The sequence below is a fragment of the Oryctolagus cuniculus genome (assembly GCF_964237555.1).
Source record: "Oryctolagus cuniculus chromosome 16 unlocalized genomic scaffold, mOryCun1.1 SUPER_16_unloc_1, whole genome shotgun sequence".
Taxonomy (NCBI): Eukaryota; Metazoa; Chordata; class Mammalia; order Lagomorpha; family Leporidae; genus Oryctolagus; species Oryctolagus cuniculus.
Genome location: NW_027208201.1, coordinates 7,300,292 through 7,444,470, shown reverse-complemented (window position 1 = coordinate 7,444,470; position 144,179 = coordinate 7,300,292). Strand labels below are relative to the sequence as shown.

The following is a 144,179-nucleotide window of genomic DNA, read 5'->3' as shown; positions in this document are numbered from 1 at the left end:
CTGCGGTGGCCATTGGAGGGTGAACCAATGGCAAAGGAAGACCTTTCTCTCTGTCTCTCGCTCTCACTGTCTGCTCTGTCAAAAAAAATTAAAATAAATAAAAATAAAAAATAAAATATATTTACTTTGGAGGCCGGCACTGTGGTGTAGTGAGTGGAGCCGCTGCCTCTAGTGCTGACATTCCATATGGGTGCCAGTTCAAGTCCCAGCTGCTCCTCTTCCAACCCAGCTCTCTGCTATGGCCTGCGAAGGCAGTGGAGGATGACCCAAGTCTTGGGCCCTGGCACCCATGTGGGAGACCCAGAGGAATCTCCTGTCTCCTGAATTCAGCTGAGCACAGCTCTGGCCTTTGCAGCCAGTTGAGGAGTGAACCAGCAGTTGGAAGACCTCTCTCACTCTCTCTCTGCCTCTCCTTTTCTCTCTGTGTAACTCTGGTTTTCAAATAAATAAATTAATATTTAATTTTTAACAACAAACTTCCAATTCACTTTATAATCACTAAATACAGTGATTATTTATATTTATAATTCAACAAGTAAAAATAATAGATTTAGGGCTTCTAAGTAATATGAACTCAAATTATATCACTTTGTTGTCCTCTCTCCTCTTCACTGAACTTTCTTAACATTTCACATTGAACATTCTTTTCCTTTTTTTGTGAAAAAATATGAATTCCTGAAACTTGCTCTGAACTTTCTCTATACATTTCATCCATAATTTGATGCATATGAAAAATCTCACTTCTTAATAAGGTATATGCGACTGGAGGTTTGCATTGATTCTTATGTTTCAATGTGGGGATTAATACTAATATATAATTTCACTTTATTTTAAATATTTATGAAGCATTTTTATACAGTTCCCCAAAGGCATAGTTTTACATTTAGGAAAAATGAGTTTACATGTTGTGTCACAAAATATTGTGTGCATTATTCTTATATATGAAACTCAGGGTTTTCTTCTATTGTCTAAACAAAAGTTCCCTTTATGGAAACATTTAATCAAACACATTTTAGCTCAGATACATAACTTATTTGTTATACCTGAAGTAGATCCAACACAAAAATTAGGCTTTGAAGATCTGCCCAATGCTTACATTATTTTAAACGATAAATTAAGAGCATTAATGAAACTTTTTTTTACTTTTCATCATTTTACCTTATTGCTATGATTTTCCTTTTTGAAGTGAATTTTTATTCACCCTGGAGCTATTTGTAGTACTTGCTATCAGGGGAAATATGATTAGCTGAATTCTTTGTTTCCTGATGTAAACATGGGGAGTATTAAGTTCCAGACACTGCTATAACCTGGTAGAAAACCTTCAGAGATCATAAGCATCAAAGCTACATGTATTGGGGCCAGCACTTTGGCATAGTGGGTAAAGTGCTGCCTGCAGTGCTGGCCTCCCATATGGGTGCCAGTTTGAGTCCCAGCTGCTCCACTTCTGATCCAGCTCTCTGCTATGGCCTGTGAAAGCAGTGGAAGATGGTGCAAGTCCTTGGGGCCCTGCACTCATGTGGGAGACATAGAATAAGCTCCTGGCTCATGGCTTTGGGTTGGTGCAGCTCTGGCCATTGCAGCCATCCTGGGAGTGAACCTGCAGATGGAAGGCTTTCTCTCTCTCTCTCTCTCTCTTTCTCTCTCTCCCTCTCCTCTCTGCCTCTGCCTCTCTGTAACTCTGCCTTTCAAAAAAATAAATAAATATTTAAATAAAAAAAGAAAGAAATCATGTTTTAAAAAAAAGTGATGGGGGCTATGCTGTGGTGCAGCTGGTTAATGCCTTGGCCTGAAGCTCCTGCATCCCATATGGGAGCCAGTTTCAGACCCAGCTCTCCACTTCCAATTCCACTCTCTGCTATGGTTTAGGAAAGCAGTAGAGCATATCCCAGGTCCTTGGGTCCCTGCACCTGCATGGGAGACCTGGAGGAAGCTCTTGTCTCCTGGCTTTGGATCCCTGCAGCTCCGGCCATTGTGGCCAATTGGGGAGTGAACCATCAGATGGAAGTCCTCTCCTCCCTCCCTCTTTTTCTCTTTCTCTCCCTTTACTCTCTCTGTGTAATTCTGACTTTCAAATAAATGAATACATCTTCAAAAAAAAGTGACATGTGTAGATATAATTTCCTACATGGCACCAAGGCCCATAAAGTGGTTGCTTCACCAGGACTAATCTTTCCAATACTAGATAATAAAGTGAAGAATTCTCTAATCAATAACCCTGGCATATACGCAGAGGTATTCAGAATATAAGAAATAATGTTCAAGATGGCTAGAGAGGGCCAACATTTGCTCCATGACAGGAAAAAAAAAAAACAGAACAACAAAGGGAGGACCACATTTCCAAGAGATTGAGTGAAAACGCAGGGCATCAGGGCTGGAGTTATGCTCCCTCACATACAATCTCAGGAAATTCTCTTTTGCTTTTGTGTGTTGAAGCCAACTGGCAGTAGCCAATACAGAATCCCAGAAAACCAGAATTTAGGAAGTCCCCTTCTGCAGCTCTTACCACTTGGTGCTTGATGGCCAAGCCACAAGATCCGGGTCTCAGTTGCACCTAATAGCACCAGAACTGTAACTATTCTCTCTAAGTCCTGGGAGTACCTTGCTTTCCCTGTGGGACCTGGGAAATGCTCTATTTCCATTGCACTGATGGAAGTCCTTGGCTGACAATGTGTAAGCCTCACCACAACCTACATTTTTACTCCAGAACCTATGAAAGATATCCTTCCTGCTCAGCAGCTGCAGTACTGAGACTGCTGGCACTATAGTTCTTAGATCACCTTTAAACAGCCTGCAGGACTAGGCTAAATTCTGCCTGCATTTAACTGCATGGTTCTCTTCAAATTTCCCAGTGCTAGAAGTGGAGCTTTTGATGCTATAAGCCCCACTATTACCCACACACTGCCAGAAAATATAGGAAAGGTCTACTCACATCACCCAGTTACAGGGACAAAGCTACTGGTGCCAAGTTCCAGCATGCCTGGGACAAAGGAGAGACATATGTGTCTCTCCCAATCTAAAAATGTAGCTACTGACATCACAAACCCTACTGCAATTCACAACTAGCTCTGGGGCCTGAAGGCAGACACATTTGGAAGCTCACACCCACCACAAAGTCTTACCAGTATCCCCATGAACTGCTGCAGACTGGACAACTATGGGATTCATAGACACTGCTGACATTGGTCATAGCTGAAGAGACCACTTAGAGATTACAATCCTGGGCTTATGAAGAACCAAAGTCAGAGTAACCACACAGCTGACATTCCACATTCCATCTAAACAAAAAAGCCTTTTGCAATGAAAGTTACTCCACAAAGAAGAAGGAATGGTTCTATCACATGCGCAGATGTTAATGCGGGGACCCAATGGAAATGAAGAAGTAAAGAAGCATGATAGCTCCAAAAGAATATAATAGTTCTACAGAAATAGGTACTGCCTTGAAGGAAACCTATGAAGGCCTCAAAAAGAATTCAAAGTAATGATCCTAACCAAACTCAATGAGATACTAGGGAACACAGATGATCAGTTCAGCACAGAAATCAATGAATGGTATGAATGAGAACTCCAACAGAGAGAGAGAGAAATCATTAAAAATAATTAATCAAAATCTTTGGAGCTGAAAAAATTAAACCAATGAATTAAATACAGTTTAGATCTTCAACAACAGATAAACCAAGACAGAGGGGAAAAAACTGCTGTTCTTGAGAGTAGATTTTTGAAATAATACAGTCTGGTAAAAATAATGAAAAGGCCAGTGTGATATGTAGGATATCAATAAGTAAACAAACACATGTTGTTACAGGAATAACTGAAGGAAAAGGCCATGGAGAACTTCCTGAATGACAAAATAACTGGAAGATCCCTAGGTCTTGAAAGAGATATAAACATCCAGATAAAGGACGTTCAACCTTGAACAAACTCAACTAACAAAGACGTTCCACAAGGAATGTTGCAATCAAATTGTCAAAAGCTAATATTAGGGGGCCGGTGCTGTGGCCCAGTGGGTTAAATCCCTGACCTGATGCACGGGAATTCCAAATAGGTGCTGGTTCTAGTCTTAGCTGCTCCTCTTCTGATCCATCTCTCTGCAATGGCTTGGGAAAGAAGTGGAAGATGGCCCAAGTGCTTGGGCCCCTGCACCCACGTGGGAGACCCAGAAGAAGCTCCTGGCCCCTGGCTTCAGATAGGCCCAGCTCTGGCCATTGCAGCGATCTGGAGAGTGAACCAGTGGATGGAAGACCTCTCTCTCTGTCTCTACCTCTCTATGTAACTCTGTCTTTCAAAAAAATTAAATAAATCTTTTTTAAAAGTTAGTAATAGATGATTCATCATTTAAAAAAATCATCTATCATTTTTCACTTTATGTTTCTGTGTGGGAGCAAACTGTTGAAATCCTTACTTAATGTATACTAAGCTGATCTTCTGTATAGTAAGATAATCGAAAATGAATCTTGATGTGAATGGAAGGGGAGAGGGAGTGGGAAAGGGGAGGTTTGTGGGTGGGAGGGACGGTATGGGGGGGAAGCCATTGTAATCCATAATTCGTACTTTGGAAATTTATATTCATTAAATAAAAGTTAAAAAAAATGTCCTACATGAAGGACCTCAGTGGTTGAGACCCCAGTGGAAAGAAGTGGTCATCAAACAGGGATGTACTTTTCTCTGAAGGGAGGTGAAAACTCCCACTTTGCTTATGGCCTTGTCTAAATACTGATGGAGTTTGTGGATTCAAAAGGCTTCTGTAGCTTAGGCAGCTTATGTCAAGAGCCTAGGGTGATCACTGACATCACACCTAAGAGTGTTAAATGTTAAAATAACAATAAGAATCACTGTACACTAACTTCCCACGCAGGACCTCTGTCCTCAAAGAGTTATATTATAATTATATCTTAAGTGCTCACAAAAGATGTATCATTATTGGGTGCGTCTTTAAAGTTAATTAAGTTTCTAAAAAAAGTGAAATTAACTTCAAGATGCAATGACTTTGAATAGCCCTTTTCTTGATTGTTGAGGAACAATTTTTTTGTTTTATTTTTTGTTTGTTTTTTAATGCAAATTGTTGAACATTACTTGGTATAGCATTGATCTTCTGTGTATAAAGTTAATTGAAAATAGATCTTAGTGGAGAATGGGACTGGGAATGGGAGATAGAGGAGGAGGAAGGGTGGGAGAGTGGATGGGAGGGCGGGTATGGTGAGAAGAATCACTATATTCCTAAAGTTGTACTTATGAAATGCATGAAGTTTGTATTCCTTAGATAAAAGGTTTCTTTGAGGAGAAAATAAACAAATGTATATGATTGTGTCACAATAAAATTTTATTTATAAAAAAAATGTTAGTAATAATGAGAGGATCCAAAAGAGTGAAACAAAAGCATTAAGGTTCACTTAGGTTATTAGCAAACTTCTCAGCAAAAACTCCAGAAGAGAATGGGATGCTATATTCAAGGTCTGGGGAAACAAAATTTCACCCAAAAATACTATATCCAGTGAGCTACCCCTTCAAAGTGAATCAGAAATAAAATCTTTCCCAGACAAGTGAAACTGAGACAACTCATCATCACTACATAAGCATCACAAGTAATTCTGAAGGGAGTCCTGTATTAGAACTAATGGATCATAATAATCATCATGAAAACACATTATAATGCAAAATTCAGTAATATAGCAAATTCATAAGAGAAAGAGCAAATCCAAACTTATCATGACAGAAAGCTACCAAAACACAAAGCTAAATAATGAGAGGCACAAACAGAGATTTTATAAAACAGGAAGTAAGACATCAACCAAACCACATCAGTTAGTTCTCACCTTTCAATATTAACTTTGAATGTAAGCGGATTTATTCTCCAGTCAAAAAATACAGACTAACTGAATGGATAAGAAACTATACTCAGGGCTGGCACTGTGGTGCAATAAGTTAATCCTCCACCTGCGGTTCCGGCATCCCCTACAGGTGCCGGTTCTAGTGCCAGCTGCTCCTCTGCCAATCCACCTCTCTGCTATGGCCTGGGAAAGCCATACAAGATGGCCCAAGTCCTTGGGCCTCCACACCCACAGGAAAAAGCTCGTGGCTTTGGATCAATGCAGCTATGGCTGTTATGGCCATTTAGGAAGTGAAACAATGGAAGGAAGACCTTTCTCTCTGTCTCTTTTTCTGTCTGTAACTCTACCTTCCAAATAAATAAATAAAATATTTAAAAAAGAAACTATACTCAACTCTACATTACTCATTAGAAACTCATTTCACATTTAAAGATACACATTCACTGAGAGTAAAGGATTGAAAAACATAATGGATACAAATAGAAAGAAAAAGGATCATGAGTACATGTACTCATATCAGGTAAAAACAGATTTCAATCCAGAAATTAAAAAAGAGATAAAGAAGATTATATATTAATAACAGGATTCATTCAGCTAGAAGACATAACAATACATATATATGCATATATACAATAAAACACAAATATGTAAGGCAAATATTATTATAAATAAATGGATAATTGCAATACAATAATAGTGATGCACTTCAATATCTCACTGTCATCAATGGACACATCATTTAGCCAGAAACTCCGCAAAGGTATTTAAGAGAGGCAGATCATGGAGCAAATGAACAACACAGGCATTGACAGAACATTTTAATTAAATACCACAAGAATACACATTCTCCTCATTAGCACACCAAACACTATCCAGGATAAACCACACATTGGGTGACAATCGGTTCTCAGAGTTTACATATACAACACTTTCTTCATCTACTCTTCGTTACTATTATGGATTGAGCTTCAATACACATTAGAATTCATGTATCACTTTCATAGGCCGACTAAGCCAGACACAGAAAGACAAATAACTCATTTTCTCTCATATGTGAAAGTTAAGATATGCAGAGTATAAAAAATGTATGTATGTCATATTGTTTGGAGTATAAAATTATAAATATTGACTTCTCTGAATTACACCATCTATATAATATAGCCTTATTTCTACAGTTTATGATCATTGTCATGAGTCCCACATTATGTCATATTAATATACTGGCTTTAATAAATATAGTATGTGTGTATATGTAATGTATATGTATAAAATAAATTTGGCAAACGTAAAAACTATTAAATCTAAAAAAATGAACTATAGTTTTTAAAAATATCTTGAAGCAAAAAATGAAAACACAGCTTGTCAAATATATTTATTCTACCAAAAGTAGAATTAAGAAATTTCAGAAATAAATGCATACATTAAAATATAGAAAGATTTCAGATAAAACAATATAACAATGTATTTTCAAGGACTTAAAAAGCAAGAACAAACCAAACTCCAAATTAGAAGGAGGTGAAAAATCTGAACAAAAATAAGTAAAATTGAAACTAAAAAAATGCAAAAGATCAAGAAAACAAAAAACTGGTACTATGTACAGATAAATGAAACAGACAAAACTTTACTCAGGACAACAAAGGAAAAAGAGGAAAAACTCAAATAAAATTAGGGATGAAAGGGGAAACATCATAACTGATACCACAGAAACACAGAGAACCATGAAAAACTATTACAAACCACTCTATGTAAGCAAAATAGAAAACTTTACGGAAATGGAGAGGATCCTCGGTACATACAACTTGTCAAAATTACATCAAGAAGATATATAGGGGGCTGGCACTGTGGTGTAGCGGGTAAGGCCATCACCTGCAGTGCCAGCATCCCATATGAGCACTGAATTGAGTCCTGGCTGCTCCACTTCCAATCAAGCTCTCTGTTATGGCCTGGGAAAGCAGTGGAAGATGGCCCAAGTGCTTGGGCCCCTGCACCAGAATAGAAGACCTGGAAGAAGCTCCTGGTCCCTGGCTTCAGATTGGCACAGCTCCAGCCATTGCGGCCATCTGTGGAGTGAGCCAAGAGATGGAAGACCTCTCTGTCTCTCTCTGCCTCTCTGTAACTCTGCCTTTCAAACAAATGAATAAATGTTTTTTTGAAAAGAAGATATATAAAACCTAAGATTGTTAAGCAAGTAATAACAATAAAGCAGTAATGAAAAATCCTATCAAAGAAAAACCCAGGGCTCAATGTCTTCAAAACTGAATTCTATAGGACAGTTAAAGAAGAAATAACTCTGATTCTTCTCAACTGTTCCAAAATATTGAAAAGGGTGGAACTCTACCAGCATCACTCTGATACCAAAATGAAACACAGATATAACAGAAGAAAAAAAAACTACTGATCAATATACTTAAAAAACACAAGTGCAAAAATTTCCAACAAAATGTTAGCAAGCTGAATCCAACACTACAACAAAATACCATAAATTGTGATCAAGTGAGATTTAACCCAAGAATGCCAACTGGATTTAACATTCACAAATCACATATTGTTGTAAATCACATCAACAGAATGAAAAAAATCTCAATGATCATTTAAATAGATGCAGAAAAATATTTGATAATATTCAACATTCATTCACAGTTTTTTTTTTTTTTTAACAAACTAGATACAGGAAGAACATACATCAAAATTGCAATGGCTCTACATTTAAAAAATAGCTAATATCATATTGAATGGGGAAAATCTGAAATCATTTTACCTCAAACCTGGAAGAAGAAAATGACATTCAGTTTCAGCACTCTTAATCAATACAGTATCAGAAACAGCAGCAAGAGAATAGCAGAATGAAAAAGAAACAAAGAACATCAGAATTGGAAAGAAAAAAGTCAGATGTCCATGTTAGCAGATATCACGAGAAGAAAAAAAAAACTACTCCACCAATAATCTATTAGAATTGATAAATCAATTCAGTACATTCACAAGGCACAAAATCAACAAACAAAAACCAGCATTTAAATATACCAATAATTATCTTGTTAAATGGAAATCAAGAAATAAATCTCTTCTGTGTATAAAGTTAATTGAAAATGGATCTTAGTGGAGAATGTAACTGGGAATGGGAAAGTGAAGAAGAGGAGGGGTGGGAGTATGGGTGGGAGGGCGTGTATGGTGGGCAGAATCACTACATTCCTAAAGTTGAAATTTATAAAATGCATAAAGTTTGTAATCCATAAATAAAAAGTTTCTTTGAAAAAAAAAAATAATGGTTCTCACTTAGGAAAAAAAAAACACTACTTGGGATTCCTGCAACCTATAGCAGAGTGCCAGTGTTTGAGCTATGGTCTGCTTCTGATTCCAGCTACCTGCTAATGCACACGCTGGGACACAGCAGTGATAGCTCAAATACTTGGGTCTCTGCCATCCTGGATTGAATTCTGAGCTGGTTCTGTGGCCTGGCCCAGGCCGGCTATTGCTGGCATTTGAGAAGTAAACCAGTAGATGGAAGATATCACTTTCTCTCCTGTCTCTGCTTCTCTGCCTTTCAAAGAAAATGAAAATAAATAAAAATAATAAATAATAATTTTAAAAAGAAAGTAATCTCACTCACAGTAGCTTCCAAAATTAAATATTTAGGAATAAATTAACCTGAAAAGGTAAAGTTATCTAGAATGCAAATAATAGTGAAATTTATTAAACATTTATGAGAGGCATCATTACAGACACATAAAAAAATGGAAGGATGTCTCTTGTTCATGGATTAGAACAATTAGCTGTGTTAAAATGTTATCTAAAGATTCATCGAAATCCCAATTAAAATTCTAGTGACTGAAAAAAGTAAAAGAGGAACAAGAAAGAAAGGAAGAAAAAAAAGAAACAAAGAGAAAGAATTCTAGTGACATTATTTATAGATTTAGAAAAACAGGGGCTGGCACTGAGGCTCTGGCATCCCAGAGCTGGTTCTAGTCCTGAATGCTTCTCTCCCAATCCAGCTCTCTGTTGTGGTCTGGGAAAGCAGTGCAAGATGGCCCAGGTCCTTGGGCTCCTGCACCCATGTGGGAGACCTGGAGGAAGCTCCTGCCTCCTGGCTTTGGATCGGCACAGCTCCTGCCATTGCGGCCATCTGAGGAGTGAACCATCAGATGGAAGACCTCTCTCTCTCTCTCTCTCTCTCTCTCTGCCTCTCCTCTTTCTGTATAACTCTGACTTTCAAGTAAAGAAAAAAAAGAAAAGAAAAACAGTCTTAAAGTTCATATGAAAGCACAAAAGACTGAGAATAGAACAGGAATTTTAAGAAGAAAAATGGCTTCCATTTGTGTACGGAGTCAACAGCTCTGAGACTGGGCAGAGACAGAAAGACCTTCCCACCTGCTGGCTCACTGCCCAGGGGCCTGCAGCAGCTGTGACTAGGCTAGGCTAGAGCCAGCACCCAAAAGCTGTATTTGCATCTACACAGATAGTCATGGGAGTCAGTACTTGGATCATCATCTCAGGATGAACATCAGCAGGAAGATGGACCAGGTGGAATAACCAGGCTCTAACAAGGTGTCCTGAAGAAAGGGCCTATGCTGTGGCCAGGGATTGCAGTGGAGGATGGCCCAAGTGCTTGGGCCCTGCACCCCATGGGAGACCAGGAAAAGCACCTGGCTCCTGGCTCCTGCCATCAGATCAGCGCGGTGCACCGGCCGCAGCATGCCGGCCGCAGCAGACATTGGAGGGTGAACCAATGGCAAAGGAAGACCTTTCTCTCTGTCTCTCTCTATCACTGTCCACTCTGCCTGTCAAAATAAATAAATAAATAAATAAATAAATAAATAAATAAATAAAAAGAAAGAAAGAAAGGGGACGTGCTCCCGAGATTTTGCACGAGGAAACTCTCCTGGATCGAGTGGCTGTGAATCGAAGGACCTACTGGGAGAACAAGGTCAACCACCGTGTGGAAGCCGAGCCGCGGGAGCTGCGGGAGCCGCAGGATCTGCGCACCAGTGCAGGAAGGGGAGTGCATGTCACACAGATGCCAGCGGGGAGAGTTGGGACATCCAGGGCTCCCAGTCCATACATCGGCGCTGGAAGGGGAGGTGAGCTCAATAACCCGAGACATTGGTGGGGAAATAGGGGTCAGAATCTACAGGGGAGCCGGAAAGTGCAGCAGACTCACTACCAGAAAGAAGGAAAAAAAAAGTGGGGGGTTTCTCTCTCCGCCAACCTTGCAAAGGTTGAAAGGCTGCAAGGCTTGAGTTTGCAAGAGACAAAGAGCAGGCCCCCTCTCTGGATTTACATAACAACAGGGGAGAGCTAAGGAACTGAGTCACTACAATTCAGTAGCCTATGCAACCCAGTGGGAGTCCAGAGGAGAAAGGGAGCCTGCACAGACTATTTGGGTAGAAGCCAGAGACTAGAAGCTGAATACCATCAATTCTGCACAGCCATGCCGTGCGGTATTACTTACCCCCTGAATAAAATAAATAAACAAATAAATAAATAAATAAATAGAGAGAGATTTACCACGCATAACCTGAGGGTGTCACCTTTGCACACCCGTAACCCGGAAGAACCAAGCAGAGCTCTCAGACCACACCCATCTCAAGTCTCCAAGGCTCCTCCAACAGCAGGCAGTACACTTAACACGGACATAGTATAAAATAAAAAAAAAAATTAAAAAAAAAAACGCACAGTGACGAAAGAAGAATTAACTATGCCAAGCAACAAACACAGAAATCGAGGGAACAAGATCAACGATGGCACTATGATGCCTCCAAATAAACAAAACACCCCAAGCCAAGATTATGAAGACGATGAGATAGAAGAAATGCAAGATACAGATTTCAAAAAATTTATGATAAGATCATTTAGAAGCTTTCAAAAGCAAATCCTTGAACTACAGAAATCCTTATTGGACAGGATTGAAAATCTCTCTCATGAAAATGAAATTTTAAGGAAGAATCAAAATGAAATGCAGAAACTAGTAGAACAGGAAAGGGTGATAGTGAAGAGAAATCAAAATGAAATGAAGAGCTCAATAGATCAAATGAAAAACACACTAGAGAGCCTTAAAAACAGAATGGCTGAAGCAGAAGAGAGAATATCGGACTTAGAAGATAGAGCACAGGAAAACATACAGTCAAACCAAAGAAAAGAAGAGGAAATTAGAAATTTAAAAAATATTGTTGGGAATCTACAGGATACTATTAAAAAAAAACCAACATTAGAGTTCTAGGAGTTCCTGAAGGCATGGAGAGAGAGAAAGGATTAGAAGGCCTTTTTAGTGAGATACCAGCAGAGAACTTTCCAGGTTTGGAGAAGGACAGAGACATCCTAGTACAGGAAGCTCATAGAACCCCCAATAAACATGACCAAATGAGATCCTCACCATGACACGTTGTAATTAAACTCACCACAGTGAAACATAAAGAAAAGATCCTAAAATGTGCAAGAGAGAAACGTCAGATTACTCTCAGAGGATCTCCAATCAGACTCACAGCAGACTTATCATCAGAAACACTACAGGCTAGGAGGGAATGGCGAGACATAGCACAGGTGCTAAGAGAGAAAAATTGCCAGCCCAGAATATTATATCCTGCAAAGCTCTCATTTGTGAATGAAGGTGAAATAAAGACCTTTCATAGCAAACATAAATTGAAAGACTTTGTGGCCGCTCGTCCCACCCTGCAAAAGATACTTAAAGATGTGCTACACTCAGAAACACAGAAACACGGCCATCAGTATGAAAGAAGGGAAAGGAAGAACACCTACCAGTAAAAGAGCATGGGAAGCTCAAATGATATACTAGAAAATATCTCCGGGAAAATGGCAGGGCAAAGTCACTATGTATCAATAGTCACATTAAACATTAATGTCTGAATTCTTCAGTTAAAAGACACCAATTGGTTGATTGGCTCAAAAAACACAACCCAACTATTTGTTGCCTACAAGAAACACATCTCTCTAACAAAGATGCATGCAGACTGAAAGTGAAAGGTTGGAAAAAGATATTCCATGCCAACAGAAACCAAAAAAAAGCAGGTGTAGCCATATTAATATCAGACAAAATAAACTTTAATACAAAAACTGTTAAGAGAGACAAAGAGGGGCACTATACAATGATTAAGGGATCAATTCAACAGGAAGATGTAACTATTATAAATGTATATGCACCTAATTACAGGGCACCGGTCTATTTAAAAGATATGTTAAGGGACTTGAAGGGAGATTTAGATTCCAATACGATAGTACTGGGGGACTTCAATACTCCACTCTCAGAAATAGACAGATCATCCGGACAGAAGATCAACAAGGAAACAGCAGATTTAATCGACACTATAGCCCAAATGGATCTAACAGATATCTACAGAACTTTCAATCCTACATCTAAAGCCTTCACATTCTTCTCAGCAGTGCATGGAACCTTCTCTAGGATTGATCACATACTAGGCCATAAAGCAAGTCTCAGCAAATTTAAAAGAATTAGAAACATACCATGCAGCTTCTCAGACCACAGCGGAATGAAGCTGGAAATTAGCAACTCAGCAAACCCCAGAAAGTATGCAAACACATGGAGACTGAACAACATGCTCCTGAATGAACACTGGGTCATTCAAGAAATCAAAAGAGAAATCAAAAACTTTCTGGAAGTAAATGAAGATAACAACACAACATATAAAAATTATGGGATACAGCGAAAGCAGTATTGAGAGGCAAATTTATATCAATAGGTGCCTATATCAAGAAATTGGAAAGGTACCAAATAAATGAGCTTTAAGTGCATCACAAGGACCTACAAAAACTGCAGCAAACCAGAGCCAAATGTAGTAGGAGAAGAGAAATAATTAAAACCAGAGAAGAAATTAACAGGATTGAATCAAAAAAAAAAAAAAAAACACTACAAAAAATCAGCCAAGCGAGGGGCTGGTTTTTTGAAAAAAATAAACAAAATTGACACCCCATTGGCCCAACTAACTAAAAAAAGAAGAGAAAAGACCCAAATCAATAAAATCAGAGATGAAAAAGGAAACGTAACAAGAGACACCACAGAAATAAAAAGAATCATCAGAAATTACTACAAGGACCTGTATGCCAGCAAACAGGAAAACCTATCAGCAATGGATAGATTCCTGGACACATGCAATCTACCAAAATTGAACCATGAAGACATAGAAAACCTAAATAGACCCATAACTGAGACAGAAATTGAAACAGTAATAAAGGCCCTCCCAACAAAGAAAAGCACAGGACCAGATGGATTCACTGCTGAATTCTACCAGACATTTAAAGAAGAACTGACTCCAATTCTTCTCAAACTATTCAGAACAATCGAAAAAGAGGGAATCCTCCCAAATTCTTTCTATGAAGCCAGCATCACCTTAATCCCTAAGCCAGAGAAAGATGCAGCACTGAAAGAAAATTATAGACCAATATCCCTGATGAACATAGACGCAAAAATCCTCAATAAAATACTGGCCAATAGAATACAACAACACATCAGGAAAATCATCCACCCAGAACAAGTGGGATTCATCCCTGGTATGCAGGGATGGTTTAACATTCGCAAATCAATCAATGTGATTCAGCACATTAACAGACTGCAAAAGAAAAACTATATGATTATCTCAATTGATGCAGAGAAAGCATTTGATAAAATTCAACACCCTTTCATGATGAAAATTCTAAGCAAACTGGGTTTGGAAGGAACATTCCTCAATATAATCAAAGCAATTTCTAAAAAACCCACGGCCAGCATCCTATTGAATGGGGAAAAGTTGGAAGCATTTCCACTGAAATCTGGCACCAGGAAGGGATGCCTACTCTCACCACTGCTATTTAACATAGTTCTGGAAGTTTTAGCCAGAGAAATCAGACAAGAAAAAGAAATTAAAGGAATACAAATTGAGAAGGAAGAAGTCAAACTATCCCTCTTTGTAGATGATATGATTCTTTACTTAGAGGATCCAAAGAACTCTACTAAGGGACTATTGGAACTCATAGAGGAGTTTGGCAAAGTGGCAGGATATAAAATCAATGCACAAAAATCAACAGCCTTTGTATATACAAGCAATGCCACGGCTGAGAAAGAACTGCTAAGATCAATCCCATTCACAATAGCTACAAAAACAATCAATTACCTTCGAATAAACTTAACCAAGGACGTTCAAGATCTCTACGATGAAAATTACAAAACCTTAAAGAAAGACATAGAAGAGGATACCAAAAAATGGAAAAATCTTCCATGCTCATGGATTGGAAGAATCAATATCATCAAAATGTCCATTCTCCCAAAAGCAATTTATAAATTCAATGCAATTCCAATCAGGATACCAAAGACATTCTTCTCAGATCTAGAAAAAATGATGCTGAAATTTATATGGAGGCACAAGAGACGTCGAATAGCTAAAGCAATCTTGTACAACAAAAACAAAACTAGAGGCATCTCAATACCAGATTTCAGGACATACTACAGGGCAGTTGTAATCAAGACAGCATGGTACTGGTACAGAAACAGATGGATAGACCAATGGAACAGAATTGAAACACCAGAAATCAACCCAAACATCTACAGCCAACTTATATTTGATCAAGGATCTAAAACCAATTCCTGGAGCAAGGACAGTCTATTCAACAAATGGTGCTGGGAAAACTGCATTTCCACGTGCAGAAGCATGAAGCAAGACCCCTACCTTACACCTTACACAAAAATTCACTCAACCTGGATTAAAGACCTAAATCTACGACCTGACACCATCAAGTTATTAGAGAACATTGGAGAAACCCTTCAAGATATTGGCACAGGCAAAGAATTTCTGGAAAAGACCCGGGAGGCACAGGCAGTCAAAGCCTAAATCAACTATTGGGATTGCATCAAATTGAGAAGTTTCTGTACTGCAAAAGAAAGTCAGGAGAGTGAAGAGACAACTGACAGAATGGGAAAAATATTTGCAAACTATGCAACAGATAAAGGGTTAATAACTAGAATCTACAAAGAGATCAAGAAACTCCACAAAAACAAAACAAACAACCCACTTAAGAGATGGGCCAAGGATCTCAATAGACATTTTTCAAAAGAGGAAATCCAAAGGGCCAACAGGCACATGAAAAAGTGTTCAAGGTCAATAGCAATCAGGGAAATGCAAATCAAAACCACAATGAGGTTTCACCTCACCCCGGTGAGAATGGCTCACATACAGAAATCTACCAACAACAGATGCTGGCGAGGATGTGGGAAAAAAGGGACACTAACCCACTGTTGGTGGGAATGCAAACTGGTGAAGCCACTATGGAAGTCAGTCTGGAGATTCTTCAGAAACCTGAACATAACCGTACCATTCAACCCAGCCATCCCACTCCTTGGAATTTATCCAAAGGAATTTAAATTGGCAAACAAAAAAGCAGTCTGCACCCTAATGTTTATCGCAGCACAATTCACAATAGCCAACACCTGGAACCAACCTACATGCCCATCAACGGTAGACTCCATAAAGAAATTATGGGATATGTATTCTTTAGAATACTATACTGCTGTAAGAAACTTGAAATCCAGTAATTTGCAACAAAATGGAGGAATCTGGAACACAGCATGCTGAGTGAAATAAGCCAGTCCCAAAGGGACAAATAACATAAGTTCTCCCTGATCGGTGACAACTGACTGAACACCAAAAAGGAAACCTGTTGAAGAGAAATGGACACTATGAGAAATGGTGACTTGATCAGCATAGCCCTGACTGTTAATGAACAACTTAATACATTATCCCTTTTAGTAGTTTTTTTTTGGTCTGTTCTACTTAATATGACGGGTTTAATTCTGTAATTATCACACAGTTGTTCTTAAGTGTTGAAAATGAACTGAAATGTGATCCCTGTTAAACATAAGAGTGGGAATAAGAGAGGGAAGAGATGTATAATTTGGGACATGCTCAAGCTGACTTGCTCCAAATGGTAGAGTTAGAAACATACCAGGGGATTCCAATTCAATCCCATCAAGGTGGCATGTACCAATGCCATCTCACTATTCCAAGTGATCAATTTCAGTTCACAATTGATCATAATGAAAGGACTAAGAGTCAAAGGGAGCACATAAACAAGTCTGGTACCTGCTAATACTAACCGATAGAATAAATAAAGGGGAGAGTGATTAAACATGGGAAGCGAGATACTCAGCAGACCCATAGAATGGCAGATGTCCTAAAGAGCACTCTGGCCTCAGAATCAGCCCTAAAGGCATTCGGATCTGGCTGAAAAGCCCATGAGAGTATTTTAGGCATGGAAAGCCAAGACACTCTGGCAAAAAGATCTCTGTGAGTGAGATCCCAGTGGAAAGAACAGGTCATCAAAGAAGAAGGTACCTTTCTCTGAAGGGAGGAGAGAACCTACACTTTGACTATTACCTGGTCTAAACAAGATAAGAGTCTGAGAACTCAGAGGGCTTCCGTAGCCTTGGAAACTCATGACTGGAGCATTGGGAGATTACTGATGCCATAAACAGGAGTGTCAATTTGTAAAGTCAACAACAGGAGTCACTGTGCACTTACTCCTCATGTAGGATCTCTGTCCTTAGTGTGCTGTTCATTGAGATTTAATGCTATAACAAGTACTCAACCAGTATATTTCACTTTGTGTTTCTATGGGGGTGCAAACTGTTGAAATCTTTACTTAATGCATACTAAACTAATCTTCTGTAAAAAAATAAAAGATTATCAATTCCCAACTTGACTCTCACTGGGATTAAACATGACAATAGGTCTGATCTGATTTCATCATCATTTAAAAAATTATCTATCATTTTTCACTTTTGTCACTCCCCGTCTTCATGGAGGAATGACACAGGACCCTGCGTTGTTCTTTTGTCTGCTCGGCCCTCCCCGGGTTTGCTGCTGGTTCTTCCCGGGTTGGCTACCGACCCTTCCACCTCCGTGGAAGGGCGGTTCCCCCTGCCACATTCCCCACTTCCGCGGGGGAGCGGCACACCACCGGCCGGCTCTCTCGGGGGCTGTGCAGGTGTTCCCCTTAGATGTTCCCCCTAGATGTTCCTGGTGCATGTTGTCTCTCTCCTCCTTTATAGTCCTCCTCCGCCAATCCCACCTCTGCTGCCCACACGCCGAGTACGCTGCTCTCCTCCAGTCAGTAGTAAGTCCTACAGTTTATTGGTTGAACTGGAGGCAGCTGTGTAGAAGCTGTTTTCTCCTCTCCCAGCGCCATATTGTGGGAGAGCAGATGCATAGAATAAGTCTTAATTCCAGTAACTTAGTCTAGTCCGAGTTGCTCCCCACAGATCCCCCTTTCTTTTTATTTTTGGCGTTGATACGCGCCTGTCTTCGGTGCCCCGTGGCACACACTCTGCTCTGCTTGCTAGAGTTGCCCACAGGTGCTTACAAGTCCTATCAATCAGGCAAACTGAATCCGGGTCCTCTCTTCGCCAGGTTTGAGGAGGTTTTTAGGCGCTGATGCGTGCCTGTGTTCGGTGCCCTGCAGCGCATGCTCTGCTCTGCTAGAACTGCCTGCAGGTGCTTACAAAACCTAGCAATCAGGCAAACCGAATCCAAGCCTTCTCATTGCCGTATTGTGGGGAGACTTATTGATGTTAATTCGTGCCTGTCTTTGGTGACCTGCGGCGCATAAACTGCTAGCCGCCCGCAGGTGCTTATCGTCCTAATCCGGCAGACCGAATCCAAGCTCTCTCATTGCTGTGTTGTGGGGAGGCCTTTCTCTATTTCTCTATCTCCGGGCATTCCTATTTCTCCTATTTTACTTCTATCTGCCAGCATTCCTATTTCTCTCATTTTACTTTTAAATTTCTGTTTCTCTTATCCCTGCGGCTTCCCGGTGCCCGCCCCGAGGCTGCTTCTTGGCGGCTTCCTGGCTCTGAGCCTCTTCAGCCCGCGCCGGCGCCTGCCCTGCGGCGGGCTCCCAGCTCTGCGCGGCTCGGCTTTGCGCGCATACTCCGCGGTCTCCACACCCTTCGCATTGGCACCACGGCCTCGCGCCAGCCCCGCGTTCCCTATCTATTCATGCCCCGTGCTCTCTCTGCACACGGTGGCTTCCGCGAGTCACACAGCCCCAGCTCACGTTTCCACCACTAGTATTCAATCTAAGTTCCCCAGGCTAACCTGGCGAATTCAACCTAGCTCACGCGTCTGTGCCTTTCGGTCTGGCTTCCCGTCCTTTGCTCCCCGGGCTAATCTGACGGATTCCAACCTGGCGGCCCACGTCTCTGCCTCTGGCTCCAGATTTTCGCCCTTTGCCCCCCGGGCTGACTTAAAGAATTCCAAACTGGCTTACGTCTCCGCCTCGGCCTGCCCCCCGCAGCTTCAATTTCCCTAACATTTTTCTCTACCCAGTATGTTTCCCTAAGTTTTCTTCCAACAATATTCCTCCCTCATTTCTCCTGGCTTCTCCCCACAGTCCGTATCTGAGTCTGTTTGTTCTAGCTTTCACTTTCGCTTTCGACCTTAGAGATTTCTCCCAGCTTCCCCCCGTAGTCCGTATCTGAGTCTATGCCTAGGCTTTCAATAGCTTCTTCCGGCACCTTTTTCGTCCGGCTTTTCCCTAGGCTGTTTGCTAGTCTCTCTCTCCGATATTTTCCCATTTCTTCCCTCCTAGGTTTCCTATCCAAGTCACGGCCCCATTATGTCGCTCCCCCTCTTCATGGAGGAACAACACTAAGCCCTGCCTAGGCTTCATATCCGAGTCACAGCACCATTATGTCGCTCCCCGTCTTCGTGGAGGAACGACACAGGACCCTGCATTGTTCTTTTGTCTGCTCAGCCCTCCCCGGGTTTGCTGCTGGTTCTTCCCGGGTTGGCTACCGACCCTTCCACCTCCGTGGAAGGGCGGTTCCCCCTGCTACATTCCCCACTTCTGCGGGGGAGCGGCACACCGCCGGCCGGCTCTCTCGGGGGCTGTGCAGGTGTTCCCCTTAGATGTTCCCCCTAGATGTTCCTGGTGCATGTTGTCTCTCTCCTCCTTTATAGTCCTCCTCCACCAATCCCAACTCGGCTGCCCACACGCCGAGTACGCTGCTCTCCTCCAGTCAGTAGTAAGTCCTACAGTTTATTGGTTGAACTGGAGGCAGCTGTGTAGAAGCTGTTTTATCCTCTCCCAGCGCCATATTGTGGGAGAGCAGATGCATAGAATAAGTCTTAATTCCAGTAACTTAGTCTAGTCCGAGTTGCTCCCCACAACTTTATGTTTCTATTTGGGAGCAAAGTGTTGAAATCTTTACTTAATGTATACTAAGCTGATCTTCTGTATATTAAGATAATCGAAAATGAATCTGGATGTGAATGGAAGGGGAGAGGGAGTGGGAAAGGGGAGGGTTGCGGGTGGGAGGGACGTTATGGGGGGGAAGCCATAGTAATCCATAAGTCGTACTTTGGAATTTTATATTCATTAAATGAAAGTTAAAAAAAAAAAACTCAAATTGGAGGCATTACTATTCTTAAAGGAATTATTTTCTTCTGATTCCACTTACAAATCTTGATGCAACCATTTCACATAATAACGAATGCAATATAGTATACTGTCCGTTTATGATATATACATGTTTTAGAATATTCATTTGGTGCAACTAAAGTGAATAACAGTGCATGTTTATCAAACATTTTAGAAACAAAGGACAACTTTTAAAAACCAATGATAAAGTAAGATTGAATCTGGAAACTAATTTCTGCAGGCAAAAGAATATTTATGGTTGCTCCACTTGGGAATTTTTTTCTGATTGTTTAAATTATAGAAAATGCCAATGGTACAAATAATACCCAGAACATTGAGGAACAAATAATACTCCTTGCCTGCTCTGAGCCACCAGAAAGATCTTCATTTCAAAAGCAGACTTAGATATTAAGATATTATGATGATAACAGTATACTATGCACTGCTATAAGCTCTTCCATGGATAAAATGTGAAAATAATATGCAGCCTAAAACCCAGTCAAAAAGATCACAAAGACATGAATCAGTTAACAGAAAATGTCCAGAATAGACAGCTCCACAGAGACCAAGGATGGATTAGTGTTATCCAGCGCAGGAGGGAAGGTCAGAGGGATGGGGATGCACTGAAAACAGGTATTTAGATTTTGAAGGGGAGATGAATGTCTCCTAGTTAACAAGCAAGTATTTGGCAATAAGCACTGAAAGTTTTATGAAACGGCATACCTCGTGTCCTATTAATTAGCCCAATTATCTGAGTAAGAAAAAATATGCAAGCTTTATTAACTAAAAATGATCATTATATATTACTCAAAATCACACACAATTAATGATTTCCTAAATATGCACATTGAGTAAACAGGTGTGCATTATTAACATAAAATAAAACTTGGTTGGCATGGAAACAGTAACACTATCCATCAGTTATAGGGAAATACATTCATGATATATTGTTAGGTATGGAAGTGTAATTGAGGAGAAACTGAGTCTGTCTGCCTATAACAGGGCTTACCTTGGTTGAGGCCTAGAACATTCTAGGACACAACAAGCACATGATGGTTGACACTCTTCAGCACACAGGGAGGGTGGCCAGACATGTTTTGGGCTGGAGGACATAAGGCAGAGTACAGAGTTTGGCCTCTAAACTTGTGGCATAAACAGAACTCTCCTCTGGGACTCATGAACAAGGAAGGTCCTCACTATCCCTACACAGAGCCCCACCACTGGCAGAATGGAAACATAAATCAGCTGCCACCTAAGCAGAGAATCCACAAGCATGAAACATTTTCCATCACATGTGCCATTTCACATTGGGACTAGCAATGAAGAAAATACAAAGAGGTAAGGAAACTCAAAGTGAAACACTGAAAACGAATGGAAGTATTTAACAGTACACGTTAGAAGTAATTACAAGGCGTGATTCTGACCCAAAGATCAGCACCCCCACTTTCTCACTAGCACAACACTATCTGCGGAGGTAGTAGGTGCTATACACGAGAAAGAACTGACAAGGACAGACTCACATCATTTAAACAAATTGCACACTGCAAAACTCTCCTATCACATGAGCATGTGGATCTCTGGGGCAATTGAGAAGCAAACTCCTCTGCTGGCACCAACAAGGTGTGTAGACACAGGCCTTTTATTAAACCCCTCCTTAAGCACCAATGCAGTGACTGAGTTACCAGACACACCACTAATGCAAAGCTCAGAATTCACACAGTTTCTTCATTGTTTCTGGAGAAGAAACTATCAGATTTTGAGAAGAAGCCATTAACTATGTATGGGAAATTATTTCCCTTGCTTCTGATGTTCAGGATCAGGGTTCAAATGCCTCCAGTGTAGTAGGATTTAATTATTGATCTGTGAGAATACCGGGTCTGCCTCATGGCTTCAAGTCACAAGCAAAATGAGTATTGTCCTTGTCGGCAGTGGCTACCTAGACTAAGGCCCTCCCAACATTGACCTCAGGACATAGTCTTAGGACTCCTGTGTGCTTCCTTCACAGGTGCTAGCAATAGGGGACCTGAGGTCCCAACCATCTCACTGACTCCAAGAACAGAACCCAGGGCTTAATTACAGAGACCTGGCCAATGGAGTAGGCACAAAAATTGTAATGCCTCTCCTATGTCTCTGAAGGAGTCAGAAAGCAAATGGAAATGAAAGGTAGTGAAATGTTAAAGAAAGGAGAGGACCTGAGCTTTCATGGAACTGTGTTTCTGCCATTCTGAGCAGAATTGTCAGAACTCTCAAGAGGTATTGAACACACACAGACATGAGCATATACTCAAATGCAGGCATAACAACACTTAACAGCTAGAGAATATCTAAAATACAGTGGATAAGATTGAAATTGACATTTTGAAATTTGATGGCTATTTACAGCCCTTGGATTACTGTTGAGGAACAGTGTTTTTCCCTCATCTTATTTGCTTACTGTAGGGTTAATCTTATAAGGGAAAAGTAAATTGAAAATAGATTTGTAAAATTAGGTGTAGGAATAGGAAAGGAAGAAGGGTGAGGGCAGAGGAGGGAGGGAAGGATTATTATTCCTGATTCTGTATATATGAAAGCAATGAAATATGTGTACCTTAAATAAAACTTAAAAAACACATATACACACACCTTGAACTTACCAAGATGCCACCATGTTATACTCAGGCTTGAGTAAAAAGGATAACCGGATCATGTCTCTTTCTGGTTCCATGTAGTACAGGGGAAAAAACACTCCCAGCACTAGGTCTCCATCTCTGAAGACACTTGGCTTCAGATACTCATGGCAGTTCTCAACAATTCTGTCCTGTGAATTAGATAAAGCCTGCACGAGTAGGTAGAGAAAAATCAGAGGCAATGACATGTCACTGTCTCCCCAAACTATAGTGAGAGCCTTAAGTCTCAGCTGAGAGGAGGAGACACAGAGCTGGATCAGGTCTGAGGGCTCATCAATCAGCAGTGACAGTGGGGCTCTGTGTAGAGCACAGCTGACTCCAGGTATTGACGTGTGCCCTCTGCCTGTAGCAACCTGTGTGCCAGTCTGGTGAGCTAGACCAGAGCACAGCTAGAAGCAGAATGCAGAGTTCAAAGCAAGACACAGTGCTGAGACCTGGCTCTGAGTGTCCTGTGATCAGAGCTGCTCTGGGTTCCCTGTATTTTCAATGCTTCCCATTTGTCTCATCCAGAAACTCAGGGGATCCACCTGCCTGAGGCTCTGCATCTGTTGTCCTCCATTATGGGGGAAAACCCTTTGGAAAAACATGTTTTGCACTTGTCTACCTCCTTTGCCTTTAGGGTTACATCATAGTCCAACAAGGCTTTGGCAATCATAGCATCTTGGTACAGAAGCTCTGTTCAATAGTATGCACAGTGGCCAAGGGTTTTGTGAATAGACAGCTTTGAGGAATTTGGCAGGGTTAGAAAAAGTTGGTGTTGGAATAACCAAAACACCCAGCTGCATCTTCCCACATGATGCTGTAGACATTAAGTGAAGGGCTGACATCAGTCACAGATGACTTCGGACACCACAGGAATGTTCATCATTATCGTGCCTAATGTCACTCCCAGGGCCACGGTATCCTGCTGCCAAAAAAAATGGGCTTCCTTATTAATAAGTGAATAAGCCCTGCGCCTGTGGCTCACTAGGCTAATCCTCCACCTTGTGGCGCTGGCACACAGGGTTCTAGTCCCAGTCAGGATGCCGGATTCTGTCCCTGTTGCCCCTCTTACAGGCCAGCTCTCTGCTGTGGCCAGGGAGTGCAGTGGAGGATGGCCCAAGTGCTTGGGCCCTGCACCCCATGGGAGACCAGGAGAAGTACCTGGCTCCTGCCATCGGATCAGCGTGGTGCACTGGCCGCAGCACGCCGGCTGCGGCAGCCATTGGAGGGTGAACCAACGGCAAAGGAAGACCTTTCTCTCTGTCTCTCTCACTGTCCACTCTGCCTGTCAAAAAAAATAAAAAATAAAAAAATTAATAAGTTAATAAGTCATATTCTAGAGAGAGGAAGTACTCTGTCCTCCACACCTACTCCTCCTCCACAGCTGAGCTCCCCACCCATCATCCTGATGCCCTCCACATAGAGAATGCTTGAATCACTAAGCTCTCATCATCAGTGATTTCAATATGACAACACAAAGAAACTGTGTTGGTTCTCAATCACTTATTTTCTGTTGTCATATCTATCTTCTCCCACTTTTCAGAGACAATAGAATGTCCTACATGTGTATTTTCATTTTTAAATTCATAACTTTAAATTATGTAGATGTATGTCTACCAGAGAATGATTTGATACCTGTACACAATGTTGAGTGGTACACAACTGTTTTGTGTTTCAGCTTTACTTCATTGCCTTATTTTTTCTTGTGTTGACCACACTTAAAGTCTACTATGTCAACACTTTCTTAAGTATACAACATGTTGTTCACTGAGTTATCTCATGATTTGTGACAGTTCACTTGAACTCCTTGGCCTTGGCTAATTTTGACTGCTGTGATTAACAGGTTCTGAGTTTCCCACTTTCTAGTGTTTTAATCACAAAGCTCTATTTTTTTTTTCAAAAAATATTTATTTATATTAAAGTCAGAGTTACACAGAGAGAGAAAGAAAAGCAGACAGAGAGAGAGGTCTTCTATCACCTGGTTCACTCCCCATATGTCCACAATGTTTAGAGCTGTTCTGATCAGAAGCCAGGAGCCAGAAGCCAGGAGATTCTTCCAGATCTCCATGTGGGTGCAGGGGCCCAAGGACTTGGGACATCTTCTACTGCTTTCTCAGGCCATAGCAGAGAGCTTGATTGGAAGTGGCAAGCCAGGACTCTAACCAGTGTCCATATGGGATGCTGGCACTACAGGTGGCAGCTTTACCAGCCATGCCACAGTGACAGTCCCAAAAGCTCTCTTTCTGAAGTTGACTTTGGACACCAGACCTAGGGGTGAGGAGGGGATATATTTTGTGTGTGTGTGTGTTTGATGTATTTCATGCATCCAAATATCCTCAAGACTCATCCATGTTGTCAAGTAATAAGATTTTCCTTATTGTTAGGATTGAATAATATTGCATTGCATGTACAGACCACATTGTCTTTATACATTATCTGTTGATGGACACTTAGGTTGATTCCACACTTGGAACTTTTGCATACTGTTGCAATGAACATGGGAGTGTAGATGTCTCTTTCACATGCAAATTCCAAATCCTTTAGATATATAATTACAGGTAGCACTGGGACTGCTGGGTAATATGAAGGTTCTATTTTTCATCGTACAATTTTCATTATATTTAAACTAATTTACCTTTCTACCTTCATCCTTGTTAACATTTATTTCTTCTGTGTTTTTTTAAATATTTTATTTATTTGGAAGTCAAAGTTATACTGGGGAGTATGAACAAACAGAAAGAAACAGAGAGGAGAGAGGAGGGGGGGAGAAAGAGAGAGATTAAGAGAGAAAGAGATCTTCCATCCACTGGTTCACTCCTCCTAATGGCCACAACAGCTAGGGCTGGACCAATCCAAAGCCAAGAGCCAGGAGCTTCTTTCAATTCTCCCATGTGTGTTCAGGGGCTCAAGCACTTGGAACATCTTCTGTGGTTTCCCAGGTCATTAGCGGTCAGCTGTATTAGCAGTGGAGCAGTCAGATCTGAAACTATCACCTATATTGAATACCAGTGTCACAGGCAGTAGGTTTACCTGCTGTGCTACATTGCCAGCCCCCTTTTTATGTTTTTTTCTAATAACTCTTCTAACATGTGTGTGGTGATATCTCTTTATAGCATCAGTTTGCAAATCTCTGATGATTAGTGATGATGAGCATTTATTCATATACCTGTTCACTGTGAAACTTCTTTTCAGAAATATTTATTCAAGTCTTTTGGAAGCATTTAATTCTGTTTTTTTTTTCTACTTTAAGTCCATGGGTGCAGCAGCCATTCCATCTCTCTTGATTACAGCAAGAAATCAGTGTCTGCCTGTTACAGAAAAAGAAAAAAAAATCATGATTTCTTTTCCTGTGTTCCCACAGCTGCAGAAGCTGCACTGGTACAGCTGTGCCATGTCAGGATGAAGTGGTGCCCTAAGGAATCCCGAAGGTAAGTTTTGGGGTCCCACCCAACTGCTTGGGCTCCAGGACCCAGGGAATGTCCATTGGTTAGCTTCCTAAGGGTTTCATGAGAGTGACATTTCTGGATGGACATGCAGAGCTAGATTAGGAAGCTGGGGTTGAAGGTAGGGCTGTCCCCTGCCCTGTGCCCTGATTGCTGTTCCCCAACAAGCCCTAACTGCTGGCTTTTCCCCCCAGCTCCTGCAGAGGGCCAGTACCCAGATGATCGTGGTGGTCTTGGAAGCGGGAACAGAGCTGCAGCTTCGCCTGGGACCTGAGGGCCTGGTGCTGGCCCCAAGGAGAGCCCTGCAGCTCACGTTGGGTCATGTGGTAGTCGTGGTGGTCCCTGAGCATGTCCTGACAGCAGCAGGGGGGCTCTGGTTACCTGCCCAGGGCCACTGGCTCCTGCTCACAGGTGCTGACCCCGCCTGGGAGATCAGCATGGAAGACGGGTCTGCTGTTCCCCAGGGAGCAGTTGCTGTGTGTGTCCCACAGGCAGACAGGATGGCTGGTGCTCCCCACAGCCCCCAGCCACCGTCGGCATGCCCAGGCAATGCAGCACCAGGAGCTGCTCCTCTCATTGCCCCAGCCCCCTCTTCCTCACACCTCGCTACAGAGCTGCTGCCACTCTGGGATACTCCCATATGCCCAAGCCTCACCCAGAGAGGCATCCTCTGCCAGCTGAGTTCCAGTTGAGTCTCCATGGCCTGGAACTCCTGGCCTGCTCTGCCCTCAGACCTCTGCCTCCCTCTCCCAGCCCAGGGCCCAGAGCTTGCATCAAGGCCCGCCCCAGGCCAGGCTGCAAGGTGCACAGACGTCTCTTCCAACACTGATGCACCAGGAGCCCTCAGGCCCCACACAAACTGCAGAGATGCTTACATCAAGGCCATGGACACCTGCTCCTTCTGGATTCACCCATCCCTGACATCACCCCCTGGTATGCGCGGGGGACACTGCAGATGTGTGGTGCTCTCAGATCTGCCACAGGTGCTGGAGAGATAAATAGTGGTAGTGATGAATTTGGGGTGTCAGTGATTTCCAGTGTCCTCACTGTCAATGGGATGAGAATTTTGGGTGACACCATTGTAAATACCTAAAATCCAATTGTAAATACTAGAACACTGTGATAAAAGTCAAAATAGCAGCACTGTGAGTCCTTACACATCTTGCAATTATTGAAGGTGAATTTGGACAGTTTGGGATTGTCAGGTTTATCTGGGGCCTCTAACTCTTGTGAAACCTGTGTACATACCTGATGTGTATGATGAACTAAAGTTTCTTATGGAGTCCTTCTGTATGTGTGAAACACACCCTGGATTTAGACTTTGACTGGTGAGATGGCATTGGTATATGCCACCTTGATGGGATTGAATTGGAATCCCCTGGCATGTTTCTAACTCTATCATTCAACCAATGTTATTAAGTAGAACAAAAAAATACTAAAAGGAATGAAATAGCAAATTTTTGCTTGACAGTCAGGACAAGGACTGATCAAGTCATTGTTTCTCATAGTGTCCATTTCACTTCAACAGGTTTCCTTTTAGGAGCTCAGTTAGTTGTCACCAATCAGGGAGAACATATGATATTTGTCCCTTTGGGACTGGCTTATTTCATTCAGCATGATGTTTTCCAGATTCCTCCATTTTGTTGCAAACGACTGGATTTCATTTTTTACTGCTGAATAGTATTCTATAGAGTACATATACTATAATTTCTTTATTCAGTCTCATGTTGATGGGCATTTTGGTTGACTCCATGTCTTAGCTATTGTGAATTGGCTATTCCTCTTCTTATCCAACTCTCTGCTGTGGCCTGGGAAAGCAGTGGAGGATGGCCCAAGTCCTTGGGCCACAGACCCATGTGGGAGACCTGGAAGAAACTTGTGGCCCCTGGCTTCAGATGAGCCCAGCACCTGCCATTGCAGCCATTTGGGAAGTGAACCAATGGAAGGAATTCCTCTCTCTCTCTCTCTGTCTCTCTCTCTCTCTCTCTCTCTCTCTCTCTCCTTCTCTGTTACTCTGCCTCTAAATAAAATAAATAAATCTTAAAAAAAGAAAATCAGCCACTTTGAATGTCTGTATCCAATATAGAAGGCTTGGGGTCTAGTCCTAGCTCTTTTCCCATTTCCAGCTTCTTGCTGATGTGACCTTGGGAGATGAAAGTGGTAGCTGAATGTTTAGGTCCATGCCACAGCTGTCTGAAACCTGCATTGGGTTCTGAGCTGGTCCAGACCCTGGTCTGCCTATTGTAGCCATCTCTCTCCCTGTCTCCCCAATTCTCCCTCTCACCATTTCTCTTTCAAATAAATTTTCAAAAAATAATGAGTAGCGGGGCCAGCGCTGTGGCACAGCATGTTAACGTCCTGGCTTAAAGCGCCAGCATCCTATATTGGCTCCAGTTCGAGTCCCGGCTGCTCCACTTCAAATCCAGTTCTCTTGTATGGCCTGGGAAAGTGGTAGAAGATGATCCAAGTCCTTGGGTCCCTAAACCCACATAGGAGACCAGAAGTAAGCTCTTGGCACCTGGTTTTGGATCAGCACAGTTCTGACCATTGCAGCCATCTAGGGAGTGAACCTAGGGAAGATTCTCTCTCTCTCTCTCTGCCTCTCCTCTATGTGTAACTCTGACTTTCAAATAAATAAAAATCTTTTGAAAAATGAGTTAGTAATACATCTTCAGAAAATAAAAATAAAGTATAAACCCTCCACATCTACATTTTTGCAATTAAAATTTCATCATGGTTATAAAAACATAATATCCACAAAGTTAATCCTTCCTTCCTGAATGAATTTGTTAAGTCTCAAGAAAAGGAAACATCATATTATTCAACCCCTATAAGATGGGTGGGTGGGGGTTTGAGGAAGTTACAGATATGATGTCTTTAAAAGATTTATTTATTTACTTATTAATTGAAATTCAGATTTACAGGGAGAGACAGAGAGAGCAAGCAAAATTTTCCATCTGCTGGTTCACTCCTCCAATGGCCTCAATGGCCAGGGCTGGGCCAGGCTAATATCGGAAGCCTGAATCTCCATCCTGATCTCCCACAGTGAAGGCACAGGCTCAGGTAATTGGGCCATTACCCGCTGCTTTCCCAGGGTCATTAGCAGAAAGCTAGATGGAAAGTAGAGTAACTGGGACTTGAACCAGCTACTGGGACTTGAGCCAGCCATAGAAAGTGGCAGTCAGTGTCACAGTGGCAGCTTAGTGCACAGGGCCACATTGCTGACCTTGTCTTTTCATTCTAAATAAAAGGAATCCTACTCTTTTTCTTTTAAGATTTATGTATCTGAGAGGTAGAATTGCAGAGAGAGAGAGAGAGAGAGAGAGAGAGAGAGAGAGAGATTTAAAGGACTTCCATCTGCTGGTTCATTCCCCAAATGGCCCAAACAGCCAGAGCTGAACCAATCCGAAGCCAAAAGATTCTTCCAGGCCTCCCAATCAGGTGCAGGAGCCCAAGCACTAGGACCATCTTCCACTGCTTTCCCAGGCCATGAGCAGAAACCTGAATTGGAAGTGGAGCAGCCAGGACACAACCTGGCATCAATGTGGGATGCTGGCACCACAGGTGGAGGCTTAGCCCACTATGCCACAGTGCTGGCCCCAGGAATAGTACTCTTGACCCAGTGTCTGTGTATGTCATGCCACATTTCCATCATCAATTTCTCTGATATGTGGCTGTTCTCAGTATCTCTTAGTATACAAGCCTGATGCTTAGGAGGAAGAAGGAACCGACAATGCCTGCACACTCATGGGAAAGTGCACCCCCATCATATTTGGTCATGGCCCATGCTGGTTTCCAGTTTCACGTGACTATACATTTTTGGACCCTAGACTCCATTTTTATGCAGCTTCATTCTCAGTACATTTAGGTTCTGCTTTGTTCCCACATTTTGTGGAAAGCAGGGGTCATGTTTAAATCACATGCAGTAGTTTCTCTTGATGATTTTCTTATTTGCAGGACTGGATGTCCTAGATGGTGATTCTTGTGAGTGAATTGATAATACAGAAAGAGGGACACTTTTTTCTTGGGTTCCTTAAAAATATTTTTTTATTTCTTTGAAAGTTAGAGTTAAAGAGAAAGGAGAAGGAGGAGGATGGAGGGAGGGAGACAGAGAGAAACAGAGAGAAACTGAGAGACACAGAGACAGAGACACAGAGAGAGAGAGACAGAGAGAGAGAGATACAGAGAGACAGAGAGAGAGGTCTTCAAATCATTGGTTTACTCCCGAAATGGCCACTACAGCTGGGGCTGGGCCAGGCTGAAGCCAAGAGCTAAGAGCTTCACCTGGGTTTTCCACATGGGTGAGGGGCCCAAGCACTGAGGCTGTCTTCTGCTGCCTTCCCAGGTGCATTAGCAGGGAACTGGGGAAGAAGGTGAGCAGGCGATTCTTGAATCAGTGCCCATATGCGATGCCGGCATCTCAGGCAGAGGCTAACACTGCTACGCCCTAACACCAGCTCTAGAAGGAATATGCTGACCACTTGACCCACTAATCTCACTGCTTCCTGGTGAGTTGGAAGAGATTTGCTCTTTTATCCAGAAAATATTTCATAGTAGTGATATTCACATTCTGCTATACTGTATCATTCGTTCCCTGAAATAATTGCTTATGAATGTTTACACTGTTATATTTGATTTTTGAAAACAATATTGCAAAGAATGTTACTCATAATTTGTATGAACTCCTCAGAGAAGTAGAGATAAATTCATCACCTTATGTGAGTTTCTGATTAGAACTCCCACCTAATTGTCCAAACAGACAACCTCGGGATGTCCTTAAAGGAAAGAGTGTTTGGGGTGAAAAAGATTTACTTTATTTATTTGAGAGAGAGCAAGATCCCAATTGCTGTTTCATCCCCAAATGCATGCAATCATGGGGTAGGGATAGGCCAGACCAAGTATTGGGAATTCAATCCCAGTAACCTCGTAGGTGGCCGGGACCCACCTACTTGAGCTATCACCTGTTGCTTCCCAAGGTACAAGGACATGCAGTAGGGCCTGAACTTGAACTCAGTTACTCCAGTATTGGAGTGTGCATATCAAGCATGCTCCACAACTCCCAGCCCAGAAAAGACTGGAAAAGACTCATGGCATTGAGAAATACTGAGGGATATGAAGATCACCTTAAGTGAACTTATTTAGGAGTTGTGGACATGCTTTTGAGATTATGTTTCTGAGTGTGTATGCAAGAGTGTGGTAGGGAGGGTGTGAGCTTTCTCTCTCTCTCGCTCTCTCTCTCTCTCTCTCTCTCTTTCAAGATTTATGTCTTGGGGCTGGCACTGTGGGGTAGTGTGTTAATCCTCCACCTGCAAGGTCGGCATCCCATATGGCAGCTGGTTCGAATCCAGCTGCTCCTCTTAGGATACAGCTCTTTGCTATGGTCTGGAAAAGTGGCTGAAGCTGGCCCAAGTAATTCAGCCCCTGCACCCATGTGGGAGACCAGGAAGAAGCTGCTGGCTCTTGGTTTCAGATCAGCCCAGCTCCATCTGTTGTGGCCATTTGGAAAGTGAGCCAGTGGGTTGAAAATTCTCTCTGTCTGCCACACTCTCTGTATGCAACCTCTCAAATACATACATAAATCTAATATCTGTATATTTCTTTGACATCAGAATTACAGAGAGAAATAGAGAGATGGAGAAAAAGAGATCTCTCATCTGCTGTTTCACTCCCCAAATGGCTGAAATGGATAGGGATGGCCCAGGCTGAAGCCAAGAGACAGGAAATCCATCTAGGTCTCCTTCATGGGTGCAGTGGCCCAAGGATTTGGGCCATCCTTTGCTGTTTTCCGAGGCACATTAGCAGGGACCTGGATTAGAAGTGGAGCAGCCAGGACTCAATCCAGTGCCTATATTGAATGCCTGTGCTACAGCCATGGACTTAACCTCTTGCACCACAACTCTGGTTCTGAGCTTCTGACTCTTGGAAGTGGACATCACTGTCTTGAGAATGACCCTCCCTGTCTGTTCACTGTGGCCTTGAACGAAGGTGGCATCTTCCAGCCTACAATGTGCCTTTTGAAATGTGTGCTTGTGAAAGAAAATCAATACAACAAACACAGAACTCATTTTTGTATTTTGTTCAACCAAAAGAAGCCAAGTAGCATCATTACAAACATAGGATATCAAATTGTAAAGATTTGACTAAACTTCTTCTTCTGAATTCAAATCTAGGATGTATATCATGAACCCAGTGCATCTCCATATAAAATTTGAATGCCTAAGTTTATTTATAGAATTCACGAGAGTTACAAACACCATCTTCCACAGCACAGCTCTAGGGACACTGGCAAAATCCCCTTCCTCCAAGTACACCAAATACAGAGCTCCACTTCTCTGCCAAGCATCTCCAGCTGGTGACAGTCTGGTGAGAGCCCACAGCATTTCTCCACAGTCCCCCACACCCACAGTGTCCCCCTCGTTCAGCGGGGCGTGAGGTCAGGGAGGTGGCAATCCCAGAAGGGGCAGGTGTCCATGGACTTGCTGTCAGCTTGTCTGCAGTTTGGTGGGGCCTGAGGGCTCCCAGTGCATCAGTGTTGGAAGAGACATCTGCGCGCCTTGCAGCCTGGCCTGGGGCGGGCCTTGATGGGAGGGGCTCTGGGCCCTGGGCTGGGAGAGGGAGAGGGAGGCAGAGGTCTGAGGGCAGAGCAGGCCAGGGGTTCCAGGCCATTGAGACTCAACTGGAACTCAGCTGGCAGAGGACGCCTCTTTGGGTGAGGCTTGGGCATGTGGGAGTAGCCCAGAGTGGCGGCAGCTCTGTAGCGAGGTGTGAGGAAGAGGGGGCTGGGACAGTGAGAGGAGCAGCTCCTGGCGTTGCATTGGCTGGGCATGCTGATGGTGGCTGGGGGCCTTGGGGAATACCAGCAACCCTGTCTGTCTGTGGCACATACGTATCGGCTGCTCCCTGGTGAGCATCTTCCAGGTGGGGTCAGCACTTTGAGCGGGATGCAGGGAGCCTGGGCAGGTAACCAGAGCCCTCTACTGCCTCAGGATGTGCTCAAGGACCACTACCACCACCACATGGCCCAGCATGAGCTGCAGGGCTCTCTGTAAGGACCAGCACCAGGCTCTAAGCTCCCAGGTGGAATTGCAGCTCTGTTCCACTTCAAAAACTACCAGGATCATCTGGGTGCTGGCACTCTTCAGCCCTAGATGGGGCAGAAGCCAGGAGTTAGGGCTTGTCAGAAAGCAGCTGACAGGGTACAGGTGGCTGTGTCCCTACCTGAAACTCAGCCCCCAAATCCAGCCCTCCATGGACACCCAAAAATGTCACTTTCCTGAAACTCTCAACAAGATCACCAAAGGACGTTCCCTGGGCCCTGGAGCACAATCAGTCATGTGGACCCCAGGACATACCCTCAGGGCTCCATGGAGTACTGCTTCATCATGGCATGGACACGGCTGCCCTTCCTGTGCAGCTTCTGCACCTAGGGGAACACGGAGTGTGTTGAGGGGAGGCCGCTGTCCCACAGGAGTCCCAGTGGAGGGGCATAGTTGCTCCCACTGCGGAGGTGGCTGCAGGCCTGGGCATCCTAGAGAAAGCCCCTCCCCCGTTCCAGTCAGTCTTGGAAGGGGGAGCCTTTCCTAGTGGGGGCAGTCAGGTGAGAGCATAGAAAATGCCTTACCTGGCCTGGGACCCTGCTGCAGTCTCTGCCGTTTGGGGAGGTTGCCTTGTGTCCCGTGTGGCCTGCAGGAGAATGGGACTCGGTCAGCTGAGACCAGCGAGACCTGTTACACAAAGCCCCTGACTCATTGCAGCCCTGCAGCCCTGAGCCCATCCCAGTCCCCCACATTCAATGCCCAATGCTGGGGCTGCCCGACTCCCTCTTCTCCCCTGAGGGTGGGGACTTCTGATCTGCCGAGGCCCATGTGGATATTACAACATCAATTGTGGGCCATACCAACCACTCAGCTTAAAAAGGAGTCTGCTCTGCTGTTCTGCAATCGGGGTCCCACCTGCAAATCCTTTAGCACAGGCTGAACAAAAGAGCATCACTGGACCCAGGGGGCTGATGTTCCCACCCCTGAAACTGTGCTCACTTCAGCACACACCGACATGGGACAGGAACCTACGAGGCATCTCTCTCTCTCTCTATCTCTCACTCTCTCCCTCTCTCTCTCACACACACACACACACACACACACACACACTCAATCTGTCACCTAGACACTCTCCTCCAACATACCTGCTGTCTCCAACAGGGCCGCTGGTCCCTTCTGGGCAGGAGACACTGGGGCTGCTTGGGCGCCGGCAGCCGCTCATGGTACAGATTCTCTGGTCTGTCTGTGCCAACCCCAGGCGATGTCTGCTTCCTGCAGATCTCCCGTTGGCTCCTGCTCTTTCTCTTCACCTGAGGCAGAGGGATCAGCCCCCCAGCTGGGACCCCAAGCAACTTGAGTGCTAGGGAGATGTTCCTGCGGCCTCACACAGGCAGAGTGAGCTTGGACAGAGGGAGCTCCTGGGAACGCCTCCAGGTGTAGTAGGCAGGGTTAGAGCCAGGGAGGAATGGTAGCCTTGGCTTCCTCCTCGTATTTACAGCCTGATGAGCTTATGGGGGGAAGGGTTTGCTAGGCAGAACTCAATCAATCAGAATAATGATCGGCTGGCAGTCTATCAATGAAAGTGAATCCAATAGAACCTCCCCATATTAAAATCGCATCTAGTAAGCACTGCCTATGGTATGCAATTCTGTTAAACAATTCTCTTGCTCCTTGATGTGATTGTTTTTCCCATAACCCTTGTGCAATTTTACAGGATTTGATTTTTATAGTGTAGTTTATTTATTTGAAAGTCAGAGTTTACAGAGGGAGATGGAGAGGCAGAGAGAGAGAGAGAAAATTCTTCCATCCATTTTTTCACTCCCCAGTTGTTTACATAGCCTTAGCTGTGTGGATCCGAAGCCAGTAACCGAGAGCATCTTCTGGGTCTCCCACATGGGTACAAGGGCCCAAGGACTTGGGCCATCCTCTATTGCCTTCCCAGGCCATAGCAAAGTGCTGGGTAAAAAGTGGAGCAGCCAGGACCAAAAGCAGTGACCCTATGGGATTCCGATACTGCAGGCAGTGGTTTTACCTGCTATGCCACAGTCCCAGCCACAGGATTTGATTATTGAAATCATCCTTTTTTCCTATTTACTACTGGTTTCCTTCCTTCCTTATTTATTTAGAAAGGCAAAGTGGCAGTGGGATAGGGAGACCCAAAGAGCCATCTTGCATCCACTGGTTCTTTCTACTCCTTTTCCATACTCATCAGGGAGCAGGATTGGAAGCACAGGAGCCAGGACTCCAACCTGTGCCTCTATGGGATGTGGATGATTCCAGGCTGGCTTATTCCCCTGGGCCACAACAGCAGCACAATTTCTCCTGTAGCCTATTAAAACCAATGGCATATGCAAATTTCTGTGTATGGAAACTTTCTAGTTTTTTACATATAAATATGTTTTCTATATATATTTTTCCTTGGCCTGTGGCTTATCCACTGATGGGATTGTGACTGGGGGAATTAATTGCATTTTTCCCGGTAGCTGTGGATTTCCCACTGTTTTGCTTATCTATTGTCTTCCTCTATAAGGACGAGCCAGAAGGCAAAGATCCAGCATTTTCCAAGAATCCACAGGCTGTATGCATCCTACTCTGAGGGCAGCCAGGCAAAACTTGTGACCATGGGAGAACCTGCGTCATTCTCATCTCCAAGCCAGCCCTCCCTGGTGAGTTGAGAATTATTGTGACCACCCAGTGTCCACTGGTGTACTTCTTTCTTTACTTAAATTTCTCTCAGTAACTGACAGGATTTTTCTAAAGATTTAGTTATTTATTTGGAAGGCTGGGTTACAGGCAGAGATTGGGAGAGAAAGAGAAGGGGAGAAGCCCTCCACGTGCTGGTTCACTCCAAACATGGCCGCAACTTCAAACATGGGGCTTCACTCCCTGGTTTTGAGTGACAGTCAATGTCATCTACCCTTAATTATGTGAACATTCTTGGGATCATAGACCAGATTGTTCTGAAATATTTCTTAATTTATTTCAAAGGAAGAGTTACATAGAACAACAGTAAGAGCTAGTGAGAGATGATCTTCCATCCTCCCCCTCTCTTCTTCTCTCTCTGGCACTCTGCTATCAAATAAAAACAAACCCTAAAACACACAGCTTTTTGTTCTCATCCCCTCAAACCGCCTGTGGTTCCAATGCACTTGGCCTCAAACCTTTTGGATGACAATGGTGCACAGTGCGAGGCAGCTTCCACCAGGAGAAGGGGAGGTGGAGGCACCTGGGACCCCTTCCATGGCTGGAAGTCTGTGTCTTCCACTCTGCTCAAGTTTGATTTTGTTTTCCAAGGGGAGACTGAGAAGAATGATTATTCCTGAGACCTTGCAAAGGAAGCAAGTAGCGCGTGTATTGAAGGCCAAGCCGAGACCCGGAGCAGGCTCTGCACGGCCAGTCAGACTGACCAGCTGCATCTTCAAGAGTCCAATCACTCGAGTCACTGCCCACCCAGGCAATGTGGTTCAGCACTTGCTGACAGAGGGGTACCTGGAGAAGCCCCAGCAGGTCTGTGCACTCAGGCTACTGCAGGGGCTCTGCACCAGCAACAGCGAGGGAGAGCCTTTACCCACTTTGGAATTTGCAAACTCCTGGAAGATGACAGCACCAGCAATCCCAAGCAGATCCCCAGGTCCGGCTGGTGCTGGGTGTCTGCAATCCATGCCCAAGCCTACCCCTGAGCCAGCCTCCAAGGTGGTAGTGGTGATTCCACCAGCAGATCTGGGTGTCTCCTGGCCTTTCTCCAGCTGGCAGGTAACTCCTGAGGACATCAAAAGGCAGACAAGGAAAGTGAAGGAGCTGAGGAGGAGACTGGCAGAGGCCCTGCAGGCAGACAAGATCATCAGAGAGGAAGAGAAAGTGGAGAGGGGAGACTGAACATGGGGAAGCTGGAGAGAAGGGGCAGCCATGTGGTACAGGCTCTGTGGGGATGGGGGAGCCCCCAAGAAAGAGCTTTCCATGTTGGTCTTTGTATGTAATGCCAGTTTGGCCCCCTTCATGGATCCAATAATCCCCAACTGTACTTTATTAAACTCTGATAGAAAGGAAGTGTGGACTGTGCCTCTTTTTGTGGGGGACATGATAAGTTTCCCTTGAGAAAGTGTTTCAGTTTCTCTTTACAGTTTTTTTTTTCATTTTTACGTCACCATCTTCATCGGTAATCTATTGAGGGATTATTGCCTTACTCGTTTTTCTTCTTCCATTACTTAACATTAAAGGAAATGATGGCCCCTGCTCCAAAGACATTCTCTTCCTCTGATGTCCATGTGAATGATTTTCACTTTTAAAATTTTTTATTCATTTTTTGAGAGGTGGAGTTACAGAGAGTGAGAGGGAGAGACAGAGAGAAAGGTCTTGTATCCACTGGTTCTTTCCCCAAATGGTTGCAGTGGCTGGAGCTATGCCAATCTGAATCAGGAGCCAGGAGCTTCTTCTGGGTCTCCCACATTGGTGTAGGGGCCCAAGTGCTTGAGCCATCTTTTACTACTTTCCCAGGCCTTCTCAGATAGCTGGATTGGAAGAGGAGCAACTGGGACACCAACCAGTGCCCATATTGGATGCTGGCGCACTACAGGTAGAGAATTAACCTACTGTGCCACAGGGTCAGCCTCTGAAGTATTTTCAGGTAAACAAATCAGTGGCATTTGGTACATTTGAAAATTTGGACAAGTTTCACCTCTGTTATTTTGATTGATACCATTGTTTACAATTCTTCTATATCAAGCTACTGAAGAACAAAATCTTTTTAACGAATATGTAGTTGGCTAATTCCAACATCAGGGTCATGAGCTTCAAAATGTCACAGTTTTGAACATTCTATTTAAAATTTTCATCACAGGACCAGCTTGGTGGCCAAGCAGGTAAAGCTGCTACCTCAGACACTGGTTTCCATTATGGGAGTCAGTTCGAGTCCCAGCTGCTTCATTTCCAACCCAGCTCCCTGCTGATAAACCTGGGAAGAAAAGTGATAGCTGACTCAAGTGCTTGGGCCACTGCCACCCACATGGGGGACCCAGAAGAAACTCCTGACTCCTTGAATCAGTCTGGCCCAGCTGCTTATTGTAGAGGCCATTAGGGGAGTGAACCCATGGATGCAAGATCTCTCTCTCTCTCTCTCTCTCTCTCTCAATCTCTCTCTCTCTCTATATATATATATCTTGAGCTCTGACTTTCAAATCAATAAATAAATCTTTTTTAAAAAGTTCTCATGTTTGGTCACACCTTGTTCCCTGAAATGTCAGAAGACAGAAACATTCACACACAAGAGACCAATTTTTTAAGCATGAGGGGAAAATGGCTTTTTCAAGCTTTCCTGCTGTATAGTAATGCAAATTTAGTGCTTTTCTTGTATGCATGTTGACAACTTTGGGCATCACATACATCATGGTATCAGCATCACCATCAAAGAAGTAGACATTCATGGGCACCAAATCCCCTTAGGTTGGGTGGTAAAAAAAATCTTAAGTATGAAAATAATCATATGGATAGGATTAAGTGTTAAAGTGCTCATAGAAATAGGATTAAGTGCCTGCTAATGATAATAATGATAATGATAATAATAATAATAGAATTTAAAAGGAGAGTGTTCCAACATGGGAAGCAGTCCACACAGCAGACTCATAGAATGATAATCACTTTAAATAGCACTCTTAACTCAGAAACAACCTTCAAGGCATTCTGTTCTGCTACAATGCCCACATGAACATTTCAGGCATGGAAAGTGAAGACACTACTGCAAAAACGTGTCCTACATGAAGGACATCGGTGGGTGAAACCCCAGTGGAAAGAAGGTGTCTTCAAGAAAGGAGGTACTATTCTCTGAAGGGAGGAGAGAACTTCTACTTTGTTTATTGTCTTGTCTAAATCCTGACGATGTTTGTGGATTCAAAAGTCTTCCATAAGGGCCGACTCTGTGGTGTAGTACGTAAAGCCACTGCCTGCAGTGTTGGCCTCCCATATGGGTGGAATTTCAAGTTCCTGCTGCTCCATTTCCTATACAACTCTCTGCATGACCTGGGAAAGCAGTGGGAGTTGGCCCAAATCTTTGAGCCCCTGCACTTGCATTTGAGACCTGGAAGAAGATCCTGACTCCTGGCTTTGGATGGGCACATCTCTGGCCATTGCAGCCATCTGGGGTGTGAACCAGTGGATGGAAGACCTATTTCTCTCTGCCTATACCTCTTTGTAACTCTGCCTTTCAAATAAAATAAATAAATCTTTAAAAAAATGTTCCATAGCTTAGGCAGCTCTTGTCAGGAGCCTCAGTTGATGACTGGCGTCATACACAAGAGTGTTAATTGTTGAATTAACCACAAGAGTCACTGTGCACTAACTTCTCATGCAGGGCATCTGTGCTCAATGAGTTGTCCTCAATGAGATTTAACTGTGAAACCTGTTCTCAAAGTTTTATTTCATTTTAGTGTATTAAGTGGAAGATTTGAACATCCCTTGTCTAGACTGTTGAGGAACAGTTGTTTTTGTTTTTGTTTTTGTTTTCATGCAAATTGTTGAACTCTTTACTTACTACAGAGTTGGTCTTCTGTGTTAAAGTTAATTGGAAGTGAATATTAGTGGAGAATGGGACTGGGAGTGGGAAAAGGAGGAGGGAGTCTGGGCGTGTGGGTGAGAGAACAGGTATGGTGAGAAGAATCGCTATATTCCTAAAGTTGTACTTATGAAATTCATGAAGTTTGTATTCCTGAAATAAATGGCTTCTTTAAAAAGAAAACAAAATAGGCATTTGCATCCACATGCCTTTCTGAAGTATGAGAATTCACATCAAAAAATACCCAAGGACATTCCAGAAACCCGCTCAATAATATTACAGAATCCTGATGATTGAATCAACATCTCCCCCATCATTTCCATGGGTAAGGAAAATTTCTCCCACTTGAGTGCAGGAGGCCATGACCACTCAAACAAAACTGAGCCTCTCCCAACAGAGAACTTGAGATTTGGAAATAAAAATGAGATTGCTTAGGACACTTGGTCTGGGATAGCAGCAAAAGATGGCCCATTTATTATATGTAGAATATATTTAGTAACTCAAGGGATATATAGGTTAAATTAGTTGAAGAGATTAAAGTCTAGGAAAAAGACAAATAACCATATATAAAAAAAGTCGCCAAGAGTTTATTTCACATCTAATTATTTTTTTCTTGTAGTTACATTACTTGAAATAGTCTGTGCTCTTATTTACAGTCCATCATTTGGAGTAATTTACAATGAATTTGTCTAAGGGTCCCAAAGATGTATACCTAATATACCTTATATTAGGCATCATAAGCCCAGAAGATAAGGATTAGCTCACACTATGAATAGTTGTAATATCATGCGGAGATTTGGAAGTTTTGTTTTTGGTCATGCAGTAATCCTTATGATATCAAAAGAAAATGACATCCTCCTATATTAGAGATGTAACAACATAAGTAGTATGTATACATAGGTTTAAATTTATAGAATGTACACTTTTTTAAGTTTGGGCCTACAAGATAACACAAGGTGTCTTTAAACAGAAATTGTGCATTCTGAAAAATCTATGGATCGATTTGTATTTGCTGAACCAAAATTGAGCTTGAATTATTGAATGTAAATAGAAGTTTACACTCTATGTGTGACCTACCCAAAAACCAGAGTGTCTTGTCCATCCATGATTTGCTTATGTTACTGAAAAACTAGGTTTAGCTTCCATAAAGATGCAACCAAATCTTTGGGATGTTTGCAAACAGCCCATACCCTAGCTAACTTTGAACTACATCATACACCTATCTTGATTGTGTTAAGTCAATTCCCAACTTGTTGGAAGAGTTCATGGACAAACATTTCTCACCATCTGAACCTATTACGTGATGGCCACCAAAAAAACAAAGAAACAAACAAAAACTAATTTCTACCAAAAAGAAACATTGAGGATAGGGAGGTTGAGGAAAAATAATAAGGACAGATGAGTACACATGCACTTCCTGCCTCTCAGCGGAGTGCTCTCGCTCTCTTTCCAAATATCCTTGTCCTACAGCTTCAGCATCTTCTAAGGAAAAGCCCATTTACAAACACTGCTGGGGAAGGAAATTCCTCTTACGATCAAGGCACCATATTGCACACCACAATGTCCATAGTGTGTGGATTTTCCTCTGGGTCTTGAGTTGTTGGCTAAAATTGGAGAGTTTCCCTGCCAAGAGTGTACAATACCAAGGCTTGGTTATCAACGCAAAGATGATAAAATGGCCTCCTGAATTCAAGGAGGTATGGTTCCATGAGAAGAATTTGAAACAGAGGGAGGTAAGAAGAGATGATGTGTGAAATTTTAAATAAGCATTCAATTCTCATTTCACATGCATGCATAAAATATTATGTTCCTCACACATGTCATCATCCAGTGTCTATCAAATGTGCAGGTTTCTATCAGCAGTTAGAGAATGGTAGGAACAAACCTAATACAAGGAGGAAAGAAGCAAATTTAGTAGAAAGAAGCAAACTAATTCACAGAGATGCTACATATATTCCAACTGAAATAAACAAGTTTCCGGGCTGCTTGCCTCAAGCCCGCTTACACCCGACTCCCAGGGTCTGTGTGGTGACTCTGCACCTCTTGCCCCCACCACGCTCCTCCTCTCAGAAATCAACTGCAACAGTGGATCATGGCTGCTAGGCGGGATATTGTTGTGCATGAGACACAACACATGTTGACTTCTTTCCATGGAGGCTTCTAATTTTCACACCACAAGAGAGAAATCCCTGGCCTCAAACATGTTGTCAAGACAGTGGACCCTTCCCACTACCCAGATGATTTCTTCCTCAGTCAACTATGGCTTCATGCTTTTCACTGCTTACCACATGGGTCACTTTGTGGAACAACTGGAGTCTGCCCACCAATTGCTTCTTTTGACTTTTTCCCAGGACACATTGACATGCTGACCATATCTGACTCCAGCTATTTCATCTACAATGCTGTGTATGCAGTGGCCCATGCTCTCCATAAGATGGTATCAGAGCAAATAGAAAAGGGATCTCCAGGAGATGCAGCTCATCCTAGGGTTCTTCCATGGCAGGTAAACATCTCCCAAAACAGGACACTCATTGAATACCTGTTAGCATCCTCAGGTAGTTTTATTGCAGTAACACGTGACCATGTTTTCATGCTGAGACTGGCATGATCAGGTATGATGGAAAGTGGGCTCTTTCATTCTTCACTGGGCATATATACATCTATAATAGTTATCTGAGTGTGGAGGATTTATTATCTGCTATTGAACATTTTAAAAAACAATTTATGCTATGGAACATGTTGAAAGTATTTAAAAACAGTATACATACTAAGAAATTCACATAAGTCTACAGATAAATGAGTTTTCATCATTGCATCACACTCATAATCAACACCCAAATTCAGAACATAGTATTACTAGTATCCCAAAGATGCTCTGTATCCCCAACTCAATTTCTTTAAAAGCTTTAAAGAACCATAGCAGTTCTAGGAGATTCTAAATTATTATTCTCAGGCATTTCTTCATATTATAACTTTGTAAACAAAATCCAAAGTGAAGCACCCTTTCAACATTGTCAATTAAGCAAAACTATAAACCATTGTTGGTTAGTCATTTATATAGTAATTATTATGACCCTGTCCCACATGACAATAATTGGGTTTGCAATTTGGCTGTGATTCCTGACCCCAGATTCTCGAGAAAAGAAATGCACCGAGTGAGTGGTAATGACTCAGAGCTATTGGGTCCCTGTCAGTTATTTTTTTCTTACCTCCTGGCTCTTGCCTCAATCCAGGCTCAGCCACTATGTTCACTGAGAGGTGAAGCAGCAAAAGGTTGGTCTCTCAACTATCTCTCTTTCTAATGCTTCTCTCTCTTCCTCTCAAAAACCACAAAGCAGTCTAGAAACGTTTTCATATAAAGTAAAAGAAATCGCTGTTTAAGCTGAAACACAGCAGACCATCAACTTATAAATGACAATGTCATTTTATGTAATAGGCCTATGGAGAGGGATAAAGTAATAAAAGGACACAGAGGTCTGATCTGCTGTGATCACAGCGACACAAAGGCAAGGTCTCAGCACTGTGACTGACTTAGAAATTTCTCCCTTTGGCTTCTAGCTGTGTCCTTATCTGGATCACCAGACTCTCATGGGCATTCTGTAGGCTGAAAAAAACAGCAATCCTGGGATTGGCTGTGCCCTACACAGAGACCAGTTCTCCCTGACGAGGGCTGACCCTGAAGATAGCATCTACTCCACATTCTCCCCATTTCAGTTGAGACTCTGGTCTCTGACTTTATGCTGGGGAGATCTTGACATGTCATCATGTCTGCTTTTTCTCTGCTTGAAACTCCACCCCCTGCACACTTCCCTTGATATGTTGGTCAGCAGCTACCAAACTTATCTGAGGATAAATGTCTACACCGAAAGTCTACAGATAGAGACACAACCAGACTCTTATGTTCAAGCCAGAAAACACAGTGTCAGCATCTTGGGAAGTTCAAGGTTGTGTGTATGTGTTAAATATCATTGTGACTGCATGTGACTGCATGTTTGTGCCTGTGTGTTTTGTCCGTATTGGCAATTCTGAAAAATGTGTGGCAGAAAGGCAGATGAATGAAAGCAGAGGTCCTCACCCTTGTTCTGCCTTCCATGGAATTTTCCGTTTGCTCCCCAGCCTTTCAGAGGCAGAGGATAGGCATCAAGATTTTTGTGCCCACCCTATAAGCACATCCCCTGATCCAACTTTGGGGGTCTTGGCAAAGATAAGACTGTTGGGACCCAGGACCACTACTGCCAATGTCCACATCTGTCTGGAAAGGAGCCTAGCTATTGTGATGCATGCACTACTTCATTCAATGTTGCTGCCTTGCTTATCACTGTTCCATCTTATGTCTGACATTTCTTATCAGAAGACAAGAACCTCTAATTCACTTTGTCACCCTTTGGGATGAGCTTCTTTCACTGCCCAATATTTTCATATCTTACCCACGTTGTACCTTGTATCAGTGAGAATTATACTTTTCTCAGAACATTTACATGGTTAAGGTACTCAATATTCAGCTGATTGTCAGAGCTATAAGTAAACCAGGGGTGAACAAATATACCCTTCATAGTGTAAAAGTTTATCACTAAGGAAAAATGATTTTAAAAATTTAATTCAACATTCTTATCATTAAAATACATAAAATTACTCAATGGATCCACAGCACAATTTTTGCACCAGATCTATTTAGTGTCCCACAAGTGAGTCCTCCTGGGATCAGAAATCCAATTTTGGTTCAGGTGTTTATGGGAAAGCAACACTTGTTTAGACCACAGGAGAAAATTTTAAATTCATGTGTAAAGATAATACATACAACACAGTGTGTCAAAATAGAAAAGTACCTTTACACTAAAAATGAAACACTGCCATCTTGAAACTATGAATATATTATAAGAAGGAACAAAATAGAAATGGCACTTTATTAATTCAACATTGCAAACTAAAAATCAGTGTATATGAACTGAAGAAATGATTGGATAAATATATTTCTTCCCTTATAACTACAATGTGACAATTTTCTTGACATTCAAATTATGGATGAAATGTAGGAAATAAGATAAAGACCAGAATTCCAAGGAAAGTGGGGCAAAGAAAATCATAGTGAAAAAATAGAACAACTGTTTTATTATTCACAATAACATAAATCCATCTTAAATTACAAGAACTCATATTTTCAGGCAGGAAATGTGGGAAAATACAGATTGCTAAATTGTAAAATGCGAAAAGACAAGATAAATTCAATACACAGGAAATTAATAAATGAAGACAAAGTGAACCTTCTGAAATCTCTAATATAAGAAGTCCTGAATTGGATGCCTTTGTTTCAATGAAAATCTAACTTAATAAACCTGCTTTGACAAGAGTTTATATATAAAAGTAGAAACTTATCAAAAAGTCTCGGGGAATCACACTGGTGAATATGGTCACAGATGATAATATTCTCACATATTTGAACAAGTGGCAAACAAAGTTCTATTCAAACTATTCCAGAACCTACAGAAAACATAGATGCAGATTGGTTTCTCTTCTTAAGCAGAAATGAGCTCCCACATTGGAATTTACCAAAGCTTTCCCAAAGGGCACATGAAGATGAGGTTGTGCATGGACACAGTTTGCTTCCAAGAATGTAAAAAAAGGACATTCCACAATCCTCCAGCGACCCTGGAGCATCACTGAGTGGCACCCTGAATCCAGCCTTGGCTTCCTTTGGATTTAGCTGTGAAACTACACTGAAAAATAGGATCTCACCCTTCTCTCTAAATCTGCTGCTTCATTTAGGTGATCAGGGAAGAACCACCCGTATATGTTGGCCTCTTACTTTGCCATCCAGGTGATCAATAAGGACCCACAATAACTCCTCAACCTATCCATGGAATTCCAAAGCTGCAATGCCTTTGTCATGGACCATTGACCCTTAGGAATGTTTTGCATTTTCTCTTCAAAAAGCATTTACTCCCTCTAACTATAATTGCCATACACAATACAAAGCACTTGTTATTGCTGGAACCATGTCTGCATTTTCTGCATAGATGGTACTTGTTGGACCTCTAAAACCCCACAGGTAAATGGAATCCTAATTCTGGAGAGCAATGTGTGAGTCTCCACCAATACCATTCTCTCACATCTGATGAAAGGCAAATGTGGAAGCCAAGTATGGGTATCCTACCATGGTGTACAATGTGTCCCAGGGAGTCGGCTGGATTCTGAGAATATTAAAAAGTGGAAGAACTAATGAAGGTGTGAAGCAGTGCAACCTGAGGGAGCCCACTCTGATTGCTGCCTGAGGATAATATATCCATTTGCCATCTTCTGTGAATATTGACTTTTGACTAATCACAGCTCTTTGACACATAAGATATTTATAGCATGCAGAAATATTCTGTCCTAAGACAAGGCTCTCTTAGAAGGCATCCAGGGACCAAAGGTGGTTAGATGTGTAGATGTGAATACCTGGACATCTGGTTTCCACTTCAGATGAAGCTGAGGGCCATGCTAGTCCTGAAGATTCCCCAAGGAATGTTTAAGGCTCAGTTACAATTACACTGGAATTCACACACTCACCTGCCCAAGCCCAAGCCTGCCACAATCTCTTCCACAAAAGCAGATTTTGTCAAAGCGCACCCAGAAAACATTCTCACAACCTCTGACTGTTCTGTTTGAGAGGCAGAGAAACAGGGACAGAAAGAGAGAGCTCCTATTTGCTGTTTTCTCACTAAAAGCACACCTCAATAGCAGAAGCCCACCTGGTCCTGGGAAGAAACCAAGAGCCAGGAACTCAATAGAAGTCTCCAATCTAGGTGTTAGAAATCCAATTACATGAGCCATTTCTGATGCTTCCCATGGTCTGCATTAGCATCTCAGATATTCTCAATGAAGGGACGATTTCAAACAAGCAACAGCCAGGACATATCACTGCAAAACACAGAACACAGTAGCTTTGGAAGATTCTGGGCTGGATTGATTGCATTTCTAAGGTAACTCAGGTTATACTGTGGTGACACATGAACCCCAAAGTTGTAAGAGATCAATGCAGTAAAGATTGTCATTAGTCTCAGTGTGAACACATAACAGTGGTTGCTGAGAGAGGGGGTTGTGCTCCCCCAGTGGCATGGGGAGAAGATGAGGGAAATCCACTGTCTACTTTCTTCCTGATGCTACATCCAAAGTTCATGCCTTCTCAGTTGGAAATGCAAAGCATCCACAGCCTGTAGTGGTGCATTTTTTTCTTTCATACTGTGAATGGGGAATCACTGTCCTTAAAGTACTGGGCATGTAAAATGTGATCTTATCTGTGCTCAGAATGACATAGATCAGTGTAGGGACAGCCTCATCCACAAAAATGCCCCACGTTTCTGCCATGATCCACACCTTTCCCATGTGAAGAAGCATTTTTTTTTGCAATGTGAACAATGACTAGATTCTACATATCACCATGTAGTAGGTGCACATTTGTAGATGACATGCTCATGCTCACCTTGAAAGTAATATTATTACAATTCTGGTTGCCTTTTTTACCCTGGCTTATAGATGGATTTGTATGAAATTTATCACTTTATAGAATGGACCATCAAAGAAAGAGGTATTTTTCTCTGAAGGGAGTAGAGAACTTCCATTTTGATTATGGCCTTGTCTAAATAAAGTAGGAGTTTGTGAACTCAAGAGGCTTCCATATCCTTGGAAGCTCATGACAAGAGCCTTGGGTGATTACTGACCTTGGGTGATTACTGTCATAAAAAAGAGTGTCAATTGTTAAATCTCCATATTTTGGAATACTCTTCTATTTCTTTCTTTAAGATTTTGTAATTCTCATCATAGAGATCATTGACATCCTTGGTTAAATTTATTCCAAGGTATTTGATGGTTATTGTAGCTATTGTGAATGGGATTGATCTTAGCAGTTCTTTCTCAGCCATGGCATTGCTTGTGTATACAAAGGCTGTTGATTTGTTGATTTTTCTGCATTGATTTTATATCCTGCTACTTTGCCAAACTCTTCTATGAGTTACAATAGTCTCTTAGTAGAGTTCTTTGGATCCCCTAAATAAAGAATCATATCATCTGCAAAGAGGGATAATTTGACTTCTTCCTTCCCAATTTGTATCCCTTTCATTTTTTTTCTTGCCTAATAGCTCTAGCTAGAACTTCCAGAACTATATTGAATAGCAGTGGTGAGAGTGGGCATCCCTGTCTGGTACCAGATCTTAGTGGAAATGCTTTCAAATTCCTTCCATACCCAATTTGCTTAGAGTTTTCATCATGAAAGGGTGTTGTATTTTATCAAATGCTATCTTGGCGTCTATTTAGATAATCATATGGTTTTTCTTCTGCAGTCTGTTAATGTGGTGTATCACATTGATTGTTTTGTGCACATTAAACCATCCCTGCATACCAGGGATAAATCCCACTTGGTCTGGGTGGATGATTTTTCTGATGTGTTGTTGTATTCTATTGGCCAGTATTTTATTGAGGATTTTTGCTTCTATGTTCATCAGGTATATTGGTCTGTAATTCTCTTTCAATGCTGCATATTTTTCTGGCTTAGGGATTAAGGTGATGCTGGCTTCATAGAAAGAATTTGGGAGGATTCCCTCTTTTTGATTGTTCTGAATAGTTTGAAAAGAATTGGAGTTAGTTCTTCTTTAAATGTCTGGTAGAATTCAGCAGTGAATCCATCTGGTCCTGGGCTTTTCTTTGTTGGGAGGGCCTTTATTGCTGTATCAATTTCTGTCTCAGTTATGGGTCTGTTTAGGTTTTCTATGTCTTCCTGGTTCATTTTAGGTAGGTTGCATGTGTCCAGGAATCTATCCATTTCTGATAGGTTTCCCTGTTTGTTGGCATACAGGTGTTTATAGAAAATTCTGATGATTCTTTTTATTTCTGTGGTGTCAGTTGTTACATTTCCTTTATCTCTGATTTTATTGATTTGGGTCTTTTCTCTTCTTTTTTTAGTTAGTTGGGCCAATGGGGTGTGAATTTTGTTCATTTTTTCAAAAAACCAGCTCCCCCTTTGACTGATTTTTTGTAATGTTTTTCTTGATTCAATCCTGTTGATTTAATTATTTCTCTTCTCCTACTAGATTTGGGTCTGGTTTGCTGCAGATTTTCTAGATCCTTGAGATACAGTGAAAGTCATCTATTTGGTGCCTTTCCAATTTCTTGATGTAGGCACCTATTGATATAAACATTTCTCTTAACACTGCTTTTGCTGTATCCTATAAGTTTTGGTACTTTGTGCTGTTATCCTCATTTACTTCCAGATAATTTTTGATTTCTCTTTTAATATCTTCTATGACCCATTGTTTATTCAGGAGCATGTTGTTCAATCTCCATGTGTTTGCATATGCTCTAGGGATTCCTGAGTTGCTAATTTCCAACGTCATTCCTTTATAGTGTGAGAGGCTGCATGGTATGATTCTAATTCTTTTGAATTTGCTGAGACTTGCTTTATGGCCTAGTATGTGGTCAATCCTAGAGAAGCTTCCACGTACTGCTGAGAAGAATGTAAATGCTTTCTGTGTAGGATGAAAAGTTCTGTAGATATCTGTTAGATCCATTTGGGCAATAGTGTCAATTAAATGTGCTGTTTCCTTGTTGATCTTCTGTCCTGTTGATCTGTCTATTTCTGAGAGTGGAGTACTGAAATCCCCCAGTACTATTGTATTGGGGTCTAAGTCTCCCTTTAAGTCCCTTAACAAATCTTTTAAATAAAGCGGTGCCATGTAATTAGGTGCATATACATTGATGATGGTTATATCTTCCTGTTGAATTGATCCCTTGATCATTATATACTGCCCCTCTTTGTCTCTCCTAACAGTTTTTGTGGTAAAGTTTATGTTGTCCGATATTAAGATGGCTATGCCCACTCTTTTTTCATTTCTGTTGGCATGGTATATCTTTTTCCAGCCTTTCACTTTCACTCTGTATGCATCTTTATTGGAAAGATGTGTTTCTTGTAAGCAGCAAATAGATGGGTTTTGTTCCTTTACCCAATCAGCCAATCGGTGTCTTTTAACTAGACAGTTCAGGCCTTTAATGTTCAATATGACTACTGATAAGTAGTAACTTTGCTCTGCCATTTGCCAAAGATATTTTCTGATATATGTTTCGAACTTCCTGTGATCTTTAGGCGTGAGGTTTCCTTCATTTACTTTCTTTCATATTGATGTTTCTGTGTTTCTGTGTGTAACACATCTTTAAGCATCTTTTGAAGGGCTGGACGAGTGGTGGCAAATTCTTTCAATTTCTGTTTGCTCTGAAAGGTCTTTATTTCACCTTCATTCACAAATGAGAGCTTTGCAGGATATAATATTCTGGGCTGGCAATTTTTCTCTCTTAGTACCTGGGCTATATCTCACCATTCCCTCCTAGCTTGTAGGGTTTCTGATGAGAAGTCAGCTGTGAGTTTGATTGGAGATCCTCTGAGAGTAATCTGACATTTCTCTCTTGCACATTTTAGGATCTTTTTTTTTTTATGTTTCACTGCAGCAAGCTTAATTACAACATGTCGTGGTGAGGATCTCTTTTGGTCATGTTTATTAGGGGTTCTATGAGCTTCCTGTACTAGGTTTGTCTCTGTCCTTCTCCAAACCTGGGAAATTTTCTGCTAGTATCTCACTAAAAAGGCCTTCTAATCCTTTCTCCCTCTCCATGCCTTCAGGAACTCCTAGAACCTGAATGTTGGTTTTTTTAATAGTATCTGAAGATTCCTGACAATATTTTTTAGATTTCTAATTTCCTCTTCTTTTCTTTGGTCTGACTGTATCTTTTCCTGTGCTCTGTCTTCTAAGTCCGATACTCTCTTCTGCTTCACCCATTCTGTTTTTAAGGCGCTCTAATGTGTTTATCATTTGATCTATTGAATTCTTCATTTCATTATGATTTCTCATCACTATCATAGTTTCATGTTCTGCTAGTTGTTTCATTTCATTTTATTTCCTCCTTAATATTTCATTTTCATGAGAGAGATTTTCTATCTTGTCCATTAAGGATTTCTGTAGCTTGAGAATTTGTTTTTGAGAACTTCTTAATGTTCTTATCAATTTTTTGAGATCTGCTTCTTGCATTTCTTCTATCTCATCATCTTCATAATCTTGAATTGGGGTGTCTCTTTCATTTGGGGGCGTCATAGTGTCTTCCTTGTTCTTGTTACCTCGGTTTTTGCGTTTGTTGTTTGGCATATTGGAGATATTCTTTGTTTTTTTTTTTTTTTTCTCATTATACTGTGACTCTAGATTAAGAAGACGGTCTGCTTTTGATGGATCCTTAGAGGCTGTGATGGGTGTGGCCAGAGAGTTCTGGTTCTACAGGGTTAAGGGTGTGCCAAAGGTGATTCACTCTGATTGTTCTCTTTCTTGCTCTCACTCTCTCCTTTTTTTTTTTTTTTTGACTCAGTTGGGAAGTAATTCCACAGAGCTGAATGGAATTGAGAGTAGTTGATGTATGAAATCTGGCCCCTGTGGGTATTCGTTTGCTTACCAGAGTCAGGTTTTTCTGCTTGGCTAATGAGGGGCACCCGCTTTACATATGCAAAATGGTACGCACCACTTTACTTATGTAAAATGGCGCCTGCCCTTTGTCTTGCTTGGCTTTGTAAGGTGAGTGGAGAGAGAGGCTAAATGTCCGTGCAGGTTCCCCTTATTTATTCATTTTTTTCTCTCCTCCAGCCAGCCTGGTGAACTTTCCCCAATGGGGTTTCAGGCCTCATTCTCTGTAGGCTTTTTCTGCCTTTCCCCACCAATGTCTCGGGTTACCGAGAGGTTTTTGTCTCACCTCCCCTTCCAGTGCTGGCGTGCAGACTCTGCAGCTCCGGAGGTTCCGGTGGGTTAGGCGGCCCTGGCAGTTCCCGCGACTCAGCTTTCACGAGGTGGGTGACCTTGCTCTCCCCTTAGGTTCTCCAAGTCACAGCCACTAGATCCGGAAGAGTTTTTTCCTGATCCTTTTCCTGAGGCTACCATAACTCCACTTTTATTATACTATCTTTTCTCGGATGTCGGTGTGCCCTCACTATTCCGCCATCTTATTTGGCAAAGTATTAAGCCTTTTTACAGTAATGTAAATATGTTATCTCAGAAACTAAAGAAAGAGGGAGGGAGAAAGAAGGTGGGTAAGAGAGAGGAGGAGAAATTAAGGGAGGAAGAAAGGGAATATCAGTTTGTTTTTAGAATTGTATCTACAAAGCACATTGAATCTGTTAAAAACTTATTAATGGGGGGCCAGAGCTGTGGCATAGCAGGTAAAGCTGCTGCCTGCAGTGCCTTCATCCCATATGGATGCCGGTTTGATTCCCCCTGCTCCACTTTTGATCCAGCTCTCTGCTATGGCCTGGGCAAGCAGTGGAAGTTGGCTCAACTCCCTTAGCCTCTGTACACACGTGGGAGACCTGGAAGAAGATCCTTGCTTCAGATCAGCTCAGCTCTAGCATTTGCAGTCATTTGGGGAGTGAACCAGCAGATGGAAGACCTCTCTCTCTCTCTCTCTTTCTCTCTCTGGATCTATATCTCTCTGTAACTCTGTCTTTCAAATAAATAAATCTTTTAAAAAAACTAATTAATGAACATCAACCAAGTGTCTCCTATAAGCTGCAAGCTATTTTTCCTACAACAAGAAGTCATAACATGTTTCCTTGACTCAGGTGATACATTTAGAAAACAAATCATGATTTTTTTTCTTTTGATGTAACAGGCAGACATTGATTTCTTGCTGAAATAAAGAGAGATGGAATGACTGTTGCTCCCATGGATTTAAAGTGATCATGCCCTAAAAAGTTGTTGTGATGAGGTTTCTTTAGCAAGTCCTTGTCTAAAATATCATTTATTTGATGAGTGAAGTTTTTTAACTTGCATTGCTCTGTGGAATTTTAAAAAGGGATGTTTTGCTGGCTGCAACAATAAATTTCACTGTGCTGTTTTAAAAAGTAATAATAATTAAAATTTTCCAAAATTTAAATATAAAAAAAGAAAGTGTAAATCAGATAAAAGATTATAGTTAAAACATAAAGGGCACTCAAAAAGTTAATAGTAAGAAAAAAATAACCCAACTGAATGTTTGCAAAGGACTTGAATAGAGATTTCTCAAAAAGAAGACCCACAATGAACAGGTAAATTAATAAATGATCTGGAAAGCCAAAACAGTGGCAAAAAATATCATACATGGAGGATCTCCATGATACCTCAGAGGAAAGAAAGGGTCATCAAAGAAGGATACACTCTTCTCTGAAGGGAGGAGAGAACATCCACTTTGCTTATGACTGTGCCCAAATACTGATGGGGTCTATGGTCACGAAAGGTTTCCATAGCCTTGGCAGCCCATGGCAAGAGCCTCAGATGATCAATCACTGATGTCAAAAAAAAGAGCGTTACTTTTTAAAGGAAAAATAGTAGTCACTGTGGACTTGCTCCCCACGAAGGACCTCTGTCCCTAATGAATTTTAATATGAGAACCAACTGCACATTTTCTCCCCAAACAGTACTCTATATGTTGTGTATGTGCATGGGTGCAAATTGTTGAAGTCTATGCTTAGCATGGAGTTGGTCCTCTGTATATAAAGTCATGCTAAAAAATACACCATAATAAAGACAGAGATGAGAGAGGGAGAGGGAGGTGAGGTGGGATTTGCGAGGGGAGTAAGGGGGAAAGAACTACTATATTCCTAAAGTAGTATCTAGGAAAAATGCATTCATTAAATAAAAAATGAATAAATGCTCATCACCACTAATTACCAGAGAGTTACAAACTGATGCTATAAAGAGATATCACCACACACCTGTTAGAAGAGTTATTAAAAAAAAAAAACATAAAAGGGGGCAGGCAGTTTAGCATATCAGGTAAAGCCACTGCCTGTGATGCTGGTATCCCATACAGGTGATAGTTTCAGACCTGACTACTCCACTGCTAATACACCTGCCTGCTAATGACCTGGGAAACCATAGAAGATGTTCCAAGTTCTCGAGCCCCTGAACACACATGGGAGAACTGGAAGAAGCTCCTGGCTCTTGGCTTTAACTTGGTCCAGCACTAGCTGTTGTAGCCATTAGGAGGAGTGAACCAGTGGATGGAAGATCTCTCTCTCTCTCTCTCTCTCTCTCTCTCTCTCTCTCTCTCTGTCTCCTTGTTCTTTCTCCTTCCTCTCTTTCTGTAACTTTGACTTTCAAATAAATAAAATAAATCTTTAAAAAACATAGAAGAAATAAATGTTAACAAGGATGAAGATAGAAAGGTAAATTAGTATTAATATAATGAAAATTGTATGATGAAAAATAGCACCTTCATATTACCCAGCAGTCCCAGTGCTACCTGTAATTATATATCTGAAGGATGTGGAATTTGCATGTGAAAGAGACATCTGCACTCCCATGTTCATTGCAACATTATTCAAAAATTCCAAGTGTGGAATCAACGTAAGTGTCCATCAATAGATAAATGTATAAAGACGATGTGGTCTGTATATAAAATGCAATATTATTCAGTCTTAACAATAAGGAAAATCTTATTTGACAACGTGCATGAGTGTCGAGGTCATTCGGATGCATGGCATACATCATGTGCAAAAAAAGAATGTATCCTTTCCTCATTCCTAGGACTGGTGTCCAAAGTCAACTTCAGAAAGAGAGCTTTTGGGGCTGTCACTGTGGAATAGCTCATAAAGCTCCCAACTGCAGTGCCAGCATCCCATATGGTCATGGGTTCAACTCCTGGCTTCTCCACTTCCAATCAAGCTCTCTGCTGTGGTATGGGAAAGCAGTAGAAGATGGCCAAGTCCTTGGACTTCTGCAGCCATGTTGGGGATCCAGAAGAAATCTGGAAGAAGCTCCTGGTGCTTGGCATCAGATCAGCACAGCTCCAGATGTTGTGGCCATCTGGGGAGCAAACCAGCAAATAAGCAAATATTTTTTGAAATTGTGACAGGCTCAATTGGACTTGCCCCAAATGGTGGAGTTAGAAATGTGCCAGGGGATTCCAATACAATACCATCAAGGTTTCATGTACCAATGCCATCTCACTAGTCAAAATGATCAATTCCAGGTCACAATTGATCATACTGATAGGTCTAAGAGTCAAAGGGATCACATAAACAAGACTAGTGTCTGTGAATACTAACTGATAGAATAAAAAAGGGAGAGAATTATCCAACATGCGAAGTGGGATACACAGCAGACTCATAGAATGGCAGATGTCCTAAATAGCACTCTGGCCTCAGAATCAGCCCTTAAGGCATTTGGAGCTGGCTGAAGAGCCCATGAGAGTATTTGAGGCATGGAAAGCCAAGACACTCTGGAAAAAAAGAGGACCTAAATGAAAGATCTCTGTGAGTGAGATCCCAGTGGAAAGAACAGGTCATCAAAGAAGGAGGTACCTTTCTCTGAAGGGAGGAGAGAACTTCCACTTTGACTATGACCCTGTTGGAATAAGATCGAAGTCAGAGAACTCAAGAGGCTTCCATAGCCTTGGAAACTCATGACTAGAGCCTAGGAAAATTTCTGACGCCATAAACAAGTGTGTCAAATTGTTAAGTCAACAAGAATCACCGTGTACTTACTCCTCATATGGGATTTCTGTCCTTAATGTATTGTGCAATGTGAATTAATGCTATAACTAGTACTGAAACAGTATTTTACACTTTATGTTCTGTGTGGGTGCAAACTGATGAAATCTTTACTTAATATATGCTAAATTGATCTTCTATATAAAAAGATAATTGAAAATGAATCTTGTTGTGAATGGAATGGGAGAGGGAGCAGGAGATGGGAGGGTTGCAGGTGGGAGGGAAGTTATGGGGGGAAAAGCCATTGTAATCCATAAACTGTACTTTGGAAATTTATATTTACTAAATAAAAGTTCAAAAAATTAAATAGAGCTTTGTGATTGAAACACTAGGAGGTGGGAAACTATGAACACGTTGATCACAGCAGTCAAAATTAGGCAAGACCAAGCATTTCAAGTGAACTGTCACATATCATGAGATAACACAGTGAACAACATGTTGTATACTTGAAAGTGTTGACACAATAGACCTTTAAGTGTGGTCAGCACAAGAAAAAATAAGGCAATGAAATAAAGCTGAGACACAAAACAGTTGTATTATACCACTCAACATTGTGTACAGATATCAAATCATTCTCTGGTAGACATACATCTACATAATTTAAAATTATGAATTTCAAAATGAAAATACACATGTAAAATTTTCTCTGAAAAGGGGGGGGGGAAATAAATATGGAACACAGAAAATAAGTGGTTGAAAACCAACACAGTTTCTCTCAGTTGTCACATTGAAACAACATGTTGAGAGCTTGGTGATTCTAGTGTTCTCTTTGTGGAGGGAATCAGGCTGATGGGTAGGAGCTCAGCTGTGGGAGAGGATTAAGATTGGGAGATGAACTACTTCCTCTCTCTGGAATGTGGCTTATTCATTTATTAATAAGGAAGCCCTTTTTTGGCAGCAGGATACCGTGGCCCTGGGAGTGACATTAGGCACGATAATGATGAGCATTCCTGTGGTGTCAGAAGTCATCTGTGACTGATGTCAGCCCTTCACCTAATGTCTACAGCATCATGTGGGAAGATGCAGCTGGGTGTTTTGGTTATTCCAACACCAACTTTTTCTAACCCTGCCAAATTCCTCACAGATGTCTATTCACCTTGGCCACTGTGCATACTATTGAACAGAGCTGCTGTACCAGGATGCTATGATTGCCAAAGCCTTGTTGGACTATGATGCAACCCTAGAGGCAAAGGAGGTAGACAAGTGCAAAACATGTTTTTCCAAATGGTTTTCCCCCATAATGCAGGACAACAGGTGCAGAGCCTCCAGCAGATGGATCCCCTGAGTTTCTGGATGAGACAAATGGGAAGCATTGAAAATACAGGGAACCCAGAGCAGCTCTGATTACAGGACACTCAGAGCCAGGTCTCAGCACTGTGACTTGCTTTGAACTCTGCATTCTGCTTTTAGCTGTGCTCTGGTCTAGCTCACCAGACTGGCACACAGGTTCCTACAGGCAGAGGGCACACGTCAATACCTGGAGTCAGCTGTGCTCTACACAGAGCTCCACTGTCACTGCTGATTGATGAGCCCTCAGACCTGATCCAGCCCTGTGTCTCCTCCTCTCAGCTGAGACTCAGGGCTCTCACTATAGTTTGGGGAGACAGTGACATGGCTTTATCTAATTCACAGGACAGGATTGTTGAGAACTGCCATGAGTATCTGAAGCCAAGTGTCCAGAAATGGAGACCTAGTGCTGGGAATGTTTTTTCCCTGTACATGGAACCAGAAAGAGACATGATCCGGTTATCCTTTTTACTCAAGCCTGGGTATAATGTGGTGGCATCTTGGTAAGCTTAAGGCTGTGTGTAAGTCTTATGTGTTGTTATGACTACATGTGAGTGTATGCTTGTGCCTCCCTGTGTCCAATCACTAATGAGATTTCTGAGAATTCTGCACAGAATGGTTGTTTTTTCTTCCACTATCTTTCTGCTTCTACTTGCTTCCCTACTCCTTCAGAGACCTAGGAGAGACACCAACATTTTTGTGCCTGCTTGATGGACAAGGTCTCTCTGATTAAGCCCTGGTGGTCTTTGAAAGAGTGAAACATTGTATCTTTCGCATCCCTTTACTTTCAGTTTATGTGTATCTTTACTTGTGAGGTGAATTTATTATGGGCAATGTAGAGTTTAGTATAGTTTCTTATTCATTCAGTTAGGCTATATCTTTTGACTGGGTAATATATTCCATTTACCTTCAAGGCTAATGTGAGAGATGAGAACTCACTGCTGCAATTTTGTTGATGGCTTACTTCTTGTCTTACATAATCTATGTTTCATTATGCCTTTCTTTTCATTCATCTTTGTGTTTTGGTAGCTTTCTGTCATAATGGTGGATTTTCTTATCTTTCTCTTTTATGAATTTGCAATGTTACTGAATTTTGTATTGTCATTGTGTTTTCATGATGATTGTTATGATTAGATTCTTGAGTCTTTTTTAAAGATTTATTTTACTTATTTGAAACACAGAGTTACAGAGAGAAGCAGAGACATAGAGAGAGGTCCTCCATCTGCTGGTTCACTCCCCAATGGCTGCAATGTCTGGAGCTGCACCTATCCAAAGCCAGAAGCCAGGAGATTCCTCCAGGTCTCCCACATGGGTGCATAGGCCCAAGGACTTCGGCCATTCTCCATTGCTATTCCAGGCCATAGCAGAGAGCTGGATCAGAAGAGCAGCAGCCTACTCCAGAACCAGTGCCCATATGGCATGCCGGCTCTTCAACCCAAGGCAATAACCCACTGGGCCACAGCATCGGCCCTGATCCTTTAATTCTAATGTAGGTCTCCCTTCAGGATTCTTTGTCTGGTAATGATGAATGTTCTCAGTTTAGCTTGTCTGGGAATGATTTTATTTCTGATTCACTTTTAAAAGGTAGGTCACTGGATAAAGCATTTTTGGTTGAAATTTTGTTTCTCAAGACCTGAACATATCATCCTATTCTCTTCTGGTCAAGAGGTTTTTGCTGAGAAGTCTGCTACTAATCTAAGTGAAACTTGATGTCTGTGTTTCACTGTCTTTGGGATTTTGTCATTTAACTTTTTTTTTTTTTCGACAGGCAGAGTGGACAGTGAAAGAAAGAGACAGAGAGAAAGGTCTTCCTTTGCCGTTGGTTCACCCTCCAATGGCCACCGTGGCCGGCGCACTGCGGCCGGCGCACCACACTGATCCAAAGGCAGGAGCCAGGTGCTTCTCCTGGTCTCCCATGCGGGTGCAGGGCCCAAGCACTTGGGCCATCCTCCACTGCCCTCCCAGGCCATAGCAGAGAGCTTGCCTGGAAGAGGGGCAACCGGGACAGAATCTGGCACCCTGACTGGGACTTGAACCTGGTGTGCCGGCCCTGCTATGTGGAGGATTAGCCTGTTGAGCCGTGGTGCCGGCCTCTGTCATTTAACTTTTGACAATTTGGCTACAACATTCCTTGTAGAAAGTCTTCATTCGTTGAAAGTTGTTGAGGTCCTTTGAACTTCCTGTATGTGGTTGCTCATATAAAATACAAGACTGGGGAAATTTTCAATAATTATTTCTTATATATATATGTGTGTGTGTGTGTGTGTGTGTGTGTATTTCAAATAATATCTCAATTATTTCATTTAAGAAGTTCTCAATGGCTATTCCTATGATTATTCCTGTAACACAAACATTTGTTTACTTAATGATATCCCATACATTCCCTAGGCTATCTTTTTTTTTTTAACTTCTCTCTCTTTATTTTTGCCTGATAGGATGATGGCAAAATCTTGATCTCAAGGTCAGCAATTTTTTTTCCTACTTGTCCAATTTTATTTTTGTTCATTGTATTTTTATTTCATTGGTGTAATTTCTCAACTCCAAAATTTCTGTTTAATTCTTTCTAATGATTTCTTCTGTTTGCTTATGACATGTTTAATATCATATATTGTTTCCTTAATTGTTTTGAATTGACCATCTGTGTTCCCTGATATCTCATTGAGATTCCTAAGGATCATTATTTTGGATTTATTTTTATTTGTTCATTTATCTCCTTCAATTCAGTATCTATTAATGGAGAACTGTTTCATCCTTTTGGAGCTCTCATGCTTCTAGGCATCTTTACTGTGTTCCTACACTGACATCTGTAAATGTGGTGGAACAGTTCCTCTTTCTTTGTGGAGTAACTTCAGTTCGAAAACTTTTTTGTTTAGATGCAATGTAGGAGGTCAGTTGTGTGGTTACTTGGGTTTTGCTTCTCAGTGAGCCCAGAATTGAAACCTCTAAGTGATCTCTTCAGCTATAACCAATGTCATCAGTATCTATGGGTCTAGAGTGGTCTAGTCTGTGGTAATTCATGGGAGCTGGCCCTGACCAGCTTCACTGTGGCTTTCCTAGCCAGGAATCTGCCAGACACGTTCAATGAAGCCAAGTTCCTGAAATTCAGCATGCTGGTGTTCTGCAGTGTCTGGGTGACTTTCCTGCCTGTCTACCACAGCACGAAGCAGAAGGTCATGGTGGCCGTGGAGGTCTTCTCCATCTTGGCATCCAGTGCAGGGCTCCTAGGCTGCATATTTGTCCCCAAATGCTATGCTATTCTTTTAAGACCTGAGAACAATTTGAAAGACTTAAAGAAAAAAAGCAAGTTGTAAAGGATTCTAAAATTTTCCACTTGTTTTGCTATCAAATATTTGGAGTTTAGACCCAACAATCTACTCTGAAATATCATTCCAGAAATATGAAGGACTAAAATTGCTATTTCCTTTAAAATCTACTTGTGGATTGGACATTTAGCCTAGCAATCTGAATGCATGCATGGCATCTATTTTTGGCTCTGGCTTTGGCTCCTGACCTGGACTTCTGACTCCTGGGACCCTGGAAGGAAGTGGTGAATCTTCACATTAACTTGATCCTGGCCACCCTTGTGAAAATTTAGGGTTTGACTCCCTGTTATTGGTTGTAGCCTCAGCCCAGGCACAGGCATTGGGGGTGTAGAGGTGTGAGGCATTGAATGGGAGGTCTCTATCTGTCACTAACCTTCTGTTTCTCTCCATCTCAGAGTTTGTTATGGAATTTAGAGAAAAATTTTATACTGAGTGAAAATAAATTATGGTGTAAATGCCCATCAGGGCTCCAACAACAATGCTACTTTATTTTAAAAGGCTAGCCCTGAAATGGTTAAGACTGAATTACTTTCTATTTATTTATCAATATACAGACAATGTAAGCATTCATATTTGCTAAGACATCTAATTATACATGCTTTACATTCTGTTTTCTCTGGCTATTGAGTGCTTATCATTTCTTTGTTTACATTGTCATTTAAATGAGATTTATTTTCCAGACACAGGAGGCACTTGGTCATACAGTGTTCTTCTGTAGAGATATTGTGCCTCGCCCCCATGGCCCCAGTATGGCCCCCATCCCCGCTCTCTGCCACTGCGGGCTGCTCACCCTCCTGGGGGTCCCCTTTAAAAGTTCCGCTGCCATGTTCCCACAAGGGTTTTGTGGGGTTGGGGTCTGCCCATAACCAGTGGCGGTGGCAGCACTGAGGTTTTCCCCGTGTGAGGACACGTGTTTTGTGGCTGTGGTTGAGATATTGTGTTGCCCAAAAATATCTTAATAAATGCTCATTGCTGAGATTTTTGAAATGGTGCTTTTATCACACATATATGGGATATTCATTTACACATGGCACTGACTTAGTAACTGTACGTTCTTCTGTCAATGTATTGGCTTTTGTTTTGTCTTTGTTTTAAGTTTTCTTTTTCCAGTTGCACATGGGACACAAGGCTGGATTAATGTGAAATTCTCATAGCAAAGATAAACCAATTTTAAACTGGACAAGTCAAAAGCATTTAAGTGCATGCACATTCATATTGAACATGCAGATTGTGCACAGTATGTTCACACATTCGTGCAATAGTCTTCTCTATGTGGAGTGAAGTGATTTTCATCACCGTAAAAATTGTATTATGCAGTAAGAAATCACTTTCAAACTCATATCATGGAAGCAATCATCTCCTTCAGTTTCTAAGAGTTTACCTTTTTGAATAATTCTGACAAGTGGCAGCAGTCAATATGTGGCATAAGAGTCTGGCTTCAAACCCATCCACATTGCAGCAGGCTTTATTAATTCCTTTTTCAAACTCCATCTTACTGATGATTTTTGTCATTTTGTTTTACAATTTTATTCTCTTTCATTGTTTTTGTTCAACCTAATATTTTATTGTTATTTTTTAGATAACATAGTTTTAGTTTGCATTTGACTCAAAGGCTTAATGCTCCACTAAATAAAGGGCTCAACAAGCACCAAGCAAAAAGACCATAGTACTGTAGGAAAATAGGCAGGGGCTATAAACAATAATCCAATGAAAAGATGTTCAACTTCCCTCATATACTGAAAATTTTAAAATTGCCATAGAATATTAATGCTAGAGTACTGTATAGTTCTTAATAATTCATTCAACAAAGATTTAAAACAAAGTATTGCAAAAACACTGTATTTGCAGCCCAAATGGTACACACAGACATATTTCTCTCCTAAAATTTCTGTTTTTTTTCACAGCCAAAATGAATTTTTCTTTTATTTCCCCAGAACCTTTTTAATTAAGGTGTCAAAACTTCATGCATTGCAGAAATATAACGTTAGGAACATTGTGATTTTTCCCACCCTACCTGCCCTTCCACCCACACTCCTACACTTCTTCCTCCCTCCTACCCAATTCCCATTCTTATTTTTACTAAGATATATTTTCAATTAACTTTATACACATAAGGTTAATTCTATACTAAGTAAGAGTTCAACAAGTAGTATGAAAAAACAAACCGTTCCTCAACAATTGAGAAAAGGGCTGTTCAATGGCATCACATCTCCAAGTGCTTTATTCAATTTTCATATTGTGATTATTTTAAAATTAGCTCCCACATTTAAGGGAGAATTTGTGGTATTTGTCTTTCTGTCTACCATATTCATTTTATCTAATAGTCCACAGCAGGACATTCATTTTTTTCCACATTGTTACTGATATAAACTGGTGCTCCACACTCTCTTATATAGCAGCCTTACCAGCTCCCATTCCCACAAACAGTGGATTAGGGTACCTTTTTCCACACATCTCACCAGCATCTGTTTTTTGTTGATTTCTGTATGAAAGCCATCCTAACTGGGGTGAGATGAACCCTCACTGTGGTTTTGGTTTTCATTTCCCTGATGGCTAGTGATCCTGAGCATTTTTTTTCATGTGTCAGTTGGCCATTTGATTTCATCTTTTGAAAAATGTCTCGGGTCCTTTGCCACTTCTAAACTGGGTTGTTTGTTTTGTTGTTGTTAAATTTCTTGAGCTCTTTATGCATTCTGGTTATTAATCCTTTATCAGTTGCAAATAATTTCTCCCATTCTGTCAGTTGTCTTTTCATTTTGCTGATTGCTTCTTTCACAGTGCAGAAGTTTCTCGATCTGATGTAATCCCATTTGTCGATTTTGGCTTTTATTGCCTATGCCTCTAGGGTCTTTTACAAGAAATCTTTGTCTATGACAATGGCTGACATCATTTTTAAGACTTATTTATTTATTTGAAAGTCTGAGTCAGAGAGAAAGAGAGAGATAGAGAGAGAGAGAGAGAGAGAGAGAGAGGTCTTCCATCGAATGGCTCACTCCCCAGATAGCTGCAATGGATGGAGCTGTGATGATCTGAAGCCAGAAACCAGGGGCTTCTTCTGGGTCTCCCAAATGGGTGCAGGGGCCCAAGGATTTAGGCCATCTTCTACTTATTTCCCAAACCATGGCAGAGAGCTGGATCAGAAGTGGAGCAGCTGGGTCTCAAACTGGCACCCATATGGGATGCCAGTGCTTCAGGCCAGGGCATTAAACCACTGTGCCACAGAGGCACCCCCTGACATCATTTTAAAATCAGTACTTGATGACTGTATGGTGAAGAAGAGGAATAGATTAGATCAAGGTACATATCCTTCCTTATCTCTGGGAGAGAGCAATGGATTCACTTGTTCTGGCTATAGCCATGCTCACTGTGACTGTGCTTACATCTTTAGTGATATCCCACACAGAAGTTTCTGCTGTCGCATGATCTCTCAGAGCTACTCATCTCAGAACTCTGGTTCTATAAGTAGCAAATGCTATGGAAACCTAGCACCCCAACTGATTTCTCTGTTTTATAACAAAATGGATAGCAGGCATTTTAGCCTAGTGATTATGACCATGTCCTCAATGGAGTTTCTGAGTTCAATCCCTGGCTCCAGCTCCTGACCCCAACTTCTCAGATTCAGACACTGGGAGGCAGTGGTGACAGATCAAGCATTGGTTTCCTGTCATCTATGTGCAAGACTTGGATTTATTTCTTGGCACCTGGTTCTGTCCCAAGCCCAGCCCCAACTAAGTGGGAGATTTTTCTCTCACTTTTTTTTAATAGGTGATTTCTTTTTTATTTTATTTATTTATTTTATTTGACTGGTAGAGTCACAGACAGTGAGAGAAAGAGAGACTGAAAGATCTTCCTTCTGTTAGCTCACTCCCCTAAATGGTCGCTACGGCCAGCACTGCGCCGAACTGATGCCAGGAGCCAGGTGCTTCTTCCTGATCTCCCATGACGGTGGAGGATCCCAAACTCTTGGGCCATCCTCCACTGCCCTCCTGGGCCACAACAGAGAGCTAGACTGGAAGAGGAGCAACTGGGACTAGAACCCGGCATCCATATGTGATGCCGGTGTCACAGGCGGGGGATTAACCAAGTGAGCCATGATGCTGGCTCTGAGATTTTTCTCTCTCTTCATAGACTTATTAGGAAATAAACATGACTAGGGAATGTTGGAAATAAAAGAAAAAGAGTAATTGTGTGAAGCTATCTTCAGCTGCCTAGCAAGGATACAAGCAATAATGTCATTTTATATTGAGCAACTATCCCTGAATTTTGGAATATTGAATTATTATCTATTTTCTTAATCAATTTACCTACACTACAATCACTCATACTTGATATGATATCTAAACTACATATGCTTTGTGTTCAGTTTTCTCTGGGTCATTTGAGTTTGCTATTTCATAATTTAAGTGGGGTTTCCTTCCCAGTACCAGAGTCAATTTATGAAGCTATTATCCTGAAATGGATACTGTATTGTACACAATCTCTTGAATAATAATCATTTTCCAATTATGCATGATGGTACTTCAAAGACTTCTTGGTGCTTGTTCTTATCAACAGCACAGTAGATGACTGTGGGTTACTATTTTCTACTCTAACACCCAGCCCCTACCCCAAATTCCTACATACTGTAACAGAGAATATGCTTATGTAAAGAATCTGTTTTAATCATAATTTACAATGCTTTCTTCCTGAAGGTCACCTTCCTAGGATTTCCTGAACCCACAAAGCTGCTAACACAATCTTCAGGTGAAATAGCTGTAGAATCAGTATTTAACTAACAAACTTATCTATAATCATCCCCAAAAAATAAAAATAAGATGGTATCATTATCACACTTATATGTAGTTTTCATGAATACATACAAATGATTCTGTAATTAAATACATAGGGCTAAATCTATCCATTGACTGCTGTTTATTTTTGACCTTGCTTAGAGTTTTTTCTATAATTCCACTTGGAGAGAATGCTGTTTCTATTGACATATAATTCGCATAGCCAATGTGAATCACTTTAAACTGAAAATCTCAGTGGAACTGAAGCACATCCATACTCATACTGTACACTCACATTGTATACAGTGTGTTTACAGATTTGTGAAAACAACATTGCTATGTAGATCCAAAACCACTTCCCTATCCCATAGTCAGTCTCTTCACTAAGCAGTCAACAGCAAGTCCCCAGACCACAGGGCAGGCAACCATCATATCCTTCAGTTTCCTTTTTAAAATTTTTTAAATTTGTATTTATTTATTTGAAAGGCAGCCTGACAGAGAGGCAGAGGCAGAGAAAGAGATAGAGGTCTTCCCTCTGTTGGTTCACTCCCCAAATGGCTGCCATGGCTGAAACTGGCCGATCCCAAGCCAGGAGCCAGGAGCTTCTTCCAGGTCTTCCACGTGGGTGCAGGGGCCCAAGCACTTGGTACATCTTCTACTGCTTTCCCAGGCCATAGCAGAGAGCTGGATCAGAAGTGGAGCAGATAGGATGCTGACCAGCCCCCATGTGGGATGCCAGCACTGCAAGTGTTGGCTTTACCCTGTACACCACAGGGCCGGCCCCTTTCCTTCACTTTCTATAGGTTTACATATATTTGACATACCATAGGAAACATTCTGAGACCATATTATCTATCGCAAAGTGCTTGGACACCACCCTTTAAGCGTGGTCACACATAAAAATGAAAAGGATGTGAGGTAATGGACAAGATAAATAGTTGGATGGAGCCAATCCTCAATGTATGCAGTTGCAAGTCATTCTCATGGAACCATAAATTGTTACATTTTAAATAATCATATAAAAGTATTTAAGGGGGCCGGCGCCGTGGCTCACGTGGCTACTCCTCCGCCTGCAGCACCAGCATCCCATATGGGCACCAGGTTCTAGTCCTGGTTGCTCCTCTTCCAGTCTAGCTCTCTGCTGTGGCCCGGGAGGGCAGTGGAGGATGGCCCAAGTGCTTGGGCCCCTACACCCACATGGGAGATCACGAAGAAGCACCTGGCTTCTGGCTTTGGATTGGTGCAGTGCCATCCATGGTGGCCATTTGGGGAGTGAACCAACAGAAGGAGGACCTTTCTGTCTCTCTCTCTGAGGGTCTGTAACTCTACCTGTCTAATAAATTAAAAAAAAAAAAACAATTAAAAGTATTTAAGAAAATTCTACTGAGATGTTTTATATGAAATGTGAGGAAACATAGATATGATCAGGAAATCAATGTTTAATAAAGAATACAGTTCCTGTCACTTGTCACAGGATATGTCACTTATCACAGTTCCTGTGACTTGCCATTTGCCATGGGATGTTGATTCAAGGTTGCTGGTGCAGAATACTGAATTTGAGAAGTGTGTTGGGGAAGTGGATTAATTGTTTGGAGTGGTAGATGCAGGGAGATGAGCTCCTACAGTTCTCTGGATGTACCTATTTATTTAGCAATTAGAAACTCATGTTCCTAGCAGAGTACTGTAGGTCTGAGAGAGATATTAAGATGCAGTAATGAAGACAATGGCTGGGGTGTACACAGAGACATCAATGAATGACACCAGCCCTTCACTTCTTTCTAGAGAAACACATGTAATGATGCAACTTGCTGTTTTGTTTATCTGAACACCAACTCTTTCTAAAGATGCCAAATCCTCCCAAGCAAACTATCGAAATAACCACTCTTGGTCCCTTGTACACACAGGTTTACAGGTCTGCTGTGTAAACCTGGGGTGGTCCCCAAAGCCCTGATCGACCATGATGAAATCATAGAGGACAGGTTGGAGGGACAAAGACGTCTTTTCTTTTTTTTAAACTTTTATTTAATAAATACAAATTTCCAAAGTGCAACTTTTGAATTATAGCTGCTTCCCCCCATAACCTTCCTGCTGCCTGCAGCCCTCCCATCTCCCACACCCTCTCCCATCCCATTTTTCATCATGATTCATTTTTAATTATCTTTATATACAGAAGATTAACTTAGTATATACTAAGTGAAGATTTCAACAGACTGCACTCACAAAGACACACAAAGTATAGAGTACAGTTTGGGTAGTAGTTTTACCATTAATTCACATAGTACAACACGTTAAGGACAGAGGTCCTACATGGGGAGCAGGTGCACAGTGACCCCCATTGTTGATTTAACAATTGACACTCTTATTTATGATATCAGTAATCACCCAAAGTTCTTGTTATGAACTGCCAAGGCTATGGAAGCCTCTTGAGTTCACCAACTCCGATCTTGTTTAGACAAGGCCATAATCAAAGTAGAAGTTCTCTCCTCCCTTCAGAAAAAGGTACTGCATTCTGTGATGACCTGTTCTTTCCACTGGGATCTCACTCACAGAGATCTTTCATTTAGGTCATTTTTTGACAGAGTGTCTTGGCTTTCCATGCCTCAAATACTCTCATGGGCTTTTTAGTCAGATCTGAATGCCCTAAGGGCCGATTCTGAGGCCAGAGTGCTGTTTAAAGACATCTGCCATTCTAAGAGTTTGCTCTGTTTCCCACTTCCCATGTTGCATTGTTCCCTCCTTTTTAATTCTATCAATTTATTATTTGCAGACACTGGCCTTATTTATTTGGCCCCTTTGACACTTAATCCCATCTTTTTGATCAATTATGAACTTAAACTGATCACTTGAACAAGTAAGATGGCATTGGTACTTGCCACCTTAATGGGATTGAATTGGAATCCCCTGGCACGTTTCTAGCTCTACTATGAGGTGTAAGTCCAAATGAGCATGTGCAGAACTATACATCTTCACACTCCCTTATTCCCATTCTTATATTTAACAGGGATCACTTTTAAGTTACATTTAAATGACTAAGAATAATCGTGTTGTTTTCCAAAGTGATTTTTCCACGGAATGGAGGGTGATAGGTGCAGAGCTTTCTTGCAGAATGCTTCCTTGTGTTTCCAGAATGGACACAGATAAAAGAATAAAAAGACTCAGAGGTCTGATCTGCTCTGACCACAGTGACACAAAATCTAGGTCTCTGTACTGTGACTGACTTAGAAATATCTCCCTTTGGCTTCTAGCCGTGTCCTTGTCTGGATCATCACACTGTCATGCACATTATATAGGCTGAGGACACAGCAATCCCAAGACTTGGCTGTGCCCTACATAGAGACAAGTTCTGCCTGCAGAGGGCTGACCCTGCAGGCAGTATCTGCCCATGTTCTTCCCATTTCAGCTGAGACTCTGGTCTCTGATTCTATGCTGGGGAGATACTGGATGTCACCATTTCTGATTTTTCTCTTCCTACTCCCACACCCTTTACACACTTCATTGAACATGTCGGTCAGCAGCTGCCACGTTTATCTGAAGATAGATGTCCACAGAGATGAAGATTTGGAGCTGGGTGGGTTCCTCCCACTTTACTACATGGAATTAGAATGTGAGATGATCCAATTATCTTTTACAGTCAAGCCACGGCATATAGTGTCAGCATCTCAGTAAGTTCAAGGTTGTGACTGAGTGTGAGTACATGCTTGTGCCCGTGTGTGTCCTATCCTTATTGGCAATTTTGAGAAGTATACAGAGAAGTGTCAGAAATGCAGTCCAGTGAAAGTTGAGTTCTCTTCAATTCTTTTCCCTTCCACAGCAGTCATTTCCTTTTTTCTGTTTGCCCCCCTGGTCCCTCAGAACAGAAGAGAGGTGTCAACATATTTAAACCTACCAATTTGGACACATCCCTCTGATCCAACCTTTGGGGTATTGGAATGGTTAAGACTGTTGGGACCCACAGATGAGTCCTGCTGGAGTCCATGGAGATGGTTCAAGTTGTCCTGATACACTGATAACCAGGCATAAGGTCATGGTTAGTTCCCAAGAGGCTCAAGCTGGATATCACAGTCAACAAGGGCATAGTTGAGATGTGCCTGAACTAGAAACCATGAAACCCTGAGAACCACCACTCTAAATGGACTCTGTCCCACCATCAATCAATAACTCAGTTCTACCAGAGAGGAAGCGTTGGTGTTCCTGATCATCAAAATAAAAAGGGAAATAAATCATGTTTCCTAACGAGTCAATGTTTTTTTCACTAGGATGCTGATGGTTCTTTTCCAGGAACAATACAGAAACTGCATGAATTCTGGGATTTGCACACCTCATTTGTGCATGCTTCTAGTAACTGGGTTGCTACTTTGCTGCTTAACAAGGGGGTTTAACACCTTGTTGGTCACAACAGTGGTGCAAGCTTCTCAGACATTTAAGAGATCCACATGCTCATGTGTTCAGAACAGGGTGAGGAACACAAGTTGTTTAATTGGAGTCAGTCTGTCCTTGTGAGTTTCTTTTGGAATTTAACACCTGTCCCCACAGCAGGTCACCTTGCATAAGAGGGAGCTCATGGTGGGTCTCCTCACTTTGGGGGCAGAATTGCAGCCTTGCAATTTGCCTAACCTGTGCCTTCACATAACCTATCCCTCTCACTGTTTCATTTTGGTGTCCTAATCTCTTTTAGTGACTCCATTTCTAGCCAAAACTTGAATGAGACATTTTTGTGGGAGGTCGTTCATGTGTGTGAATTTCTTGGTTAAGTGACAGTTATGACTGTGCATTGAGTGACAGATGTGGAGGTGGAATGTGATCTGAAGATGAAGGAATCCCTACCTTCAGAGTGAGAGCCTTTATTCCAGGTACCAAAGCTGGAGGTGCACTCTGCCTTCTGTCCTGCAGCTAGGGAAGTATCTCTCCACCCTCATTCTGTGCATAAGGGGCCAGCCATCATGTGCTTGTCACATCCTAGAATCTTCAATGCCTAGACCTGGGTAATCTAAAATGGGCAGCAGTTTTCAGTTCTGTCTTGATATCTCATTAAGAATATTTCAAAATTATTTAAAGATTTAACACAAAATAAAATTTTATGTAATTAATTAGAACAAAAGAATCACGGGAAAAAACTAAGTGATTTAATGCACTAAGATTGTTATTTATTAACAAGGAAGCATTTTTATGTTCAAATTATGGAGGAAACTTGAGTAGTCAGAAAAGAAGAGAATAATGCCAATGGAAGAAGAAAAAAATGAGAAAATGACACTAATTCCCATATAGAAATGATATGTGGGAGTTATTTTATTTTTTTGGACAGGCAGAGTTAGACAGTGAGAGAGAGAGAGACAGAGAGAAAGGTCTTCCTTTGGGTTCAACCCCCAAATGGCCGCTATGGCAGCCGTACTGTGCTGATCTGAAGCCAAGAGCCAGGTGCTTTCTTCCGGTCTCCCATGCAGGTTCAGGGCCCAAGCACTTGGGCCATCCTCCACTGCCTTCCTGGGCCACAACAGAGAGCTAGACTGGAAGAGGAGCAACTGGGACAGAATCTGGCGCCCCAACCGGGACTAGAACCCAATGTGCCGGCACCACAGGCAGAGGATTAGCGTAGTGAGCCACGGTGCTGCCAGTGGGAGTTATTTTTAAATTCCAAGAACTAATTTAGATGGCTAAGCTACTTATAAACAGCAGAAAATATTCAGGTGCAAAATGTAAATGAAGAGAGGATAATTCATTACCAACACTGAAAATAAAGACACTTGAGGGACTAGCTTGGATTCTATCACAATAAGACATAAGTCCTGAAGTGAATGCTCATCTTTCAAAGAAAATATATTTTAACAAAGCTGCTTTCATAAGGGTTGACATATTAGAGTGGAAAATATACAAAGGGCCCAAAAATTTCCTCAGGTGAATATGGATAAGGAGACAAATGCATCCCAAAGCTGGAAAAACTGGCAGGTCGGGTGGTTATTTAAAATATTCAAAACCTCATGGGAAACAGAAATGCCGGCAAGTTTGTGTCTGCCTCTGAGCAGAAACTGGATTGCACACTGGATGCACCAAGTCCTTTCCAGAAAAGTCCATGAGGCTATGTGTGTGCACAACTTTTTCACACCACTAGAGGGCAACATCTTGCTGTCTGGTCCATACATAGAGATGCACCCTACTATTTGTAGGACCTTCAAATATCTGTCCAGGAAACAGGGGTATTCTACTTCACCTCAGTTACAAAGCCTGAACATCCCTCACAGTGGTTTGGAAACACTTTGCTTCACAGGAGTCAAAGAGACATCCCCAGATCTTCCATGTCCCTGTTAATGTTACCTACCCTGGTTCCCTGTGCCAGGGCTGGCACATCACTAAGTGGCAGCCTGAGTCTGACTGAGGAGTTGTTCTGAATTCCATGGTCTGACCCTTCTCCCTGATGCTGCCCCTCTCTTTAGGTGGCTGTGGAAGAACTACCAATATGTGCTGGCCTTCCATTTTGCCATGCAGGAGATCAAAAAGGAATCTCAGCTACTCCCCAATCTGTCCTTGGGTTTCTATCTCTACAATTCCTTTGACAGTGATCAGTCTACCCTGTGGAGCACTCTACACTGGCTGACCAGAGAGCATCATTTCATCCCTTACTACACCTGCCAGACACAGAACAATTCAGTTGCCATAATTGCAGGGACCAAGTCTGCATTTTTCAATGAGAGCAAAGAACCCTTTTGGAGCTCTACAAGATCCCCTAGATGAATAGGCCATGAATTCTGGAAAGAAATGTTGGAGCCTTTCCCACTTCTGGTGCTAGTGGAACGTGGATATTGACCTCACAGTCGCACAGTGATACAGAACAGATCCCAGGGGTTTTCCCGTGTTGTGAGACTATAAACTGGGGAAGGAGAAGGAAGAAAGGGAAGGAGAAGTGGAAGCTTAGAGCCTCCACCAGATTCCTGTGTAGATCTAGGCAGCCATCTTGCCACCGACTGGGAGTAGTGACAGCTGACTACTCACAGCCTTGTGCCTTACTGGAAATACCACAGCACAGAAAACTTTCCCTTTCCACTCTCTTAGGAGGTATCCAGAGGCCAATGGCTGTCAGATGGATGCAGTTATCAATCTGCTGAGCATTGAGTTCCATCTGAGACAAAACTGAGGGCCAGTTCTGAAGACCTCCAAGGAGCAATAAGTCTAAGTCACAGTTGTGTTGTGGTTCACCTGTGCTCTATGCCTTATTCTCAACAACCATAGTGGATCGTATCACAGATCTCCCAGTGAATGTTCATGCTTACAACTCTGTGTCTCCTAGATTAAAAATTAAAATATAATATTTGTATGGGATAAGAAGGAGAGGGAGGGACAGAAGGAGGGAAAGGGGGATGGAGAGAGCATCTCTTCAAATTTGAATCAGCCCAAAAGATGGGAGCCAGGAACTCAATTCAGATAAAAATGGGTGGCAGGTACCTAACTACTGGAGCCATAACCTGCTGTATCCCAGGTGTGCATTAGCAGGAAGGTAGAATCAGGAACCAGAGCCCAGAACCAGACCTAGAAACCTCCCTGTGGGACATTAGCATATGATCTAGTATCCTAAATGTTGGCTTCTCATCTCAAGGAATATTATTCACAGAGGGCTGCCCTTCACACTAGCAGCAATGATGTCATTACTGTCAAGTACATTAGCTGATATGAATTTTGTGCTTGAAAATTCATTTTGAAGAAAATCAGAGATGGTAAAGGATTGTCTTCTTTAAAACAACCTAAGTTATGCCCGGGTAATAAATAAGTTCCAAATTATCAAGAGATCCATGCAGTAAAGATTGATTTCTCTCTCAAATATTAAATTTCATGGAGGGTGGGATTTACTGGAGGTTGGAACTCTGCTCCAGAAATCACACAGGTCTCACTGCTACTAAGAGTATGTATGTGGCCGGCGCCGTGGCTCACTAGGCTAATCCTCCGCCTTGCGGCGCCTGCACACCCGGTTCTAGTTCCGGTCGGGACACCGGATTCTGTCCCGGTTGCCCCTCTTCCAGGCCAGCTCTCTGCTGTGGCCCAGGAGTGCAGTGGAGGATGGCCCAAGTACTTGGGCCCTGCACCCCATGGGAGACCAGGATAAGTACCTGGCTTCTGCCATTGGATCAGCGTGGTGAGCCAGCTGCAGCATGCCGGCCGCGATGGCCATTGGAGGGTGAACCAATGGCAAAGGAAAACCTTTCTCTCTGTCTCTCTCTCTCACTGTCCACTCTGCCTGTCAAAAAAGAGAGTATGTATGTACCACTGATATAATATTATGACTAGGATTACCATTTCATCTGCAAAGATACACATGCTCTATGGTGATGTCAAGAATCTCATGACTGTGGACATAATGAGAGATTTCTTTCTAACCCTGGGGAAGGTGTGGATTATGGTAGCAAAGACAGATATTGTTGTGTATGAGACGAACCACATGCTGCACTCTTTCCATAGAGACTTCTAATTTTCACACCACAGAAGGGAAATCCCTGGCCTCAAACACTTTCTCAAGACAGTGACCCCCTCCAGGTACCAAGAAGACTTTTACTTCAATAAACTGTGGTTTCACATTTTTGGCTGTTTACCTGTTGGGTCCTTTTGTGGAAAAATTGGAGTCCGCCCTCTCAATACTTTCGTAGAGTTTCTGCCAGGAAATGTTGATATGATGACCATATCTGACACCAGCTACCTCATCTACAATGCTGTGCATTCATTAGCACATGCCCTCCATGAAATCCTTCTGGAGAAAATGAAAAAGACATCTTTACAGGCTGCCAACCAGACCCTGCTCCTTCCTAGGCAGGTAAGTCTCTTCAAAAAGCATGGCTTTGAACACCTGATGATATACATAGGTGCTTTATTACGGTCAACATATGATGCTGTTTTCTTTACTTGATCAGTAAGATCTGTCAGAATGGAAGATGAGCTCCTTGACATGGGCTATTGGAAAGCCTGTAATTGCCTTCTTGTTGGGGATAATTCTGTTGAAAATCTCAAATTTGTTCCCTTAAATTAGGTATTATTTTGGAAAAGATAAATCATAATGTAGCATGAAAACTATGATATATTCTAACTCAAATCATGAGAAAACATGGTAATATTTAAAAAATCACATCTATATCTGTTTTTGGAATTTTCTCAAAAACAGAATATATGGACAGAATGACTACATCTGACAGCTGCTATTTAATCTAGAATGTTGTAGAGCAATCCTCCTTGAGACAGTTTTGGTGAAAAGTGAAATGGGTTCTAAGTTATATTTTAAAATGACTCTGATAAATGAACTTGCATTAGCATAACCACTATTACAAAATCTGCAACTATCAGGCAGCAGGAACTGTGGGTCCATTGTTGAATATGAGACCACTCCCGATACACCTAAGCATAAGATATGCCTCCTGAGGTACAGATAGATTTTTCATCCTAGCTTCTCTGGAGCCATTCCCTGTATACAGAATATGTTTATTAGCCCTTGTTTGAATGTACCAGGCATAAATGAATTAATCAAATTTGTTGAATAAATTAAATAAACCTAATATCTAGGAAAGCTAAATATGTATATTTAGAAGTTAATAATTATAGCTTTCCTCCAGCTTCATCCAATCTGGAAGAAAATCGAGTTTATCAATAGTGCTGGGGATGATGTATCTCCATGAATCAAGACACCATATGGCACACTATGATATCCACAACATTGTGAATTTTCCTGTGGTTCTTGGGTTGATGATTAAAATTGCAGAGTTTTCCTCCAAGAGTGCACATGTTTATGTGCCCTTGTTTGAATGTTCCTTGGATAAATAAATTAATCTAATTTGTTGAATAAATTAAATAAACCTAATATCTAGGAAAAGGTAAATATGCAGATATAGAAAATAATAATTAACTTTCCTCCAGCTTCATAAATTCCTGAAGAACATCCAGGTTGTTTTAAAGATTTATTTGTTTATTTGAAAGTCAGAGTTACACAGAGAGAGGAGAGGCAGAGAGAGAGAGAGAGAGAGATATGTCTTCCATTTGATAATTCACTCCCCAATTGGCCACAACAGCCAGAGCTATGCCAATCCAAATCAAAGATCCAGGAGCTTCTTTTGGGTCTCCTGTGTGGGTGCAGGGGCCCAAGGAATTGGGCCATCTTCCACTGCTTTCTCAAGCCAAAGCAGAGAGCTGGATAGTAAGTGGAGCAGCCAGGTCTCAAACTGGCAGCCATATGGAATGCCGGTACTTCAGGCCAAGGTGTTAACCTGCTGTGCCACAGCACCAGCCCAGAAAATACAGTTTACCAATAGTTCTGCACATGATATATCCTTCCATGAATCAAGACACCATACGGTGCACTATGATATCCATAACATTGTGAATTTTCCTGTGGGTCTTGGGTTGATGGTTAAAATTGCAGAGTTTTCCTAGAAGAGTGCACTGACCAATGCTTGGTCCTCAATGAAGAAATGATATAATGGCCTACCGACTTCAAGGAGGTGTGCTTACATTTCAATAGGGTTACACACAGATGGACCTGATATCCTTCTGAGACGAAATTGTGAACCTCTGAAATAAATATCAAACTTTAATTTCACTTCTTGACTATACATAATGTAGTCTTACTTACACATATTCTACGTTGATGTCTATAGAAAATGAAAGTTTGTAGAAGTCATCATACTCTTAGATTGAGCATATTTGCTCCTGTAGCAGTTGAGTGAATAAAATAAATGCAGCTAATGGATATGTTTTTCTTTTTATAGTGAAATGTACACAGCGTTGACATTACCTGTAGCTACCTGACTGTGCCATAGAACTCCAGAACATCTAACTCCCATTGAGTGAGAGAGGGAGAGAGGAAGGGAAGAGAGAGAGAGAGAGAGAGAGAGAGAGAGAGAATTTTCTAAACACCAATGTCCTTTCTCCAGAGATTGATTTTTAGCTTGTTTGTCAAAGATTAGTTCATTGTGTTTATACAGATTAATTTCTGGGGTTTCCGTTCTGTTCCATTGATCTACATACATATTAATATGACAATATTAGGCTGTTTTGATTTTAGTTTCTCTGTAGTATATCTTGAAATGTGGTATTGTGGGGTCTTCAGCTTAATTTCTATTGTTCAGTATTTCTTTAGCTATTTGAGTCTCTTGTGTTTCCCTCTAAATTTTAAGATTTCTTTATTTGAAAGGCAGAGTTACAGAGAGAGATGGAGAGACAGAGAGAGGAGGAGAAAGAATCCATCTGCTGTTTCACACTCCAGATGGCCACAATTTTGCTCAACAGGGAAATATGAAGAATTTCAAACAAAGAAACATGGAGTCTTTTGCCCCTTCAGATGCAGAACAGTGCATCCATGTGCAGATCACGAGTACTCAAACCAGGCGAGAAGTCACTGCCTCCCCAGGCTGGTGATCTTCTTAGCCTTTGAGGAATACCTGGGGATGTCTCTGGCCTGCATGGCTCTGTGCTTCTCAAAACAGTGACCATTTCCACCATGCTGGCCAACACCATCTCTGTGATTCTGGTCTTCTGAAAACCTGGAAGAACAATGAGGTGATTGCTGGTATCAGCTTTTAACTTCATCATTCCCATCTGCTCCTTGATCCAACTGGCTCTATGTGGCATCTGGTTGCGAACCTCTCCTCCATTTATTGAGTTAGATGCACACTCTGAGCAGGGTGTCTGGCTATTTGAAAGAATTATTAAGGGATTTAAAGGGAGATATAGACTCAAATACAATAATAACAGGGGACTTTAATACCCCACTTTTAGCAATGGACAGATCAACCAGACAGAAAACCAACAAGCAAACAACAGAGATAATTGACACTATACACCAAATAGACCTAGTAGATATCTACAGAGCCTTCTACCCCACAGATACAGAGTGTGCATATTTCTGCCTGGTGCACAGAACTCTCTCTATGATAGACCATCTGCTAAGTCATAAAGGTAGCCTCAGCATATTCAAAAAAGTGAAATTATACCATGCATCTTCTCGGACCACAATGCAATGAAGCTCAAAATCAAAAACTCAAGAACCTCTGTATCATATGCAAACATGGAGAATGAACAACATGATTCTGAATGACCAGTGTGCCGTAGAAGAAATCAAAAAATCTCTAAAAACAAATGAAAATAACAATACAACCTATCAAAATTTATGGGATACAGCAAAAGGAGTATTACGAGGAAAGCTTTTCAGAAAACTCTAAGATGGTGGAATAGGGAGGAAGCACACTGATAGTCCCAGAAAAGATAGTTTAATAAAAGTGGAGATACTATAGTCTCAGGGAAAAAACTGAGAGAAAACTCAGTTAGGGAAAAAAACTGAGAGAAAACTCTTCCAGAACTAGTGGGACACGGTGGACCTACATGGAGGGCACAGGCACCCAGGGCTTGGGACCCCAGCCACCTCATCTATGCACCAGCACTGGAAAGGGAGATGAGGCGAAACCACAGTAGCCTGAGACACTGGCAGAAAAGCAGCAGGAAGTGCCTAGAGGGGAGGAGGCTTGAAGCCCCATGGGGGAAAGTTCACCAGCCTAACTAGAGGAGAGAAAATAAGTAAATAAAAGGGACAAGTACAGACACGATTCTCTCCACTTACCTTAAAAAGGCAGGGAAAAATACAGCTGGCACCATTTTGGACATACATAAAAGCTGTGCCAGCTCAGGGCTGTGCCCACCCTCAGCCAAGCAGAAAAACCTGACTCTGGTGGGGAGAAATGACAGGAGACTAAGATCCAGTGACTATGTGGAGCTTATGAACTGGGACTGTGAAAAAAAAAAAAAAAACAAAACTGAGGGTGTGTGGGAGAATTCACAGTGTGCCTGAGATGTGAGTACTCTCAGTGGGAGAAGCCAAAAACTCAGTAACCTCGGCAACCCGGTGGGAGACATTGCAGGGGAATCTGATTACACAGAGGACTGCACAGATCCTTTGTGAGGTTTTTGGGACAGAGCAGATGAATATTATACCCGTTGGAGCTAGCGCTCAAGTATTGATTGTCATCAAGGAGAAGAGGTAAGCTGAGCAGAATTATTTCCCTTCTGAAAATAGAGAGAGAGAGAGAGAGAGAGAGAGAGAGAGAGAGAGGTTTTACCATGCCAAACATGGGTGTGTCACATTTGGCACACCTTTAACCCTGAAAAACTGAACAGAGCTCTCTGGCCACACCTACCACAAGCCTCTAGAGATTCACCAAAAGCAGACAGTCCACTTAATCTAGAGTCATAGCATAACCAGAAAAGCCACCACAGCGAGGGAAAAAAAGAAGAAACCAAAGAATATTTATACAATGCCAAAAAACAAATGCAGAAACAGAGGAAACAAGAACAAGGAAGACATTATGATGCTCCCAAATGGACATGAAACTCCAATACAAGATTATGAAGACGATGAGATAGAAGAAATGCAAGATACGAATTTCAAAAAAATTTATGATAAGAACATATAGAAGTTATCAAAAACAAATGCATGAACTACCGAAATCCATACTGGAAGTACAGAAAAATCTCTCTCCTGAAAATGAAATCTTAAGGAGGAATCAAAATGAAATGAGGAATTTAATAGAACATGAAATTGAGATATTGAAGAGACATCAAAATGAAATGAAGAATTCAATAGAACAAATGACAAACACATTGGAGAGCATTAAAACAGAATCAGTGAGATAGAAGACAGAATATCAGACTTAGAAGACAGAGCACAGGAAAGTATACAGCCAAACCAAAGACAAGAAGAGTAATTAGAAATCTAAAAAATATTGTTGGGAATCTACAGGATACTATTAAAAAACCCAACATTCGGATTCTAGGAGTTCCTGAAGCATGGAGAGAGAAACTATTAGAAGGCCATTTTAGTGAAATACTGTACTTACAGTATGGACTTCTGTAGTTCATGCATTTGTTTTTGATAACTTCAAGATGTTCTATTATAAATTTTTTAAAATTCATATCTTGCATTTCTTCTATCTCATCGTCTTCATAATCTTGTTCATTTAGGAATGTCATGATGTTTTCCTTGTTCTTGTTTCCTTGATTTCAGAATTTGTTTTTTGGCATTGTGGAGATATCTTTGGTTTCTTCTTCTTTTTTTCCTCACTCTTGTGGCTTTTGTGGTCATACAATGACTCGATTAAGTGTACTGTCTGTTTTTGGTGAGTCTCTAGAGGCTTGTGTTGGGTGTGGCCAGAGAGCTCTGTTCAGTTCTGCAGGGTTAAGGGTGTATCAAAGGTGACACACCCAGGTTTGGCGTGGTAAATCTTCTCTCCCTTTTTTTACTCAAAAGGGAAATAATTCCACTCAGCTGAGTTCTTCTCCTTGATGGCAATCAGTGCCTGGGCGCTAGCCCCAGTGGGTATAATATTTGTCTGCTCTGTCCCAAGGACCACACACAGGATCTGTGCAGTCCTCAGTGTAAGCTCAGATTCCCCTGCAATGTCTCTCACCACATAGCCAAAGTTGCCCAAGTTTGTGGCATCTCCCAATGAGACTACTCAAGTCTCAGCCACACCATGATTTCTCCCACAAACACTCAGTTTATTTCTTTCACAGTTGCAATTAATAAGCTCCATATAGTCACTAGGTCTTAGTCTCCTGTTATTACTCCCAACCAGAGTCAAGTTTTTCTATTTGGCTGAGAGGGGCGTGGCCCTGAGCTGTCACAGCTGTTACGTATGTCCAAAATGGCACCTGCTCTATTCTCTCACACGGCTCTGTAAGGTGAGTGGAGAGAAAGAATAGTGTCTGTACCAGTCCCTTTTATTTTTTTCTCTCCTCTAGTTATGCAGTGCACTTTCTTCCATGGGGCTTCAAGCCTCAGTCCCTCTAGGCTCTCCCTGCCACTTTTCCACCAGTGTCTCAGGCTACTGTGGTTTCGCCTCACCTCCCTTTCCAGTGCTGGTGCATAGATGAGGTGGCTGGGGTCCCAAGCCCTGGGCGCCTGTGCCCTCCATGTAGGTCCACCATGTCCCACTAATTCCAGAAGAGTTTCCTCTCAGTTTATTCCCTAACTCTTCCCTGAGACTACAGTATCTCCACTTTGATTAAACTATCTTTTCCCAAACTGTCTGTGAGCTCCTTCCCTATTCACCATTTGGAGCCTTCCATCTGCAATGCATCATCTACTACTCAAATATACAAAATGCTTAGATATAAATATGTTCAGTGTTGAAATTCTAGGCAAATATAACTTATACAGGTAAAGCCAGTATAGTAGTATTTCACGTGATATGACTTCATGACGACATTTCTTAATGGTTTGCTTTTTAATGAATATTTTCTTAAATATCCATTTCATAATTCATTTATTTTATATTAATTTTTAAAAAAGAAATATTTTTAAGAATAGGTAATTATGTTCTTTAATAATACTGAATGATGATAAAATACTCAAGTGTTCTAAGGGCTTTGCTAATGAGTACACCCATCCCAGATTCTTTCACACATATCACTGCCAAACATAGAACACAGTAGCTTTGGAGGATTCTGGGCTGGAAATTGATTGTATTTCCAAGGTAACTCAGGTTATGCTATGGTAAAATATGAACCCCAAAATTGTGAGAGATCAAAGCAGTAAAGATTTACATTAGTTTCAGAGTGAACATATAACAGTGGTTTCTTAAGAGAGGGGGTTGTGTCCAGCGCCGTGGCTCAATAGGCTAATCCTCTGCCTGTGGCACTGGCACACTGGGTTCTAGTCCTGATTGGGGTGCCGGATTCTGTCCTGGTTGGCCCTCTTCCAGGCCAGCTCTCTTCTGTGGCCAGGGAGTGCAGTGGAGGATGGCCCAAGTCCTTGGGCCCTGCACCTGCATGGGAGACCAGGAGAAGCACCTGGCTCCTGGCTTCAGATCAGCACGATGCACCGGCTGTGGCGGCCTTTGGAGGGTGAACCAACAGCAAAGGAAAACCTTTCTCTCTGTCTCTCTCTCTCTCCTTTACTGTCCACTCTTCCTGTCAAAAAAAAAGAGGGGGGGGGTTGTGCTCCCAGAGACATGGAGAAAAGATGAGGGAAAGACCACTGTCCTGATGATGCTATGTGCAAAGTTCATGCCTTCTCAGTTGGAATCGCAAAACTTATACAGCCTGTGGGAATCTTGCATGTTTTCTTCCATGCTCTTAGCAAGGAGTAACTCTCCTTAAAGCAAGGGGCATGTGAAATGTGATCTTATCTGTACTCAGAACAAAGGACTGCAGCATGGGGATGGCCTCATCCACAACAATGTTCCATGTTGTTGCCATGATCCACACTGTACCCCTGTGAAGAAGTATTTTTCCACAATCTGTACATTGACAAGACTCTACATCATCATGTAATAAGCGCACATTTGCAGAGGAAACTGATGCTCCTCTTGAAAACAATAACACTAGTTACTGGGGAAGCCTTTTCTTCACACATTATAGATGTATTTGTCTGGATTTTATCCCTTTATTATCTGAATACATCACTAACATGTACAATATATTTAGGACTCGTATATGCATGTACATAGCACAAACTCATTAATTAAGCTAGTTGGAAAAATTAAAGTCTAGGAAAAAGGCAAATAACCATATGTAAAAATTAACCTCAGAAATTTATTTCACCCTGTAATTTTTTCTATTTTTATTTATAGTAATAGGACTTGAAAATGTCTGTGTCCCTACTTATAGACAGTCCTTAGAAAACAAGTGAATTTTTCAAGGGATTCCAAAGATATATTCCGCATATATCCTAAATTAGAAATCATATGACCCAGAAAGCAAGAGTTAGATCAAACTATAAATAATTTAAATATAGTCAGAAGATTTGAAAGTTTTATTTTTGGTCATACCCAGATTCTCATAATATCAAAGAAAATCACACTCTCATTAAATAGTCCAAGGGTAGAAATGTAAAATAATATAAGTAAATATACATACAATTGCATTTATAAACTGTATACATTTTTGTAAGTTTTGACCTACCAGATAACACAAGGTGTCTTTAAACAGAAATTGTGAACTCTGATGATCTGTGGATCGACTTGTATTTGTTGAATCAAAAATTAACCTTGAATTTCATTTATTCAACTTAAAAACAATTTTTAAAAAACCTACACAAAAATCACAGTAACCTATCCATCCATGTTTTGCTTATGTTATTGAAGAACTACAATTAGCTTCCATAAAGATGCATCCAACCATTGCCACTCTTGCAACTATCTCATACATTTATTGATCGAGTTAAATCAATCACCAATTTGTTGTAAGGGTGCATGGACAAATGTTTTTCACCATTTGAGCTCATGTCACAGTGGCTACCAAACTACAAACACAAAAACTCAGCTTCTACCAAAAAGAAACCTTGAAGATAGGGAGATTGAGGGAAAATAAGGACTGCTGAGTACACTTGCATCCCCTGCATCTCATTGAGTGCTCTCTCTGTTTCCAGTTATGACTGTCATACAGCTTCAGCACTTCCAAGGAAAATCCAATTTACAAACAGTGTTTGGGATGGTATATCCTTCCATGATCAAGATGCCTCGTGGAAACCATGATATCCAGAGTGTGTGGATTTTCCTCTGGGTCTTGGGTAGTTGGCTAAAACTGGAGTTTCTCTGCAAGAGTGCACATGACCAAAGCTTGGTCATCAGTGCAGAGATAACAGAATGGCCTACTGCATTTAAGGAGGTGTCGTTCCGTAAGAAGAACCAGAAACAGAGGGGGGTGAGAAGAGATGAAGTATGAATCTTTACTGTATTTTGGTGCACTATGAACACAATTAGTTTACACAAGATGATGTATAATGGTAAGTTCAGGGATGACCTACTGCCCTTCTCTGGGTGTGTTGACTTATTAGCAATTCATGAAGCCCGTTTCTCTGTTAAAGTACTATGGGCTGAGAGATATTAGAGCCATGAAGAGACTTTTGGGGTGCACATATGGTCATCAGTGGCAAATGTGACCTTTCACCTTCTTGATGAATGGTCATGTGGAATGATGAAACTGAGTGTGTTTTTTTAATTCCAATGTTAATTCTTTCTACAGTTGCCAAATGCCTCAAAACAGTTGACTGGCCTAACAATTCTTGGCCCCTGTGCACGAAACTTTACAGAGCTCTGTTCCAGCAATGCCCTAGGGAGCAATGAGAGTCCAAAGCATGTTTTCCAAAGCTGTTTTTCCCCATAATGGAGAGTGGCAGGTGCATAGCCTCAGGGCAGGGTGATGCCATGAGTTCCTGGGTGGGACAGAAATGAAGCAATAAAATATATAAAAGCCAGAGCTTTTCTTATCAAAGGGACATTATGGCAAGGCCTCAGCCCTGAGACTCTTTTGATATTTCTTCCTTGTGATTCTGGTTGTGTCCCTGTGTGACTCAGTAGTTAGCACATATTGTTTACAGCTTGAGGGCATACAGAAATACTAGCATCAGTTGTGCCCTACATAAAAATCTGGTCTCCCTACAGGGGTTGAGGCAACAGACATAATCAAAACAATTTTCTCTTAATATCAGCAAAGACTTCAGCCTTTAACTTTATGTTGGGTTCACTTGACATGTTGTTTTCTGTGATTTTTCTCAACATACTCCTGAATTCCTCATACAGTTCACAGGACATACCTCCCAGGAACTGTTATAATTCCATGAGACCAAGTGTCTACAGAGATGGAGTCCTGGTACTGGGTGGGTTTTTCCCCCTTTACTTCCTGGAACCAGAATCAAACACGATCCGGTTATCTTTTTTATCCAGGCCAATGGATAAAATGGAGACATACAGGTAAGTCCAACATTGATTTATGTGTCAATTGTGGTTCAGACTGTGAGAGAGTGTTTCCTTCTATCTGTGAGTGGTTGATTGCACTTAAGAATTTTGAAAAAAAAATCATATACAGAAGCGGCAGGAATGCAAATCAATGAATCAATGAAAGCTGAGTTCCTTCCCTTCTTTTGCTTTTTGCAACCTTCCCTTTCCATTTTCTGCTTTCTCTCCACTACTGCAGAGAGTGAGAAACAGACATTTTGTATTCACTCTATTGATCTCACCTCCTGATCAGCCTCCAAGAGTCTTGAAATTAATGTGCAGAGACTTAACTTAAGACCTGGCAGCCTTCTATATGGTGAAAGAAGAAGTAAACTCATCAGCTTGCAGCTGACAGCAAGTGCTATGAGTGAATAAAAATCACCTTATAGGGGAATCAATTGCAATTAAGCAAAATGATAAAAGTAAGAAACACTTCAAAATGTTTCAAAATGTAATGCTCTTATTTTTCATTCAGATAAGTTAAACTAAGTATGGAACAGTTTTCAGTAGCATATTTTTTGATGGTTCTACTTAGTGTATTGTAAGTAAACACTGTTTCTATATAAAAAGCTTTTGAAATCAACCATTTACTGAATGGAACAAAATTTGACTATTTTTAGGTAAAAAAGCAAAGTTTCAAATTCTGTAAGAATAATACAAAATTGTGTGAAACTTGAGAAAAATGCACTTGCCCTAAAATCAAACACTGCCATTTGCAAAATATGTAGACATAGTGCATGAATGTAAATCATCTTGAAATGACAATCTAACAACTTCAACATTCAAACACATGAATCAATGCACCTAAACAGCAGATAACCGCATAAATTTATTTAATCCCACATAATCTATTGACAAATATGTATTTTATTGACACTCAAATTACATTTGAAATATAGAAGTAATGAAAAATTTCAAAGAAGAGTCAAAAAGCTATCCACTGTGTGAAAACAAAACATCTACACTCTTGTTCAGGTAACATTTGAGAGCCATTACTAATACAAACAAATTATAATTCTGCATAAGTCATGCAGAAAATGTTAAAGAATAAAAAATGAAATGATAAAATAGAATTCAGTGATGTGGAAAACAGTGTATAAAACTAAGGTGAACATTGTAAATATTCTGAAATTTCACATTCTGAAAAAAATGCTCTTTTTCAAGGCAAATATATTTGAACAAAATTGCTTCTGTGAATGATGATACAGGAAAATTACAGAAAGGGCTCATGAAAATGGCTTTGGTGAATAGATTAGAGATGTTCCCAAATGATAAAATGACTGATAAGTCAGATGGTATTCAACTATTTCAGAAGGTACTGAAAATAGAGATGTTTGCCTCTTGGGTTCCACCCTAAGTAGAAGTGAAATCCCATGTTGGGACACATCAAGGCTTTCCTTAAGGGCTCAAGAAGGTGAGTGTGATCATTACAAAATTTGCTTCAGAGGAGTCCAAAGGGGAATCCCACAATTTCCTAGAGCCCTTGGAACCTCACTCACATCTCCTCCAGTTGCCAGAGCTGAGACACCACTCAGTAACAGTCTGAGTCTGACCATTGCTGCTTCACGGCATGGCTGTGGTGTTGCTCTGAATTCCTTGGCCTCACCCATCTCCCTGATGTTGCTCCTCTCTTTAGGTGGCTGTGGAAGAACTACCAATACGTGCTGGCCTTCCGCTTTGCTATCCAGGAGATCAATAAGGACCCCCAGCTCCTCCCCAACCTGACCCTGGGTTTCCAACTCTACAATTCTGTTACCAGTGGCCAGTTCACCCTGAGGAGCACTCTGCACTGGCTGACTGGAAAGCACCATCTCATCCCTAACTACACCTGCCAGACACAAGGCAAGACGGTTGCCATAATTGCTGGAACCACATCAGCATTTTCAGCTGAAATTGGGACAATGTTGGAGCTATACAAAACCCCACAGGTAAATGGGTTGTGAATTCTTGTGAGAAATGCTTCCATCTCCCACCAGACCTGTGACATCTAAGGCAAGGTCCTGTGGAAGCCAAGTGACATAATCAAGTATTAGTTGAAACAGACTTTGGGGAATTTCTTGGATTGTGAGAAAGGGAAGGAGCAGTGGAAGGTGAGAGCCTCAGCCCAGATCCACATCTAGGGCCAATGTATCCATCCCCACCTGCTGGGAATGTTGATTGTTGACTTTCAGAGAAAATACACACAGCAAAGAGATATCCTAGGATGACTGCATGTTAGATATGCATATATAAAGACCTAGGACAGTACTGTCCATTTGGAACCCACTTAGGACAATGGCAGTTCCAAAGATCATCAAAGAGTGTTTGGGGCTGAGCTAGATTTAGATATTTCACTCTCTCCCTACGCTCAGTCCTTCCTTCCTCACATTCAGCAGATTCCTTCACAGGGCCTCCAGTCCACTTTCCATGTTCTACTCAGACATTTCAATCTTAGTGTGTGTTTCATGGATGGAGAAACAAAGACGTAGGTAGACAGTGTACACCCCTTCACTAGTTTAATCACCAAATACTGACTATGGTGCTGGTGCTGATTGTCCTTCGAAAACCGAGGGGCCTGGGACTCAATTCAAATCTCCCAAGTAGGTGTCAGGAACCCAATTACATAAGCCAATTAATCTTCTACCAAGGGTCTGCATTCACATTCCCAGGACTTTTAAAGGAGACCCACTTCAAACAAGTAGCAATCTACACAAATCACCAGCAAGCGCAGACAGGAACGGTATAGAAAAATTCTTTGTGAAAAGCAATTTTAACAAAACTCTGAGATCATAGGTGAGTGTATTCTTCAAGGCAACTTAGGTTATGCAAGCAAAATTAATGAAATTCAAACTATCAAGAAATCAACACAGTAAAAATTGTCTCAGAGGTAACATATAACACCAGTTTCAGGGGGAAATTTTCCACATACGACATGGGGTGAGAAGTGCGAAGGACCAATGTCCTGGTCCAAAATCCATGCACTCTTCTTCCCTCAAATGAATATGAAGATTTACAGGTATCTTACACATTTTTGCATGCTGTGAGTGAGGATATCCATTCTCATCCTGAAAGCAATAAGCATTGAAGCATGGATTTATCTGAACCCAGATGATAGAATGTGGTCTTCTCTACCCACAAACCTCAGATCATCATGGTTTTCTTTCCATTCAGATCACATATGGTCCTTTTGATCCCATGCTAAGTGAGAGAGACAAGTTTCCATCACTCTATCAGATGGCCACTAGTGACAGCTCTCTGGCCTGTGGAATGCTCTCCTTGCTACTACATTTTGGCTGGATTTGGGTGGAGATCTTTGTATCTAATGACATGAAAGGAGAGCAGTTCCTACAAGATATTGAAGCTGAGATGGTAAAGAAAGGTGTCTGCTTGGCCTATTCAGTAAAGCTCCCTGACACTAAGTCAAGGTATGAAGAAAGTGAAATCTCTTTCCTAGAGGGGATCCAAATTGCATCAGCAAATGTGCATATTCTATATGGTGATGTGAGGGGCCTCTATGTCGTGGAATTTCTAAGCAAATACTATTTAACCCTGGGGAAGGTGTGGATCATGGCTACAAAGTGGGAGATAGTTGTGAAGGAGACAGACCACATGCTGCACTCTTTTCATGGAGGCTTCTCATTTTCACACCACAAGGAAGAAATCCCTGGCCTCAACCATTTTGTCAAGACAGTGGACCCTTCCCACTACCCAGAAGATTTCTTCCTCAGTCAACTATGGCTTCATGCTTTTCACTGCTTACCTCTTGGGTCACTTTGTGGAACAATTGGAGTCTGCCCACCAAATGCTTCCTTTGAGTTTTTCCCAGGACGCATTGACATGCTGACCATATCTGACTCCAGCTATTTCATCTACAATGCTGTGTATGCAGTGGCCCATGCCCTCCATAAGATGCTTTCAGAACAAATAGAAAAGAGTTCTCCAGGAGACGCATCTCAACCTAGGATTCTTCCATGGCAGGTAAATGTCTCTCAAAACAGGATATGCATTGCACTTCTGATGGCATTCTCGGGTATTTCTATTGTAGTACCACATGACCGTGTTTTCATGCTGAGATTGGCATGATGATTAGTGGGCTCTTTCACACCACACCAGGCATAGATACACCTTTAATTGTTATCTGTGTGTGGAGGAATTTTTATCTGCTATCGAACACTTAAAAAACATTTCCTGCTATGGAACTTGTTGAAAATATTTAAAAACAGTATACATACTTAGAAATGCACTTAAGTCTACAGATAAATAGTTTTGGTCATCTGATCACACTGATAACCAACACCCAAATATACAACATAGTATTTCTAGTGCCCAAATGAGCTCCGTATCCCCCCCCACTCAATTTCTTTTTTTACATGTGAAAGAGGAGCATATTGTCATTAACAAGATATGATCCAGTGAAGCAATATTAAAATTACATAGCCAATGATCTGACACCACAGAATTTTATACTCTATGTATTAACTAGGACAAATAAGAGAAACATGATATTTTTGTAGTTCAGGCTTATATAATTTACTGTAATGACCTCCAGTTTTAAATGTCAAGATTTCATTCTGAATCATGTCTGAGTAATATTCAAATATATATCACAATTCCTTCACCCAGTCATCAGTTGATGGACATCTAGATGGTTGCACTTCCAAGGTATTGCACATTGAGCTGCTATAGAATTCTGAGTGCAGGCGACTCTTTCATGTGTTGATGTCATTTCCTTTGAATACATTCTCAGGTGTGAGACTACTGGGCCATGTGGTAGAACTAGTATTGGTTTTCTGAAAAATTCCTCTCCTGTCTTCCATTATGGTTGTACCAGCTTACAATCATTCCCATAAAATGTATTGGGGTATTTTTTTCCAGACCCTCAGCAGAATTTATTTTTCCAATTTTGGATAATATTCATTCAAAGTGGGGCAAGTGAAATCTCACTTTAGTTTTTATTGGCACTTCCCTGATGGTTACTGGTCCTGAGCATCTTTTCATGTTTCTCTTGACCATTTGTATTTCATCCTTTGAAAAATGCCTGTTCATATCTTTAGTTCACTTCTTAACTAGATTGTTGGTTACGTCGTTGTTAAGTTTTTTGAACTCCTTATACAATCTGGACATTAATACTTTATTGGATCCATGTTTTGCAAATATTTTCCCCCATTCTGTAAGTAGTGTCTTCACTTGGATGAGTGTGTCTTTTGCTGAGCAGAAGTTACTTAGCTTAATGTATATTGTTGCCTTTATTGCCTTTATTTCTTGGATTTTATCCAAGAAATTGTTGCCTAGGTAAATATCTTGCAGTGTTTCCCCAATGTTTTCCTCTTGTAATTTGATGGTTTTGGTTTAAAGCTTAAATCCTTGATAAATTTTAAATTGATATTTGTATAGGGTGTAAGGTAGCAGTCTGATTTCATATCTCTAGATGTGGAAATCCAAATTTCCCAACACCACTTGTTGAAGAACTGTCTTTTTCTTGGGAATCAATTTAGCTCCATGTAAAATTTTCAATTCATACTCAATAATGACAGATCATAGAAGAATAATGTTATTCACTGTAGGATGAAATGCTATAAAATACCTTAATAAAGCTCATTACAAAGACTTGGAAGAAGGAAATGATTAAAACTACTCTTTTGTTTGGAAGGATTGCAAAGCTAGGAAATATGGACTATCATGTATCCCACAGCAGCTAAAAATCTATTTGGTTATAAATATTCCCTATAATCTCAAAAGGTAGCTGTATTCTCAACAAAAAATAGTCAAAGTGCAAAGAGAGAAATAAAAGCCATGGAACAATAAACTCTACTGAGGTAAAAAATGTTATACAAATAAACTACACATACACAGCATACACATTTTTGTAAGTTAAGAACTACCAGCGGCAGCCAGAGATGTACAAGCAGATTTGGGGAAATGTTTATTTAGAAAAATTATGCTTGGATTTCTAATTCATTGAATTTAATTCAACTGATATTATTTTCAGTTTTCTTAAACTTTTAAAAAATTATTTCAAAATCAGAATTACTATGAGAAAGAGAGAGGCAGAGAAAAGAGGAGAGATCTAGCATCTGCTGATTCACTCCACAATGGCTGCATGTACCAGGATTAGGCCAGGTCAAGCCAGGATGCAGGAGCATCAGTTGCTCTCCTACATGAGTGCAGGGGCCCAAGCACTTGGAACCTCAAGTGCTGCTTTCCCAGGCACATTAGCAGAAAGCTGAATCAGGAGTAGAGCAGTTGGGGTTTCCATCGGCACTCACAGGGGTGCTGGGAATTGTGGAAAGTGGCTTGACCTGCTGCACCACAAGATCAGCCCAAATGTTGTTAAATTAAAACAAAATTTACTGATATAAAAGAACAGATTTCATGTATTTCATTGATACAATTTTAAGAAGATAACCATCCTTTCTTCCTTTCCCTTCTCAGTCCCCCCTTCTTCCATTCCTTTTTTCCTTTTAATTTTTGCAACAACGTAATTTCAATTTACTTTAAATCACAGAGTTAATGCCTCACTAATCATGATGTTCCTCAAATGAAAAGTAGAAAGATAACTGCTCCAAGGAATTTACACAAGGGCGATAAACACAAATCAAAGCCTGAGATGTCAGTTTCATTTTTATATATTGTGTTTTTTTTCTTCTATTCTATATTATATAGTACCCATCACGAAAACACACTTATATATTCTATTTAAGGAACTGGTATATTTCACTATGCATAATGGTATCCATGTGAATCTATTTTTTTGCTAAAGAGAGAATTTCACCTTTTGGTGGGGAGACAGGGTCAAAATTTTAAAAGTGCACACAAGTGCACTCACAATAATCAAGATATTTTGCATATAAAGTCATGCTATAAAAAAAAAGTCATGCTATTCTCATGTGGAAGAACTAAGATGAGCTTTCCTAAACCAATAACAAATCTTTCATGGTCAGCAACCCTGTGGGACTCATCCTGTGATTTCTCTGTTTAGAATCAGATGCTCCCCGGCTGGAGCCGTGGCTCACTAGGCTAATCCTCTGCCTAGCGGCGCCGGCACACTGGGTTCTAGTCCCGGTGAGGGCGCCGGATTCTGTCCCGGTTACCCCTCTTCCAGGCCAGCTCTCTACTGTGGCCAGGGAGTGCAGTGGAGGATGGCCCAGGTGCTTGGGCCCTGCACCCCATGGGAGACCAGGAAAAGCACCTGGCTCCTGGCTCCTGCCATCGGATCAGCGTGGTGTGCCGGCCGCAGCATGCCGGCCGCGGCGGCCATTGGAGGGTGAACCAATGGCAAAGGAAGACCTTTCTCTCTGTCTCTCTCTCTCTCTCACTGTCCACTCTGCCTGTCAAAAAAAAAAAAAAAAGAATCAGATGCTCCCCATCACTTTAATAGGGGGGAGGCAGAATTCCGCACACTTGAACCCATGATTTTTATAATGTATTTCACAGGTAGAATTATAGACAGTGAGGAGACAGACAGAGAGAAAGCTCTTCCTTCCATTGGTTCACTCTCCAAATGGCCGCTATGGCCAGCACTGCATAGATCCAAAGCCAAGAGCCAGGTGATTCTTCCCGGTCTCCCATGAGGATGCAGAAGCCCAAGCACTTGGGCCTCCTCCACTGCTTTCCCGGGCCACAGCAGAGAGCTGGACTGGAAGAGGAGCAACTGGCACTAGAACCCAGTGCCTGTATTGGATGCTGACACTGCAGGTGGAGGATTAACCAAGTGAGCCATGGCGCCAGCCCCAAACCCATGATATTTTGATCAGTCAGAAAAAACAGCCTCCGCCCAATAGAAACCCTGAGGATAGACAGGAGGGAAAAGAAGGATTGTTAAGTCGTGTGCACCTCCACCTCTAATCTGAATGTTCTCCCTCTTTCCAATTGTGCCTCCCCTCCAGCTTCATCCACTTCTGAGGAAAATCCAATTTACCAACAGTGCTGGGGAGGATGTTTCCTTCCATGAAACGAGACACCATATGCCACACTACGATATCCACAACATTGTGAATTTTCCTGCTGGATTTCGTTTGCTGATTAAAATCGGGGAGTTTTCCCCTGAGTGTGCACGTGGTGAATCCTTGGTCCTCAATGAAGAGATGATAGAATGGCCAGTTGCATTCAAGGAGGTGTGGATCCATGGGAATATTGGATACATACAGAGGGCTTGATGAAAGTATGGGAGGATATTATGTGTGAGAATTTACATAAGCATTCAATTCTCAATTCACATATTGGCTTCAAAAGATATGGTGTTCCTTACACATATATAAGCCAGTGTGTATTAGAAGTGCATGTTTGGATTAGATATTGTTGTTTTTCTCTGGGCATGTTAATGCATTCCTAGGTTGAGTGACTAGAAAGAATGTTAAGAAATAGAGATAGAGATCAATACTTAGACATAAAATTACTAAATGTATGTCACTACAAATTCTAAAATTTTATTTCAACTTTTTATTTATATAATGCAAAAAACTTCATGTATTACATGTATATTTATAAAGATAGTGATATTTTCATCATTTAGTGAGTCATTATTATGTTTTGATGCAGTACGAACACAGTAAATTATGAATTGACCATTTGTAGAAAAATTTCTGATTTTCCTTTGTCATTGTGGGTGCTAATCAGTTCAGTTTTTTTTTTTTTCTGAATACCACCTCACAGCTGTGATCAAAAATTTTATCATCATTGTGCTGTTGAAATACCCCAGACAGTTTTGCGGGTAATTTTTATAACTATTGTGTGTTATATAACAAATGCATTGGCAGTATCAGGAATTGATGCCCTCCCTGGGTATAGAAGTCCAGAAGTAGATAGATGCACAATCAATGGATTATTACATTTGTTCACCTTTTCTTTGTGGGCTTGTCTTTTTCTCAGTAGTTACTATCAGAAGTGTATCTAGTCATCAGGCTTTTTGAATATTTTTCTGGCATGTAAAATCTTCTACTCAATCAAAGAAAGAGGCGTGTAAAATAGTATCAGACATACACATTCTAGAAGAATTACCACATACAAAGCTAAACTGAAAAGATTTCAGAGGAAGCAATTCAATAAAGAGACAAATGCCCAGAAGCATAGATCCAGTGATGAGCAAAATTAAACCCATCAGGTGGCCTCATAATATTTGGTAGGCAGTTGACAAACCTGGAATGAGCATCTTAGAAACTCCAATTGGATGTCTAAATAAAATCAATAAGATACAGCCTGAGGAAGACATAGTGATGACCTTGGGGTGAAAAGGCAATTAGAGACATCCTATCACAGTGCCTAATGTCATGTAAAGCAATGACCATCACTTCTCTTTCCCCATCAGACTCCTCAGTCTTTGTGTAGCCAAAGGTGTGGTCCAGGATTCAGGAAAATGCCACAGGAAGGAAAACATGTCTGCTGCTATACTTGCGTTGTTTGTCCAGAGAGAGACATTTCCAATCATACAGGTAGAATACATATAACTTACCTTGAGAACTCTACCATCTTAACTATTTCTTGATAAAAAGGAAACCAAGAATATTTGCGATGAGATAATAGTTTTCACTCACTATTTCCATACCCTTGTTGTATGCTCACTATTGCCATCTCATTATGTGTAAGCTGTTTTCTGGAGGTGCTAATCATCTCAAGCTCAACTGTGACACTGATTCGATCTGGTGTCCTTCTTTTCGATCCAGCACTGAATGAGACTCTCTCAATCTGAAATCTAAACAAGAAATATAATATTTGTATTTGTTAAGGCTCTGTATGGTTATCTAGAAGTCTTGAATTCAAAACTTTTTCATAGACAACTGAAAAACAGGGAGCTAATCCACATGAATTGTGATGGGAATATTGTATTACTTTCTGTGCTACATCTTTGACATGGTGCATGCTGTTCAGTACACAGAATGAATGACACCACTTGTCCTTTATGGATATACAAGAAGAAGAGAAAAAATAAGCTGAAATATAGACACAAATATCAAATTATATATCAAAGCCAAATGTTTGAGAAATGTAAAAGTGTACTAAGACTCATTGGTAAATAGTTCCACTGTTCAATGTATAATAAATATGTTTATAATAATTTGAATTCTTCCAAAATAATGTTTCAATTCACATCATCTTAGCTCTAGAGATATTTTGATTTCAGTATCTTCAAACATTCTATACAGAATTTCCAGTGTGAAGAAAACAGAAAAATGACTTCAAGTTTCAGTGAAAATATTCAACATGCAGTAATTTAGTGAAAGAAAGAAAACTAAAGTATCATGCACTGACCCATTGTACAATATACACTTGCCTATATATTCCTGGTGTATCTCCAAGATAGGTGCCAGATGTACCTACAGATTCTATGAAAAGGAAAGGGAACACATTGAAAAAATTGTAGGAGAAAATTCCTCTAAATTTTTGCAAATATTTATATTCTATTTTTTTTACAAAATAATTTATTTATTTGTTTGAAAGTCAGAGTTGAAGAGAGGGGGAGAGCATAATAGAGAGGGAGAGAGGATGCAGTGAGGATCTTCCATCAGGTAGATTCACTCTCCAGATAGCTCCAATGGCTTAGACTGGGCCAGGCCAAAGTCAGAAACCAGGAGATTCTTCCAGGTCTTGCAGAGGCCCAAGCATTTGGGCCTTGCTCTGCTGGTTTCCTAGGCACATTGGCATGGAGATCGTTTGGAAGTGCAGCAGTCAAGACATGAGCAGGCACCTGTTCAGATGCCATCATTGCAGGCAGTGGCTTTAACCACTATATCACAACTCCACTCCCTGAAGCTTGTACTCTTGCATGAGAACCAAGGATAAAAACAGAGTAGGACTCTTACTGCAAGTATAGCTCAACTAACACCATTTTCTTTCTTTCTTTCTTTTTTTTACAGCCAGAGTGGACAGTGAGAGAGAGACAGAGAGAAAGGTCTTCCTTTGCCGTTGGTTCACCCTCCAATGGCCGCTGAGGCTGGCACGCAGTGGCCTACGCACCGCGCTGATCCAATGGCAGGAGCCAGGTACTTCTCCTGGTCTCCCATGGGGTGCAGGGCCCAAGCACCTGGGCCATCCTCCACTGCACTCCCGGGCCATAGCAGAGAGCTGGCCTGGAAGAGGGGCAACCGGGACAGAATCCGGCGCCCTGACCGGGACTAGAACCCGGTGTGCCAGCACCGTTAGGTGGAGGGTTAGCCTAGTGAGCCACAGCGCCGGCCCACCATTTTCTTTCTTTTTAAAAAAGATTATTTTATTTGAAAATCAGAGAATCAGTGAACGAGAGAGAGAGAGAGAGAGAGAGAGAGAGAGAGAATCTAATTGTTCACTCCTCAGATGGAACAATGGCCTGGGATGGGCCAGCAGGTACTGGGAGCCAGGAGCTTCCTTTTGGGTCTCCCACATGGGTGTTGGGGTCACAAGTGCTTGTGGAATTTTCTGCTGCTCTTTCTAGGTGATTAGCAGGGAGCTGGATTGGAAATTCATCAACTTAAACACAAAACAATGTCCATAAGGGATCTGGCATTGCAGTTGGTGGCTTTACCTACCGTGCCACAACACCAACCCTATTTTGGTTTGTACAATTGAAATTTGATTGAAAGAAAGACATATTTTCCAACTGGCCTGTTCTTAATGACTTCTTTCATGCTGTAGCAGTAGAAGTGCATTATTTCAAGTGAGACAATGTGGTGTCCAACATGCTGTTCACATGAGCTATAATGGTGAACAAGCCATAATTTGAAGTTAAGAAGAATGCCTAGTTGTCTTTGAGTAACATGATGAAAATACCACTTATTTCCATAGAACCACAGAATGACAATCAGCTACAGTTCCCATCTATTCAACCTCAGTATCACAACATTTATATGGAAACATGGACAAGATGAATCCATGTAGGAAATTAGGAATGGAGGTCCCAGGAATGAAAGATCATTTATATAGGTCATTTCCATTTGAGGATAAGGAAGAAAATCCTTAAACCTGATGATCCCAGATAAATATTCTAACCCACGTGAATAAAGGATTTCTCCAGAAACGACTCTGAGGACTGTAGAGAGGAGGGCTGGGAAGAATCCAAGCCCATATGAAATATAGAAAATTCCTCATTGTTTAGAAATTAAACACTGAAAAAAATCTCTGACAGATAGGATGAGAACACAGAGCCCCATGTGCTAATGAGCTAGTTTGAATGAGTTTCCTCCACCTGCAGACGAGCATTCTGCCTTGGTTAGGTGCGCAGAAATACTTTAGTGTTTCTTGGTATACATCACCCCAGGCTGGACTCACCATGAAATTGCAAAGGTGAACTTTTTCCCTAACAGGGAAAAAGGAGCAAATTGTGAAATGGAAACACAGAGTCTTCCTTTTCCCCACAGATGCAGAGCAGTGCATCCCATGTGCAGATCACAAGTACCCAAACATGGAGAGAAACCGCTGCCTCCCCAAGCTGGTGACCTTCTTAGCCTTTGAGGAATTCCTGGGGATGGCCCTGGCCTGCATGGCTCTGTGTTTCTCTGTCCTAACAGCTGCCGTCCTCTGGGTCTTTGTGAAGCACCGAGACACTCCCATCGTCAAGGCCAATAACAGGACCCTCAGCTACATCCTGATCATCGCCCTCTTCCTATGCTTCCTCTGCTCCTTACTCTTCCTTGGCCGTCCCAACACAGCCACCTGCCTCCTCCAGCAAATAGCATTTGGCCTTGTGTTCACAGTAGCTGTTTCCGCTGTGCTGGCCAAGACCATCACTGTGATTCTGGCCTTCAAAGCTCTGAAACCTGGAAGAACGATAAGGCGGTTATTGGTATCAGGCACTTCTAACTTCATCATTCCCATCTGCTCCATGATCCAACTGGTTCTCTGTGGCATCTGGTTGGGAACCTCTCCTCCCTTTATTGAGGTAGATAAACATTCTGAGCATGACTACATCATCCTGGTGTGCAATAAGGGCTCAGTCACTGCCTTCTACTGTGTCCTGGGCTACCTGGGTTCCTTGGCCCTGGCCAGCTTCACTGTGGCTTTCCTAGCCAGGAATCTGCCTGACGCATTCAATGAAGCCAAGTTTCTGACGTTCAGCATGCTGGTGTTCTGCAGTGTCTGGGTGACCTTCCTGCCTGTCTACCACAGCACCAAGGGGAAGGTCATGGTGGCCGTGGAAGTCTTCTCCATCTTGGCCTCCAGTGCAGGGCTCCTGGGCTGCATCTTCCTCCCCAAGTGCTACGTTATTCTCATAAAACCTGATAAAAATTCTTTGAAAGCTTTAAGGAACCAATGCAGTTGTAGGAGACCCTAAAATATTTTTCTCAATAGTTTCTCTACATTTTCAAATTTTGTAAACAAAAACCAAATTGGTAGTAGATTTCCAACATTGTAAAATAAGCAAAACTAAAAAAAAAATTTTGTTTAGGTATTTGGCCTAGCAATTAATTAATCTTGTCCCATATGACAGTAGCTAGGTTTGTAATTTGGTTCTGACCCCTGATATCAGATTGCTAGGATATTAAACACTTTATGTCCCTGTCAATTTTTTTCCTGGCTCCTGGCTTCTGGACTCAATCCAAGATAAACCGCTATGGGAAATGAGACGTGAAGTAGTGAACGGTTGGACTCTCAACCGTCTCTCTCTTTCTCTCTGCTTCTCTCTCTCCCTCTCAAAAATGCAAAGCAGGCTAGAAATATTTTCATATAAACTAAAAGGAATCACTGTTTAAAACTGAAACAAAGCTGAGCATCAACGTATAAATAGCAATTACATTTCATATGATAGGGCTATCCCTGAAAATATGCAGAGTAATTAATTTCATCTTTGTTTATTACTTTAGATACCATATATGTTCTTATTTGTTGTTTTAACTTTTCTTTAATTAATAGAAATGTCAAAAGTACAGCTTTTGGATTACAGTGGCTTTTCCCCCCATAACTTCCCTCACATCCGCAACCATCCAATCCCCAGCACCTCTCCCATTCCATTCACATCAAGATGCATTTTCAGTTATCTTTATATACAGAAGATCAATTTAGTATATAATAAGTAAAGATTGCAACAGTTTGCACCCACACAGAAACACAAAGTATAAAGTACTGTTTGAGTACTAGTTATAACATTAATTCACAGTGTACAACACATTAAGGACAGAGATTCTGCATGAGGAGTCAGTGCACAGTGACTTATTGTTGTCTTAACAATTCACACTCTTATTTATGGAGTCAGTATTCACCCTAGGCACTTGTCATGAGCTGCCAAGGCTATGGAAGCCTTTTGAGTTCACCGATTCAATCTTATTTAGACAAGATCATAGTCAAAGCGGAAGTTCTCTCCTCCATTCAGAGAAAGGTACCTCCTTCTTTGATGGCCCATTCTTTCCACTGGGATCTCATTCACAGAGATCTTTCATTTAGGTCTTTTTTTTGCCAGAGTGTCTTGTCTTTCCATGCCTAAAATACTCTCATGGTCTCTTCAGCCAGAACCAAATGCCTTAAGGGCTGATTCTGAGGCCAGAGTGCTGTTTAGCACATCTGCCATTCTATGAGTCTGCTGTGTATCCTGGTTCCCATGTTGGATCGTTCTCTCACTTTTTGATGATATCAGTTAGTATTAGCAGACACTAGTCTTGTTTATGTGATCCCTTTGACTCTTAATCCTTTCAATTTGATCCATTGTGAACAGAAACTGACCACTTGGACTAGTGAGATGGCATTGGTACATGCCACCTTGATGGGATTGAATTGGAATTCCCTGGCACATATCTAACTCTACCATTTAGGGCAAGTCAGCTTGAGCATGTCCCAGTTGTACATCTCCTGCCTCTCTTATTCCCACTCTTATATTTAACAGGGATCACTTTTCAGTTAAATTTAAACACCTAAGAATAATGTTGTGTTAATTAAAGAGTTCAACCTATAGCATTAAGTTGAACAACAAACACTAAAAGGGATAAAGTATTAAGTTTTTTATGTTCATATTTGAAAACATGTCTCAGTTATACCTGCTTTATGTTGTTTCTCTAAATGTCATGGAGAATTTGTCATTTTGTGGTTATAAAGTGGAATTTGTTTCCAAATACAAGAGTCAACTAGTCCATGTGCATTTTTCTCTTTGAACACTGTATTGTTCACAAACATCTTAGTTACTAAGTATTTTCTAGCTATTTGGAAATGGCATTTTTATTTTTACCACATCTGGAGGTGTTTTTCATGATTACATAGGAGTGATTCTGTAACTGTTTCATCTACCATTGGACTGCTATCATGTTGGCCTTTGCTTAGAGTTCTTATTCCAGGAGACAATGATGCTATTATTGAGGTGAAATTCACATACCCAATAAGAACCACTGTAGTATTTGACAAGGATGTAGTATTACAGTACTTTCACATTCAAATTCTACATTGATTTTCTATAAAGTATGTTCAAAAGTTTGAGCAATAATCATGTCTGTAGATTGAGCCTGTAATCAAAGCCTTTCTGCATTAAGCAGCCACTTGCAAGTTTCCATGAATTTTGTTTATGCAACCATTCATCTCCTTTAGTTGCTATGTGTTTATCTACTCTGGACAGTTGCTGGCAATGGAGTGAGATAATATGAGACCTCTTAGATCTAGCTTCTTTCCCATGGCATTACATTTTTGATTCACCCAATTATAGCAGGTACCCTTCATTATTTTTATAGCTGTATAAGATTCAATCTTATGGCTTTTCCACATTCAACGTATTCAATCATTCAAAGATGATGATTTGGGTTGTCTGCAAACTTTCATGTTATGAAAAGATTCTTCTGAGCATTCTTGTAAAAATATATATTTGGTATGCACCTTCAGCTCTTCTGAGTGCACAGCGTATTTCCAATGGTTCTGAGAAAAATGCAGTGAATATATATGTTTATTTCAGTAAAAACTTTTGGTTTTTATTTATTCATGTTTTAGACAAGTATCTAAAACTGAAAGCAATTAAAAACACACACCCCAAAATAATTGACTTACAAGTGAAAAGTTTTAGAAAGTAATGAAGATACTGAAGAAACAAAACTTTCTATTATCCAAATATATGAAATACTTAGATATAAATATGTTGAGTGTTAAAATTTTAGACTAATATAACTTATAAAAGTATAGTCAGTATAGTAGTATTTTCTATCATATGACTTCTTCATGACATTTCTTAATGGCTTGCTTTTTAATGAATATTTCTTAAATATCCATTTCATAATTCATTTATTTATTTTATATTAATTTTTAAAAAAGGAAATATTTTCTAAAACTAGCTAATTATGTTCTTTTTTGTAGGCTCTTTGAAGATTTTATACTCGAATATATCAACTCTTTTCAAATTAGGATTCTTAAGTTAGATTTTCTTTTTTTTAAGATCTGTTTATTAATTTGAAAGAGTTACACAGAGAATGAAGGACAGAAAGGGAGAGAGAGAGAGAGAGAGAGGTCTTCAATCCACTGGTCCACTCCTCTATTAGCCACAACAGCCAGAGCTACACCTATCAGAAGCCAGTAGTCAGGAGCTTCTTCCAGATCTCCCATGCAGGTGCAGGGGCCCAAGGACTTGGACCTTCTTCCACTGCTTTGCCAGGCCATGGCAGAGAGCTGGATCAGAAGTGGAGCAACTGGGACTTGAACCAGCAATCTTTTGGGATGCCAGCACTGCAGGCATTGGCTTTACCCGCTATGCCACAGTGCCAGCCCCAAATTTAGATTTTCAGTGAAATTAATGCATCCAATTCAGGGCTTCAAGCAGTCAGATAATTCACAATGTTCACTTCATCTTCATTTATTGATTTCCTGGGTACTGAGTTTATCTATGTCTTTTCACATTTTACAATGGAACCTTCACTATAGATTGCCATATTTCTTAGGCAAAAATATGAATTTTTGCAATTTAAAATGTGTTTATGTTATTGTGAAGAAGAGAACAGATGTTCTGTTTTCTCTCTATGAATTTCTTTGTTCCCCTTTCCTTGGAAATCTGGACTTTTCTAATTTCCTACATTTCATCCATAATTTGAATGTCAAGTAAACTGTTACTTGTTCACTATGCAGGGAGAAATACATTTATCCAATCATTTTTCAGTTGGAGTACATTGATTCTTAGTTTTCAGTGTTGAATGAAATAATAAAGTGCCATAGCACTTTTGCTCAATCATATGAAAATTTTTACAGTATCAAGATGACAGTGTTTCCTTTTTAGCATAAAGATACTTTCCTATTTTGTCATATTATGTTGCACATAGTATCATTACATATCTATTAAAAATTTTTTTCTGTGTTCTAAACAAATATTGCTTTCCCATACACACCTGAACCAAAATTGGTGTTCTGTTCACAAGGAGCAATTACTTGTTGGACACTAAATAAATGTGGTACCAAAATTATGCTATGGGCTGGTGCCACGGCTCACTAGGCTAATCCTCTGCCTGCAGTGCCAGCACCCCAGGTTCTAGTCCCAGTTGGGGCACCGGATTCTGTCCCGGTTGCTCCTCTTCCAGTCCAGCTCTCTGCTGTGGCCCAGGAGTGCAGTGGGGGATGGACCATGTCCTTGGGCCCTGCAACCACATGGGAGACCAGGGTGAAGCACCTGGCTCCTGGCTTCAGATTGGTGCAGCATACTGGCCACAACGTGCTGACCATTGCGGCCGCTTGGGGAGTGAACCAATGGAAAAAGGAAGACCTTTCTCTCTGTCTCTCTCTCTCACTGTCTAACTCTGCCTGTCAAAAAAAAAATAATTATGCAACGGAGTCTTCCAATGTGTCATTATATTTATTTTAATGATAGGAGTGATGAATTAAATTTTTCTTTAATCATTTTACCTCAGTGATACACTTTTTTATTATGGAGGATATATTTGTTCACCCCAGGGTTACTTTTAGCACTTGCTATCAGCTGAATATTGAATAACTTAATCTGCTTTCCCCAAATGGGAAGTTGTCAGCTATTCTATACCATGCATAAAGTTAGTAGAAAACCTGAAGACTGAAGAATATACACTCATTAAAATCCTGTCTTATTAAGAGCAAACAGAAATATACTAATACAAAAAGTAGGCCTAAGTGTTATGAGGAAAACATCAACACAATGATACAAGCTACAACCTTGGTAAACAGGGAAATATTGGGCAGTGAAAGAAGCTCATTCCAAAGTGTAACAAAGTGAAATAGAGGTTCTAGATTGTCAGGCATTAGATGGAACAATGATGAGAAAGGCAACAACATTTAATGAGGTAGTGCATATATCAGAATAGATAGCACCTCTCCAGGCAGATCTGGACAGTGGCAGTAGTGGTTCTGGGTCCCAACAGTCTCACCCATGCCAAGACCCCAAGAGTTGGATCAAAGGGATGTGCTCATGGGGTGGACACAAAAATCTTGATACCTGCCCTCTGCTTCTAAAAGGCTGGAGAGCAAATGGGAAATTCTATGGAAGCACAACAAGGGTGAGGACCTCTGATTTCATTGGTATGCCTTCCTCCAATACATTTTTCAGAATTACCAATAGGGACAGAACACACAGGCACAAAAATACACTCACATGCAGTCACAATGATACCTAACACATACACACGATCTTCAATTTGCCAAAATGCTGACACTGTATTTTCTGGCTTGAATATAAGCATCGAGTTGTACCTCTTTCTACAGACCATCTTTGTAGACATTTATCTTCAGAGAATTTTGGCAGCTGCTGACCTTCAGATCCACTGAAGTGTGCAAGTGGTAAAGCTGTAGGTAGAGAAAAATCAGAGATGATGACATGTCAAGATATCTCCAGCATTGAGTCAGAGACCAGAGTGTCAGCTGAAATAGGGAGAACATGGGGTAGATACTGTCTGCAGGGTCAGCCCTCTGCAGGGAGAACTGGTCTATGTGTAGGGCACAATCAAGTCCCAGAATAGCTGTGTCCTCAGCCTATTTAATGTGTGTGACAGTCTAGTGATTCAAAGACACAGCTAGTAGCCAAATTGAGACATTTCTAAGTCAGTCACTTTGCCAAGAACTCGCCTTTGTGTCTCTGTTGTCAGGAAAGGTCAGACCTCTGGTCATTTTATTGCTTTATCCCTCTCCATCCCAGGAAATCAGGAAAGCACCCTGCCCTGATGCTCTGTGCCTGTGACTGGGAAATAGATTATAAAGGATGCGTGGAGATGGGCATCTGTGAATTGTCTCTCCTGATGCCAGGATTTGAATCGTCCTTGTGCATGATTCTGAGTTTCTTCCCCAGGATGTGTGAGGACCTGACTGCATCCCAGGTCCAAGGGTATTCTTTCTCTCCAATTAAACTTACCTGAGTATTGCAGTCCCTCTTTCTATAAATTGACATCTAAAAATTATTTAGATAAGCAGGTTTTCTTAATAGATTTTAAACAAATCCAAAGTTTCTATGATTCAACAGGGGAAATACATTTCCTTAATGTTTAGAATGCTTACTTCAGGCTGGCTGCGGCTGCTCTCCCAAGATGGCAGCTCCTTGGTACGAGTACTTCAGCGATGGGAGCCAGGTGTCGTGCCAGACATGCCAGGAGCAGCGGTTGCAGGGCGAGGTGGTAGCCTTCGACTACCAGTCCAAAATGCTGGCTTTAAAATGTCCCTCTTCCAGCGGAAAGCCCAACCACACAGACATCTTGCTCATAAACTTACAGTATGTTTCAGAAGTGGAAATTATGAACGACCGCACAGAAACCCCTCCTCCCTTAGCTTCACTCAATATCAGTAAGCTTGCCAGCAAAGCGTGGACGGAGAAGGACAAGAAGCTGAGCCAGGCCTATGCCATCAGTGCTGGTGTCTCCCTAGAGGGCCAGCAGCTCTTCCAGACCATCCACAAGACCAATAAAGACTGTAAGTGGCAAGAAAAAAACATTGTAGTTATGGAAGAAGTTGTTATTACAGCCCCATATCAAGTGGAAAACTGTAAAGGCAAAGAGGGGAGTGCACTGAGCCATGTACGCAAAATAGTTGAAAAGCATTTTAGAGACGTGGAAAGCCAAAAGATCCTGCAGCATTCACAAGCCCAGCAACCACAGAAGGAGGCTGCCCTGTCCTGAGTCCACACACACCCAGGACTCTTCCAGCATCCAGCCCCGCAGGGTGGTGGCTTCGGCCAAGGCAGGCCGGGAGGGAAGGGATCCTGTATTTCCTGTTGGCTCTTGTTAACAGAGGGTCTGTTAGAGTTTAAAAAAATGTCCGCCACCCCCAAGAATGACTCCAAGAGACTCTCTCATGCAATCAGCAAAGGGTTAAGGGTTTATTGATCCAGCATGCTGGGGCTCTCTGAACGTGCAAGAACAAAGGAGCCCCGAGGAACTAAAGCATAGGGTTTATAAAGGCAAAAACCACAGAATCAGGAGGGGGGATACACGGTTGCTAAAATCAAAAGAAAGTACATAGTTACTGGGATCAACATAAAAAAAGTCCTAAGTGAAATTAATATCCATTATAATCTTGACAATACTAGTTACAATCGTACAATTATCAATTATGATCTTGACATTAATCCAAATTATAGGTAAGACATAGACAAATCACATATTTATCATTAACCCAGGTGCAACCTTTCTACTTTCAAGCTTGAGCAATCATGCTAGGGGGTTTTTGTGCTCTTCCAAGGGTGATGTAGTGTACTGCTATTGTCCGAATATTTGAGATCATAGTTTCAGACCAGAGTCTCACAGTGTGGGGGAGGGGTGCTTTCCCAGAATGGAGTCTCAAGTGCTACAAAATGGATTGCCTACTGTCAAGGTGCTACTACAGATCACTTGAGAGATGGGCCAAGGACCTCAATAGACATTTTTCAACAGAGGAAATCCAAATGGCTAACAGGCACATGGAAAAATGTTCAGGATCACTAGCAAACAGGGAAAATCAAAGCAAAACCACAATGAGATTTCACAACACTCCGGTGAGATTGGATCACATACAGAAATCTTCCAACAACACATGCAGGCGAGGATGTGGGGAAAAAGGGACACTAACCCACTGTTGGTGGGAATGCAAACTGGTAAAGTCACTATGCAAGTCAGACAGGGGACTCCTCAGAAACATGAGTAAAACCCTAGCATACAACCCAGCTTTCCAAACCTTGGAATTTAACCAAAGGAAATTAAATTGGCAAACAAAAAAGCCGTCTGCACCTTAATGTTTATTGCAGCTCAATTCACAATAGCTAAGACCTGGAATCAGCCTAAATGCCCATCAACAGTAAAATAGATAAAGAAATAATGGGACACGTACTCCATAGAATACTACATAGCAGTCAAAAACAATGAAATCCGGTCATTTGCAACAAAATGAAGGAATATGGAAAACATTATGCTCAGTGAATTAAGCCATTTGCAGAGGGACAAATATCATATGTTCTCCCTGATCGGTGACAACTAACTGAGCACCAAACAGGAAACATGTTGAAGTGAAATGGACTCTATGAGAAATGGTGACCTGATCAGCCATATTCCCGACTGTTGATGTACAATATAATACATTATCCATTTTAGTATTTTTTGGTTCAAGTACTATTGGTGAACTCTGTAATTAACACACAATTATTCTTCGGTGTTATAATTTTAACTGAAAAGTGATCCCTGTTAGGAATTTGTAAAACATTATGCTGAGTGAAATAAGCCAGTCCCAAAGGGACAAATACCATATGTTCTCCCTGATCGGTGACAACTAACTGAGCACGAAAAAGGAAACCTGTTAAAGTGAAATGAACGCTATGAGAAACGGTGACTTGATCAGTCTTTGCCCTGTTAATGAACAACGTAATACGTTATCCCTCTTAGTATATTTTTGGTTTGTTCTACTTAATACTTTTGGTTGAATAATGTAATCAATACACAGTTATTCTTAAGTGTTTAAACTTAATGAAAAGTGATCACTGTTAAATATAAGAGCAGGAATATGAGAGGGAAGAGATGTGCAATTTGGGACATGCTCAAGCTGACTTGCCCCAACTGGTAGAGTTAGAAACATACCAGGTGATTCCAATTCAATCCCATCAAGGTGGCATGTACCAATGCCACCTCACTAGACCCAGAGATGAATTTCTGTTCACAATTGACCATAATGATAGGACTAAGAGCCAAAGGGATCACATAAACAAGACTAGTGTCTGCGAATACTAACTGATAGAATAAAAAAGGGAGAGGATGATACAACATGGGAAGCGAGATACACAGCAGACTCATAGAATGGCAGAAGTAGAAACAGCACTCTGACTTCAGAATCAGCCCTTAAGGCATGCGGATCCTGCTGAAAAGATTATGAGAGTATTTCAGGCATGTAAAGCCAAGATACTATGGCAAAAAAAAAAAAAAATGACCTAAATGAAAGAACTCCGCGAGTGAGATCCCAGTGGAAAGAACAGGTTGCCCAGTGATGAGGCTCAACAGGCTAATCCTCAACCTAGCAGCACCAGCATCCAGGTGCTAGTCCCAGTTGGGATGCCGGATTCTGTCCCCGTTGCCCCTTTTCCAGGCCAGCTCTCTGCTATGGCCCGGGAGTGCAGTGGAGGATGGCCAAAGTGCTTGGGCCCTGCACCCCTTGGGAGACCAGAAGAAGCACCTGGCTCCTGCCTTCGGATTAGCATGGTGCACCGGCCACAGCACGCCAGCCACGGCGGCCATTGGAGGGTGAACCAACGGCAAAGGAAGACCTTTCTTTCTGTCTCTCTCTCTCCCTGTCCACTCTGTCAAAAAAAAAAAAAAAAAAAAAAAGAACAGGTCATCAAAGAAGGAGGTACCTTTCTCTGAAGGGAGGAGATAACTTCCATTTTGATGAGGACCTTGTCTAAATATGATAAGAGTCGGTGACTCAAAAGGCTTCCATAGCCTTGGCAGCTCATGACAAGAGCCTAGGGTGATTACTGATGCCATAAACAAGAGTGTCAACTTGTTTAGTCAACAACAGGAGTCACTGTGCACTTACTCCTCATGTAGGATCTCTGTCCTTAATGTGCTGTAATTGCAATTCAATGCTATAACTAGTACTCAAAGAGTATTTTTCACTTTGTGTTTCTACGTGGGTACAAACTGTTGAAATCTTTACTTAATATATGCTAAAGTGATCTTCTGTATATAAAGAGAATTGAAAATGAATCTTGATATGAATGGAAGAGGAGAGGGAGCGGGAAAGGGAAGGGTTGTGGGTGGGAGGGGAGTTATGGGGGAGAAGCCATTGTAATCCATAAGCTGTACTTTGAAATTTATATTCATTAAATAAAAGTTAAAAAAAAATAAGTAGAATTTCTTTCCCAAATAGAAGAGTCAAATTGTCCTTGAGCAGTCTTCTCTTTGGACACTGTATTGTTCATAAACCTCTTATTAAATAATTACAGCCTAACTATTTTGAAACGGTATCTTTATCACATATGTAGGTAGTTTTCGTGGTTACATAGGAATGATTCTATAATTGTGTCCCCTATCGTTTGACTACTTTCTCTTTGGGATTGCTTAGAGTTCTTATTCCAGTTTCACACAGGAAAGAATGATGTTTCTATCTATAGATTCAATGCAATCCCAATGAAGATACAAAAGACATTCTTCTCAGATCTAGAAAAAATGATGCTGAAATTCATATGGAGGCACTAGAGACCTCGAATAGCTAAAGCAATCTTGTACAACTAAAAGGAAGCCGGAGGCATCACAATACCAGATTTCAGGACATACTATAGGGCAGTTGTAATCAAAACAGCATGGTACTGGTACAGAAACAGATGGATAGACCAATGGAACAGAATTGAAACACCAGAAATCAACCCAAACATCTACAGCCTACTCATATTTGATCAAGGATCTAAAACTAATTCCTGGAGCAAGGACAGTCTATTCAATAAATGGTGCTGGGAAAACTGGATTTCCACGTGCAGAAGCATGAAGCAAGACCCCTACCTTACACCTTACACAAAAAGCCACTCAACATGGATTAAGACCTAAATCTATGACCTGACACCATCACGTTATTAGAGAACATTGGAGAAACCATTCAAGATATTGGCACAGGCAAAGAGTTTCTGGAAAAGACTGGGGAGGCACAGGCAGTCAAAGCCAAAATCAACTATTGGGATTGCATCAAATTGAGAAGTTTCTGTACTGCAAAAGAAACAGTCAGGAGAGTGAAGAGACAACTGACAGAATGGGAAAAACTATTTGCAAATTATGCAACAGATAAAGGGTTAATAACCAGAATCTACAAAGAAATCAAGAAACTCCACAACATCAAAACAAACAACCCACTTAAGAGATGGGCCAAGGACCTCAATAGACATTTTTCAAAAGAGGAAATCCAAATGGCCAACAGGCACATGAAAAAATGTTCGAGATCACTAGCAATCAGGGAAATGCAAATCAAAACCACAATGAGGTTTCACCTCACCCCGGTGAGAATGGCTCACATACAGAAATCTACCAACAACAGATGCTGGCGAGGATGTGGGGAAAAAGGGACACTAACCCACTGTTGGTGGGAATGCAAACTGGTCAAGCCACTATGCAAGTCAGACAGGGGATTCCTCAAAAACCTGAAGATTCCCCTACCATTCGACCCAGCCATCCCACTCCTTGGAATTTACCCAAAGGAATTTAAATTGACAAACAAAAAAGCGGTCTGCACCCTAATGTTTATTGCAGCTCAATTCACAATAGCCAAGACCTGGAACCAACCTAAATGCCCATCAATGGTAGACTGGATAAAGAAATTATGGGATATGTGCTCTTTAGAATTCTATTCCGCAGTAAAAAAAAAACCAATGAAATCCAGTCATTTGCAACAAAATGGAGGAATCTGGAACACATCATGCTGAGTGAAATAAGCCAGTCCCAAAGGGACAAATATCATATGTTCTCCCTGATCGGTGACAACTCACTGAACACCAAAAAGGAAACCTGTTGAAGTGAAATGGACACTATGAGAAACGGTGACTTAATCAGCATAGCCCTGACTGTTAATGAACAACTTAATAAGTTATCCCTCTTAGTATCTTTTTGTCTGTTCTACTTAATATGACTGGTTTAATTCTGCAATTAATACACAGTTATTCTTAAGTGTTGAAATTTAACTGAAATGTGATCCCTGTGAAATATAAGAGTGGGAATAAGAGAGGGAAGGGATAGATGTACAATTTGGGACATGCTCAAGCTGAATTACCTCAAACGGTAGAGTTAGAAACATACCAGGGGACTCCAATCCAATCCCATCAAGGTGGCATGTGCCAATGCCATCTCACTAATCCAAGTGATCAATTTCAGTTCACAATTGATCATAATGAAAGGACTAAGAGTCAAAGGGATCACATAAACAAGTCTGGTGCCTGCTAATACAAACTGATAGAATAAAAAAGGGAGAGAACAATCCAACATGTGAAGCGAGTTACACAGCAGACTCATAGAATGGCATATGTCCTAAACAGCACTCTGGCCTCAGAATCAGCCCTAAAGGCGTGCGGATCCAGCTGAAAGGCCCATGAGAGTATCTCAGGCATGGAAAGCCAAGACACTCTGGGGGAAAAAAACCTAAATGAAAGATCTCTGTGAGTGAGATCCCAGTGGAAAGGACAGGTCATCAAAGAAGGAGGTACCTTTCTCTGAAGGGAGGAGAGAACTTCCACTTTGACCATGGCCTTGTCTAAATGTGATCAGAGTAAGTGAACTCAGGGGGCTTCCATAGCCTTGGCAGGTCATGACAAGAGGCTAGGGTGATTACTGAGGCCATAAACAAGAGTGTCAATTTGTGAAGTCAACAACAGGAGTCACTGTGCACTTACTCCTCATGTAGGATCTCTGTCCTTAGTGTGCTGTACATTGAGATTTAATGCTATAACGAGTACTCAAACAGTATTTTTCACTTTATGTTTCTGTGTGGGTGCAAACTGTTGAAATCTTTACTTAATGTATACTGAACTCATCTTCTGTATATATAGAAAATTGAAAATGAATTTTGATATGAATGGAAGGGGAGAAAGAGCAGGAAAGGGGAGGATTGCGGGTGGGAGGGAAGTCATTGGCGGGGGAAGCCAATGTAATCCATAAGCTGTACTTTGGAAATCTATATGCATTGAGTAAAAGTTAAAAAAAAAAAACCCAATAATCACCAAAAAAAAAAAAGAAAAAGAACATGATACTTGGTTAGAACTGAGGAAATATCAATAAAGTATGAAGTTTATTAACAAAAAAGAATGATGTTTCTATTTTGCTGAAATTCATATACCCAATATGAATCAATGAAGTATTGTACAAGAAAGTGGTATTATAATACTTCCACAATCACATTCTACAATGATTTTGCATAAAATATTTTCACAAGTTTTTGCAATTTTCATGTCTGTGTAGATTGAAGCCCTTTACATCACCCATTTTCAAAGCATTTCTCCACCAAGCAGCCTCTTGCAAGCTTCCATGAATGTGGTTCATGCAACCGTTCATCTCTTTTAGTTGCTATGGGTTTACCTATTCTGGACAGTTCCTAGCAATGGAATGAGATAACATATGACCTCTTAGATCTAAATTCTTTTAGATGGCATTGCATTTTCAATTCATCCAATTTATAGCAGGTATCCTTCGTTATTTTTATAGCTGTATAACATTCATTCTTACGGATTTCCCACACTCAATTTATTCATTCACAAATGTCTATTTCTGTTGTCTCCACACTTTCAGTGTTATGAACAGATTGTTCTGAGCATTCTTGTAAAAATATATGTTTGGGTAGGTACCTTCAGCTCTTCTGAGTGCAGAGTGGTTCTTAGGAAACTGTAGTGAATATATATGTTTATTTTAGTAAAAATTTTTAGCCTTTATTTACTCATGTTTAGTCAACTTTCTGAAACTTAGGGAAAAAAGACACTCCCCAAAATAAGTGACAATCAAAGGAAAAGTTTTTGAAAATAGTGGAGATACTGAAGAAGCAAGACCGTACTATACAAATAACAAAATACTTAAATGTAAATATGTGGAGTTAAATTTCATTAAGTTATATGTATAACTTACAAAGCTATAGCCAGTAAAGTATGTTTAACATATGACTTTTTCCTTATGTTGCTTTTTAATGACTATTTTCTTAAACATCTATTTCATATTCATTTAATTATTTATATCAATTTTTAAAAATACATGTTTTCTGAAACTTGGTTATGATGTTGTTAATAGTAGTAAATGGTGAAAAAATACTCAAGCAGTTTAAGCGCTTTGCCGATGAGTATACTCATCCCAAACTCTTCACATTTACACAGCTACTACAATAATCAGAAAAACTACAGCTATTCTTAAAAATGACACTCAAGTGAGCATTCAAAACATTAAGGAGATGCACTTTCTCCCAGTTAAAACATTAGAAATTTCTAGTTTGCTTAAAATTTAAGATAACCTGCTAAATTTTGCAGTGAAGAATAATGACCATCAATAAAGAATCAGGATAATGAGTGAGTGGATTAATTCTGTGCAGGGGTAGGTGAGAAAGATGAAAGTGCACCTTTATCTGGAATGTGTTCTGCCATTTATAAATCCAGCAGGGTTTTGTAAACCTGGAAGTGATAGGAGACAATAGTGGATAGAGTTCCTGGGGTGCACCTTGATGTTCTCACTTCATCTTCTTGATGAATGCTATAATTGGGTATTTGTTGATTACATTATCAATTCTTTCAAACTGTGCAAATACCATGAACATTCTACTGAAGCAACAGCCCTAGGAGCTCTGTGCACACAGTTTGCAGAGCTGCTTGCTTCTTTCTGAGGGTTCTGTGGTCCCTAAACACTTATTGAATCATGATGAAATTATAGAGGCCAGGGAGGAGAGCCAGTCAAAATATATATTTTTTCCAAACAGTTTTTTCAACAAAATGCAGGTGATAGGTGCAGAGCATCAGGGCAGGGTGCTTCCATGAGTTCCTGGGACAGAGAGGGAGAAAGCAATAAAATGACCAAGAGGTCAGACCTGTTCTGACCACAGTGACAAAAAGGCAAGGTCTCAGTACTGTGACTTAGAAATGTCTCTCTTTGTCTTTTAGCTGTGTTTTTGGCTGGTTCACTAGACTGTCATGCATATTCTATAGGCTGAGGACACAGCAATCCTGGGATTTGGCTGTCCCCTACACAGAGATCAGTTCTCCCTGTAGAGGGTGGACTGCAGGCAGCATCTACCCCATGTTCTCCCCATTTCAGCTGAGACTCTGGTCTCTGACTCTATGTTGGGGAGATTTTGACATGCCATCATTTCTGATTTTTCTCTGCCTACTTCTGCTTCCCTTGCACACTTCACTGGAAAAATATGTCAGTAGCTGCCAAACTTATCTGAAGATAAATGTCCACAGAGAAAGTCTACAGAAAGAGACACAACCAGACTCTTACGTTCCAGCCAGAAATCTTGTAAGCTCAAGGTTGTGTGTATGTGTTAGGTACCACTGTGACTGCATGTCAGTGTATGTTTGTGTCTGTGCATGTTCTGTCCATATTGGCAATTCTGAAATGTATAGAAGGAAAGAAGATCATGAAATCTGAAGTCCTCACCCTTGTTTTGCTTTCCATAGACTTTTCCATTTGTTCCCAGGCCTTTCAGAGGCAGAGGATAGGCACCAAGATTTTTGTACCTACCCCATAAGCACATCCCCTGATACAGCTCTGGGGGCCTTGGCCTGGAAGAGACTGTTGGAACACAGGACCATGACTTCCAGTGTCCAGATCTGTCTGGAGAGGTGCCTATCTATTCTGATGCATGCACTACCTCATTCAATGTTGCTGCCTTGCTTATCACAGTTCCATCTTATGTCTGACATTCAGTTCTTATGGGAAGACAAGAATCTCTATTTCACTTTGTCATCCTTTGTGATGAGCTTCTTTCCCTGCCCAATATGTTCATGTTTTACCCAGGTTATGCCCTGTATTAGTGTGAAATACACTTTTCTCATAACATTTACTCAGACTTTTTGCATTAGTATATTGCCAGTTGCTTATAATAAGATGGGAATTTTACAAGTATATGTTCTTCAGTCTTCAAGTTTTCTACTAACTTTGTCATAGTACAGAACTTAATAGATATGATCCAACATGGGAAACAGGATACACAGCAAACTCATAGAATGGCAAATGCCCTAAACAGCACTCTGGCCTCAGAATCAGCTCTCAACTCATTCAGATCTGGCTAAAAAGCCCAGGAGAGTTTCTCAGGCATGGAAAGCCAAGACACCTTGTCAAAAAATGACCTAAATGAAAGATCTCTGTGAGTGACATTCCAGTGAAAAGAACGAGCCATCAAAGAAGAAGGTACCTTTCTCTGAAGGGAGGAGAGAACTTCCACTTTGATTATGGCCTTGTCTAAACAAGGTCAGGGTTTTTGAACTCAAGAGGCTTCCATTGCCTTGGCACCTCACGACAAGAGTCTTGGGTGATCACTCACATCATAAATAAGAATGCCAATTGCTAAATCAACAACAGGAGTCACTGTGCACTTGCTCCCCATGTAGAATTTCTGTCCTTAATGTGTTGTACTATGAGAATTAATGGTAAAACTAGTACTAAAATAGTACTTTGTATTTTGTGTGCCTGTGTGGGTTCAAACTGTTGAAATCTTTATTTAGTATATACTAAGCTGATCTTCTGTATATAAAGATAATTTAAAATTAATCTGGGCTAGTGCAGTGACTCACTGGGCTTATCCTCCACCTGTGGCACTGGCACCCCAGGGTCTAGTCCTGGTTGGGGCAGCGGTTCTGTCCCGATTCCTTCTTTCCCAGTCCAGCTGTCTGCTGTGGCCCAGGAAGGCAGTGGAAGATGGCCCAAGTGCTCGGGCCTTGCACCCGCATGGGAAACCTGCAGGAAGCACCTGGCTCCTGGCTTCGGATTGGCGCAGCACGCCAGCTGAATCAGCCGTTTGGGGGGTGAACCAATGGAAAACGAGGACCTCTGTCTCATTAACTCTCCCTGTCAATAAAATAAAATAAAATGAATCTTAATGAAGAATGTGATGGGAGAGGGAGTAGGAGATGGGATGGTTTGTGAGTGGGAGGGTGGTTATGGTGGAAAAACCACTATAATCCAAAAGTTGTACTTTGGAAATTTATATTTATTAAATAAAACTTGTCTAAAAATACATAAAATGACTCAATAGAAGACATCCGCAAAGTAATTTTTGTGCCAGATCCATTAGTGTCCCACAGGTGAATACTCTCTGTGATCAGAAATCCAATTTTAGTCAGGAGTGTATGGGAAAGCAACACCTTTTAGACCACAGGAGAAAATTTTAAATTCATGTGTAAAGATAATACATACAACACAGTGTGAAAAATAGAAAAGTACCTTTATACTAAAAATGAAACACTGAAAACTTGAAACTGTGAAAATACTTCATATGAAGGAACAAAACTGAAATGGCACTTTATTAGTTAATTCAACAATGAAAACTAAAAAATAATGTATTCCAACTGAAGAAATGATTGGATAAATATATTTATTCCCATATAATTAACAAGTAATGATTTTCCTGACATTCAAATTCGGATAAAATGTAGGAAATAAGGTAAAGTCCAGAATTCCAAGGAAAGATGAGCAAAACAACTCATAGTGAGAAAACGGAACATCTGTTTTCTTATTCACAATAACATAAACCCATCTTAAATTCCAAGAACTCATATTTTCAGGCAGGGAATATGGGAAAATACAGAGAACGTTCAATTGCCAAATGTGAAAAGACAAAGGTAAATTCAGTATCCAGGAAATAAATCAATAGAAGCAAAGTAAACACTGTAAATTCTCTGATACCAGAAGTCCTGAATTGGATGTATTTGTTTCACTGAAAATCTAACTTAATAAACCTGTTTGACAAGAGCTGATATACAAGAGTAGAAAATTATCAAAAAGGCTGGGAAAAGCACACTGGTGAATATGGTCAGAGATGATAATACTCTCACATATATGAACAAGTGGCAAACAAGGTTCTATTCAAACTATTCCAGAACTTACAGGAAACAGAGATGAACCTTGGTTTCTGTTCTTATGCAAAAATGACCTATCACATGGGAGTCTACCAAAGCTTTCCCAAAGGGCTCATGAAGATGAAGTGGTGCACGGACACAGTTTGCCTCCGAGAAGTCAGAGGGACATTCCACAATCCTCCAGGGACCCTGAAGCATCACTAACACCCTGAATCCAGACTTGGCTACCTCAGGGTTTGGCTGTGAAACTGCACTGAAAGACAGGCTATCACCCTTCTCTCTAAATCTGCTACTTCATTTAGGTGGTTAGGGAAGAACTGCCCAAACATGTTGGCCTTTTATTTTGCCATCCAGGAGATCAATAAGGAGCGCCAATACCGCCCCAATCTATCCATGTGATTCCAAATCTCAATACCTTTGTCATGGACCAATTCATCCTTAGAAATGTTTTGCATTTTCTTTACAAAGAGCATTTACTCCCCCTAACTATAAATGCCATACACAATACAAAGCACTTTCTGTCATTGCTGGAACCCTGTCAGCAGTTTCTGCCTAGACCAGAACACGTTGGAACTCTAAAAACCCCAACGGCAAATGGATTCCTAATTCTAAAGAGCCATATGTGAATCTCCACCCACACCATTCTCTTGCATCTGATGAAAGGGAAATGTAGAAGCCAAGGATAGGTATCCTACCATGGCATAAAACATATCCCAGAGATTTGGCTGGATTCTGAGAATATTGACAAGTGGGAGAAGTAATACAGGTAGGAAGCAGTGCAACCTGAGAGACCCCATTCTTATTCCTGTCTGGGGATAATATACCTATTTGCACCTTCTGTGAATATTGGCTATTGACTAATCACAGAACTGTGGTTCATAAGCAATATTTACAGCACACAAAAATGTCTTGTCCTAAGACAAGACTCTCTTAGAAGGCATCCAGGGACCAAGGGTTGTTCGATGTGTAGAGGTAAAGACCTGGACATCTGGTTTCCACTTCAGATGAAGCTGAGGGCCATGCTAGTCCTGAAGATTCCCCAAAGAGCATTTAAGGCTCAGTTACAGTTACACTGGAATTCACACACTCATCTGCTCAAGCCCAAGCCTGCCACAATCTCTTACACAAAAGCAGATTTCATCAAAGCACACCCAGTGAACATTCCCATTACAACCTCTTACTGTTTTGTTTGAGAGGCAGAGAAACAGGGAGAGAAAGACAGAGAGCTCCTATCTGCTGTTTTCTAAAAGCACATATCAATGGCAGAAGCCCATCTGGCTCTGGTAAGAAACCAAGAGCCAGGCACTCAATAGAAGTCTCCAATATAGGTGTTAGGAATCCAACTACATGGGCCATTTCTGCTGACTCCAATGGTCTGCATTAGCATCTCAGAGATTCTTAATGGAAGAACCATTTCAAACATGCCACAGTCAGGAGATATAACTGCCAAACACAGAATACAGTAGCTTTGGAGGGTTCTGGGCTAGAAATTGATTGTTTTTCAAAAGGTAACTCAGGTTATGCTGTGGTGACACATGAACCCCAAAGTTGTAAGACATTAATGCAGTAAAGATTTACATTAGTCACGGAGTGAACATATAAAGTAGTTTCTGAGAGGGGGGGGGTTTGTGCTCCCCAAAAACAAGAGGAGAAAATAAGGGAAAGACCACTGTCCTGATGATGCTACATGCAATGTTCATGTCTTCCTCAGTCGGAATTGTAAAGCATACACAGCCTCGGTGATGGTGCATTTTTTCTTTCATGCTATGAGTGGGGAGTCACTCTTCCTAAAGCACTGGGCATGTGAAATGTGATCTTATCTGTGCTCACAATGATGTAGAACAGCATGGGGACTGCCTCACCCACAACAATGCCCCACGGTGCTGCCACGATCTACATCTTCCCAATGTGCAGAAGCACTTTTCCACAATGTGTACAATGACAAGATTCTTCACATCACCATGTAGTCTGTGCATATTTGTAGAAGACATGCTCATGCTCATCTTGAAAGCAATATCACTACAATATCTGGAGGCCTTTTTTTCCAGGAGTTATAGATGGATTTTTATGAAATTTATACCTTTATTATTTGAATCCATCGCTTATGTGTAGAATATATTTAAGAAATATATTTAATTGTCTTTATATATAATTAATTTATTATTATATTTATATATTTATATAATTATTTACATATTTATATAATATAATAATATATAATCATATAATCATTATATATTATATTAATATTACATTAATTATATAATGTATTAATTAATACATTGATATTAATATAATATATAATAATTATATAATAATATTTATGTATTTATATATTGTATAAATAATAAATATTAAATATATTTATATCATAATATCTTACAGAAAATTCTATAGAAGCTCAATGCTTCTATAGATTATATATGCTTCTATTGAATTAATATAATATATATTATATATATTATATAACTAATATAATATATATATATACTATATAATATATATACATTATAATATAATATATAATATACATATTATTATATAATTAATTAAATGAATTAAAGTCTAGGGAAAATGCAAATACCCAGATGTAAAATTTAACCTCAGAAAGTTTATTTCACTATCTAATTTCTATTTGCACTTATAATAATATTCTTTCAAATACTCTGTGTTCTTATTTAGTCCTTAGAAAAGAAGCGAATTTGTCAAAGGATTCCAATGATATATTCCTAATATATCCTACATCAGGCATCATGTGATCCAGAAGAAAAGGGTTAATTCACAGTATAGATAATTTCAATATAGTCAGAAGATTTGGAAGTTTTCTTTCTGGTCATACCCAGATTCCCATAATATCAAAGAAAATCACACTCAATAAATAATCCAATGATAGAGACAGAAAATAATCTATATAATATGATATGTATACATAAGATTGCATTTTTACATTTTTGTAAGTTTGAGCCTACCAGGTAATACAAGGTGTCTATAAACAGAAATTGTGAAATCTGAAAAAAATCCCTGGATTTATTTGTAATTGTTGAACAAAAAACATCTTGAATTTCAATTCTGAACTAAAATGAAATTATTTTAAAAAACCTAATCCTGTATGTTCACACTTGTGTGAGCTACACAAATTAATATTAATATCTCCATCCATGTTTTGCTTATGTTATTGAAGTACTAAATTAGCTTCCATAAAGTTGCAACCAAAGCTTTGTGGAATGGACTCTACAACAGCTCATACCCTAACCACCCTTGCAATTACTTCATACACTTTTTTCTTTGGACAGGCAGAGTAGACAGTGAGAGAGAAAGAGAGACAGAGAGAAAGGTCTTCCTTTTCCGTTGGTTCACCCCGCAATGGCTGCTGAGGCCTGCGCACTGCACTGATCCAAAGCCAGGAGCCAGGTGCTTTCCCTGGTCTCCCATGCAGGTGCAGGGCCCAAGGACCTGGGCCATCCTCCACTTCCCTCCCAGGCCACAACAGAGAGCTGGACTGGAAGAGGAGCAACCAGCACAGAATCCCACACCCTGACTGGGACTAGAACCCGGGGTTCTGGCACCGCAGGCAGAGGATTAGCCTATTGAGCCGCAGCGCTGGCCCATACACTTTTCTTGATTGAGTTAAAACAATTCCCAGTTTGTTGCAAGGGTGCATGAACAATCAATTTCTCACAATTTAAACTCATGAAATGGTGGCCTCAAATATACAAAAAAAAAAAAAAAAAACTACACTTCAACCAAAAAGAAACCTTGAGAATAGGGAGGTTGAGGAAAAATAAGGACTTTTGAGTACACATGCACCTCTCACCACTCATTGCACTGCTCTCTCTTTCCAATTATGCCTGTCCTACAGCTTCAGTGACTTCCAATGGAAATCCAATTTGCAAACAGTGCTTGGGATGACATATCATTCCATGACCAAGGCACCATTTGGAACACGATGATATCCACAGTGTGTGGATTTTCCTCTGGGTCTTGGGTTGTTGGCTAAAATTGGAGAGTTTCCCTGAAAGAGTGCACATGACCAAGCCTTGGTCACCAATGAAGAGATGATAGAACGGCCTACTGCATTCAAGAAAGTGTGGCTTCATGAGATGAATTAGAAACAGAGGGAGGTGAGAGGAGTTGAAGTGTGAAACTTTGAAATATGCATTTAATTCTCACTTCACATGTATGCATAAAATATGAAGTTTCTCACACATGTCCTCAGCCAGTGTCTATTAGACGTGGAAGTTGGTATCAGCAGTGGAGAGAATGATAGGAACATGAAGAAAAAAGCAAATTAAGCAGACAGAGGCACACACACAAACACATAGATGCTACATATTTTCCTGTACACATTCTGAAATGCTTAATCATATATGGTGAGAATCATTACTGTATTTTGATGCACTATGGACTCAAGCAGAATACACAAGAAGATGTGTAAGTGGATCAGTTTTGTGGAGGAGTCGGTGTGGGGATGAACTTCTGCCCTTCTCTGGATATGCATACTCAATGGCAAATCATGAAGCCCATTTCTCCATTTGAATACTGCAGGCCTGGGAGAGACATTAGACACAGCCATGAAGAGACTTTCTATGATACACGTAGGGTCATCAGTGGTGAATGTGACCTTTGGTCTTCTCTATGAAGAATCATGTGAAATAGTGAAACTGATTGTGTTTTTTTTTTTTTAATTCCAACACTAATTTTTCTACAATTACCAAATCCCAAAAACAGGCGACTGACCTAACAATGCTTGGCCCCTATGCACACAGGTTTACAGAGCTATATCCCACAATGCTCCAGGGACAAAATAGAGTCCAAAGCATGTTTTTCCAAAGCTGTTTTTCCCATAAAGGAGAGCGGCAGGTGCATAGCCTCAGGTGATGCCATGAGTTCTGGGATGGGACAGAAGTTTAGCAATGAAAATATATAGAAGTCAGAGCTCATCTGATCTTAGGAACATTAAGGCAAGGCCTCAGCCCTGTGACTCCCTTTGAAATGTCTTCCTTGTGATTCTAGCTGTGTCCCTGTGTGACTCAGTAGACTAGCACACACTGTTTATAGGTTGAGGGCATACAGCAATACTGGGACCAGCTGTGCCTACATAGAGATCTATTCTCCCTGCAGGGGGCTGAGACAGAAGATATAATCCAAAAGAATTTTTTCCTAATATCAACAGAGACTTTAACTTTATGTTGGGTTGAGTTGACATGTTCTTTACTGTGATTTTTCTCAACCTACTCCTGAATCCTTTATACAGTTCACAGGACATACCTCCCTGGAACTGTGATAATTCCATGAGGTCAAGTGTCTACAGAGATGGAGACCTGGTACTGGGTGGGTTTTTCCCCCTTTACTTCCTGGAACCAGAATCAGACATGGTCCAGTTATCTTTTTTATCCAGGCCAAAGGATAAAATGACAGTAAACTGGTAAGTCCAACATTGAGTTATGTGTTAACTGTGGTTCAGATTGCAAGTTTGTGCGTGTTTGTATTGGTTAATCTGCTTAAGAATTCTAAAAAATGTACACAGAAGTTTCAGGAATGCAGATCAATGAAGGCTGGTGTTCCTTCCCTTTCCATTTTTATTTTTTTTCTCTACTCCTTCATGGGAGGAGAGAGAGAGATGGATATATTTTGTATTCATCTGATATCCTGAACAGACTCCTAGAATCTTGAAATTAATGAGACAAATGGAACTCCAGCCCATATCCCCATCCCCACCCCTGCCTGCCCCATCCAAAACCCATGGAACAGAGAATGGCCTGAGGACAGTGTTCGATCTAAGGCACTCACTCTAGGTGTCATTGCTAACAAATGTGCCTGGTAGAGAAGCTGTTTGTGTCTGAGATCCACCACCTGACATACACACTGCCTCCCATACATCAACACTTGCAATCTACTCAATAGAAGTCTTTTGGGAACCTGCTCCTGAAAATAAATCTTTACTCTTTAATCTATGGTATTCTGTATGGGAACTTTGAGAATCTCTTTTGCTCAGGAGGAGCCCATGCCACAAGCATAGATGCCTGTTGTGGAGACTGCATAGAAATTGATTTGTTATCATCCATTGACTGGCACCTTTCACTGCACAATGTTTCCATGTTTTATCCATTTTGTGGCTTTTATCAACCTGTAGCATACTTTTCTCATACTATTTTTTAAAGATTTATTTATTTATTTGAAAGTCAGAGTTACACAGAGAGAGGAGAGGCAGAGAGAGGTCTTCCATCTATTGGTTCATTCCCCAGTTGGCTGCAATGGCCAGAGCTGTGCCAATCTGAAGCCAGGAGCCAGCAGCCTCCTTGGAGTCTCCTACACTGGTGCAGAGGCCCAAGCACTTGGGCTATCTACTGCTTTCCCAGGCCATAACAGAGACCTGGATTGGAAGTGGAGCAGCCAGGACCTGAACTGGCAACCATATGGGATGCCAGCATTGCAGGCGGCAGCTTTACGGGGTATGCCACACTGCCGGCCCCCTTCTCATAATATCTTAATAGCTAGGTCTACATTTGGTATCAAGATACTTGTGCTTACTTATTATTGATGTAAAATATTGATGTAAATTATTGATGTAACTATTAAGAATACATGTTTTTCTTTTTTATCAAAATTCTATTCAGTCTTTTTTATATAACTTATTTCATATGATTTATATCTCACAACTTGGAAAACCTAAACCTTATGAATGTTAGGATATACTGAACAAAATATTGGTTATTCATCAAATAATTTACCAAGTACCTTTCATGTGACAAACTAAACACGCTATGCATGGTTGCAGTATGCATCATGAAATCAGTGGATGTCTACATGTGAGACAGATTCGTTTTATCTAGAATGATCACACATCCTGGTTTGCTTCCTACAGCCTATTTATGCCAATAATCCTTGTGTATTCATTAATATCACCCTATCTTATTATTAAAAGTGTACCAGTTTGGAAGGTCATTTACATGGTCACTGTAGATACTGGAAGGAGTATGAGAACTGTTTACAGACAGGAGATAAAGTTCTGACTGTGCCTTCTCTCTGTTGATGACATCAAGCCTTATGTTCTTCATCTGCTAATTAAGGATATTACTACTACAAAACAAAATTCTTATTATGATAAAGTTAAAGGTTTATAAAATGCTTGTTCCCCCACCAGCAAGTGTCCAGCATCTTTGTAGATGAAATGTAATTACTTTAAATGTATTTACTAAGAATATATGTTTTTCAATCTTCTGATATATAAACTTTACCATTGGTGTTATCTATAAACTGAATATTTGGCAAAATTGATCAATGAAGCAATCATAGACTTGTTCTGCCTCTAGACATCCTATTCTAAAATCAATCTTGCTTTATCATCAAATTTTTAAAAATCTTCCAAGTTTAAAAAATATTTCACACACAAGTACTTTTGCACATTTTTATGAAACAAGGCCATATTTCAAAACATGGATCCTGTGTCAAATCACCATTCTAAACTGCTTTAAGTTCCATGTTTTGTGAAATAATATCATCGAGATCACTAAGTGGAATCTAATTAAAAACATTTCTTATATTTTAAATTTGTTTCAAGGTTATAGGAATCACAGAAATAGTTTGGAGAGATCTCTATTTTATTATCACTGCAGCTTATTGCATACACTTGAAAGATGAGTTAAGAACACTGAAAAAAATTGGGTTTTGAGTGAGATGTCAGTCATGAATACACATATCTAGCACTAATGCTTATGATCTCTGCAGGATTTTTATCAACTTCGTACACGGTCCAGAACTTAATACCGGGCAGGCATGTATTTGGGGGAAAAAGAAGCAAACTTCTCAGCTTTCAACTGACAGCAAGAGCTACAAGTAACCAAGCACTGAAAAATAAAGCCCTTCATGAAATAATTAATTGCATTTAAGCAGAATGATTAAAAGCAAGAAACATTTCAATTAATGCTATTAATTTGCCATTCAAATAAGTAAATCTAAGAACTAAACAGACTTCAGTAGCATATAGATAGAGAAATAGATAAAATGGAACTTCGTGCATGAGGAAAAGAGTGAATTAAAATAAACATTGTAAGTATTCTGAAATTTGAAATTCTGAATGAAATGCTCATTTTCAAGGCAAACATAACTGAATGAAAATACTTCTGTTAGTATTTGTATATTATAACAGAAAATTACAGAAAGGGCTCATGAAAATCCCTATGGTGAATAGATTAGAGATGCTTCCAAACGCTAAAATCACTGACAAGTCAGATGGTGTTCAACTATTTCAGAGGGTACTGAAAACAGAGATGCTTCCTCTTGGGTTCCATCCCTAAGTAGAAGTGAAATCCCATGTTGGGACACATCAAGGCTTTCCTGAAGGACTAGGGAAGGTGAGTGTGATCATGGACACAGTTTGCTTCAGAGGAATCTGAGGGTCATTCCAAAATCTTCTAGAGCCCTTGGAACCTCACTCACACCTCCTCCATGTGCCAGAACTGAGGCACCACTGAGTGGAAGCCTGAGTATGACCATTGCTGCCTCAGGGCATGGCTGTGTTGTTGCTCTGAATTCCATAGTCTCACCCTTCTCCCCGATGTTGCTCCTATCTTTAGGTGGCTGTGGAAGAACTACCAATACGTGCTGGCCTTCTGCTTTGCTATCCAGGAGATCAATAAGGACCCCCAGCTCCTCCCCAACCTGACCCTGGGTTTCCAGCTCTACAATTCTGTTACCAGTGGTCAGTTCACCCTGAGGAGCACTCTGCACTGGCTGACTGGAAACATTCATTTCATCCCTAACTACACCTGCCAGACACAAGGCAAGACGGTTGCCATAATTGCTGGAACCATGTCAGCATTTTCAGCTGAAATTGGAACAATGTTGGAGCTGTACAAAACCCCACAGGTAAATATGGTGTGAATTCTGGTGAGGAATTCTGCCATCTCCCACCAGACATGTCCAATTTGAAGCAAAGGTCATGTGGAACACAACTGCACATATAGCACCACAATTTGAAACAGATTCTGGGGAATTCCTTAGATTGTGAGAGAGATCACTGTCTAGGCCCAATGTATCCATCCCCACCTGCTGAGAAAGTTGACTGCTGACTATTGACAGGAAATACCCACAGTGCAGAGATATCCTAGGATGACTCAATGTTAGACATGGGTATATCAAGACCTGGGCCCAGACTTTCCATTTGGAACCCACTGAGGTCCATGACAGTCCCAAAGATCATCAAGGAGTGTTTGGGGCTGAGTTACACTTAGATGAGATTTTACCCTCTCCCTAGGCCTAATCCTGACTTCCTCACATTCAGCAGATTCCTTCACAGGACTCCCAGTTCACTTCCATGTGCAACTAAGAGATTTAGATCTTAGTGTTTGACAGAATAAGAAACAAATACAGGCAGACAGTGTGCACCCATTCACAGTATAATCACAAAATAGCCACCATAGTGCTGGTGCTCACTGACCATGGTGAAAGTAATCAATCCAAATCTTACAAGTAGGTGTTAGGAAACCAATCACATAACCAATCAAGCTGCTTCCCAGGGCCTGTATTCACATTTCCAGGATTCTGAATGGAGACCCACTACAAAGAGGTAGCAATCTGCACACATTACCATCAAGCTCAGACTGCAATAGCTTAGGAGGATTGTGGTCTGAAAAGCAATTTTATGTATACTCAGAGATGATAGGTGAATATATTTTTCAAGACAATTTAGGATATGCTTGAAAACAAATGAAATTCAAAGTATCAGGAGATCAACCCACACAAAATATTTGTCTCTGAGGAAACACACAACACCAGTTGCAGTGGGAGCTGTTCTCCACATGTCTCATGAGGTGAGAGGTGGGAAAGACCAATGTCCTGGTGATTCTGAATCCAAAATACATGCCTTCTTCTTCCCAAATATACATGAAGAACGTGGGTATCTTACACATTATCTTTCATGCTATGCATGAAGATGTACATTTCTTCTCCTAAAAGCAACAGGCACTGAAGCACAGTTACTCTGATCCCAGGTGATAGAATTTTCTTATGCCTACACATGATATTTCTTCATAGGACTTTTTTTAAATCACTTCCCAAGACAGAAAACTCAAAACCCACAAAAGTCAAATCACACCGGTTTTCTTTCCATTCAGATCACATATGGCCCTTTTGATCCCATGCTAAGTGAGAGAGACAAGTTTCCATCACTCTATCAGATGGCCACTAGTGACAGCTCTCTGGCCTGTGGAATGCTCTCCTTGCTACTACATTTTGGCTGGATTTGGGTGGTGATCTTTGTATCTAATGATATGAAAGGAGAGAAGTTCCTACAGGATATTCAAACTGAGATGGTAAAGAAAGGTCTCTGCTTGGCCAATATAATAAAGCTCCCAGACACTAAGTCAAGATATGAAAAAACTGAAATATCCTTCCTAGCAGGGCTTCGAATTTCATCAGCAAATGTGCACATTCTATATGGTGATGTAAGGAGTGTGTATATCATGGAATTTCTAAGCAAATACTATTTAACCCTGGGGAAGGTGTGGATCATGGCTGCAAAGTGGGAGATTGTTGTGAAGGAGACAGACCACATGCTACACTCTTTTCATGGAGGCTTCTCATTTTCACACCACAAGGAAGAAATCCCTGGCCTCAACCATTTTGTCAAGACAGTGGACCCTTCCCACTACCCAGAAGATTTCTTCCTCAGTCAACTATGGCTTCATGCTTTTCACTGCTTACCTCCTGGGTCACTTTGTGGAACAATTGGAGTCTGCCCACCAAATGCTTCCTTTGAGTTTTTCCCAGGACGCATTGACATGCTGACCATATCTGACTCCAGCTATTTCATCTACAATGCTGTGTATGCAGTGGCCCATGCCCTCCATAAGATGCTTTCAGAGCAAATAGAAAAGGGATCTCCAGGAGATGCAACTCAACCAAGGATTTTTCCATGGCAGGTAAACATCTCCCAGAACAGGACATTTATTGAACACCTGATGGCATTCTCAGGTATTTTTATTGCAGTACCACATGACCATGTTTTCATGTTGAGATTGCCATGATCAGGTATAATGGAAAGTGGGTTCTTTCACAACAGACTGGGCATAGATACATCTGTAATTGTTATCTATGTGTGGAGAATTTGTTATCTGCTATGGAACATTTTAAATATATTTTCTGCTATGCAACATGTTAAAAATAATTTTAAAATGGTCTATATGCTAAGAAATGCACATAAGTCTACAGATAAAAGAGTTTTTTGTCATCTTATCATACTACAACCAACACCCATATTAATAACATAGCATTACTCGTACTGCAAGAGTCCTCAGTAGCAACCACTTAATTTTTTTAATGTGTGAAAGAGGAACATATTGTCAATAATATGATTTGATTTATTTTTTAATTTTTTTTTTACAGGTAGAGTGGACAGTTAGAGAGAGAGAGAGACAGAGAGAAAGGTCTTCCTTTGCCATTGGTGCACCCTCCAATGTCTGCCGTGGGTGGTGCACAACGCTGATCCGAAGGAAGGAGCCAGGTGCTTATCCTGGTCTCCAATGGGGTGCACGGCCCAAGCACTTGGGCCATCCTCCACTGCACTCCCGGGCCACAGCAGAGAGCTGGCCTGGAAGGGGGGCAACCGGGACAGAATCTGGTGCCCCGACTGGGACTAGAACCCTGTGTGCTGGCGCCGCTAGGTGCAGGATTAGCCTATTGAGCCATGGCGCCTGCCTATGATTTGATTTAGTGAAGCACTACTTATAATTACATAGGAAATTATCTAAAGTCCACACAATTTTATACTCATATATTAACTAACACAAATGAGAGAAAACATAATATTTTTGTACCTCTGGCTTATGTAATTTACTGTGATGACCTCCAGTTTTAAATGTCAAGATTTCATTCTTAATTATGGCTGTGTAATATTCATATATGTGAGATGATATAATATGATATTTTATATATATATAAGTATCTCACCAATTCCTTCTCCCAGCCATCAGTTGATGGACCTCTAGATGATTCTACATCTTATGTGTTGTGCATTGAGCTTCTATAAAGTTGGGAGTGTAGGAGACTCTTTCTTGTGCTGATTTCAATTCATTTGGATACATTCCCAGGTCTGAGACAACTAGGCCATGTTGTAGAACCAATATTGGTTTTCTGAGGAGTTCCTCTATTGTCTTCCATTATGTTTGTACTGGCTTATAATCCTTCCCATCAACATTGTATTGGGGTACCTTTTTTTCCTGATCCTCAGCAGAATTTGCTATTTTTCAAATTTTGGATAATATTCATTCAAAGTGGGGTGAAGTGAAATCCCACGTTAGTTCTTATTGGTGCTTCCCTGATGGTTAGTGATCATGAACCTCTTTTCATGTTTCTCTTGGGCATTTGTATTTCATCCTGTGAAAAAATCCCTGTTCATATCCTTAGTTCATTTCTTAACTAGATTGTTGGTTATGTTGTTGTTAAGTTTCTTGAATTCCTTATACATCTGGAGATTAATACTTTATTGGAACCATGTTTTGCAAATATTTTCTCCCATTTTGTAAGTAGTGTCTTCACTTAGATGAGTGTGTCTTTTGCTGATGAGAAGTTACTTAGCTTAATGTATATTCTTGCCTTTATTGCCTTTACTTTTGGATTTTATCCAAGAAATTCTTGCCAGGGAAATGACTTGTAGTGTTTCCCCAATGTTTGCCTCTTGTAATTTGATGGTTTCAGGTTTTAGGTTTAGATCCTTGATAAATTATGAGTTGATATTTGTATAGGGTATGAGGTAGCAGTCTGATTTAAAATCTCTGCATGTGGAAATCCAAATGTCTGCATTTGTTGATGAGACTTAATCTAGGGAGTGAGTTTAGCTCCATGTAACATTTTCAATACAGATTCTATAATGACATATCATAGAATAATGTTTCTCAGAGTATAGTGCAATGTTTCGAATATCCTAACACAGCTCATTACAAAGACTGGGAAGAAAAAATGATCAAAGGTACTCTTTTTGTTGGAATGTATGTAAGGTTAGGAAATGTGGACTCTGGACATATCCCACAACAACTATATACCCTATAATAATATCCCCTACAGCTGTGTGCTGTAGTCCACGCCCTCTGTGAGCCATTACTGGGGCAAATAGCAGTGGGGTGCACATTTTATCATAAAATGACTCTGAAACAGGAAAATATCCTGATCAAATTATTTGAGTAAATCAAATAAATTGAATGTCTCACAGAAGATAAATATATATTCTATATTATACATATATGTAAATTAAATTGACTTCAGCATGTTTACTTCACTATGTAATTTCTGGGATTACATCCAATATTAATTAACATCCTATTTGTGATTTGATAGACTCACATTTTAAAAGTAAATGTACTGGCCGAGAAGGCTTACAAATATAAGGTTAGAGAATATTTATGAAGTTCTTGGTTCAAATTAGTGAAGACATAATGATAGTCCTTTAAAGAATTGGCTGTCCCACAACAGGTGTCAGGAGACTCTGAAAGTCAAGAGTTAATACACACTGTTCAGATACTAACTGCCATCAGGGTATTGTTTTTTTATATAGTAAATAAAAATTTACAAAGTACAATTTTTGCATTGTTGTAGCTTTTTCCCCCATAACCTCTCTCCCACCCATAACCGCCCTATCTCCCACTCCCTCTCCCATCCCACTCTTCATCAAGATTCATTTTCAATTATCTTTATATACAGGTGATCAACTTAGTATATACTAAGTAAAGATTTCAAAAGACCGCACCCACCCAACCGCACAAGATATAGAGTACTGTTTGACTAGTTGTTTTACTGTTAATTCTTATAGTACAACACTTTAAGGACAGAAATCCTACATGGAGAGCAGGTGCACAGTGACTCCCATTGTTGAGTTAACAATTGACACTCTTATCTATAAGTCAGTAATCACCCGAGGCTCTTGCCATGAGCTGTCAAGGCTTTGGAAGCCTCCTGAGTTCACCAACTCTGATCTTATTTAGTCAAGGCCATATCACAGTGAGGGTCCATTCCTCCCTTCAGAGAAAGGTGCCTCCTTCTTTGATGGCACATTCTTTCTGCTGGGATCTCATTCACCGAGATGTTTCATTCAGGTCATTTTTGCCACAGTGCCTTGGCTTTCCATGCCTGTGAGACTCTCATGGGCCTTTTAGCCAGATCCGAATGCCCCAAGGGTTGATTCTGAGTCTGGAGTGCTGTTCAGGGCATTTGCCATTCTATGAGGCTGCTGTGCATCCTGCTTCCCCCGTAGGATCATTGTCTCCCTTTTAATTCTATCCTTCATTATTTACAGACACTGGTCTTATTTGTGAAATCTCTTTGACAATTATGTACTTAAAATGATCACTTTAACAAGTGAGATGGAATGGGTACATGCCACCTTGATGGGATTGAATTGGAATCCCCTGGCATATTTCTAACTCTACCATTGGAGGTAAGTTGGGTGTGCATGTGCCAAACTGTATATCTCCTCAATCTCTTACTCCCACTCTTATATTTAACAGAGATCACTTTTCTGTTAATTTTAAATGCCTAAGAATAATTGTGTATTAACTAAGGAGTTCGACCAATGGTATTAAGCAGAACAAAAAATACTAAAAGGAATAAAATAGTAAGTTCTTCCTCAACAGTCAAGACAAGGGCTTATCTGGTCATTGTTTCTCATAGTGTCCATTTCACTTCAACAAGTTTCCCCTTTGGTGCTCAGTTAGTTGTCATCGATAAGTGAGAACATACGATATTTGTCCCTTTGGGACTGGCTTAATTCACTCAGCATGATGATTTCCAGATACCTTCATTTTGTTGCAAATGTCCAGATTTCATTTATTAAACAGCTGTACAGTATTCTGTAGAGTACATATCCCATAATTTCTTTATCCAGTCATCTGTTGATGGGCATTTAGGTTGATTCCATGTCTTAGCTATTGTGAATTGAGCTGCAATAAACATTGAAGTGCACACAGCTCTCTTTTTTTCCAGTTTAATTTCCTTTGGGTAAATTCCAAGGAGTGCGATGGCTGGGTCATGTGGTAAGGCTATATTCTGGTTACTGAGGACTCTCCAAACTGTCTTCCATAGTGGCTTTATCAGTTTGCTTTCTAACCAACAGTGGATTAGTGTCCCTTTTTCCCCACATCCTCGCCAGCATCTGTTGTTAGTTGATTTCTGTATGTGAGCCATTCTAACTGGGGTGAGGTGAAACCTCATTGTGGTTTTGATTTGCATTTCCCTGATGGCTAGAGATCCTGAGCATTTTTTCATGAGTCTGTTGGCCATTTGGATTTCCTCCTTTGAAAAATGTCTGTTAAGGTCCTTGGCCCATCTTTATATTGGGTTGGTTGTTGTGGAGTTTCTTGATCATTTTATAGAGTCTAGTTGTTAATTCTTTACCAGTCATGTAGTTTGCAAAAAATTTCTCCCATTGTGTTGGTTGCCTCTTCACTTTCCTGACTATTTCTTTTGCTGTAAAGAAACTTCTCAATTTGAGGTAATCCCATTTGGCTATTTTAGCTTTGACTACCTGTGCCTCTGGTGTTTTCTCAAGAATTCTTTGCCTGTTCCAATGTCTTGAAGGGTTTCCCCTATGCTCTCAATTAATTTCATGGTGTTATGGCATATATCTAGATCTTTGATCCATGGTGAGTGGATTTTTGTATATGGTGTATGATGATAGGGGTCTTGTTTCATACTTCAACATGTTGACATCCAGTTTTCACTGCACCATTTGTTGAAGAGGCTGTCCCTGTTCCAGGGGGTTGGTTTTAGCTCCTTTGTTGAATATGAGTTGGTTATAGATGTTTGGATTGATTTCCAGTGTTTCCATTGATCTGTCCATCTGTTTTTGAACCAGTACCAGGCTGTTTTGATAATAACTGCCCTGTAGTATGTCTTGAATTCTGTAATTGTGAATACTCCGGATTTGTTTTTATTGTAAAGGATTGCTTTAGCTATTCACGGTCTCCTGCTTCTCCATATGAATTTCAGCATCATTTTTTCTGGGTCTGTGAAGAATGACTTTGGTATTTTGATTGGTATTGCATTGAACCTGTAAATTGCTTTTGGGATAATGGACATTTTGATGATATTGATTCTTCCAATCCATGAACATGGCAGATTTTTCCATTTTTTTGTTTCTTCTTCTATTTCTTTCTTTAGTGTTTTGTAATTTTCCTCATAGAGGTCTTTGATATCCTTGGTTAAATTTACCCAACGTACTTCAATATTTTGTGGCTATTGTGATTGGGATTTATCTGAGAAGTTCTTGCTCGGCCACAGCATTGTCAGTGTATAAAAAGCCTGTTGATTTCTGAGCATTAACTTTGTATCCAGCTACATTACCAAACTCTTCTATGAGATTCAATATTCTCTTACAAAAATTTTTGGGATCCCCTATACATAGGATCATGTCATCTGCTAACGGGGATAGTTTGACTTCCTCTTTTCCCATTTGTATTCCTTTAATTTCTTTTTCTTGCCTAATGTCTCTGGCTAAAGCTTCTAGGACTATATTGACTAGCAATAGTGAGAGTGGGCATCCCCGTCTGATGTCAGTTTCAATGGAAATGCCTCTAACTGTTCCCCATTCAATATGATGCTGGCCATGAGTTTATCATAAATTGCCTTAGTTGTGTTGAGGAATGTTCCTTCTAACCCCAATTTGCTTAAAGTTTCATCATGAAAGGGTATTGTATTTTGTCAAATGCTTTATCTGCTGCTATTGAGATAATCATATGATTTCAGTTTCTCAACTTGTTAATGTGATTGATTCTCGAACACTGAACCATCCCTGCATACCAGGGATGAATCCCACTTGGTTCATGTGAATGATCTTTCTGATGTGTAGTTAGATTTGGTTTGCCAGGATTTTGTTTAGTATTTTTGCATCTATGTTCATCAGGGAGATAGGTCTATAGTTTTCTTTCTCTGCTGTGTCTTTCCAGGGCTTAGGGATTAAGGAAATATTGGTGGCCAGCGTCATGGCTTACTAGGCTAATCTTCTGCCTGCAGCACTGGAACCCCAGGTTCTAGTGCCGGTTGGGGTGCCGGTTCTGCCTGGTTGCTACTCTTCCAGTCCAGCTCTCTGCTGTGGATCAAAAAAGGAGTGGAGGATGGCCAAGTGCTTGGGCCCTGCACCCACACAGGAGACCAGGAGGAAGCACCAGGCTCCTATCTTCAGATCGGTGCAGCACGCCGGCTGCAGTGGCCATCTGAGGGGTGAACCAACGGAAGGAAGACCTTTCTCTCTATCTCTCTCTCCCACTGTCTAACTCCCCTGTCAAAAAGAAAAGATGATATTGGCTTCATAGAAAGAATTTGTGAGGATTCCCCCCTTTCAATTGTTTTGAATAACTTGAGAAAAACTGGGGTTAGTTGTTATTCAAAAGTCTGGTAGAATTCAGTGGTGAAGCCATCCAGTCCTGGGCTCTTCTTTTTTGGTAGTGTGTTTATTGCTGATTCAATTTCTTTCATGGTTATGGGTCTGTTTATGTTTTGTATATCTTCATGGCTCAGTTTAGGAAGGTTGTAAGGGTCCAGGAATCTATCCATTTCTTCCAGGTTCCTCAATTTGTTAGCTTACATCTCTTTGTAATGGTTTCTGATGATTCTTTTTATTTCTGTTGTGTCTGTTGTTACATTTCCATTACCATCATTACTTTTATGGATTTGGGTCTTCTCTCTCCTTTTTTCAGTTCGTTGGGCCAATGGTGTGTCTATTTTGTTTATTTTTTTCAAAGAACCAGCTCCTGGTTTTGTTGATCTTTTGTATTGTTTTTTGTTTGTTTGTTTCAATTCTGTTTATTTCTTCTCTAATCTATAGTAGTTCTTTTCTTCTGCCTGGTTTGGGTTGGATTTGCTGCTGTTTCTCTATATCCTTGAGGTGCATTGAGAGGTCATTTGTTTGGTTCCTTTCCAGTTTCTTGATGTAGGCACCAATTGCTATAAGCTTTCCTCCTAGCACTGCTTTTACTATATCCCACAAGTTTTGATAGGTTGTGCTGTCATTTTCATTTGTTTCTAGAAATCCTTTGATTTCTCTTGATTTCTTCTATGACCCACTGTTCATTCAGAATCATGTTGTTCATTCTCCATGTATTTGCATATGGTGTAGAGATTCTTGGGTTGTTGATTTTGAGTTTCACTGTGCTATGGTCTGAGAAGCTGCATGGTATAGTTTCAATTATTTTGAATTTGTTGAGGCTCCCTTTATGGCCTAGCGTATGGTCAATCCTAGAGAACGTTCCATGTACTGGGGAGAAATACGTGAACTCTGTGGCTGTGGGGTGAAAGGTTCTGAAGATATCTCTTAGGTCTATTTGGTCTATAGCATCAATTAACTCTGTTGTTTCCTTGTTGAATTTCTGTCTGCTTGATCTGTCCATTGGTGAGAGTGGCATGCTGAATTCCCCTGTAACCATTGTATTTGAATCTATATCTCCCTTTAAGTTCTTTAGTAATTCTTTCAAGTAGTCAGGTGCCCTGTAATTAGGTGCATATACATTTATAATAGTAATGTCTTCATGTTGGATTGATCCTTTAATCATTATATAATGCCCTTCTTTCTCTCTTTTAATAGTTTTTGTGTTAAAGTCTATTTTGTCTGATATTAGGATGGCCACCCCAGCTCTTTTTTGATTTCTGTTAGCTTGAAATATCTTTTTCCACCCTTTCACTTTCAGTCTGCATGCATCTTTGCTGATAAGGTGTGTTTCCTGAAGGCAGCATATAGATAGATTCTCTTTTTTAATTCAATCCACTAGTCTGTCTCTCTTGGTTGTCGAGTTGAGGCCATTTATATTCACTGTGACTATTATTAAATACTGTCTTTTTCCAGTCATGGTTCCTTAAACAAGCTGTTTATGCATTTTGAGATTTGTTTGTAGTTTAGTTGGCTCATTTTCTACATTCACCTTTTTTTGTAGTGAAGTTCTTGTTTCTGTATTTCTGTGTGCAGCACGTCTTTGAGCCAGTGTTGTAGGGTTGGATGTGAGGATACAAATTCCTTCAGTTTCTGTTTGTCGTGGAAAATCTTTATTTTCCCTACATTCATATACACTAGCTTTTCAAGGTATATTATTCTAGGTTGTCATTGTTTGTCTTTTAAAACTTGGAATATATCATGCCATTACCTCCTTGCCTGTAGTGTTTGCGATAAGTCTGGGGTGAGTATGATTAAATTATCCTTGAATATGATTCATTGTTTCTCTCTGGCACAATTTAGGATTTCTTCTTTGTGTTTCACTGAGCTGAGTGTTGCCACAATGTGTTGCAGTGAATTTCTCTTCTGGTCTAATTTGTTGGGGCTCCTGAGTATTTGTTGAATTTGGTTGTTTCTATCAATTTGCCTCTGTTGGAAGTTTTCTGATATTATTTCATTGAAAATGTTATACAAATAGAATTACACATAAACTGTATACACATGTTTATCAGTTTGGACTTGCCAGCAGCAGCCAGGGATGTCAGGTTCCAGAAACTTTATTATGAAAAATTATGCTTGGATTTCTAATTTATTTAACAGAATTCATCTGATATTTTATTCAATATTGTTAAACTCTAAAAAAAATTATTTGAAAATCAAAGTTACTGTAAGAGAGTGAGAGACAGAAAGAGAAAAGGAGACAGATCTTGCATCTGCTGATTCACTCCACAATGGCTGCAAGGACCAGGACTGGGAACACTCTAAGCCAGGATGCAGGAGCTTCAACTGGGTCTCTCATGTGAGTGTAGGGGCCCAGGCAGTTGGACCATCATCTAATGCTTTCCCATGTACATTGGCAGAGATCTGAATCAGCAGTAGAACAACAGTAATTTAACCAGCACTCACAGGGATGCTGGGCACTGTGGACAGCATCTTCACCTGCTGCACCACAAGGCCAGCCCAAATTTGCTAAAGTAAAAAAATATTGATATGAACATAATAGATTTCATGTATTTCATAGATACATTTCTAAGAAGATATCCATTCTTCCTTCCCTCCCTCTCTCATTCTCCCCTCCTTCCTTTCTTTTTAATTTTTGCAAAAATAGCATTTCAATTTGCTTTATAATCACAGGTGTAATGCCACAGTAATCATAATGATTCATAAATGAAAAGTAGAAAGACCATGTTCCACAGGAACTTACACAAGATGATAAGCAAAAATGAAATCCAAGATATCAGTTTCATTTTGATACATGGTGGGGTTTTTCTTTGCATCTATAGTAACTACTACACATCACAGAAAACAAATTATATTTTCTGATTGGAACTGGTTTATTTCAGTAAGCATAAGCATAAAGGTCTCCAGTTGCATCCATTTTTTGTCAAAGAGAGGATTTCATTCTATTTGGTAGGGGGTATATTTTGAAAAGTGCACATGTTTGCACTCACCTATGGAACCATCACAATAATCAAGATATCGCACATATAAAGCCATGTTGTTTACATTTGGAAAACTAAGATGAGCTTTCCTAAACCTCTAACAATCTTTCATGGTCAGCCACCCTGTGAGACACATCCTGTGATTTCTCTGGATTCAAATGGTCCCCATCATTTTAATGGGTGTTGGGGTGTAGAATTCCCTGCATTTGAACAATGATATGATGATCATTCAGACAAAAGTCAGCCTCCACCAAATAGAAAACCTGAGGATACACAGGAGGCAAAAGAAGGATTTCTCAGTCATATGCACCTCCCACCTCTAATCTGAATGTTCTCCCTCTTTCCAATTGTGCCTCCCCTCCAGCTTCATCCACTCCTGAAGAAAATCCAATTTACCAACAGTGCTGGGGAGGATGTTTCCTTCCATGAAACAAGACACCATATGGCACATTATGATATCCACAACATTGTGAATTTTCCTGCTGGATTTCGGTTGCTGATTAAAATCGGGGAGTTCTCCTCTGAGAGTGCACATGACCAAGGCTTGGTCCTCAATGAAGAGATGATAGAATGGCCTATAGCATTCAAGAAGGTGTGGATCCATGGAAATATTCGATACATACAGAGGGTCTGAGAGGAGATTAAGTGCGAGATTTTAAATAAGCATTCAATTCTCAATTATCATCTTGGCTTCAAAAGATATGGTGTCCCTTACACATATATGAGTCAATGTGTATTAGAAATTTATGTTTGTATTAGTTATTGCTGTTTTTACTTTGGGAATAATTATGCATTCAGATGTTGAGTGACTAAAATGAGCAATGTTAATGAATAGCGGTAGATATCAGTATATAGACATAAAATTACAAAATACATGTGTACAGAAATTCTAAATTTTTTCAATTTTTTATTTATATAAGGTGAAAAATTTTCATTTCATGTATATATATATAGATATATAGATTTAGAAGAACAGTGATATCTTAAATATGGTGAGAGTCATATATTTTAATGCAGCATGAACACAAGTAAATTATAAGTTGATCTATCCATCGCCTATTTGTAGAAAACATTCTCATTTTCATTGTCATTGTGGTTGCCAATAAGTGCAGTTTCTTTTCTGCATAGCATCTCACAGCTGTGGTCAAATGTTTTATCATCATTCTACTGTTGAAATCCCCCAGGGAATTTTGTGGGTGATTTGTGTAACTATCATGCTTTATGCCCAAAATGCATTCTTAGTTTCTTGAAATTGATACTCTTCCTGAATCTAGAAGTCCAGAAGAGGATTAGATACACAATCCATATTTTTATAACATTTGCTCATCATTTCTCTGTGGCCTTGTCTTTTTCTGAATACGCAGTCTCAAATATACACATTACAGAATAATGATATGAATGTTAAAGATTTCAGAGGAGGAAATGTAGTAGAAAGAAACAAAGGCCTAGAAGAATAGATCTGGTGATGAACAAAATTACAGCAATCAGGTACCCTCATAATGTTTGGTAGACAATTGACAAACCTGGAACGAGCATCATAGAAACTACAAATTGGATGTATGAAAAAATCAACAAGACAGAGAATGGGGAAGACAGTGATAACCTTCAGAGTGATGGGGCAAATAGAGACATCTTATCACAGTGCCTAATGGTGTGCAAAACAATGACCATTGCTTCTCTTTCCCCCTCAGACTCCTCAGTCTTTATGTGGCCAGAGGTGTGGTCCAGGATTCAGGAAAATGCCACAGGAAGGAAGAGCTCTCTGCTGCTATATTTGTGTTATTTGTCCAGAGAGAGACATTTCCAATCATACAGGTAGAAAACATGTAACTCACTATGAAAACTCCACCATCTTAACTATTTCTAGATAAAAAGGAAACCAAGAATCTTTATAATGGGATAAGAGTGCCCCGTTGTTCTCTATGCACACTTTCACTCACTCTTTCCATACACTTGTTGTATGCTCACTCTTGCCATCTCAGTAGTCTGGTGGTGCTCATCCTCTCTAGCTCAACACTGACACTGATTCTCTCTGATATCCTTCTTTTCCATCCAGTGCTAGATGAGGCTGTCTCAATCTGAGATCTTCTAGTAGGCCTACTAATGTCTGAACAAAAAATATCAGATGAGCGTTTGTTAAGGCTCCCTAAGGATTTCTAGAAATCTTGAAATCAAAACTTTTCCATACACACCTGAGAAACAGGGAGCTACTTCACAGGAATTGTGATGGGAATACTGTATTACTTTCTGTGCTGGGTCTTTTACATAGTGCGTGCTGTGTAGTACACATAATGAATGCCTCCCTTTGTCCTTTTGTTTTCTATACTAGAATAAGAGAAAATAAGAGTGAAATATACAGACAAAACATCCTAATAACTATGCAACTACATAACACCTCCAGTCCTCCAGTCCATGAAGCTTGTATGATTACCAACTTAAAACCTGAGAAGCACTTTACTACAAGTGTGGACCAACTAATATCATTTCCTTTCTTTTAAAAAATATTTTTTTATTTCAAAGAGTTACAGAGGAGACAGAGAGAGAGAGAGAGAGAGAGATTCCATCTACTTATTCAAGCCCCAGACATGCACAATTGACCAGGTTTGGCAAGGCAGATGCCAGCAGCCAGGTTCATTTGGGTCTCCCACATGGGTTCAGGGGACCCAAGTACTTGGGCCATCTTCTGCGGCTTTTTCCAGGCCATTAGCAGGGAGCTGGCTTGGAAATGGATTACTGGAACACAAAATAATGTCCATAAGGGATGCTGGCATTGCAGCTGGTGGCTTTACATATCATGCCACAACACTGAATCTACTTTTGTTTCTTAAATTGACATATGATTGAGAGAGAGACATGGTCACCAACTGGCCTGTTCTTAATGACTTCCTTCATGCTGCTGCTGCAGAAGTGTACTACTTCAACAGAGACAATGTGGTGTCCATGTGGTGTTCACATGACTAAAATGATGAACAAGCCATGCTTTCAGTGAAAAGGAGTGGAAAGTTCTCTTTCAATACTGTGATGAAAATATCACTTACTCCCATACAACCATTAAAAAACTAGTAGTGGTGGCGCCACGGCTCACTAGGCTAATCCTCTGCCTTGTGGCGCCGGCACACCGGGTTCTAGTCCCGGTTGGGGCACTGGATTCTGTCCCGGTTGCCCCTCTTCCAGGCCAGCTCTCTGCTGTGGCCAGGGAGTGCAGTGGAGGATGGCCTGAGTCCTTGGGCCCTGCACCCCTTGGGAGACCAGGATAAGTACCTGGCTCCTGCCATCGGATCAGCGCAGTGCGCCGGCCACAGTGCGCTGGCCGCAGCGGCCATTGGAGGGTGAACCAACGGCAAAGGAAGACCTTTCTCTCTGTCTCTCTCTCTCACTGTCCACTCTGCCTGTCAAAAAATTAAAAAAAAATAAAAAAAAAAACTTAAAAAAAAACTAGTGGCAATAATTCTTTTCTATGCAATCACAGCATATCAACATTTATATGGAAAGAGTGATGAGTCCATGCAGGAAATTAGAGTATTGACTGATGTATGGAAGTCCTAGGAGTGATAGATATTTTAAATAGGTCATCTACATTTGAGTATTAAAAAAAAAAACCTTAAACCTGGTGACCGCAGACAAATATTTTAACCCATGTGAACACAAGCTTCTCCAGAGAAAAACACTAGGGACAGTAGAGAAGAGGGTTTGGAAGAATCTATGCCCATATGAAATACAGGAAATACATCACTTTGAGAAAATAAAACACTGAAAGAAATATCTCTGAGTGACAAAATGAGTCCCCAGAGCCCCATGTGCTAAGGAGCTTGTTTCAGTGAGCTTCCTACACCTAGAGATGAGCATTCTCTCTGGGTCAGGAGTGCAGAAATATACTTTAGTGTGTCCTGGTACACATTAGAGCAGGCTGGACTCACCATGACATTGCAAAGGGGACCATTTTCCTTAACAGGGAAAAAGGAGCAAATTGTGAAGTGGAAACAGTCTTCCTTTTCTCCGTAGATGCAGAGCAGTGCATCCCGTGTGCAGATCATGAGTACCCAAACATGGAGAGAAACCGCTGCCTCCCCAAGCTGGTGACATTCTTAGCCTTTGAGGATGACCTGGGGACGGCTCTGGCCTCCATGGCTCTGTCCTTCTCTGTCCTCACAGCTGCAGTCCTCTGGGTCTTTGTGAAGCACCGAGACACTCCCATCGTCAAGGCCAATAACAGGACCCTCAGCTACATCCTGCTCATCACCCTCCTCCTGTGCTTCCTCTGCTCCTTACTCTTCCTTGGCCGTCCCAACACAGCCACCTGCCTCCTCCAGCAAATAGCATTTTGCCTTGTGTTCACAGTGGCTGTTTCCACCGTGCTGGCCAAGACCATCACTGTGATTCTTGCCTTCAAAGTTACAAAACCTGGAAGAACTATCAGGCGATTGCTGGTATCAGGAGCTTCTAACTTCATCATTCCCATCTGCTCCTTGATCCAAGTGGCTCTCTGTGTCATCTGGTTGGGAATTTCTCCTCCATTTATTGAGTTAGATGCACATTCTGAGCCTGACCACATCATCCTGGTGTGCAATAAGGGTTCAGCCACTGCCTTCTACTGTGTCCTGGGCTACCTGGGCTCCTTGGCCCTGGCGAGCTTCACTGTGGCTTTCCTAGCCAGGAATCTGCCTGACACATTCAATGAAGCCAAGTTCCTGACGTTCAGCATGCTGGTGTTCTGCAGTGTCTGGGTGACCTTCCTGCCTGTCTACCACAGCACCAAGGGGAAGGTCATGGTGGCTGTGGAGATCTTCTCCATCTTGGCCTCCAGTGCAGGGCTCCTGGGCTGCATCTTTGCCCCCAAGTGCTACATTATTCTCATAAAACCTGATAAAAATTCTTTGAAAGCTTTAAAGAACCAACGCAGTTCTAGGGGATCCTGAAATTTTTCTCATGCATTTCTTCACATTTTCAACTTTGTAATCAAAAGGAAGTTGAATTCTAACACTGTAAAATAAGCAAAACTAAAAACCGTTGTTGTTTAGGCAATGAGTCCAGCAATTAAGATCACCTTGTTCCATGATTGTACAGTTTCCATATATGCATGGATATGTCCTCAGTTTGTCCTTTTCCACTGATCAAACCAATTCTGAGCCAATGCCACACTCTTACTTACTGTGGTGTAATAAAAAGTTTTGATATGTAGAAGGGTGTGTACCTTTGTTCATTTTTAGAATTGTACTATCTGTTTTTGGACTTCTATACTAACTTTAGTTTCAGTTCGTCGAGTTCCACTAAAAATCTTTTTTGGTATTTTGCTGAGTTAAATTTATAGGTTCAATCTGGGGAGCTATGACATCTTTATAAAATTCTGTCATCCAATATATTAATATTATGTTGCTTTTTAAATATACTTCAAAAACATTTCCTAATTTGGTGATAAAACTCTTGTATGTCTTTTTTTTTTTTTTGACAGGCAGAGTGGACAGTGAGAGAGAGAGACAGAGAGAGAAAGGTCTTCCTTTTGCCGTTGGTTCACCCTCCAATGGCCGCCGCTGCAGCCGGCGCACCGCGCTGATCCTGGCAGGAGCCAGGAGCCAGGTGCTTTTCCTGGTCTCCCATGGGGTGCAGGGCCCAAGCACCTGGGCCATCCTCCACTGCACTCCCTGGCCATAGCAGAGAGCTGGCCTGGAAGAGGGGCAACCGGGACAGAATCCGGCGCCCTGACCGGGACTAGAACCCGGTGTGCCGGCGCCGCAAGGTGGAGGATTAGCCTATTGAGCCACGGCGCCGGCTCTCTTGTATGTCTTTGTCATCTTTTTTTCTATGTACAACTTCTGTTTCTAGTATAAAGTCAGATCTTTTTTCTATTAAATTTTTAAGTTTCTTGCTGCTTCTGCTATAGATTCTGCAATAAAGTGGATTTATTTACCAAAAAAATCACCTTGTTCCACATGACACTCTTTGGGTTTGTAATTTGGTTCTGACCCCTGACCCAAGATTCCCAGGAAATAAACCCTTTCAGTGAGTGGTGATGACTCAGAGATATTGGGTCCCTTTCAATCAGTATTTTTCCTGGCTCCTGGCCCTGGCCTCAGTTCAGGCTCAGCTACTGTGGGCACTGAGATGTGAAGCAGTGAAAGGTTGGTTTCTCAGCCATCTCTCTCTCCATTTCTCTCTACCTCTCAAAAAACACAATGCCATCTAGAAATAGTTTAATAAAAAATAAGAGTGATATTTAAAATGGAAACAGAGCTGACCAGCAAGTTATAAATACCAATGCCATTTTATATGATAGGGCTATCCCTGAAAATATACACACTGTTTGCTGCTTAGGACGCCTGGCATTCTATAAGTCTTTTGTGTGGACTGCTTCCCATGTTGTAACATTCTCTCCATTTTAATTCTCTCTATTGTTATTACCAAACACTTGATCATATTTATATAATCCCTCTGACAGTTAATCCTATCTATATGATCAATTAAACATAATATGATCACTTTAACATGTAAGATGGCATTATTACCACCCAGTTTCATGGGATTTGGAGTATCAGAGTGAGATTTCAGGTTTACCCTTAGAAGTAAGTCCATGGGGATGTATGCAAAACTATACAGTTCCTCTCTCTCTTATTCCCACCTTTATTTTTATAGGGATCTACTTTCAATTGACTTTATACACATATGATTAATTCTATGTTAAAGAAAGAGTTCAACCAATGTTACTAAGTAGGAAAAAATAAAAATAATTAAAAACTGTTCCTCAACAGATAAGACAAAGGTTGTTTAAGTCATTGCTTCTCATAGTGACAGTTTGATTTATATAGCTTTCATTTTAGGTGCTCTGTTAGTTATCACAGATCATGGAGAACATATGGTTTTGACCCTTTGAGACTGGCTTATTTCTCTCTAAGTATGATGTTTTCCAGATTCATCCATTTTGTTGCAAATGATCAGATTTCACCTTTTTTACCACTGTGTAGTATTCCATAGAGTACATATCCCAAAATTGCTCTACCCAGTCTTAGTTGATGGACATTCATGTTGATTCCATGTCTTAGCTATTATAAATTGAGCTGCAATAAACATGGGAATGCAGATAACTCTTGCATATGCTGATTTCATTTCCCTTGGGTAAATTCCCAGGAGTGGGATGGCTAGCTCATATGGTAGGACTACATTCAGATTTCTGACATGTCTCCAAACTGCCTTCTATAATGGTTTTCCAAGTCTACATTCCACCAACAGTGGATTAGGTTTCCTTTTTCCCCACAATCGCACCAGCATTTGTTGTTTGTTAATTTTCTGTATGAGAGCCATTCTAACTGGGGTGAGGCGAAATCTCATTGTGGTTTAGATTTGCATTTCACTGATGGCTACTGATCTTGAACATTTTTTCATGTGTCTGTTGGCTATTTGGATTATATCAAAAGTACTGTCAATATGTGAAGTGGTGCTAAATTTTAAGTTTTGATAATATAAAATGCTGCTGATATGAATGTCTGAAAGTTAAAAAGTCTAATGATTTTGTGTTACTAGATGTGATGGTTATCTTAATGAGAAAGGCCCAGAGGCCTAAAGGGTTAACTGTTCTGTAAAATACTACAGGTGCTTTCAAAAACAATGGAGTAAGCAAGTGCCTCTTGTTGGTTAATGAGGTTATAACTTTTAATGTGGCAATTTAATCTTTTGACATCTACAGTTTTATATATGGTAATAAAAAAGACCTAAAGATTTCAGGAAGCTATTAATGAAACTGCTTTATTGTTCTACCTTGTATGTTACACGTGTGCACATATTGTATGTCTATATGGGAAGATTTATTAAGAGCTTTGTTTTAATTGCCTTATAGATAAAAAGATTGCTCATCGATTTAAACTGCTAAAAATAATCAAAGATACATTTTAATCCATGTGACCTGAATCTCTATTTCAGATGTTTTAAATCTGCTAGTACAAAGAAACTAAAAATATTTTATGTGCTTGTGCTTGAGTTTGCTGCTTAAACAAGCTACACCATGTTCGATACTTTAGAGATGTTTCCAAATACATGTATTCTTTTTTTAACTTTTATTTAATGAATATGAATTTCCAAAGTACAGCTTATGGATTACAATGGCTTCCCCCCATAACGTCCCTCCCACCCGCAATCCTCCCCTTTCCCGCTCTCTCTCCCCTTCCATTCACATTGATTCATTTTCGATTCTCTTTATATACAGAAGATCAGTTTAGCATACATTAAGTAAAGATTTCAGCAGTTGGCTCCCACACAGAAACGTAAAGTGAAAAATACTGTTTGAGTACTAGTTATAGCATTAAATCTCAATGTACAGCACATTAAGGACAAAGATCCTACATGAAGAGTAAGTGCACAGTGACTCCTGTTGTTGACTTAACAAATTGACACTCTTGTTTATGGCATCAGTAATCACCCTAGGCTCTTGTCATGAGCTGCCAACGCTATGGAAGCCCCCTGAGTTCACTGACTCTGATCATATTTAGACAAGGCCATGGTCAAAGTGGAAGTTCTCTCCTCCCTTCAGAGAAAGGTACCTCCTTCTTTGATGACCCGTTCTTTCCACTGGGATCTCACTTGTAGAGATCTTTCATTTAGGTTTTTTTCCCCCAGAGTGTCTTGGCTTTCCATGTCTGAAATACTCTCATGGGCTTTTCAGCCGGATCCGCATGCCTTAAGGGCTGATTCTGAGGCCAGAGTGCTGTTTAGGACATCTGCCATTCTATGGGTCTGCTGTGTATCTCACTTCCCATGTTGGATCATTCTCTCCCTTTTTTATTCTATCAGCTACTATTTGCAGACACTAGTCTTGTTTATGTGCTCCCTTTGGTTCTTAGTCCTATCATCATGATCAATTGTGAATAGAAATTGATCACTTGGACTAGTGAGGTGACATTGGTACATGTCACCTTGATGGGATTGAATTGGAATCCCCTGGTATGTTGCTAACTCTGCCATTTGAGGTAAGTCAGCTTGAGCATGTCCTGGATTGCACATCTCTTCCCTCTCTTATTCCTGCTCTTATATTTAACAGCAATCACTTTTCAGTTAAGTTTCAGCACTTAAGAAGAATTGTGTATTGATTACAGTATTCAACCAAAAGTATTAAGTAGAACAAACAAAAAAAATACTAAGAGGGATAACATATTAAGTTGCTCATCAACAGTCAGGGTGAGGGCTGATCAAGTCACTGTTTCTCATAGTGTTCATTTCACTCTAACAGGTTTCCTTTTTGGTGCTCAGTTAGTTGTCACATGTATTCTTAGAATTCATAGAAGCATTAGACCTTCTGGTAAATGTTTTCCTAAGTTGTTATCTAACGGTTGAAATACCTTTCTAAGTTTTTATTTGATATTGCTATTGTCAGTAAGTGATCTGGGACTTGCCCCCTCATTTCTCTATTCTAAGCCTGTCTTCTTCCCTTATTTCTCTATTTTCTTCAAGGTGGGAAACTGACTC

The 144,179-nt window shown here is 40.7% G+C and overlaps 2 protein-coding genes and 1 pseudogene across 2 annotated transcripts; all 3 read left to right on the top strand.

The window, feature by feature from the left end:
- The first annotated feature begins 26,549 nt into the window (after positions 1 to 26,549).
- LOC138847817 (vomeronasal type-2 receptor 116-like) lies at positions 26,550 to 96,767 on the top strand. Its single transcript, XM_070067633.1, has 6 exons — positions 26,550 to 26,779; positions 66,722 to 66,796; positions 85,185 to 85,476; positions 86,699 to 87,505; positions 92,832 to 92,955; positions 95,854 to 96,767. The coding sequence occupies exons 1-6, from the start codon at positions 26,550 to 26,552 to the stop codon at positions 96,765 to 96,767; spliced, it is 2,442 nt and encodes an 813-aa protein (XP_069923734.1).
- Positions 96,768 to 102,927: 6,160 nt separating this feature from the next.
- On the top strand, positions 102,928 to 103,512 carry LOC127489006 (protein LSM12 pseudogene; annotated as a pseudogene).
- Positions 103,513 to 124,891: 21,379 nt separating this feature from the next.
- On the top strand, positions 124,892 to 139,648 carry LOC138847816 (vomeronasal type-2 receptor 116-like). The gene is made up of 4 exons (XM_070067632.1): positions 124,892 to 125,302; positions 135,097 to 135,324; positions 136,424 to 136,558; positions 138,746 to 139,648. The coding sequence occupies exons 1-4, from the start codon at positions 124,892 to 124,894 to the stop codon at positions 139,646 to 139,648; spliced, it is 1,677 nt and encodes a 558-aa protein (XP_069923733.1).
- Positions 139,649 to 144,179: the final 4,531 nt, after the last annotated feature.

Excerpts from the sequence above, each read along its gene's own strand:
- LOC138847816 (XM_070067632.1), top strand. The coding sequence starts at position 124,892 with ATGGCTGCAAAGTGGGAGATTGTTGTGAAGGAGACAGACCACATGCTA. Across the intron at positions 135,325-136,423 it reads GGCCTATAGCATTCAAGAAG|ACTCCTCAGTCTTTATGTGG; the intron begins GTGTGGATCCAT and ends TTTCCCCCTCAG. Across the intron at positions 136,559-138,745 it reads ATCATACAGGTAGAAAACAT|TGCATCCCGTGTGCAGATCA; the intron begins GTAACTCACTAT and ends GATGCAGAGCAG.
- LOC138847817 (XM_070067633.1), top strand. The coding sequence starts at position 26,550 with ATGATCGTGGTGGTCTTGGAAGCGGGAACAGAGCTGCAGCTTCGCCTG. Across the intron at positions 26,780-66,721 it reads GAGATCAGCATGGAAGACGG|GTTTACAGGTCTGCTGTGTA; the intron begins GTCTGCTGTTCC and ends TTGTACACACAG. Across the intron at positions 87,506-92,831 it reads CTAGGATTCTTCCATGGCAG|ACTCCTCAGTCTTTGTGTAG; the intron begins GTAAATGTCTCT and ends TTTCCCCATCAG.